Source organism: Orbicella faveolata, unplaced genomic scaffold (assembly GCF_042242905.1).
Source record: "Orbicella faveolata isolate gen_17 unplaced genomic scaffold, um_ofav_v1 contig_14, whole genome shotgun sequence".
Taxonomy (NCBI): domain Eukaryota; kingdom Metazoa; phylum Cnidaria; class Anthozoa; order Scleractinia; family Merulinidae; genus Orbicella; species Orbicella faveolata.
This window is the reverse complement of record NW_028301541.1, coordinates 425,716-569,894: the sequence shown is the minus strand read 5'-3', so window position 1 is coordinate 569,894 and position 144,179 is coordinate 425,716. Positions and strand designations below refer to the sequence as shown.

Sequence of the window (144,179 nt, the reverse complement as noted above, 5' to 3'; positions counted from 1 at the left end):
AGGTATAACCATTCGTAGCATTCTCCAACTCAACCCTAAAACTACTAGCAAAACAGAGTGAAACTTTGGGACAAAGAGCAGACAATAGGTCCCAAACCTTCCTTTCACAATTCTACCAATCTAGAAGCAAACCTTCAAACTACTAGCAAAAAACGGCGAAACTTTGGCACAAGTAGCAGACAATAGGGCCAAAACCCTAGGTATCACCATTTGTGCCACTCTAGAAGGCAACTTTACAATTGGCAGCACAAAACAGCCACACTTTAGGACAAATACCAGACATTAGGAACCCAACCGCAGGTATCACCATTCGAAGCATTCTAGAAGCCAACCTTAAAACTACTAACAAAAACCAGCGAACCTTTGAGACAAACAGCAGAAAATAGGACGGAAACCCTAGGTATCACCATTCGAAGCATTCTAGCAGCAAACCTTACAACTACTAGCAAAAAACCGCAAAACTTTCGGACAAATACCAGAGAATAGGGCAAAAACCCCACCTATCACCATTTGTAGATTTTAAGAAGCCACCCTTATAACTACTAGCAGAAAGGAGCGAAACTTTTGGGACAAATAGCACCCAATAAGTCCCAAACCCTAGGTATTACCATTCGTAGCATTCTAGAAGCCAAGCTCACCACTACTAGCAAAAAACAGCGAAACTTTGGGACAAATAGCAGACAATAGGGCCCAAACCCTACCTCTCACCATTCGTAGATTTTAACAAGCCAACGTTAAAATTACTAGCAAAAAACAGCAAAACTTTTGGGAGAAATAGGAGGCCATAGGGCCAAAACGCTAGGTATCACCATTCTTAGTATTTTAGAAGCCAACCTTAAGACTACTAGCAAAAAACAGCGAAACTTTGGGACAAATAGCAGACAATAGGGCCCAAAGCTAAGGTATCACCATTCCTACCATTCTAGAAGCTAAGCTTAAAACTCCCGCAAAAAACAGCGAAACTTTGAGACAACTAGCAGACAATAGGGCCCAAACCCTAGCTATAACCATTCGTAGCATTCTAGAAGGCAACGTTACAACTAATAGCAAAAAACAGCGAAACTTTGAGACAACTAGCAGACAATAGGGCCCAAACCCTAGGTATCACCATTCGTAGCATTCTAGAGGCCAATTTTTAAACTACTACCAAAAACCAGCAAAACTTTGGGACAAAGAGCAGACAATAGGACGGAAGCATTAGGTATCAACATTCCTAGCATTCTAGAAGCCAACCATATAACTACTAGCAAAACAGCGAAAGTTTGGGACAAATAGCAGACAAAAAGGCAAAAACCCTAGCTAGCACCACTCGTATATTTTAAGAAGCCAACCTTAAAACTACCAGCAAACAACAGCGAAAATTTCGGAGAAATAGAAGAGAATTCGGTCCAAACCCTAGCTATAACCATTTTTATATCTTAAGAAGTCAACGTTAAAACTACTAGCAAAAAACAGCGAAACTTTGGGACAACTAGCAGACAATAGGGCCTAAACCCTAGGTATCACCATTTGTAGCATTCTCGAAAACAGCCTTAAAACTATCAGCAAACAACAACGGAACTTTGAGACACCTAGCAGACAATAGGGCCCAAACCCTAGGTATCACCATTCGTAGCATTCTGGAAGTCGACCTTAAAACCACCAGCACAAAAAAGCGAAACTTTGAGACAACTAAGAGACAATACGACCCAAACCCTAGGTATCACCATTCGCAGCATTCTAGAAGAAAACCTTCAAACTACCAGCAAAAACAGCGAAACTTTCGGACAAATAGCAGAGAATACGGCCTTAACCCTAGATATCACCATTTGTAGCATTAAAGAAGCCTACCTTAAAACTACTAGCAGAAACCAGCGAAAGTTTGGGACAAATAGCAGACAAGAGGGCCCAAACCCTAGGTATCACAATTCGTAGCATTCTGGAACCCAATCTTCCAACTACTAGAAAACAACAGCGAAACTTTCGCACAAATAGCAGAGAATAGTGACCAAACCCTAGCTATCACCATTCGTTGATTTAAAAAACCCAACCTTAGAGCTACAGGCAAAAAAGAGCGAAAGTTTTAAAACAAATAGCAGACAATAGGGCCCAAACCCTAGGTATTACCATTCGCAGCATTCTAGAAGTCAACCTTAAAACTACTGGCAAAAAACAGCAAAACTTTGAGACAAGTAGCAGAAAGTAGGAGCCAAGTCCTAGGTATAACCATTTGTAGCTTTCTAGAAGTTAACTTAAAACTACTAGAAAAAAACAGCGAAACTTTACGACAAACAGCAGACAAGATGGCCCAAGCCCTAGTTATCACCATTCGTAGCATTCTAGAGGCCAACCTTAAAACTACAAGCAAAAAACAGCGAAATTTTCGCACGAAAACCAGACAATAAGGCTCAAGCCCTAGCTATCACCATTTGTAGCATTCTAAAACCCAACCTTAAAACTACCAGCAAAAAACAATAAAACTTTCGGACAAATAGAAGAGAATAGAGCCCAAACCCTAGCTATCACCATTCGTAGCACTTTAGAAGCCAACCTTAAGACTACTAGCCAAAAACAGCAAAACTTTCGGACAAATAGCAGACAATGTTGCCGAAACCCTAGATATCAACATTCGTAGCATTCTAGAAGCCAACCTTAAAACTACTAGCAAAAAACAGCAAAACTTTTGGACAAATAGCAGATAATAGGACTGAAATCCTACGTATCAACATTTGTAGCATTCTAGAAGTCAACCTTCAAACTACTAAAAAACGAGCGAAACTTTTCGACAAATAGCAAAGAATAGGGCACAAACCCTACCTATCACCATTTGTACATTTTAAGAAGCCAACCTTAAAACTACTAGCAAAAAAGAGCGAAACTTTCGGGAACAATAGCAGACAATTATGCCCAAACCCTTAGTATAACTATTTGTAGCATTGTAGAAGCCAACCTTAAAACTACTAGCAAAAAAAAGCGAAACCTTGGGACAAATAGCAGACAATTGGGCCAAAACCCTAGTTAGCACCATTCTAGCATTCTAGAAGCCAACCTTAAAACTTCTAGCAAAAAACAGGGAAACTTTGAGACAAATACCAGAAAATGGGGCCCAAATCTTAGGTATTAGCATTCTTAGCCTTCTAAAACCCAACCTTAAAACTACTAGTAAAAAACAGCGAAAATTTAGGACAAATAGGAGACAATAGGGCCCAAACCCTACCCAACAACATTCGCCAGGCCCAAACCCTAGGTATCACCATTCGTAGCATTCTGGAACCCAACCTTCCAACTACTAGAAAAAAAACAGCGAAACTTTCGCACAAATAGCAGAGAATAGTGCCCAAACCCTAGCTATCACCATTCGTAGATTTCAAAAAGCCAACCTTAGACCTACAGGCAAAAAAGAGCGAAAGTTTTGGAACAAATAGCAGACAATAGGGCCCAAACCCCAGGTATTACCATTCGTAGCATTCTAGAAGTCAACTTTAAAACTACTGGCAAAAAACAGCAAAACTTTGAGACAACTAGCAGAAAATAGGGCCCAAGTCCAAGGTGTTAACACAGAAGTTAACATTAAAACTACTAGAAAAAAACAGCGAAACTTTAGGACAAAAAGAAGACAATAGGGCCCAAACCCTTGCTATCACCATTTGTAGCATTCTAAAACCCAACCTTAAAACTACCAGCAAAAAACAATAAAACTTTCGGGCAAATAGCAGAGAACAGAGCCCAAACCCTAGCTATCACCATTCGTAGCACTTTAGAAGCCAACCTTAAGACTACTGGGGAAAAACAGCGAAACTTTGCGACAAATAGCAGAGAATATTGCCGAAACCCTAGATATCAACATTCGTAGCATTCTAGAAGCCAACCTTAAAACTACTAGCAAAAAGCAGCGAAACTTTCGGACAAATAGAAGAGAATAGGGCACAAACGCTACCTATCACCATTTGTAGATTTTAAAGAGCAACCGTAAAACTACAAGGAAAAAAAAAGCGAACCTTTTGGCACAAAGAGCAGACAATAGGGCCCAAACCCTAGGTGTTACCATCCGTAGCATATTAGACGCGGACTTTTAAACTCCTAGAAAAAAGCAGCGAAACTTTTAGACAAATAGCAGACAATAGGGCTCAAACCCTAGCTATCACCTTTCGTAGCATTTTTGACGCGAACCTTCAAACTACTACCAAAACACAATGAAACTTTGGGATAAATAGCAGACAATAGGGCCCAAAATCTAGGTATAAGAATTCCTAGCATTGTAGATGCCAAGCTTAAATCTACTAGAAAAAAGCAGCGAAACTTTTCAACAAATAGCAGACAATAAGGCGCAAAACCTAGGTATCAACATTCGTAGCATTCTAGAAACAACCCTTAAAACTACCAGCAAAAACAGCGAAACTTTGAGACAACTAAGAGACAATACGACCCAAACCCTAGGTATCACCATTCGTAGCATTCAAGAAGTCAACCTTAAAAGCACCAGCAAAAAACAGCGAAACTTGTGACAAATACCAGACAAGGGGGCCGAAACGCTAGGTATCAACATTTGCAGCATTCTAGAAGCCAACCTTAAAACTACTAGCAAAAAACAGCAAAACTTTCGGACAAATAGAAGAGAACAGGGCACAAACCCTAGCTATCACCATTCTTGCAGTCTACAAGCCAACCTTAAAACTACTAAGAAAAAACAGCGAAAATTTTGGGACAAATAGCAGACAATAGGGCCCAAACCCTATTTATTATCATCCGTAGCATTTTTGACGCGAACCTTTAAACTACTAGCAAAAAACAGCGAAACTTTAAGACGAATAGCAGACAATAAGGCCCAAACCCTAATTATCACCATTCGTACCATTTTAGTCGCGAACCTTCAATTTACTAGCAAACAACAGCAAAACTTTGAGATAACAAGAAGATCTGTTAGATCTTATAACCGCGCTTTTAAAATTTAACTGTTTGCTTAGCACTACCGTCGGAATGCAGTGCACATTCCAAAGCAGTCATTGATGATTCTTTTCTTACTGTAGACATCACATCACTCTATCAACAGAAACTGTATTATTGCACCATCAGTGGTAGCCATTGGCAAATCTCCGATGACGTAATGGTCTTAATCTTTGTAGAACTTTCTTCGGGATATGTATGATCATGAACGATATGAATGACACGATAATAACACTATTAACAACAGCTTTCTTTCTTAAAAGTCATGATTAAATTTAACTGGTGTTTTCCAAGAGTAAAGGGTTAGCAAAGTAGTCACACAAGTCATATAATTTAATAATAAACTCTATCCCGACCGATGTATCGATTTTGGTCACTCCAGTGACCACAGATTGAAAACGTGACAGAAAATTGGCGTTATTTTCGATTCTCACCAAATTTGGACAGTGGGATGATCTCGTCATTAGCCAATTACAGGCTATTTTTCAGCTCTTTTCGTCATATCCCCCGCTTCGGGAGAATTTTGTCAAGTTAGCTAATTTAGTATGCAAGCCACCGTAATGGCGGTCACCGTCGACGAAATGTTTATTTGCTCAAAATTGGGACAAAATCTTTCGGAGATGGAAGTCAGGACATTTGTAAGGATACAGAAAGTAATTTGGGACCGGTTGCTGGCTTCTAAGGCTGAATTTATCCAGAAGTAAGCTGTATTTTCGTTTTCGTGCCGAAAGCTATGCGATGAAATATTATCGGCTTGTTCTGCTGTCTTATTCTGTTTTTCTCTTGGTCTTTTTTATAGCCCGCCAAGGCCAGTCTTTCGTCTAAATCAGTTGAAAAAAGTTCGAAAAAGATGTTCCCATTCAAGTTTAAGCTCTCAGGCGATAATTCTGGAGTTTTTTGGCCGAAACGTCGGCTTTGTTATGTTCGTGTTTTTCGGTTGCTATGAGCGACCGTTGCTTCCTTTGTTAGGTCAAGTCTGGGGAGTGAGGTCACAAAAAGATTCTAATTAATTCTGGTTTGGTTGAATTTCGCTGAAATTTTAACACGATAAAGCTGGATTGTTAAGGAATAGATTTACCGTCTGCCGATGTGTGGTAGCTATTAACGCTGAAGTATTATATCGCTTCGAAGTCAGGGTTTTGAAGAGATTTTTTTGCAACGTGTGTGTTCGGCGTGATTTTGCAATCGGAGGTTTTTGTTGACCCCGAAGGAAAAAGTATCCGCGAAAGGTCATTTCATCGACGATTCAAACGAGTATAAATATGAATATGTTCCCAGCTAAATTTCTGGTGAAAAAATATAATTTTTGACCAGCGCTGGGTTTTTCCTTTTTCCCGCGAAAGTCAGTATCGGACATGAGATTTATTAATGTTTCAAGAGCTTTTGTCGAGTAAACATCACAGGTTGCGTGACTCAAAATTTGGCCGAGTGGAAACTCGGGTCTGGTCTCCGACAAATCTACAAAACAAAACAACGGGTAAACCATGAACCGTGCTCGGCTCATGGCCGCGCGGTTAAATAGCGGACAATACGGCCCAAACCCTAGCTATCACCATTCCAGTATTCTAGAAGCCAACCTTAAAACTACTGACTAAAAACAGCGAAACTATGGGAAAAATAGCAGACAATAGGGCCCAAAGCCTAGGTATTACCATCCTAACATCCTAGAAGCTAACCTTAAAACTACTAACAAAAAACAGCGAAACTTTGGAACAAAATACCAGAAAATAGAGCTCAAACTTTAGCTAACACCAATCTTAGATTTTAACGAGCGACCGTTAAAACTACTAGCAAAAAAAAGCGAAACTTTTGGGACAAATAGCAGACAATAGGACCTAAACCCTAGGTATCACCATTCGTAGCATTCTAGATGTCAACCTTAAAACTACCAGCAAAAGACAGCGAAACTTTGAGACAACTAAAAAACAATAGGGACTAAACCCTAAGTATCACCATTCGTAGCATTCTAGAAGCCAACCTTAAAACTACTAGCAAAAAACAGTGAAACTTTGGGACAAATAGCAGGCAATGGGGCCCAAACCCTAGCTATCACCATTCGTAGCATTCTAGAAGGAAACCTTAAAACCACTAGCAAAAAGCACCGCAACTTTGCGACAAATAGCAGATAATTGAGCCCAAACCCCAGCTTTCATCATTCGTAGCATTCTGGAAGCTAACCTTAAAACTACTAGCAAAAAACAGCAAAACTCTCGGACAAATACCGGAGAATAGGGCCCAAACCCCTGCTATAACAATTCGTAGATTTTAAGAAGCCTCGTTAAAACTACTGGCAAAAAAACAGCAAATTTTTTTTGGACAAATAGCAGACAGTAGGGCCCAAACCCTAGCTATCACCATTCTAGCATTCTAGAAGCCAGCCTTAAAACTAATAGCAAATACCAGCGACACTTTGGGACAAATAGCAGACACCAGGGCTAAAACAATAGGTATCACCATTTGTGCCATTTTAGGAGTCAACCTTAAAACTACCAACAAAAACCGCGAAACTTTGGGACAAATAGCAGACAATATGCCCCAACCCTAGGCATCACCTTTCGTAGCATTCTACAAGTAACCTTAACACTACTAGCAAAAAACACCGAAACTATGATACAAATAGCACACAATAGGGCCAAAAGCCTAGGTATCACCATTTGTGCCATTCTAAAAGTCAATCTTAAAACTACCAGCACGAAAGGGCGAAAATTGGGGACAAATAGCAGACAATAGGTACAAAACCCTAGGTATTACCATTTGTAGCATTCTAGAAGCCAACCTTAAAACTACCAGCATAAAACAGCGAAACTATCCGACAAATAGTAGACAATAGGGGCCAAACCCTACCTATCACCATTCGTAGATTTTAAGAAGCTCACTATTTAGCAAAAAAGAGCGAAACTTTTGGAACAAATAGCAGACAATACAGCCCAAACTCTAGGTATCACCATCCGTAGCATTCTTGAAGCTACCCATAAAACTACTAGCGAAAAACAGCGAAAATTTGCGACAAATAGCAGACAATAGGGCCCAAACCCAGGCTATCACCAATCGTTGCATTCTTGAAGCCAACCTTAAAACTCCTAGCAAAAAACAGAAAAAGTTTGGGACAAGCAAACAACAGCGGAACTTTAAGGCAACTAGGAGAAAATATGGCCCAAACCCTAGGTACCACTATTCGTAGCATTCTAGAAGTCAACCTTAAAACTACCAGCAAACAATAGCGGAACTTTGAGACAACTAGGACACATTAGGGCCCAAACCCAAGGTATAACAAATAGTAGCATTCTACAAGTCAACCTTAAAACTACTAGCAAAAAACAGCGAAACTTTGGCACAAATAGCAGACAATAGGGCCAAAATCCTAGGTTTAACCATTTGTGCCATTCTAGAAGGCAACTTTACAATTGGCAGTACAAAACAGCGAAACTTTGAGACAAATACCAGACATTAGGACCCCAACCGCAGGTATCACCATTCGAAGCATTCTAGAAGCCAGCCTTAAAACTACTAACAAAACCAGCAAAACTTTCGAACAAATAGCAGAAAATAGGACGGAAACCCTAGGTATCACCATTCGAACCATTCTAGCAGTCAACCTAACACCTACTAGCAAAAAACAGCAAAACTTTCGGACAACTAGTAGAGAATAGGGCAAACACCCTAGCTATCACCATTCGTAGATCTTTAAGAAGCCAACCTTAAAACTACTAGCAAAAAACAGTAAAACTTTTGCACAAATGGCAGACAATAGGTCCAAAATCCTAGGTTTAACCATTTCTGCCATTCTGGAAGGCAACTTTACAATTGGCAGCACAAAATAGCGAAACTTTGGGACAAATACCAGACATTAGGACCCCAACCGCAGGTATCACCATTCGAAGCATTCTAGAAGCCAACCTTAAAACTACTAACGAAAACCAGCGGAACTTTGGGACAAATAGCAGACAATAGGACGGAAATCCTAGATATGACCATTCGAGGCATTCTAGGAGCCAACCTTACAACTACTAGCAAAAAACAGCAAAACTTTCGAACAACTAGCAGAGAATAGGGCAAACACCCTAGCTATCACCAACCTTAAAACTACTAGAAAAAAAGAGCGAAACTTTTGGGACAAATAGCACCCAATAGGTCCCAAACCCTAGGTATTACCATTCGTAGATATCTAGAAGCCAAGCTTACCACTACTAGCAAACAACAGCGAAACTTTGGGACAAATAGCATACGATAGGGCCCAGAGCCTACCTCTCACCATTCGTAGATTTTAACAAGCCACCGTTAAAATTACTAGCAAAAAACAGCAAAACTTTTGGGAGAAATAGGAGACAAAAGGGCCAAAACGCTAGGTATCACCATTCTTAGTATTTTAGAAGCCAACCTTAAGACTACTAGCAAAAAACAGCGAAACTTTGGGACAAATAGCAGACAATAGGGCCCAGAGCCTAGGTATTACCATTCCTACCATTCTAGATGCTAAGCTTAAAACTCCCGCAAAAAACAGCGAAACTTTGAGACAAATAGCAGACAATAGTGCCCAAGCCCTAGCTATCACCATTCGTAGCATTCTAGAAGGCAACCTTACAACTACTCGAAAACAACAGCGAAACTTTGAGACAACTAGCAGACAACAGGGCCGAAACCCTAGGTATCACCATTCGTAGCATTCTAGAGGCCAATTTTATACACTATTAGCAAAAAACCAGCAGAAATTTAGGATAAATAGCAGACAATAGGACGAAAGCATTAGGTATCAACATTCCTAGCATTCTAGAAGCCACCCATATAACTACTAGCAAAAAAGAGCGAAAGTTTGGGACTAATACCAGACAATAGGGCAAAAAGCCTAGCTTGCACCATTCGTATATTTTAAGAAGCCAACCTTAAAACTACCAGTAAACAACAGCGAAAATTTCGGAGAAATAGCAGAGAAATGGGTACAAACCCTAGTTATCACCATTTGTATATCTTAAGAAGTCTACGTTAAAATTACTAGCAAAAAACAGCGGAAGTTTGAGACACCTAGGAGAGAATACGCTCGTAACCCTAGATATCACCATTTGTAGCATTAAAGAAGCCTACCTTAAAACTACTAGCAGAAACCAGCGAAAGTTTGCGACAAATAGCAGACAAGAGGGCCCAAACCCTAGGTATCACCATTCGTAGCATTCTGGAACCGAATCTTCCAACTACTAGAAAACAACAGCGAAACTTTCTCACAAACAGCAGAGAATAGTGCCCAAAACCCTAGCTATCACCATTCGTAGATTTCAAAACGCCCACTTTAGAACTACAGGCAAAAAAGAGCGAAACTTTTGGAACAAATAGCAGACAATAGGGCCCAAACCCTAGGTATTACCATTCCTAGCATTCTAGAAGTCAACCTTAAAACTACCAGCAAAAAACAGCGAAACTTTCGGACAAATAGAAGAGAATAGGGCACAAACGCTACCTATCACCATTTGTACATTTTAAAGAGCCAACCTTAAAACTGCAAGAAAAAAAGAGCGAAACTTTTGGGACAAATAGCAGACAATACGGCCCAAACCCTAGGTATTACCATCCGTAGCATTTTAGACGCGAACTTTTAAACTACTAGCAAAAAAGCAGCGAAACTTTAAGACAAATACCAGACAATAGGGCTCAAACCCTAGCTATCACCTTTCGTAGCATTTTTGACGCGAACCTTCAAACTACTACCAAAAAACAACGAAACTTTGGGATAAATAGCAGACAATAGGGCCCAAAATCTAGGTATAAGAATTCCTAGCATTCTACAAGCCAAGCTTAAATCTGCTAGCAAAAAGCAGCGAGACTTTTCAACAAATAGCAGACAATAGGGCGCAAAACCTAGGTATCAACATTCGTAGCATTCTAGAAATCAACCTTAAAACTACCAGCAAAAAACAGCGAAACTTTGAGACAACTAAGAGACAATACGACCCAAACCCTAGGTATCACTATTCGTAGCATTCTAGAAGTTAACCTTAATAGCACCAGCAAAAGAACAGCGAAACTTTGTGACAAATACCAGACAAGGGGACCGAAACCCTAGGTATCAACATTTGCAGCATTCTAGAAGCCAACCTTAAAACTACTAGCAAAAAACAGCAAAACTTTCGGACAAATAGAAGAGAACAGGGCACAAACCCTAGCTATCACCATTCTTGCAGTCTACAAGCCAACCTTAAAACTACTAAGAAAAAACAGCGAAAATTTTGGGACCAATAGAAGACAATAGGGCCCAAACCCTAGGTATTACCATCCGTAGCATTTTTGACGCGAACCTTTAAACTACTAGCAAAAAACAGCGAAACTTTCAGACAAATAGCAGACAATAAGGCCCAAACCCTAATTATCACCATTCGTACCATTTTAGTCGCGAACCTTCAATTTACTAGCAAACAACAGCAAAACTTTGAGATAACAAGAAGATCTGTTAGATCTTATAACCAGGCTTTTAAAATTTAACTGTTTGCCTAGCACTACCGTCGGAACGCAGTGCACATTCCAAAGCAGTCATTGATGATTCTTTTCTTACTGTAGACATCACATCACTTGATCAACAGAAACTGTATTATTGCACCATCAGTGGTAGTCATTTGCAAATCTCCGATGACGTAATGATCTTAATCTTTGTAGAACTTTCTTCGGGATATATATGATCATGAATGACATGAATGACACGATAATAACACTATTAACAACAGCTTTCTTTCTTAAATTTAATTGGTGTTTTCCAAGAGTAAAGGGCTAGCAAAGTAGTCACACAAGTCATATAATTTAATAATAAAACTCTATCCCGACCGATGTATCGATTTTGGTCACTCCAGTGACCACAGATTGAAAACGTGACAGAAAATTGGCGTTACTTTCGATTCTCACCAAATTTGGACAGTGGCATGATCTCGTCATTAGCCAATTACAGGCTATTTTTTAGCTCTTTTCGTCATATTCCCCCTACCTTCGGGAGAATTTTGTCAAGTTAGCTAATTTAGTATGCAAGCCACCGTAATGGCGGTCACCGTCGACGAAATGTTTATTTGCTCAAAATTGGGACAAAATCTTTCGGAGATGGAAGTCAGGACATTTGTAAGGATACAGAAAGTAATTTGGGACCGGTTGCTGGCTTCTAAGGCTGAATTTATCCAGAAGTAAGCTGTATTTTCGTTTTCGTGCCGAAAGCTATGCGATGAAATATTATCGGTTTGTTCTGCTGTCTTATTTTGTTTTTCTCTTGGTCTTTTTTGTAGCCCGCCGAGGCCAGTCTTTCGTCTAAATCAGTTGAAAAAAGTTCGAAAAAGATGTTCCCATTCAAGTTTAAGCTCTCAGGCGATAATTCTGGAGTTTTTTGGCCGAAACGTCGGCTTTGTTATGTTCGTGTTTTTCGGTTGCTATGAGCGACCGTTGCTTCCTTTGTTAGGTCAAGTCTGGGGAGTGAGGTCACAAAAAGATTCTAATTAATTCTGGTTTGGTTGAATTTCGCTGAAATTTTAACACGATAAAGCTGGATTGTTAAGGAATAGATTTACCGTCTGCCGATGTGTGGTAGCTATTAACGCTGAAGTATTATATCGCTTCGAAGTCAGGGTTTTGAAGAGATTTTTTTGCAACGTGTGTGTTCGGCGTGATTTTGCAATCGGAGGTTTTTGTTGACCCCGAAGCAAAAAATATCCGGGAAAGGTCATTTCATCGACGATTCAAACGAATATAAATATGTATATGTTCCCAGCTAAATTTCTGGTGAAAAAATATAATTTTGACGAGCGCTGGGTTTTTCCTTTTTCCCGCGGAAGTCAGTATCGGACATGAGATTTATTAATGTGTCAACAGCTTTTGGCGAGTAAACATCACAGGTTGCGTGACTCAAAATTTGGCCGGGTGCAAGCTTGGGTCTGGTCGCCAAAAAATCTACAAAAAAAACCACGGGTAAACCATGAACCGTGCTCGGCCCATGGCCGCGCGGTTAAATAGCAGAAAATAGGGCCCAAACCCCAGCTATCACCATTCTAATATTCTAAAAGCCAACCTTGAAACTACAAAAGTAAAAACAGCGAAACTATGGGCCAAATAGCAGACAGTAGAGCCCAAAGCCTAGGTATTACAACCGTAGCGTTCTAGAAGCTAACCTTAAAACTACTAACAAAAAACAGCGAAACTTTGGAACAAATAGCAGAGAATAGGGCCCAAACCCTAGCTAACACCATTCTTAGATTTTAAGAAACCAACGTTAAAACTACTAGGAAAAAACAGCGAAACTTTTGGGACAAATAGCAGACAATAGGACCTAAAACCTAGTTATAACCATTCGTAGCATTCAAGAAGTCAACCTTAAAACTACCAGCAAAAAACACAGCGAAACTTTGAGACAACTATAAGACAATAGGGCCTAAACCCTAAGTATGACCATTCGTAGCATTCCAGAAATCAATCTTAAAACTACTAGCAGAAAACTGTGAAACTTTAGGACAAATAGCAGACGATAGCGCCCAGACCCTACCTACCACGATTCGTGGCATTCCAGAAGCCAACCTTAAATCTAGTAGCAAAATACAGCGAAACTTTGGAACAAATAGCAGACAATACTGCCAGAGCCCTATGTATAACCATTTGTAGCATTTTAGAAACGAACCCTAAAACTACTAACAAAAAACAGCAAAACTTTGGGACAAATAGCAGACAATAGTGCCCAAACCCTAGGTATAACCATTGGTAGCATTCTATACGCGAACCTTCAAACTACTAGCGAAAAACAACGAAAATTTGGCACAAATAGCAGACCATAGGGCCCAAACCCTACGTATCACCATTCGTAGCATTCAAGAAGTCAACGTTAAAACTACCAGCAAAAAAACAGCGAAACTTTGAGACAACCAAAAGACAATAGGGCCTAAACCCTAAGTATCACCATTCGTAGCATTCTAAAAATCAACCTTAAAACTACTAGCAGAAAACAGTGAAACTTTAGGACAAATAGCAGACGATAGCGCCCAAACCCTACCTACCACGATTCGTGGCATTCCAGAAGCCAACCTTAAATCTAGTAGCAAAATACAGCGAAACTTTGGAACAAATAGCAGACAATACTGCCAGAGCCCTATGTATAACCATTTGTAGCATTTTAGAAACGAACCCTAAAACTACTAGCAAAAAACAGCAAAACTTTCGGACAAATAGCACACAATAGTGCCCAAACCCTAGGTATAACCATTCGTAGCATTCTATACACGAACCTTCAAACTACTAGCGAAAAACAACGAAAATTTGGCACAAATAGCAGACAATAGGGCCCAAACCCTAGGTATGACCATTCGTAGCATTCCAGAAACCAACCTTAAAACTACTAGCAAAAAACAGCGAAACTTTGGAAGAAATAAAACACAATAGTGCCCAAGCCGTAGGTATAACCATTCGTAGCATTCTAGAAGCAAACCTTAAAACTGCTAGCAAAAAACACCCAAACTTTCGGACAAATAGCAGAGAATAGGGCACAAACCCTAGCTATCACCATTCATATATTTTAAAAAGCCAACTCTAAAACTACTAGCAAAAACGAGCGAAACGTTTGGGACAAATAGCAGACAATAGGGCCCAAACCCTAGGTATCACCATTCGTAGCATTCTAGAACTTAACCTTAAAACTACAAGCAAAAAACAGTGAAACTTTGAGACAACTAGGAGACAATACGACCAAAACCCTAATTATCGCCATTCGTACCATTCTAGAAGTCAGCGTTAAAACCACCAGCAAACAACAGCGAAACTTTAAGGCAACTAGCAGACAGTAGGGGTCAAATAGCAGACAATAGTGCCCCAACCCTAAGTATAACCATTCACAGCATTTTGGACGCGAACTTTCAAACTACTAGCAAAAAAAAGCGAAACTTTGGGACAAATAGAAAACAATAGGGCCAAAACCCTAACTATCACCATTCGTAGCATTCTAAAACTACACCTTAAGACTACCAGCAAAAAAGCGCGAAACTTTGGGACGAATAGCAGAAAATCGGTCCCAAACCCTAGGTATCACCATTTGTAGCATTCTAGAAGCGAAGTTTAAAACTACTAGCAAAAAACAGCAAAACTTTCGCACAAATAGCAGACAAATAGCAGAGAATAGGGCCCAAATCCTAGCCAACACCATTGGTAGATTTTAAGAACCCAACCTTAAAATTACTAGCAAAAACAGCGAATCTTTTGGGCAAATACTAGACAATAGCGCCAAAACCCTAGTTATAACCATTCGTACCATTGCAGAAGCATATCTTACAACTACTACCAAAAAACAGCCAAACTTTGGGACAAATAGCAGACAATAGGGCCCAAACCCTAAGTATAACCTTTCGTAGCACTCTTGAACCGAACCTTAAAATTACTGGCAAAAAACAGCAAAACTTTGGGACAAATAGCAGACAATACGGCCAAAACCCTGGCTATTACCAGTTGTAGCATTATAGAAGGCAACCTTAAAACTACTGGAAAAAAGAGCGAAACTTTGGGAAAAAATAGCAGACAATAGGTTTAAAACCCTTGGTATCACCATCTGTGTCCTTTTAGAAGTCAACCCTAGAACTACCAGCAAAAAACCAGCCAAACTTTGCGACAAATAGCAGAAAATAAGGCCCAAACCCTAGCTATCATCATCTGTAGTATTCTAGAAGACAACCTTAAAACTACTTGAAAAAATATCGAAACTTTGGGACAAATAGCAGACAAGAGGACCCAAATCCTACCTATCACCATTCTACCATTGTAGCAGCCAACCTCAAAGCTACTACCAAAAAACAGTGAACCTTTCGAACAAATAACAGACAATAGGGCCCAAGCCCTAGGTATCACCATTCGTAGCATTCTAGAAGTCAACTTTAAAACTACCAGCAAACAACAGCGGAACTTTAAGACAACTAGGACACATTAGGGTCCAAACCATAGGTATAACCATTCGTAGCATTCTACAACTCAACCTTAAAACTACTCGCAAAAAAGAGTGAAACTTTAGGACAAATAGCAGACAATAGGTCAGAAACCTTCCTATCTCAATTCTAGCAATCTAGAAGCAAACCTTCAAACTACTAGCAAAAAACAGCGAAACTTTGGCACAAGTAGCAGACAATAGGGCCAAAACCCTAGATATCACCATTTGTGCTATTCTAGAAGGCAACTTTACAATTGGCAGCACAAAACAGCCACACTTTAGGAAAAATACCAGACATTAGGACCCCAACCGCAGGTATCACCATTCAAAGCCTTCTAGAAGCCAACCTTAAAACTACTAACAAAAACCAGCGAAACTTTGGCACAAATAGCAGAAAATAGGACGGAAACCCTAGGTATCACCATTCGAAGCATTCTAGCAGCCAACCTTACAACTACTAGCGAAAAACAGCAAAACTTTCGGACAAATAGCAGAGAATAGGGCAAAAGCCGTACCTATCACCATTCGTAGATTTTAAGAAGCCAACCTTAAAACTACTAGCAAAAAGAAGCGAAACTTTTGTGACAAATAGCACCCAATAGGTCCCAAACCCTAGGTATTACCATTTGTAGCATTCTAGAAGCCAAGCTTACAACTACTAGCAAACAACAGCGAAACTTTGGGACAAATAACAGACAATCGGGCCCAAATCCTACCTCTCACCATTCGTAGATTTTAAGAAGCCAACGTTAAAGTTACTAGCAAAAAACGGCAAAACTTTTGGGAGAATTTGGAGACAATAGCGCCCAAAACGCTAGGCAGCACAACTCTTAGTGTTTTAGAAGCCACCCTTAAAACTACTAGCAAAAACCAGCGAAACTTTGGTACAAATAGCAGACAATAGGGCCAAAACCCTTCCTATCACCATTCGTAGCATTCTAGAAGCCAACCTTAAAACTACTAGCAAAAAACAGCGAAACGTTGGGACAAATAGCAGACAATAGGACCCAAACCCTAGGTATCACCATTCCTACCATTCTAGAAGCTAAGCTTAAAACTCCCACAAAAAAGTTAAACTTTGAGACAACTAGCAGACAATAGGGCCCAAACCCTAGCTATCACCATTCGTAGCATTCTAGAAGGCAGCCTTGCAACTACTAGCAAAAAACAGCGAAACTTTGAGACAACTAGCAGAAAATAGAACGGAAGCCTTAGCCATCAACATTCCCAGCATTCTAGAAGCCACCCTTATAAAAACCGCGGAACTTTGGGACAAATAGCGGACAATAGGGCAAACACCCTAGCTAGCACCATTCGTATATTTTAAGAAGCCAACCTTAAAACTACTAACAAACAACAGCGAAAATTTCGGAAAAATAGCAGAGAATTGGGTCCAAACCCTAGCTATCACCATTTTTATACCTTAAGAAGTCTACGTTAAAACTACTAGCAAAAAACAGCGAAAGTTTGGGACAAATAGCAGACAATAGGGCCCAAACCCTAGGTATCAACATTCGTAGCATTCTGGAAGTCAACCTTAAAACCACCAGCAAAAAACAGCGACTAAGACATATAGCAGCCAATAGGGGTAAAACCCTGGGTATCACCATTCGTAGCATTCTAGAAGCCAAGCTTAAAACTCCCAGCAAAGAAAGCGAAACTTTGGGACAAATAGCAGACAATAGGACCAAAAACTTAGGTATCACCATTCGTAGCATTCTAAAAGCCAATCTTTAAACTACTAGCAAACAACACCGAAACTTTGGGACAAATAGCAGACAATAGGGCGGAAACCCTAGGTATCAACACTCGTACCCTTCTACAAGGCAACCTTAAAACTAGTAGCAAAAAACAGCGGAACTTTCGGACAAATAGCAGAGAATACGGCAAAAACCCTAGTTATCACCATTCGTAGATTTTAAGAAGCCAACCTTAAAACTACTAGCAAAAACAGCGAAACTTTAGGTCCAATAATGGAAAATTGGGCCCAAACCCTTGGTAATATCTTTCCTAGCAATCTAGAAGCCAACCTTACAACTACTAGCAAAAAACAGCGAAAAGTTTAGACAAATAGCAGAGAATAGGCCCCAAACCCTTGGTATCACCATTCGTAGATTTTAAGAAGTCTCGTTAAAACTACCAGCAAAAACCAGCGAATTTTTTTTGGACAAATAGCAAACAATTGGGCCAAAACCCTAGTTACCACCATTCTAGCATTCTAGAAGCTAACCTTAAAACTACTAGCAAGAAAAAGCGAAACTTTGGGACCAATAGCAGACAATAGGGCCCAAAACCTACCTCTCACCATTCGTAGAATTCTAGAAGCCAACCTGAAAACTACTAGCGAAAAACAGCGAAACTTTAGGACAAATAAGAGATAATAGGGCACAAACCCTACCTATCACCATTTGTACATTTTAAGAAACCAACCTTAAACCTACTAGCAAAAAAGAGCGAAACTTTCGGGAACAATAGCAGACAATTATGCACAAACCCTGAGTATAACTATTCGTAGCATTCTAGAAGCCAACCTTAAAACTACTAGCAAAAAAAAGCGAAACTTTGGGACAAATAGCTGACAATACGGCCGAGACCCTAGCTACCACCATTCGTAGAATTCTAGACGCGAACCTTCAAACTACTAGAAAAAAAACAGCGAAACTTTAGGACAAACAGCAGACATTAGGACCAAAAACCTAGCTATCACCATTCGCAGGTTTTAAGAGGTCAACCTTAAAACTTCTAGCAAAAAACAGCGAAACTTTCGGACAAATAGCACAGAATAGGGCAAAAACGCTAGCTATCACCATTTGTAGCTTTTAAGGAGCCAACCTTAAAACTACTAGAAAAAAACAGCGAAACTTTAAGATAAATAGCAGAAAATAGGACCCAAATTCTAGGTATCAGCATTCTTAGGATTCTAGAAGCCAAGCTTAAATCTAGTAGCAAAAAACAGCGAGACTTTTAAACAAATAGCAGACAATAGGGCCCAAAACCCTAGGATTAACCATTTTTAGCATTCTAGAAGGCAACCTTAAAACCACTAGCAAAAAACAGCCAAACTTTGTGACAAATACCTGACAAAAGGGCCTAAACCCTAGGTATCACCATTCGTAGCATTGCAGAAGTTAACCTTAAAACTACCAGCAAAAAAAGCGAAACTTTAAGAAAACTATTAGACAATAGGACCCAAACCCTAGGTATCAACATCCGTAGCATTCTGGAAGTCAACCTTAAAACCACCAGCAAAAAAAAAGCGAAACATTAAGACAACTAGCAGACAGTAGGGGCCAAACCCTAGGTTTAACCAATCTTAGCATTCTAGAAGTCAACCTTGAAACTACTAGCAAAAAACAGCGAAACTTTGTGACAAATAACAGAAAATAAGGCCCAAACCCTAGGTATCACCATTCGTAGCATTCCAAAAGTCAACTTTAAAACTACTAGCAGAAAAAAGCGAAACTTTGTGACAAAAAGCAAAAAGTACGCCCCAAGCCCTAGGTATTACCTTTCGAAGCATTCTAAAAGTCAACCTTAAAACTACTAGCAAAAAACAGCGAAACTGTAAGACAACTAGCAGACAATAGGGCCCAAACCCTACGTATAACCGTTTATAGCATTCTCGAAGATAAACTTAAAACTACTAGAAAAAAAGCGAAACTTTGGGACAAATAGCACACAAAGGAGCCCAGACCCTAGGTATCACCATTTGTAGCATTCTAAAAGTCAACCTTAAAACTACCAGAAAAAAACAGCGAAACTTTGAGACAACTAGTAGACGGTAGAGCCCAAACACTAGGTATTACCATTTGAAGCATTGTAGAAGAAAAACTTAAAACTACCAGCCAGAAACAACGAAACTTTGGGACAGCTTCCCGACAATAGGGCCCAAAACCCAAGGTATCAAATCTCGTAGCAATCTAGAAGCCAACCTTAAAACTACTAGCAAAAAAATGCGAAAATTTCTGTCGAATAGCAGAGAATGGGGCCCAAAGCTTTGCTATCACCATTCGTAGATTTTAAGAAGACTCGTTAAAACTACTAGCAAAAAACAGCGAAACTTTGGGACAGATAGCGGACAATAGGACCCAAACCGTAGCTATCATCATTCGTAGAATTCTAGAACACAACCTTAAAACTACTTCGAAAAAAACAGCGAAACTTTGTGACAAATAGCGGACAATAGGACCCAACCCGTAGCTATCAACATTAATAGCATTCTAGAAGCAAATCTTCAAACTACTAGCAAAAAACAGCCAAACTTTGTGACAAATAGCAGACAATAGGGCCCAAACCCTAGCTATCACCATTGTTAGCATTGTTGAAGTCAAACTTGAAACTTATGGCAAGAAATAGCGAAACTTTGAGACAACTAGCAGACAGTAGGGCCCAAACCCTACGCAAAACCATTTGTGGCAATCTACAACCAAAACCTGCAACTAATAGCAAAAAACAGCGAAACTTTCGGAACACTGGCAGACAATAGGGCCCAAACCCTAGGTATCACCATTCTTAGCATTCTAGAAGCCAACCTTAAAACTACTAGTAGAAACAGCAAAACTTTCGGACAAATACCGGAGAATAGGGCCCAAACCCTTGCTATAACAGTTCGTAGTTTTTAAAAAGCCTCGTTAAAACTACTAGCAAAAAACAGCGAATTTTTTTGGGACAAATAGCAGACAATAGGGCCCAACCCTAATCATCACCTTTCGTAGCATTCTACAAGCAACCTTAAACCTACTAGCAAAAAGCACCGAAACTATGCAACAAATAGCACACAATAGGGCCAAAACCCTAGGTATCACCATTTCTGCCATTCCAACAGTCAATCTTAAAACTACCAGCACAAAAGGGCGAAAATTGGCGACAAATAGCAGACAATAGGTACAAAACCCTAGGTATTATCATTTGTAGTATTCTAGAAGCCAACCTTAAAACTACCAGCAAAAAACAGCGAAACTATGGGACAAGTAGTAGACAATAGGGCCCAAACCCTACCTATCACCATTCGTAGATTTTAAGAAGCTCACTATTTAGAAAAAAAGAGCGAAACTTTTGGAATAAACAGCAGACAATAAAGCCCAAACTCTAGGTATCACCATCCGTAGCATTCTTGAAGCTAACCATAAAACTACTAGCAAAAAACAGCCAAACTTTGGGACCAATAGCAGACAATTGGGCCAAAACCCTAGCTATCACCGTTCTCACATTCAAAAAGCCCTCCTTAAAACTACTAGCAAAAAACAGCGAAACTTTGGGATAAATAGCAGACAATAGGGCCCAAACCCTAGGTATCACCATTCGTAGCATTCTGGAAGCCAACCTTGAAACTTCTAGCAAAAAACAGCGAAAGTTTGCGACAAATAGCAGACAATAGGGCCCAACCCCTAAGTATCACCTATCGTAGGTTTTAACAATCCAACATTAAAACTACTAGCAAAAAACAGCGAAACTTTGGGACAAATAGCAGAGAGTAGAGTCCAAACCCTAGCTATCAACATTTCTGGTATTCTACAAGCCTACCTTAAAACTACTAGAAAAAAACAGCGAAACTTTCGGACAAATAGCAGACAAAAAGGCTCAAACCCTAGGTATCACCATTCGTAGCATTTTAGAAGTTAACTTTTAAACTAATGGCAAAACACAGCGAAACTTTGAGACAGCTAGAAGACAGTAAGGCCCAAACCCTAGGTGTAACCATTTGTAGCAATCTAGAGGTATAACTTAAAACTACTAGCAAAAAAGCGAAACTTTGGGACAAATAGCAGAGAATAGGGCTCAAACACTATCTATCACCATTCTAGCATTCTAGAAGCCAACCTTAAAACTACTAGCCAAAAACAGCGAAGCCTTGGGACAAATAGCAGACAAGAGGGTACAAACCCTAGCTATCACCGTTCGTCCCATTCTAGAAGTGAACCTTAAAACTACCAGGGAAAAAGACCCAAAACTTTGAGAAAAATAGCAGTTAAGAGGGCCCAAACCCTAGCTATTACCGTTCGTAGCAATCTAGAAGCCAACCTTAAAACTAATAAGAAAAAACAGCGAACGTTTGGGACAAATTGCAGACAATACGGCCCAGAACCTGGGTATTATTATTCGTAGCATTCTGCAAGGCAACCTTAAAACTACTAGCAAAAAACACTGAAACTTTAGGACAAATAGTAGACAATGGGGTCCAAACCCTAGCTATCATCAATCGTAGCATTCTATAAGACAACCTTAAAACTACTAGAAAAAACCAGCGAAACTTTGGGACAAATAACAGAAAATAGGGCCAAAACCCTAGCTATCAACATTCGTAGCATTCTAGAAGCCAACCTTAAAACTACTAGCAAAAAACAGCGAAAGTTTAGGGCAAAAACCAGACCATAGGGCCAAAACCCTAGCTATCATCATGCGTAGATTTTAAGAAGCCAACCTTAAAACTACTAGCAAAAAACAGTAAAACTTTTGGGACAAATAGCAGAAAATAGGGCCCAAAAGCTAGGTATAACCATTCGTAGCATTCTACAAGCCAACCTTAAATCTGCTAGCAAAAACAGCGAAACTTTGGAACAAATAGCAGACAATAGGGCCCAAACACTAGCTATCATCATTCTAGCATTCTAAAAGCCAACCTTTAAACTATTAAGGAAAAACAGCGAAACTTTGGCACAAATAACGGACAATAGGGCGCAAACCCTACCTATCACCATTCTAGCATTCTAGAAGCATACCTTAAAACTACTAAGAAAAAACGGCAAAACTTTGGGACAAATAGCAGACAATAGGGCCCAAACCCTACCTATCAGTATTCGTAGCATTCTAGAGGGTATTTTTAAACCACTACCAAAAAACAGCAAAACTTTGTTACAAATAGCAGAAAATAAGGCCCAAACCCTACCCAACACCATTCGTAGATTTTAAGAAGCCAACCTTAAAACTACACGCAAAAAACAGCGAAACTTTAGGACAATTATCAGACAATAGGTTCCAAACCCTAGCTATCGCCATTTGTAGCATTCTAGAAGCCAACCTTAAAACTACTAGCAAAAAACAGCGAAACTTTCCTACAAATAGCATAGAACAGGGCCCAAACCCTAGCTTTCACCATTCGTAGATTTTAAGAAGCCAAAGTAAAAACTAGTAGAAACTAACAGCTAAACATTTGGGACAAATAGCAGACAATAGGGCCTAAACCCTAGGTATCACCATTTGTAGCATTCTAGAAGTCAACCTTAAAACTAGCAGCAAAAAACACGGAAACTTTAAGACAACTAGGAGACAATACGGCTTTCACCCTAGGTATTACCATTCATAGCATTCTAGAAGTCAATCTTGAAACCACTAGAAAAAGCAGCGTAACTTTAAGACAACTAGCAGACAGTAGGGCCCAAACCCTAGGTATAACCATTCGTAGCATTTTAGAAGTCAACCTTAAAACTACTAACAAAAAACAACCAAAATTTGGCACAAATAGCAGACAATAGGGCCCAAACCCTAGGTATCACCATTCGTAGCATTCTAGAAGCCAAGCTTGAAACTACTTGCAAAAATAGGCGAAACTTTCGGACAAATAGCAGACAATAGGTTCCAAACTCTAGGTATCACCATTCGTAGCATTCTAAAAATCAACCTTAAAACTACCAGTAAAAAAAAGCAAAACTTTGGAACAAATAGCAGACAATAGGACCCAAACTCTAAGTATCAAAATCCGTAGCAATCTAAAAGTCAACCTCGAAACTACAAGCAAACAACAGCGAAATTTTGAGACAACTAGGAGACAATAGGTCCGAAACCCTAGGTATCACCATTCGTAGCATTCTAAAAGTCAACCTTAAAACTACCAGTAAAAAACAGCGAAATTTTGAGACAACTAGCAGACAATACGACCCAAGCCCTAGGTATCACCATTTGTAGCATTTTAAAAGTCAACCTTAAAATTACCAGCAAAAAACAGCGAGACTTCGGGACAAATAGCAGACAATAGGGCCCAAACCCTAGGTATTACCATTCGTAGCAGTCTAGAAGCCAACCTTAAAACTACTAGCAAAAAACAGCAAAACTTTGGGACAAATAGCAGACAATACGGCCCAAACCCTAGGTATCACCAGTCGTAGCATTTTAGAAGCCAACCTTAAAACTACTAGCAAAAAACAGCGAAACTTTGGGAAAAATAGCATACAATGGGGCCCACACCCTGGGTATCACCATTCGTAGCATTCTACAAGCCAAGCTTAAGACTACTAGCAAAAAACAGGGAAACTTTTGGACAAATATCAGGCAATAGGGCCTAGACCCTAGGTATCACCATTTCTAGCATTCTAAAAGCTAACCTGATCAATTATTAAGCTAATCTCTCAATTATGTAAATCCTGTGAAGCTCAATGTTACTGAACCAGCCACGGATTTTTTTTTAGTTAAGACCCGTAAGCCATTCCTTTGTTCTGCAACAGATTAGTGCCCTTAAGCGCAACAAGGTCATCGGGTTAGACAGAATAAGTGCCCGTTTACTGAAATGTGCTTCTCGAACTGTAACTCTTTCAATTACGAAATTGTTAAATTTGTCAATTGCAACCAACGAGTTTCCTAACATCTGGAAATGCGCTAAAGTCACAGCACTTTTCAAAGTCGGTAATCGTACCAGCCCGTCTAATTATGGCCCTATTTCTTTTTTACCAACTCTCAGTAAAGTCCTAGAGAGGGCTGTGAATCATCAATTTTATCAATATCTTAACCAACATAACTTACTCAACGAAAAGCAATTCGGTTTTCGGCCTAAACATTCAACAGTTAACGCTGTTACTAGTTTTGCCGATGAAATTTTATTAAATATGGAAAGGGGTAAACTGTGTGGAGCCGTATTCTTGGACCTGTCCAAGGCCTTTGATACGGTCGACCACACAATTTTGCTACGAAAGTTGTCGTCTTTTGGGGTAACTTCTGACACGGCTAAATGGTTTGAGTCATATCTTAATGGACGAATGCAATGTACATCTTGCGGTCCGGAACTGTCCGATTTGTTACCTGTTACGCATGGCGTACCTCAAGGCAGCATACTGGGCCCTTTGTTATTTCTTATATATATAAACGATTTGCCCACTGTCATCAGGCACTCGGAGGAAGCCCTATATGCTGATGACGCAGTGCTTTATTGCTATGACTCAAACCCAGCTGGTCTAGAGTGCGCCCTAAATGCCGACTTGTATTCTATTGCTATCTGGTTAAATGATAACAAACTCACTCTTAATGTTGATAAGACCAAAACAATGCTTATTGGTAGCGATTCCAAGTTGCGCAAGTTAAACAGTCTCTCGGTTTCTGTTCTTGATAATCAACTCGATAGTGTTAGAAGTTTTAAATACCTAGGGGTTGTATTATCCTCTAACTTTACCTGGACCGAACATGTGGAACATGTGACATCTAAAGTGAACCAGAGACTAGGTCTTTTGCGTAGGATTAAGCACTTGTTGCCGTATAATGCACGCCTTCTTTATTACAATAGCCTTGTTCTTCCAATCTTTGATTATGCTGATCTGGTATGGGGCGATAAGGATAACGCTGCTTTAATGAACAACCTGCAGGTGTTGCAAAACAAGGCGGCAAAACCTGTTCTAAATAAACCATTGTATTCTTCTGCAACCGATGCTCTCAGTCAGCTTGGCTGGTTAAATTTAAATCAACGCAGACACTTCCATCGCTGCTTGTATGTTTATAAATGTGTGAATGGAATTACATCTCACAAATTGGAATTATCTAGAAATAGCGATGTCCATAGATATAACACTCGCTCCAAAGATCATCTTAGACTTCCAACAGTAAAACGGAACTGGGGTAAACAGAGAACTTGTTATCATGACTTTAAAGACTGGAATGCCTTGGACAGTGACTTGAAGAACTCTGACACCATATGTCAGTTTAAAAGTAATTTTTTTAAATCTATTAGTTTATAATTTACTTTTGTATTTTTAATATATTTTTTAATTTGTGTATTTATTTTTTAATAACTTAATGTTATTTTGGATCGGGACCTTTCTGTAGATCACCTACGGGTGAGAAAGCTTCCCGTTAAAATATCATTATTAAATTTAACCTTAAAACTACTAAATGCTAAACAACAAAACTTTCAGACAAGTAGCAAACAATAGGGCCCAAACCATGGCTATCACCATTCTAGCATTCTAGAAGCCAACCATAAAGCTCCTAGCAAAAACAGCGAAATTTTTTGACCAATAGGAGACAATAGGCTTAAAACCCTAGGTATCACCATTTGCGCCATTTTAGAAGACAACCTTTAAACTACCAGCAAAAAACAGCGACACTTTGGGACAAATAGCAGACAATAAGGCCCAAACCCTAGATTTCATCATTCGTAGCATTCCAGACGCTAACCTTAAAACTACTAGAAAAAAGCTGCAAAACTTTGGGACAAATCTCAGACAACAGGTTCCAAACCCTAGGTATCACCATTCCTAGCATTCTAGAAGCCAGCGTTCAAACTACCACCAACAAACAGCAAAACGTTGGGACAAATAGCAGACAATAGGGCCCAAACCCTAGGTATAACCATTCGTAGCTTTCTACAAGCGAACCATAAAACTACTAGCAAAAGACGCCGAAACTTTGGAAAAAATAGCACACAATGAGGCCCAAAACCTAGGTATCACCATTCTAGCATTCTAGAGGTCAACCTTAAATCTACCAGCAAAAAACAGCGAAACTTTAAGACAACTAGGAGACAATACCACCCAAACCCTAATTATCGCCATTCCTACCATTCTAGAAGTCAGCGTTAAAACCACTAGCAAATATCAGCGAAACTTTAAGACAACTAGCAGACAGTAGGGTCCAAATAGCAGACAATAGTGCCCCAACCCTAAGTATAACCATTCATAGAATTCTAGACGCGAACCTTTAAACTACTAGCAAAAAACAGCGAAACTTTGGGACAAATAGCAGACAATAGGGCCCAAACCCTAGGTATAACCATTCGTAGCTTTCTACAAGCGAACCATAAAACTACTAGCAAAAGACGCCGAAACTTTGGAAAAAATAGCACACAATGAGGCCCAAAACCTAGGTATCACCATTCTAGCATTCTAGAGGTCAACCTTAAATCTACCAGCAAAAAACAGCGAAACTTTAAGACAACTAGGAGACAATACCACCCAAACCCTAATTATCGCCATTCCTACCATTCTAGAAGTCAGCGTTAAAACCACTAGCAAATATCAGCGAAACTTTAAGACAACTAGCAGACAGTAGGGTCCAAATAGCAGACAATAGTGCCCCAACCCTAAGTATAACCATTCATAGAATTCTAGACGCGAACCTTTAAACTACTAGCAAAAAACAGCGAAACGTTGGGACAAATAGCAGACAATAGGGCCAAAACCTTAGGTATCACCACTGGTAGCATTCTAGAAGCCAAGTTTGAAACTACTAGCAAAAAAAAGCGAAACTTTCGGACAAATAGCAGACAAACAGCAGAGAATAGCGCTCAAATTCGAGCCAACACCATTCGTAGATTTTAAGAAGCCAACCTTAAAGTTACTAGCAAAAAACAGCGAAACTTTGGGGTAAATACCAGACAATAGGGCCCAAACCCTAGGTATCACCATTCGTACCATTGCAGAAGCCAACCTTAAAACTATTAGCAAAAAACAGTGAAACTTTGTGACAAATAGCAAACAATTGAGCCCAAACCCTAAATATAACCATTCGTAGAATTCTAGAAGCTAACCTTAAAACTACTAGGAAAAAACAGCGACAATTTGGGACAAATAGCAGACAATAGGGCAAAACCCTAAGTATCACCATTTCGGCCTTTCTAAAACTCAGCCTTAAAACTACCACCACAAAACAGCAAAACTTTGGGACAAAAAGAATACAATAGGCCAAAAGCCTAGTTATCACCCTTCGTAGCATTCTAAAAGCCAACCATAAAACTACTAGCAAAAAGCGGCAAAACTTTCAGGCAAATCGCAAACAATAGAGCCCAAACCCTAGCTATCACCATTCGTAGCATTTTAGAAGTCAACCTTAGAACTGCCAGGAAGAAACAGTGAAACTTTCGGAAAAATATCAGGTAATAGGGCCTTAGCCCTAGGTATGGATATTTTTAGCATTTTAAAAGCCAACCTTAAAACTACTAGCAAAAAACAGCGAAACTTTGGAGCCAATAGCAGACAATAGGGCCCAAACCCTAGCTATCGTAATTCGTAGCATTTTACAAGCCAAGCTTAAAACTACTAGCAAAAAAACAGCGAAACTTTGGGAAAAATAGCAGACAATCGGGCCAAAAACCTAGCTATCACCATTCGTAGCATTCTAGAACTGTACCTTAAGACTACCAGTAAAAAACAGCCAAACTTTGGAAAATAGCAGACAATAGGGCCCAAACCCTAGGTATCACCACTGGTAGCATTCTAGAAGCCAAGTTTGAAACTACTAGCAAAAATCAGCGAAACTTTCGGACAAATATCAGACAAATAGCAGAGAATAGGGCCCAAAGCCAAGCCATCACCATTCGTAGATTTTAAGAAGCCAACCTTAAAATTACTAGCAAAAAACAGCGAAACTTTGGGACAAATAGCAGAAAATAGAGCTCCAACCCTAGGTATAACCATTCGCAGCATTCTAGAAGCCAACCTTAAAACTACTAGCAAAAAAGAGCGAAACTTTGGGACAAATAGGAGACAAAAGGACAAAAACCCTAACTATCACCATTCTAGCATTCTAGAAGCCAACCTCAAAGCTACTACCAAAAAACAGTGAACCTTTGGAACAAATAACAGACAATAGGGCCCAAACCCTACGTATCACCATTCGTAGCATTCTAGAAGCCAACCTTAAGACTACCGGCAAACAACAGCCGAACTTTAAGGCAACTAGGATAAAATAGGGCCCAAACCCTAGGTATCACCATTCGTAGCATTCTAGAGGTCAACCTTAAAACTACCAGAAAAAACAACAGCGGAACTTTGAGACAACTAGGACACATTAGGGCCCAAACCCTAGGTATAACCAATAGTAGCATTCTACAAGTCAACCTTAAAACTACTAGCAAAAAACAACGAAGCTTTGGCACCAATAGCAGACAATAGGGCCAAAATCCTAGAATTCATCATTTGTGCCATTCTAGAAGGCAACTTTGCAATTGGCACCACAAAACAGCGAAACCTTGGAACAAATACCAGACATTAGAACCCCAACCGTAGGTATCACCATTCCAAGCATTCTAGAAGCCAACCTTAAAACTACTAACAAAAACCAGCGAAACTTTGGAGAAAATAGCAGACAATAGGACGGAAACCCTAGGTATCACAATTCGAAGCATTCTAGCAGGCAACCTTACAACTACTAGCAAAAAACAGCAAAACTTTCGGACAAATAGCAGAAAATAGGGCAAAAACCCTACCTATCACCATTCGTAGATTTTAAAAAGCCAACCTTAAAACTATTAGCAAAAAAAAACGAAACTTTTGCGTGAAATAGCACCCAATAGGTACCAAACCCTAGGTATTACCATTCGTAGCATTCTAGAAGCCAAGCTTACAACTACTAGCAAAAAACAGCGAAACTTTGGGACAAATAGCAGACAATAGGACCCAAACCCTTCCTATCACCATTCTAGCATCTTAGAAGCCAACCTTAAAGCTACTAGCAAAAAACAGCGAAACTTTGGGACAAATAGCAGACAATATGGCCCAGACCCTAGCTATCATCATTCGTAGCATTCTAGAAGCCAGCCTTAAAACTACTACCAGGAAACAGCGAAAGTTTGCCACAAATAGCAGATTAGAGGGACCAAACCCTAGGTATCACCATTCGTAGCATTCTGGAAGTCAACCTTAAAACCACCAGCAAAATACAGCGAAACTTTGAGACAACTAAGAGACAATACGACCCAAACCCTAGGTATCACAATTCGTAGCATTCTAGAAGAAAACCTTCAAACTACCAGCAAAAACAGCGAAACTTTGGGACAAATAGCAGAGAATACGCTCGTAACCCTAGATATCACCATTTGTACCATTAAAGAAGCCTACCTTAAAACTACTAGCGGAAACCAGCGAAAGTTTGGGACAAATACCAGACAAGAGGGCCCAAACCCTAGGTATCACCATTCGTAGCATTCTGGAACCCAACCTTCCAACTACTAGAAAACAACAGCGAAACTTTCGCACAAATAGCAGAGAATAGCGCCCAAACCCTAGCTATCACCATTCGTAGATTTCAAAAAGCCAACCTTAGAACTACAGGCTAAAAAGAGCGAAAGTTTTGGAACAAATAGCAGACAATAGGGCCCAAACCCCAGGTACTACCATTCGTAGCATTCTAGAAGTCAACCTTAAAACTAACGGCGAAAAACAGCAAAACTTTGAGACAACTAGCAGAAAGTAAGGCCCAAGTCCTAGGTATAACCATTTTTAGCTTTCTAGAAGTTAACATTAAAACTACTAGCAAAAAACAGCGAAACCTTAGGACAAACAGCAGACAAGGGGCCCAAACCCTAGTTATCACCACTCGTAGCATTCAAGAAGCCAACCTTAAAACTACAAGCAAAAAACAGCGAATTTGTAGCACAAATAACAGAAAATAGGGTCCAAAACCCTTGCTATCACCATTTGTAGTATTCTATAAGCCAATCTTAAAACTACCAGCAAAAAACAATAAAACTTTCGGACAAATAGCAGAGAATAGAGCCCAAGCCTTAGCTATCACCATTCGTAGCACTTTAGAAGCCAACCTTAAGACTACTAGCCAAAAATAGCGAAACTTTGCGACAAATAGCAGACAATATTGCCGAAGCCCTAGATATCAACATTCGTAGCATTCTAGAAGCCAACCTGAAAACTACTAGCAAAAAACAGCAAAACTTTGAGAACACTAGTAGAAAGTAGGGCCCAAGTCCTAGGTATAACCATCTGTAGCTTTCTAGAAGTCAACATTAAAACTACTAGCAAAAGCAACCAAAGTTTGCGACAAATACCGGCCAATATTGCCGAAACCCTAGATATCAACATTCGTAGCATTCTAGAAGCCAACCTTAAAACTACTAGCAAAAAACAGCGAAACTTTCGGACAAATAGCACAGAATAAGGCACAAACGCTAGCTATCACCATTTGTAGCTTTTAAGGAGCCAACCTTAAAACTACAAGAAAAATAAGAGCGACACTTTTGGGACAAATAGCAGACATCACGGCCCAAACCCTAGGTATTACCGTCCGAAGCATTTTAGACCCGAACTTTTAAACTACTAGCAAAAAAGCAGCGAAACTTTTAGACAAATAGCAGACAATAGGGCTCAAACCCTAGCTATCACCTTTCGTAAGATTTTTGACGCGAACCTTCAAACTACTACCAAAAAACAACGAAACTCTGGGATAAAGAGCAGACAATAGGGCCCAAAATCTAGGTATCAGACTTCTTAACATTCTGGAAGCCAAGCTTAAATGTACTAGCAAAAAACAGCGAGACTTTTCAACAAATAGCAGACAATAGGGCGCAAAACCTAGGTATCAACATTCGTAGCATTCTAGAAGCCAACCTTAAAACTACCAGCAAAAAACAGCGAAACTTTGAGACAACTAAGAGACAATACGACCCAAACCCCAGGTATCACCATTAGTAGCATTCTACAAGTCAACCTTAAAAGCACCAGCAAAAAACAGCGAAACTTTGTGACAAATACCAGACAAGGGGGCCGAAACCCTAGATATCAACATTTGCAGCATTCTAGAAGCCAACCTTAAAACTACTAGCAAAAAACAGCAAAACTTTCGGACAAATAGAAGAGAACAGGGCACAAACCCTAGCTATCACCATTCTTGCAGTCTACAAGCCAACCTTAAAACTACTAAGAAAAAACAGCGAAAATTTTGGGACAAATAGCAGACAATAGGGCCCAAACCTTAGGTATTACCATCCGTAGCGTTTTAGACGCGAACCTTTAAACTACTAGCAAAAAACAGCGAAACTTTAAGACAAATAGCAGACAATAAGGCCCAAACCCTAATTATCACCATTCGTACCATTTTAGTCGCGAACCATCAATTTACTAGCAAACAACAGCAAAACTTTGAGACAACAAGAAGATCTGTTAGATCTTATAACCGCGCTTTTAGAATTTAACTGTTTGCATAGCACTACCGTCGGAAACGCAGTGCACATTCCAAAGCAATCATTGATGATTCTTTTCTTACTGTAGACATCACATCACTTGATCAACGCAAACTGTATTATTGCACCATCAGTGGTAGCCATTGACAAATCTCCGATGACGTAATGGTCTTAATCTTTGTAGAACTTTCTTCGAGATATGTATGATCATGAACGATATGAATGACACGATAATAACACTATTAACAACAGCTTTCTTTCTTAAAAGTCATGATTAAATTTAATTGTTGTTTACCACGGGTAAAGGGCTAGCAAAGTAGTCACACAAGTCATATAATTTAATAATAAAACTCTATCCCGACCGATGTATCGATTTTGGTCACTCCAGTGACCACAGATTGAAAACCTGACAGAAAATTGGCGTTACTTTCGATTCTCACAAAATTTGCACAGTGGGATTATATCGTCATTGGCCAATTACAGCCTGTTTTTCAGCTCTTTTCGTCATATGCCCCGCTTCGGGAGAATTTTGTCAAGTTAGCTAATTTAGTATGCAAGCCACCGTAATGGCGGTCACCGTCGACGAGATGTTTATTTGCTCAAAATTGGGGAAAATTTTTCGGAGATAGAAGTCAGTTCATTTGCAAGGATACAGAAAGTAATTTGGGACCTGTTCCTGGCTTCTAAGGCTGATTTTATCCAGAAGTAAGCTGTATTTTCGTTTTCGTGCCGAAAGCTATGCGATGAAATATTATCGGCTTGTTCTGCTGTCTTATTCTGTTTTTCTCTTGGTCTTTTTTGTAGCCCGCCGAGGCCAGTCTTTCGTCTAAATCAGTTGAAAAAAGTTCGAAAAAGATGTTCCCATTCAAGTTTAAGCTCTCAGGCGATAATTCTGGAGTTTTTTGGCCGAAACGTCGGCTTTGTTATGTTCGTGTTTTTCGGTTGCTATGGGCGACCGTTGCTTCCTTTGTTAGGTCAAGTCTGGGGAGTGAGGTCACAAAAAGATTCTAATTAAGTCTGGTTTTGTTCAATTTCGCTGAAATTTTAACACGATAAAGCTGGATTGTTAAGGAATAGATTTACCGTCTGCCGATGTGTGGTAGCTATTAACGCTGAAGTATTATATCGCTTCGAAGTCAGGGTTTTGAAGAGATTTTTTTGCAACGTGTGTGTTCGGCGTGATTTTGTAATCGGAGGTTTTTGTTTACCCCGAAGCAAAAAATATCCGGGAAAGGTCATTTCATCGACGATTCAAACGAATATAAATATGTATATGTTCCCAGCTAAATTTCTGGTGAAAAAATATAATTTTTGACGAGCGCTGGGTTTTTCTTTTTTCCCACGAAAGTCAGTATCGGACATGAGATTTACTAATGTTTCAACAGCTTTTTGCGAGCAAATATCACAGGTTGCGTGACTCAAAATTTGGCCGAGTGGAAGCTTGGGTCTTGTCCCCGACAAATCTACAAAAAAAACAACGGGTAAACCATGAACCGTGCTCGGCTCATGGCCGCGCGGTTAAATAGCGGACAATACGGCCCAAACCCTAGCTATCACCATTCCAGTATTCTAGAAGCCAACCTAAAACTAATAAGTAAAAACAGCGAAACTATGGGAAAAATAGCAGACAATAGGGCCCAAAGCCTAGGTATTACCATCCTAACATTCTACAAGCTAACCTTAAAACTACTAACAAAAAACAGCGAAACTTTGGAACAAATAGCAGAAAATAGGTCCCAAACTTTAGCTAACACCAATCTTAGATTTTAACGAGCCAACGTTAAAACTACTAGCAAAAAACAGCGAAACTTTTGGGACAAATAGCAGACAAGAGGACCTTAACCTTAGGTATCACCATTCGTAGCATTCTACATGTCAACCTTAAAACTACCAGCAAAAAACAGCGAAACTTTGAGACAACTAAAAGACAATAGGGCCTAAACCCTCAGTATCACCATTCGTAGCAATCTAGAAGGCAACCTTAAGACTACTAGCAAAAAGCAGCCCAACTTTGCGACATATAGCAGACAATTGAGCCCAAACCCTAGCTTTCGCATTCTTAGCATTCTGGAAGCTAACCTTAAAACTACTAGCAAAAAACAGCGAAACTTTGGGACAACTAGCAGACAATAGGGCCCAGATCCTAGATCTCACCATTCGTAGCAATCTAAAAGTCACTTTAAGACTACTAGCACAAAACAACGAAACATTCGGACAAATAGCAGAGAATAGGCGACAAACCCTAGCTATCACCATTTGTAGATTTTATAAAGTCAACCTCAAAACTACTAGCAAAAAAGAGTGAAACTTCTGGGACAAATCTCAGAAAACAGGGCCCAAACCCTACGTGTAGCCATTCGTAGCATTTTAGAAGTCGACCTTAAAACTACTAGCAAAAAGCAGCGAAACTTTGGGACAAATAGTAGACAATAGGGCCCAATCCCTCGGTATCACCATTCGTAGCATTCTAGACGCGAACCTTCAATGTACTAGCAAAAAACAGGAAAATTTTAGATCAAATAGCAGACATTAGAACCAAAAACCTAGCTATCACCATTCGTAGATTTTAAGAAGCCAACCTTAATACTTCTAGCAAAAAACAGCGAAACTTTGTGACAAATAGCGCACAATAGGACCCAAACCGTAGCTATCATCATTCGTAGAATTCTAGAACACAACCTTAAAACTACTTCGAAAAAACACCGAAACTTTGTGACACATATCAGACAATAGGGCCAAAACCCTAGGTATCAACATTCGTAGCATTCTAGAAGCGAACCTTCAAACTACTAGCAAAAAACAGCGAAACTTTGTGACAAATAGCAGACAATAGGGCCCAAACCCTAGCTATCACCATTCTTAGCATTGTAGAAGTCAACCTTGAAACTGATGGCAAAAAACAGCGAAACTTTGAGACAACTAGCAGACAGTAGGGCCCAAACCCTAGGTAAAACCATTTAATAATAATAATAATAATAATAAATAATAATAAACGAATCTTTAGACAGCATTAACCCATCAGTACTATAAAGAACTGTTATCAAAGGGGTCCTGTAAGATTTAAAAATTTAAAAATTTTAAAAAGGTAAAAAGTTAAAAAGGCAAAACTAGTACAATGGGAAACATAAAAACTCACGATTAAAAATTACAAATAAAAATGTTCGTTGGCCTTTTGCCTAAATAAAAGCCTAGAGTTCAGAGTTCTTATGTCCGCCGGTAAACTGTTAAAAATTGAAGCCCCTAAAAACGAAAAACTCCGACGGCCAAACTCCAAGTTCATTTTCGGCAGTTCGATCGAGGAAAATCTATTTCTTGTGTTGACATTGTGACTTACCCTTGTAAAATAGTTCTTAAAAGGCGTGCATACATTTCCAATTAGACAATCAAAAACATACAGACAGACTTTTCTTTTCAAATAACTGTTAACTGATGGAATACGAATGTCAGTCTTGTTTTGCAGTCCTGAGGAAATGCAGCTTAGTCCACGATGTTCGAGGTTGCGAATTAGTTGCCTGCGCGTATTTGAATAGCTTAGTGTGATTAGACTACAATAGGTAAAAAATGGCATAATCATAGCCCTGTAAATGCTTTCTGCAGCTGCACAAGTAATGGAAGAACGAATTTTCCGCAGTAGAGTGACTCTCCCGGCCACTTTCTTGTGGCAATCTAGAGCTCAAACTTGCAACTAATAGCAAAAAACAGCGAAACTTTCGGACAACTGGCAGACAATAGGGCCCAAACCCTAGGTATCAGCATTCGTAACATTCTAGAAGCCAACCTTAAAACTACTATTAAAAAACAGCAAAACTTTCGGACAAATACCGCAGAATAGAGCCCTAACCCTCGCTATAACCATTCCTAGTTTTTAAGAAGCCTCGTTAAAACTACTGGCAAAAAACAGCGAGTTTTTTTTGGACAAATAGCAGACAATAGGACCCAACCCCTAGCTATCACCATTCTAACATTCTAGAAGCCAACCTTAAAACTAGTAGCAAACAAGAGCGAAACTTTGAGACAAATAGCAGACACCAGGGCCAAAACATTAGGTATCACCATTTGTGCCATTTTAGGAGTCAACCTTAAAACTACCAGCAAAAACCGCGAAACTTTGGGACAAATAGCAGACAATATGCCCCAACCCTAGGCATCATCTTTCGTAGCATTCTACAAGTAACCTTAAAACTACTAGCAAAAAACACCGAAACTATCCAACAAATAGCACACAATAGGGCCAAAACCCTAGGTATCGCCATTTGTGCCATTCTAAAAGTCAATCTTAAAACTACCAGCACAAAAGGGCGAAAATTGGGGACAAATAGCAGACAATAGGTACAAAATCCTAGCTATTACCATTTGTAGCATTCTAGAAGCCAAGCTTAAAACTACCAGCAAAAAACAGCGAAACTATCGGACAAATAGTAGACAATAGGGCTCAAACCCTACCTATCACCATTCGCAGATTTTAAGAAGCTCACTATTTAGCAAAAAAGAGCAAAACCTTTGGAACAAATAGCAGACAATACAGCCCAAACTCTAGGTATCACCATCCGTAGCATTCTTAAAGCTAACCATAAAACCACTAGCAAAAAACAGCGAAACTTTGGAACCAATAGCAGACTAGAGGGCCCAAACCCTAGCTATCAACGTTCTCACATTCAAAAAGCCCTCCTTAAAACTACTAGCAAAAAACAGCGAAAGTTTGCGACAAATAGCAGACAATAGGGCCGAAACCCTAGCTATCACCAATCGTGGCATTCTAGAAGCCAACCTTAAAACTATTAGCAAAAAACAGCAAAAGTTTGGGACAAATAGCTGACAATAAGGCCCAAACCCTAGGTATCACCATTCGTACCATTCTAGAACTCAACCTTGAAACTACCAGCAAAAAACGGCGAAACTTTAGAACAAATAGCAGGCAATAGCGCCCAAACCCTAGGTATTACCATTCGTTGCATTCTAGAAGCCAAGCTTAAAACTACTAGCAAAAAACAGCGAAACTTTGGGGACAATAGCAGACAATAGGGCCCAAACCCTAAGTATCACCATTCGTAGCATTCTAGAAGCCAACCTTAAAACTACCAGAAAGAAACAGCGAACCTTGAAGAAAAAGACCAGACAATATAGCCCAAACCCTAGCTATCACCATTCGTAGAATTCTAGAACTCAACCCTAAAACCCCTAGCAAAAAACAGCGAGACCTTAGGACAAATAGCAGACAATAGGGCCCAGCCCCTAAGTATCACCAATCGTATATTTTAAGAAGCACCCTTAAAACTACTAGCAAAAAACAGCGAAAGTTTAAGACAAAAAGCAGGTATCAGTGCCAAAACCCTAGGTGTCACCATTCGTAGCATTTTAGACGTCAACCTTGAAACTAATGGCAAAACACAGCGAAACTTTGAGACAACTAACAGACAGTAGGACCCAAAGCCTAGGTATAACCATTTGTGGTAATCTAGAGGTCAAACTTGAAACTACTAGCAAAAAACCGCGAAACTTTGGAACAAATAGCAGACAATAGGGCCCAAATCCTAGGTATAAACATTCGTAGCTTTCTAAAAGCGAACCATAAAACTACTTGCAAAAGACAGCGAAACTTTGGGACAAATAGTACACAATAGGGCCCAAAACCTAGCTATCACCATTCCAGTATTCTAGAGGTCAACCTTAAATCTACCAGCAAAACACAGCGAAACTTTAAGACAACTAGGAGACAATACGACCCAAACCGTAATTATCGCCATTCGTACCATTCTAGAGGTCAGCGTTAAAACCACCAGCAAAAAACAGCGAAACTTTGAGACAAGTAGGAGACAGTAAACGCCAAATAGCAGACAATAGTGCCCCAACCCTACGTATAACCATTCATAACATTCTAGACGCGAACCTTCAAACTACTAGCAAAAAACAGCGAAACTTTAGGACAAATAGCAAACAATAGGGCCAAAACCCTAACTATCACAATTCGTAGCATTCTAGAACTACAACTTAAGACTACCAGCAAAAAACAGCGAAACTTTGGGCAAATACCAGACAATAGGGCCCAAACCCTAGGTATCACCATTACGACCATTGTAGAAGCCAACCCTACAACTACTGCCAAAAAACACCCAAACTTTGCGACAAATAGCAGACAATACGACCCAAACCCTAGGTATAACCATTCGTAGCACTCTAGAACGGAACCTTAAAATCACTGGCAAAAAACAGCAAAACTTTGGGACAAATAGCAGACAATAGGACCCAAACCCTAGGTATCACCATTCGTAGCATTCCAAAAGCCAGCCTTTAAACTACTAGCAAAAAACAGCGAAACTTTTGGGACAAATAGCAGAAAAAAGGACCCAAACCCTAGGTATTACCGTTCGTAGCATCCTAGAAGCCAAGCTGACAACTACTAGCAAAAAACAGCGAAACTTTGGGACAAATAGCAGACAAAAGGGCCTAATCCCTAGCTATCACCATTCGTAGCATTCTACAACTCAACCTTAAAACTACCAGTAAAAAACAACGAAACTTTTAGACAACTAGCAGAGAGTAGAGCCCAAACCCGAGGTTTAACCATTTGTAGCATTGTAGAGAAAAAACTTCTACTACTAGCAAAAAACAGCAAAATTTTTGGACAAATAGCAGAATTTAGGGACGAAGCACTAGGTATCACCCTTCGTAGCATTCTAAAAGCTAACCTTAAAACTACTAGCAAAAAACAGCGAAACTTTGTGACAAATAGCAGAGAATAGGGCTCAAACCCTAGCTATCACCATTCGTAGCATTTTAGAAGCCAACCTTAATACTACTAGCCAAAAACAGCGAAACTTTGCGACAAATAATAGGAAATTGGGCCTAAACCCTTGGCATCATCTTTTCTAGCAATCTAGAAGCCAACCTTAAAACTACTAGCAAAAAACAGCGAAACTTTTAGACAAATAGCAGAAAATAGAGCCCAAACCCTTGCTATCGTCATTCGTAGATTTTACGAAGCCTCCAAAAAACTACTAGCAAAAAACAGCGAATTTTTTTCGGACAAATAGGAGACAATTGGGCCCAAACACCAGCTGCCACCATTCTCGCATTCTGGAAGCCAACCTTAAAACTACTAGCAGAAAACAACGAAACTTCGGGACCAATAGCAGACAATAGGGCCCAAACCCTAGGTATCGGCATTCGTAGCATTCTAGAAGTCACCCTTAAAACTACTAGCAAAAAAAAGCGAAACGTTTGGACAAATAGCAGATAATAGGGCTGAAACCCTATGTATCAACATTCGTAGCATTCTAGAGGTCAACCTTCAAACTACCCAAAAAAAACAGCGAAACTTTTTGACAAATAGCAAAGAATAGGGCACAAACGCCACCTATCACCATTTGTACATTTTAAGAAGCTAACCTTAAAACTACTACCAAAAAAGAGCGAAACTTTTGGGAACAATAGCAGACAATTGGGCCCAAACCCTGGGTATAACTATTCGAAGCATTCTAGAAGCCAACCTTAAAACTACTAGCAAAAAATAGCGAAACTTTGGGAGAAATAGCAGACAATAGGGCCGAAATCCTAGCTATCACCATTTTAGCATTCTAGAAGCCAACCTTTAAACTACTAACAAAACACAGCGAAACTTTGGGACAAATAGGAGACAATAGGGCCCAAACCCTCGGTATCACCATTCGTAGCATTCTAGAAGCGAACCTTCAAACTACTAGCAAACAACAGGGAAACTTTAGGACAAATAGCAGACATTAAGACCAAACCCCTAGCTCTCACAATTCGCAGATTTTAGGAAGGCAACCTTAAAACTTCTAGCAAAAAACAGCGAAATTTTGAGACAAATAGCACACAATAGGACCCAAATCCTAGGTATTAGCATTCTTAGCATTCTAAAACCCAACCTCAAAACTACTAGAAAAAAACAGCGAAACTTTACGACCAATAGGAGAGAATTGGGCCCAAACACTACCCAACAGCATTCGAAGATTTTAAAAAGCCAACCTTAAAACTACAAGCAATAAACAGCGAAACTTTGGGGCCAATAGCAGACAATAGGGCCCAAACCCTAGCTATCACCATTTGTAGCATTCTAGAAGCCAACCTTAAAACTACTAGCAAAAAACAGCGAAACTTTGTGACAAATAGCAGACAATAGGGCCGAAACCCTAGGTATCAACATTCGCAGCATTGTAGAAGCCAACCTTAAAAGTACTAGAAAAAAAACAGCGAAGCTTTCGGACAAATAGCAAGAACAGGGCACAAACGCCAGCTATCACCATTCGTAGTATTTAAGGAGCCAACCCTAAAACTACCAGCAAAGAAAAGCGAAACTTTTGCGACAGATAGCAGACAATAGGGCCCAAACCCTAGGTATTACCATCCGTAGCATTTTAGACGCGAATCTTTAAACTACTAGCAAAAAACAGCGACACTTAAAGACAAAGAGCACACAATAGGGCCCAAACCCTAGCTATCACCGTTTGTAGTATTTTAGACGCAAACCTTCAAACTACTAGCAAAAAACAGCGAAACTTTGGGATAAATAGCAGACAATAGGGCCCAAATTCTAGGTATCAGCATTCTTTGGATTCTGGAAGCCAAACTTAAATTAACTAGAAAAAACAGTTAAACTTTGGGACAACTAGCAGACAATAGGGCCCAAACCCTAGCTATCACCATTCGAAGCATTCTAGAAGTCAACCTTAAAACTACAAGCAAAAAACAGCGAAACTTTGGGACAAATACCAAACAAAACGGCCTAAGCCCTAGGTGTCACCATTCGTGGCATTGTAGAAGTCAACCTTCAAACTACCAGCAAAAAACAGCGAAGCTTTAAAACAACGAAGAGACAATAGGACCCAAACCCTAGGTATCACCATTCGTAGCATTCTGGAAGTCAACCTTAAAACCAGTAGCAAAAAACAGCGAAACTTTAAGACAACTAGCAGACAGTAGGGGCCAAACCCTAGGTTTAACCATTCTTAGTTTTCTAGAAGTCAACCTTAAAACTACTAGCAAAAAAAGCGAAACTTTGCGACAAAAGAGCAAAAAATACGGCCCAAGCTCTAGGTATCACTTTTCGTAGCATTGTAAAAGTCAACCTTAAAATTGCTAGCAAAAAACAGCGAAACTTTAAGACAACTAGCAGACAATAGGGCCCAAACCCTACGTATAACCGTTTATAGCATTCTCGAAGTTAAACTTAAAACTACCAGCAAAAACAGCGAAACTTTGGGACAAATAGCAGAGAAAAGGGCCCAAACCCTAGGTATCACCATTCCTAGCATTCTAGAAGTCCACCTTAAAACTACCAGAAAAAAAGCGAAACTTTGAGACAACTAGCAGACAGTAGAGCTCAAACCCTAGGTATAACCATTCGTAGCATTCTAAAAGCCAACCTTAAAACTACTAGCAAAAAACAGCGAAACTTTGGAACGAATAGCAGAGAATAGGGCTTAAACCCTAGCTATCACGATTTCTAGCATTTTAGAAGCCAACCTTAAAACTACTAGCCAAAAACCCCGAAACTTTGGGGCAAATAGCGGACAATAGGGCCAAAAACGCAAGGTATAAAATTTGTAGCAATCTAGAAGCTAACCTTAAAACTACTAGCAAAAACAGCGAAACGTTCTGTCGAATAGCAGAGAATAGGGCCCAAACCCAAAGTATCACCATTCGTAGATTTTAGGAAGCAAACTTTAAAACTACTAATAAAAAACAGGAAAACTTTAGAACAAATACCAGGCATAAGGGCCAAAACCCTAAGAATCATTACTCGAGGGTTTGAAGAAGCGAACCTTAAAACTACTAGCGAAAAGAGCGAAACTTTGGGACAAATAGCAGACAATAGGGATAAAATCCTAGTTATCACCATTCCTAGCATTCTAGAAGCCAACCTTAACACTACTAGAAAGAAACAGCGAAACTTTAAGACAAATAGCAGACAATAGGGCCAAAACCCTAGCTATCACCATTCGTAGCATTCTAGAAGCCAACCCTAAAACTCCCACCCAATAAAAGCGAGACTTTGGGGCAAATAGCAGACAATACGGCCCAGACCTTAAGTATCACCAATCGTAGATTTTAAGAGCCCAACCTTAAAACTACTAGCAAAAAACAGAGAAACTTTGGGACCAATAGCACACAATAGTGTCTAAACCTTAGCTATCACCATTTGTGGCATTCTACAAGCCAACCTCAAAACTACTAGCAAAAGACAGCGAAACTTTGGGACAAATAGCACAAAATAGGGCCCAAACCCTAGGTATCACCATTCGTAGCATTTTAGAAGCCAACTCTAAAACTACTAGAAAAAAGTACCGAGACTTTAAGACAAATAGCAGACAAAACTGTCCAAACCCTAGGTATCACCATTCGTAGCATTTAGAAAGTTAACGTTAAAACCACCGCCAAAAAACAGCGAAACTTTAAGACAACTAGCAGACAGTAGGGCGCAAACCCTAGGTATAATCATTGGTAGCATTCTAGAAGTGAACCTTAAAACTACTAGCAAAAAACAGCGAGACTTTGGGACAAATGGCAGACAATAGGGCCCAAACCCTAGCTCTCACTATTCGTAGCATTCCAGAAGCCAACGTTAAAACTACTAGCTAAAAACAGCAAAACTTTTGGACAAATAGCAGACAATAGGGCCCAAACCCTAGCTCTCACCATTCGTACTATTCTAAAACCCAACGTTAAATTACTAGCAAAACACAGCGAAACTTTCGAAAATACAGCAGAGAATAGGGCGCAAACCCTAGCTATCACCATTCGTAGCATTTTAGAAGCCAACCTTAAAACTACTAGCCAAAAACAGCGAAACTTTGGGACAAATAGCAGAAAAGAGGGTACAAACCCTAGCTATCACCGTTCGTGCCATTCTAGAAGTCAACCTTAAACTACCAGGAAAAAACAGCTAAACTTTGAGAAAAATAGCAGTTAATAGGGTCCAAACCCTAGCTATTACCGTTCGTAGCTTTCTGGAAGCCAACCTTAAAACTACCGAGAAAAAAAAAAAACTTTGGGACAAATCGCAGAGAATAGGGCTTAGACCCTGGGTGTTATTATTCGTAGCATTCTGCAAGGCAACCTTAAAACTAATAGCAAAAAACACTGAAACTTTAGGACAAATAGCAGACAATAGGTTCCAAACCCTAGCTATCATCAATCGTAGCATTCTAGAAGACAACCTTAAAACTACTAAGAGAAAACAGCAAAACTTTGGGACAAATAGCAGACAATAGGGCCCAACCCCTACTATCAGTATTCGTACCATTCTAGAGGGTATTTTTAAACTACCAGCAAAAAACAGCAAAACCTTGTGATAAATAGCAGAAAATAAGGCCCAAACCCTACCCAACACCATTCGTAGATTTTAAGAAGCCAACCTTAAAACTACTAGCAAAAAAACAGCGAGACTTTAGGACAATTACCAGACAATAGGTTCCAAACCCTGGCTATCACCATTTGTAGCATTCTAGAAGCCAACCTTAAAACTACTAGCAAAAAACAGCGAAACTTTCATACAAATAGCATAGAATAGGACCCAAACCCTAGCAATCACCATTCGTAGATTTTAAGAAGCTAACGTTAAAAGTACTAGAAAAAAACAGCGAAACTTTTGCGAGAAATAGCAGACAATAGGGCCAAAACCCTAGGTATCACCATTTGTAGCATTCTAGAAGTCACCCTTAAAACTACCAGCAAAAAACAGCGAAACTTTAAGACAACTAGGAGACAATACGGCTTAAACCCTAGGTATTACCATTCATAGCATTCTAGAAGTCAACCTTGAAACCATTAGAAAAAGCAGCGCAGCTTTAAGACAACTAGCAGACGGTAAGGCCCAAACACTAGGTATAACCATTCGTAGCATTTTAGAAGTCAACCTTAAAACTACTAACAAAAAACAGCGAAACTTTGGCACAAATAGCAGACAATAGGGCCCAAACCCTAGGTATCACCATTCGTAGCATTGTAGAAGCCAACCTTAAAACTACCAGCAAAAAACAGCGAAACTTTGGCACAAATAGAAGAAAATAGGGCCCACACCCTGGGTATCACCATTCCTAGCATTCTAGAAGCCAAGCTTAAGACTGCTAGAAAAAAACATGGAAACTTTGGGACAAATAGCAGACAATAGGGCCCAAACCCTAGCTATCACCATTCGAAGTCAACCTTATAATTACGAGGAGGATACAGCGATACTTTTGGACAAATATCAGGCAATAGGGCCTAAACCCTAGGTATTACCATTTGTAGCACTCTAGAAGCCAACCTTAAAACCGCAAGCAAAAAACAGCGAAACTTTGGGACAAAAAGCAGACAACAGGACCCAAACCCTCCGTATCACCATTCGTAGCATTTTACAAGTCAACCTAAAGACTACCAGGAAGAAACAGCGAAACTTTTGGACAAATATCAGGCAATAGGGCCTAAACCCTAGGTATCACCATTTCTAGCATTCTAAAAGCTAACCTTAAAACTACTAAATGAAAAACAAAGAAACTTTGAGACAAGTAGCAGACAATAGGGCCCAATTCATGGCTATCACCATTCTAGCATTCTACAAGCCAACCTTAAAGCTACCAGCAAGAAACAGCGAAATTTTGGGACCAATAGCAGACAATAGGTTTAAAACCCTAGGTATCACCATTTGTGCTATTTTAGAAGTCAACCTTAAAACTACCAGCAAAAAACAGCGAAACTTTGGGACAAATAGCAGACAATAGGGCAAAAACCCTAAGTATTACCATTTCGGCCATTCTAAAAGTGAATCTTAAAACTACCAGCACAAAACAACAAAACTTTGGGACAAATAGCAGACAATAGGCCCAAAGCCTAGTTATCACCATTCGTAGCATTCTAAACGCCAACCTTAAAACTACTAGCAAAAAGCAGCAAAACTTTCTGACAAATCGCAGACAATAGGGCCCAAACCCTAGCTATCACCATTCGTAGCATTTTAGAAGTCAACCTTAAAACTACCAGGAAGAAAAAGTGAAACTTTCGGAAAAATATTAGGCAATAGGGCCTAGGCCCTAGGTATGAATATTTGTAGCATTCTAGAAGCCAACCTTAAATTTACTAGCAAAAAACAGCGAAACTTTCGGACAAATAGCAGACAATAGGGCCCGCTCCCTAACTATCACCGTTCGTGCCATTCTAGAACTCAACCTTAAAACTGCCAGCAAAAAGCAGCAAAACTTTAGGACAAATAGCAGACAATAGCGCCAAAACCCTAGCTATCATTATTCGTAACATTCTACAAGTTAGCCTTAAAACTACTAGCAAAAAACAACGAAACTTTGGGACAAATAGCAGACAATAGGGCCAAACCCTAGCTGTCACCATTAGTAGCATTCTAGAAGCCAACCTAAGAACTGCTAGCAAAAAGCAGCCAAACTTTGGGACAAATAGCAGACAATAGGAGCCAAACCCTAGGTGTCATTATTCGTAGCATTCTAGAAGCCAACGTTAGAACTACTAGCAAAAAACAGCGAAACTTTGGCACAAATACCAGACAATAGGCTCCAAACCCTAGGTATCACCATTCGTAGCATTCTAGAAGCCAACCTTAAAACTACTAGCAAAAAACAGCGAAACTCTAGGACAAATAGCAGACAATAGGGCCCAAACCCTAACGTTCACCATTCGTAGCATTCTAGAAGCCAACTTTAAAACTCCTAGCGAAAGAAAGGAAAACTTTGGGAGAAATAGCAGACAATAGGGCGTTATTCCTAGTTATCATCATTTGTAGCATTCTAGAAGTCAACCCTAAAGCTACTAGCAAAAAAAAGCGAAAATTTGGGACAAATAGCAGACAATGGGGCCCAAAAACTAGGTATGACAATACGTAGCATTCTATAAGTCAACCTTAAGACTACTAGCAAAAAACAGGGAAAACTTGGCACAAATAACAGGCAATACGGCCCAAACCCTAGGTATGACCATACGTAGCAATCTATAAGCCAACTTTAAAACTACTAGCGAAAAAAAGCGACACTTTGGGACAAGTAGCAGAGAATAGGGTCCAAACACTAGGTATGACCATATGTAGCATTCTCTATAACCCAACCTTAAAACTACTAGGAAAAAACACTGAAACTTTGGGACAAATAGCAGGCAATAGGGCCAAACTCCTGGTATCACCATACGTAGCATTCTATAAGCCAACCGTGAAACTACTAGCAAAAGACAGCGAGACTTTGGAACAGATAGCAGACAATAGAGTTTAAACCCTAGGTATGATCATACGTACTATTCTATAACCCAACGTTAAAACTACTAGCAAGACACACCCAAACTTTTGGACAAATAACACGCAATAGGGTCCAAACCCTAGGCATGATCATACATAGCATTCTATAACCCAACCATAAGAGTATTAGCATAAAACAGGAAAATTTGGGGAAGAATAGGAGAGAATAGTGTCCAATTTGTCACTATGGCCATACGTTGCGTTCTATAACTTAACCTTGAAACTATTAGCAAAAAACAGCAAAACTTTGGCACAATTATCAGAGAATAGGGTCCAATATGTCACTATGGCCATACGTAGCATTCTATAACCCAACTTTAAACTACTAGCAGAAAACAGCAAAACCTTGGGACAAATAGCAGAGAATAGGGTCTAATATGTCACTATGACCATACATTGTATAACCCAACCTTAAAACTACCAGCAAAAAACAGCAAAACTTTGGGACAAATAGCAGAAAATAGGGTTTAAACCCTAAGTATGACCATACGTCATATTTTAAAACCCAACTTTAAAACTACAAACAAAAGACAGTAAAACTTTGGGACGAATAGCAGAAATATTGTTCTATCTGTCAGTATGACCAGGCGTAGAATTCTTTAACCCAACCTTAAAACCCCTAGAAAAAAACAGCAAAACTTCGGCACAATTATTAGAGAATAGGATCCAATATGTCACTATGGCCATATGTAGCATTCTATAACCCAACCTTAAAACTAGTACCAAAAAACAGCACAACTTTGGGGCAAATAGTAGAGAATAAGGTCCATTATGTCACTATGGCCATACGTTGCATTCTAAAGCTTAACCTGAAAACTACTAGTTGAAAACAGCAAAACTTTGTGACAAATAGCAGAGAATATGTTCTAATATGTCAGTATATCGATACGTAGCATTCTATAACCCAACCTAAGAACTACTAGTAAAAAACAGCGCAACTTTGGGACAAATAGCAGAGAATAAGGTTCATTTTGTCACTATGACCATAGCAGACAATAGGGCCCAAACCCTAGGTATCACCATTCGTTGCATTCTACAACCCAACCTTAAAACTACTAGCAAAAAACAGCAAAACTTTGGGACAAATACCAGAGAATAGGGTACGTTATGTCAGTATGGTCATACGTTGCATACTTTAACCTAACCTTTAATTTTTAATCTTTAATCATTAATTATACACGGTAAAAACATTAGGTAGAAAAAATTACATAATAACGACTAAAAATAATAATCCTAACATTATATTAACTTACGTTAATATGCCACTTAAGAAGATTTCTGGTTTCCAGGAATGCCGTGTTTAAAAATTAAGGTAGAGAAGGCGTTTAAATTTGTTTAATGAACCAGACTCTCTAATGTTACAGGGTGAGCTGTTCCAAAGGGTAGCGCCGCTGTAACTAAAACTATTTTTCATGTAGTTAGTTCTTGGAAAGGGGACAACAAGTTAGTTTACCGAGTCCCTTAGCGAATAGCTTGATTCATTTCGCTTTATAAATTTACACGTGAGATATTCTGTAACAAGACCGTTTAAAGACTTGAAAACCATTAAGACATTCTGAATTTGACGTTGAGATTTTAAGTCTTTCCAGCTGAGTTTGTGAAATAAGGAATCGGCTTCCACGTCATAGTTTGATGAAGTTATGACACGTGCAGCACGGTTCTGTAGTTTTTGTAGCTTCTTAGATAATGTTTTGCCACAGTTACCCCAGACAAGGCTGCAGTAATCAAAGTGAGGTTGAACTAGTGAGTTGTAAATATCGAGTAGGGTGGATTGAGGCACAAATGGCTTAACTCGCTTTATGGCTCCAACAGCGGAAGCGATCTTTCTACACAGTTTATCAATGTGAGAATGCCACGTTAAATCTTCATCGATATGTATTCCAAGAAATTTCACAGAGGTAAATTGTTCAATCGGAACATTATCAATGGAAAGTTCGAGTGTATCAGATAGAGTACTTAATCTTTGCTTGAAGCCGATCAGCATAAAATCAGTTTTTGTAGCGTTCAAGGTAAGTTTGTTAGACACTAGCCATTTGCTCAGCTTTTCAAGGTCGTGAGATAGATTACACTGGATCAAATGTAAATCAGAACCAGCATAAGTAATGTGGGTGTCATCAGCTTACATTCTAGGTACGCTGAACGATAAACAGCTAGGCAAATCGTTAATATAAACTAGAAATAAAAGAGGGCCAGGGATCGTTCCCTGTGGCACACCACATTTAAGAGTGGTGAAGTCAGAGAGATAACCGTTAACTGAGTACGTTGTGTGCGATTCGTCAAATACGATTTGAACCAATCAAGAGTTTTCCCTTGAATGCCATACCGATTCATTTTAGTTGGCAATATATCATAATCAACAGTGTCGAATGCCTTTTTGAAGTCGAGGAACACTACAAAATCGACGTAGCCGCGATCGATATTAAACGCCCAGCTGGGAGTGGCTTCAAGGAGAGCAGTAACTGTTGAGTGTAAAGACCTGAAACCAGATTGTTGCTCAGAGATGATTTCTTCACTATTTAAGAAATCGTATAACTGATCGTACACAATCCTCTCGAACACTGGCGACTACGGAAATCGCTGAGATAGGTCGGTAGTTGTTTAGATTAAATGACTCGTCCTGTTTAAACAACGGAGTCACTCTGGCACATTTTCGTCAGGAAATATGCCAGACATTAGGGATTTATTAAACAGATCGCGTAACTGGCCTGCGATAATATCGGCACGCTCACGAATCAACCTAGCCGAGATCTTATCTAGCCCTGTAGCTTTAGCTTTAGATGAGTAAAGACAACACTGGTAGTAGTTGGACAAAAAGAGAACTTGTTGTAGTTTTTAGGAACAAAGTTTAAATAAACTGACTCCTCGTCCGAAGTTAAAGGTATTTGACGAGCTGGTCTGGGCCCAATAGTTGAAAAATGTTCGTTAAAGACGTTGGAAATCTCGTTAGAGTCACAGATAGAGATGTTATTTACCTTCACTTCCTTTACTTTCTGGTTGTTCTGACGACGAGACATGAGGTTATTTATGGTTCTCCAAGTCCCTTCAGACTGAATAAAACTATTGTGATAACAGGATGCTTTAGTGGTTTTCACTTCATTGTTGATTCGATTTCGGAGTTTTCTGTAATTGGCCCATTCTTGAGGATTCTTTGTTCTTACCGCTTTTCTTTTAGCAGCATCGCGACAACGCATACCCTTCTTCCAGGCTGAATTAATCCAGGGTGTTTTGTTCAATTTAGTACGTCTAATTCGAAGAGGAGCATGTGAGTTAACAATGCGCAAAAAGTTTGTTTTCCAGTTTGACCATACCAAATTTGGATCTTCTGATTCATCGAATGACTAATTTTGCTGAGCAATTTCATTTCGAAAATTTTCACGATCAAAATTTCGAAAATTTCTGTAAGAGATGGAAGAGTGTCCCTTAGATGGTAAATCAGAAGATAGTTTCCGATAAACATAGACGAGGCTATGATCGCTGATGGCAATATGGGACACTCCAGAACAGCCTACCCTCTCTGTATAATTTGTATAGATCAAGTCAATTAATGTAGATAAGGATTCTGTAACACGCTTTGGTTCATTAATCAGTTGTTTGAGCCCATATAAATCCGAAATCTCAAGTAAACGATGAGTGTTTGCATCAGGTGTAGGAGAGGCCAAATTACAGTTTAAGTCACCTAACAAATAGTACTCTAGGTCGAGAGAATCTAAGTTACGTACCTAGTAAAAAACAGCAAAACTTTAGGGCACATAGCAGAGCATAGGATCTAACATGTCAGTATAGCCATCAGTAGCATTGTATTACCCAACCTTAAAACTACTAGCTAAAAACAGCTCAACTTTGGGGCAAATAGCGGAGAATAAGGTTCATTATGTCACTATGGCTATACGTAGCATTCTATAACCCAACCTTAAAACTACTACCAAAAAAACAACTTTGGGACAAATAGCAGAGAATTGGGTCCAATATGTCACTATGGCCCTATGTTGCATTCTATAACCCAACCTTAAAACTACTACCAAAAAACAGCAGAACTTTGGGACAAATAGCAGAGAATAAGGTCCATTACGTCACTATGGCTATACGTTGCATTCTATAACCCAATCCTAAAACTACTAGCAAAAATCTGCACAACTTTGGGGCACATAGAAGAGAATAGGGTCTAATATGTCAGTATGGCCATCAGTAGCATTGAATTAACCAAACTTAAAACTACCAGCAAAAAACAGCAAAACTTTGGGGCACATACTAGAGAATAGGGTGCAATATGTCACTATGGCCATACGTTGCAATCTATAACCCAACCTAAAAACTACTGGGAAAAAACAGCACAAGTTTGGGGAACATAGCAGAGAATAGGGTCCAATATGTCACTATGGCCATAAGTAATATTTTATAACCCAACCTTAAAACTACTAGTTAAAAACAGCGCAAGTTTGAGTCACATAGCAGACAATGGGGTCTAATATGTCACTATGACCATACGTTGCATTCTATAACTCTACCTTAAACATATTTTCAAAAAACAGCAGATTTCTGGGGCACATAGCAGAAAATAAGGTCCAATATGTCACAATTTAGCGCTACATAGCAGAGAATAGGGGCTAATATCTCTGAACTAAATACAATTAAGGTTGCTTATTATCCCAGCACATGTTCGATTCCGTTCTCGCTCGAGCAAGTTTTCCTGTTTCGGTGCCAGTAGATTTATCTGGTGGGTGGAATGTCGTTTAAGGTTGTGCAGCAGATGAAATCGTTTAATAAATGCTTGTTTTAATATTATTACTACTAAGTATCTCTGTAACTACCAAGACAGTGTAATGTGTTGTCTAGGCATGTCCAGTCGGTTTCTGTTCACAGTGGCTGAAGCGATCTGTGACCCGTGACCCGCAGCTTTTGCGGTTATAAAACAACCAGCAAATGAAAATCACCAGTTTTCTTTCACTTGGCTTTGTAAGGCTTTCTCTATCAGAAATAATGGTCATACCAGTTGCCTTTAAATCAGTTGCCTTTACACTTGACTTTGTTATTCAGACAGTACTTTCTTGTATTACTCTGTCAGAAATTGTATAGTAAAAATCATACTCTTCACTAGAAGGCTGATTATGACGTATCGGAATGTACTGAATTATTTTGCTCTGCTCAGATGAAAAGCCAAGACGGTAAGTCTGTTATTGAGCAATAAGCAAGCAGCTACGGCGAATAATCGATCGCTGTTGTTATTAACCATACCCAGTAGTTAAGTGTAAGGAATCCACAGTTAGATAAACACTTTTTTTTCGTAAATACCTTTTTTGCTTAAGATACCTTTTCTTAGGTAATACACGCTAAGTTACACGCGAGGATCAAATGTCTTCGAGGACACGTTTAATACACACAAGGAAAAAGATGTCTTTTGAGAACACTTTTTGAACTTGTTCCAGGCGGGCGTAGATGTCTTGATGAAAACCTTACTTGATACAGTCGAGGATAGATATTTCGAAGACAAACGCACTTAATATTACATCTATTAAAACCTTACTTTATGCACTTGAGGATAGATATTTTGAAGAAAAACACACTTAGTTCGTGAATATAATTATTTCTATGAAAACCTTACTTAATGCACTCGAGTATATATATATTAGAAAAAAACACACTTAAAATACTGACGCAGGACTATATAGGCCAAAGTAGAATTCTTGCCTACATAAGACGTCTGTAAACTCACAAGTAAATCTAGATCTCTCGCAACATACTATCACAATAGTTATTCGAGTAGAAACAACTAAGAACATTTTGAGAATACGTTTGAACAAATGTAAAAAAATGCTTAGTACTAATAAAAGACTAGCTAAAAGATACAACCAAAACTGAAGCAGACTAACTCGCGCAGTCGAACGCGCACAAAACAAACAACCTATTTCTTCTTTTAAGTTTTATACTTAATATTACATTTATTAAAACCTTACTTTATGCACTTGAGGATAGATATTTTGAAGAAAAACACACTTAGTTCGTGAATATAATTATTTCTATGAAAACCTTACTTAATTAATGCACTCGAGTATATATATATTAGAAAAAAAAAACACACTTAAAATACTGACGCAGGACTATATAGGCCAAAGTAGAATTCTTGCCTACATAAGACGTCTGTAAACTCACAAGTAAATCTAGATCTCTCGTAACATACTATCACAATAGTTATTCGAGTAGAAACAACTAAGAACATTTTGAGAATACGTTTGAACAAATGTAAAAAAATGCTTAGCACTAATAAAAAGACTAGCTAAAAGATACAACCAAAACTGAAGCAGACTAGCTCGCGCAGTCGAACGCGCACAAAACAAACAACCTATTTCTTCTTTTAAGTTTTATACTCGCATGCTATAGCCCTACAGAGAGCATGTAGGATCAAAATTGAAAATTGCCTCTTCATGAATTAGAGAATGCTTGGGAGAATTACTGAGGGATGAGGGATTGGCTGGATTAGCAGCCGCTGTTCGGAAAGACGGCGGGATATTTTTTAAGATTTCATTAACATTTGCTTTCTTTATAGAACGCTACCATCAACCATTGCAATAATACAGGGAAAAATTTCCTCCTTCGATTACACACTAAGAAGTAAACAAAAGAATAAAGAATTGTTCAGTCAAAAGAGAAACTAACCACTATCAATCTTTCTCCTCTTGGCTGTTCATTTCTAGCTCTTAACAGTTCATTCACTCTTCTTCTTCTTCCAGATCCTGGTCAGGATCAAAATTTTGAACAATAAAGCACCAGGTCCCCTTTGCTTTGGAAGTATAAGGAACAATATTAAATTTTCTTAATCTGAACCAATCTAGGAATTGTTCTGGCGTGGTGCGTAATACTTCTGCTCTGGCCAGATGATGCTCTTTACCCTTTTTCCAATACAATGTCTTTCCTTTGTCGTCAGCCATCTTGTCGTAGGTGTCCTTTCCTTTACTTCGTCCACAGTCCGTCTTGTCTTGGATGTTTATTTTAACAGGAGCCACATATGGGGAAGACAAGGCAAACTCGATTACTCTGACGTCAGTTTCATTGGGGTCGTCATCAGCAGGGGCAGAGCTCAGCTTTCCATTGTTGGCGATCTTGATATACCCACCGGTGGAGAACGTACCAGTGAAGCTCCAAATTACTTTGGAATAGTACGAATGAGGCTTGACGTCTTCCACGAACTCCAGGTTTCCTTTTGGCCAACCAACGGTCCCCGATACAATCCTCATGGGATAATCAGTCTCGTTGATAAATAGCACCGTGGTCGCCGAACCAACCATAAAGATGCCGATAGCGTCAAAGGCTGCTAAGACACCACGAAGTCCTTGGCCAAACATCTCTCCATTAAACTTCAGTTTCACTGTCTGGCGCGACACTTTTCCGACCGCTTTTTCCACTTCAACCGAGTTAGCCATTTTGGTAAGACCCAGGGAACCTCTAACTGATTCGACGACTTGTTTTGCTGTTGGGTTTCGAGCCAAGAGAAGAATTTTCGTCAACTTTCCTCCCTCTGATGGAAGCCGCCCGATGAACTTCAGGTACCTTTTATCTGACAAGAAAGTCAACGTTTCCTTGATGTTTGTTTGTCGATGGTTGATAATTCGATTGATAGCGTCGATCTTGTCGCTGCTGTCGCCAACCTCCTGAAATTTTGCTCTCGCCACTGTTAGAAGCGCCATAAAGCAGGTATAAGCCCTACAGTACGTCACCACAGCCCTCACGAAATCTGCAAAGTCAGGATCTTGCTCTAGGTTCGGTCCGTACTTGAATTGGAGTGGCAAGTTGACTCTGTATTGAAGCTGGCCCATAAAGTGATCATAATCGTTCCACAGATTCTCGTCGTCCAGTTCTTCCTTTCCCTTCATCTCCCGAAGGCGAGTTTTTTGGCGCTTAACACGACCCTCCAGACCGCTCAGCTCTGCACCCTGCAGTTTGTCGAAGAAGTTATTTAACTCACTGTGGACCACTTGAGCTAGCTGTTCCACCACGCTTGGTTTGGCTGGCTTATTTGATGAGACGATAGCTCCTGCAATGCTGCACAACGCTGAAAATGCCACCCCAAAAGGTCCCCCAGCAACTGTCGCAATGCTTGAAATGATCTCCAAGGTACCACACGTTACGTCATAAGGGTCACCTGTTTTGAGCTTTTCTAGTGCATTCACAGTGGTCCTCAATGCTTCGCCAACTTTCTGGATCTTGTCTTCTCCTTTCTTTTCCTTCTGCTCATTCACCCAACCATTGATATTGTCGAAGCTCTTTTGGAAATCTGGTTTGTCTTCCGTTGCTTTAGAAAACTCTATGAGCTGCGAATAGAACCTGCCAAAATTAGGAGTCTCACAGCCTTCGGACATACGCTTCATATTGGAATCTGGCGACGGGTGAACTTCCTATGTAATAAAAGTAAGAAGAACAATCTATTACAGAATGACACAGACTGTAATAACCTACAATTTAATTTGTCGATAACACTGACTGTTACAGATTGATGAAGTTTCAATCATGCAGTTAACATTTTAATAGTGATAGCTGCAACACAGAATGGTATAAAGGTGTCACCTTCATTTGTGACCGAGGCAGTTACTGCTTGTACACTGACTTGTTCAGTGGTGCGTCTCAGACTTATTGCCTTCTTTAGATCAATTAATGTCGATTCTAATCAGTCAACTGATCATTGTTTGAGGGAGACGTGGGGGTTTCAATGAGTATAAATATACTACTCAATAACCTATCAGAACAAAAGTAAATTAGTCAAGGTAGCGATTACGTGCTATTCCAACAAGGCAGACAGCCGCTAAAACAAAAACATAAAGTTATGGAAGAAACCACTAGCTGGGAAAATTGTCTAATTGCATTTAAAGAATACCAATTTAAATTGGTGAGAGCTGAAAATTAGCTCACTCCCCGCAGGCCTAGCCTTAACATAGCTGGAATTCTTTAAGATGTGGATGTTTCGCCGACAGGTGGTATTAATAGGCACATTACTGTTATTTAGCCGTGATTCAATTTTAAGGCCCATTTACATCACGCTGGGGTTAAAGTTCGGATAAATTCGCTCAGGCCGAAATTGTTCACAGGAAACCCAAAGTACACACATAAAACAAAGTATTTACCAACTGCTATTAACACAACATTTTGTTCAGTATATAAATTAAGCGTTGTTTTGAAATTATCCTTGCTTGATTTAACACCGGCAAAGTGGTTGTATTGTTACTAGACTTCTTAAAAATAATCTCTTTCAAATCACAAGACTTCACTGCTGTTGATGACGTTTACTTCAAAGTTGACTTTCTTTACAAACAACCCTTTTTACCAGAAATGGTTTTCTAACTATCGCACAATTATTGTAGAGAACAATTTAACCATAAAAAACTAGGATCGCTTATCACGCCAAATTTTGCTCGTTTCTGAACACTTAAAGTCAATTAGTCAAATTTACATTTCACAAACGTCAACAGAGTCAGTGCTCGTCGTATATCCCTAAAGTAATGTTATTTCTCTCCTTCTTGAACATTTTGTGTGCCCCTGCAAACTTTCACCGATAAACTGACGACGGGAAGTTTCGAATGATTGACAAGCAAGCTTGGGTACGACTTTTTACAACACAAAAGGCGACAGACGCTCCCAATGATATTATTAAGAACGGAAATGTGCGCGGGCGTAAGTGGTATTTAATCAGGGTACGTACAAAAGAAATATGCTCTGAACTAAAAACAATTAAGCTTGCTGATTATCTCAGTACACGTTTTATTCCGTTCTGGCTCGAGTAACTTTTCCTGTTTCGGTGCCAGTAGATTTATCTGTTGCGTGGAATGTCGCAGAAGGTTGTGCAGCAGATTGAGTTGTTTAATAAACACTTGTTCTAATATTACTACTACTAAGTATCTCTGTAACTACCAAGACAGTACAATGTCTTGTCTAGGCATATCCAGTCAGTTTCTCTTTACAGCGGCTGAAGCGATCCGTGACCAGTGACCCGCAGCTTACGCGGTGGTAAAACAAACAGCAAATGAAAATCATCAGTTTTCTTTCACTTGGCCTCGTAAGACTTTACTTTCTTCTACTTCTACATCAAAAATAATCATCATACTCTTTGCTTTAAAAGGGCAAAAAGATAAATAAGTTGCTATTTCATTGGCTTTATAATTTAGACCGTACTCAAGTCAACTACTTCTGCAAATCAGCTTTTTTCAACTTCGCACCATTTCCCGTGGAAGAAAATTTCTATCTTCGAGAACAACCGAGACCCCCGTTCACGCATTTGTATCCTCCAAACTCGACAACTGCTATTCTCTATTGTATAATGTCCCTAAGTACGTCATCAGAAAGCTCAAATCTGTACAGAATGCTGCTGTTCGACTGATCACACGTTCCCGTAAGTACGATCACACCACCCCCATCCTCCTCGATCTTCACTGGCTTCCTATTTCTGAACGAATCAAATTCAACATTCTACTTCTCACCTACAGGACACTCCATCTGCAGTCTCCTACCTAAATTCAAGAACTGATAACTCGATCCTCATCGTCTAGACTAAGAATACTCCGCTCATCATCCACACTTCGTCTTAACCCTGTTAACTTTAACCTAAAGACCTGTGGATCCAGAGCTTTTTCTGTCTTAGTTCCTGAACTTTGGAAGAAACTACCCACTGATATACGTTCATGCGATAATCCAAGTATATTTAAACGTAAACTGAAGGTGTATCTTTTTAAAAATTATTATTTTAGCTAAAAAGAATTTTTAATTTATTTTCTTTTTATCATTGAACCCTGTCTTTGTGTCTCCTAGAACTTTCTTTTTAGCTCTTTTGCTTTTGCAAAACGCTTAGAACAGATCTAGATAGGCGCTATAGAAATATCCATTGTTATATTTATTATAACTTTCTTGCACTACTGTGTAAAAATCATACTCTTCGCCAGGAGGCTGATTATGATGTATCGGAATGTACTGAATTATTTTAGTTCTCAAATGAAAAGCCAAAGCGGTAAGTCTGTTATTAAGCAATACGCAAGCAGCGTGAACTATCGATCCCAATAACTAGAGTGTGTAGTTTTCCAAACATTCAGTAGTAATGATGATTCACAATGATTCAAGCTAATATTTTGACGGATTTGACTTACATGAAACATAAGCTTACATTGACAAAATGTGATGATGGCAGGTTGCTGCATAGATATCCTGCCGTCATATTAACGAGGTGCAAAGTAGCGCTATTACTCACCTCGCAAACTTCACCGATGAACTCAGTCACGACGAGACGCCTTGGAATGAGTGACGGGCAAAGAAAAGATGAGGCCTTTTATAACAAAGAACAGCAAGACATGCCCAAAATTAGCTTTCTGTGTGTGGGCGTTATTTTTGTGGAATAACAATGACGCAAGGCTGATTACTACGTAGAAAACGTAACGCGACATGATAGAGTCCAAACGGAAGGCCAAGAATTCCAACCGTGGAGAGCTGTTTCGACCCGGCTGGGTCTCGTTAGCTCGGTATAGCAGCATAAAATAAACCCTACCCCATATAGTCCATATAACGGAGTACTCCCGGGGCGTTACATGCATATCCAAACCCGCGACTGTGAACAATAGGCGAAATCCAGAATATGTTATTTAAGTGGCTTTTAATCGTGGTACGTATATACAAAAGAAATATGCTCTGAAATACATCACTTAACTTTTGCGGTTATCTGCATGTTGGATTCCGCGTTCTTGCTCAAGTTAAATCTTCCTGTTTTCCTACCAGAAGATTCATCGCTTTCAGTTATGGAATGTAGGCGTGGATTGTGCAGCACATTTATGTAAACTAAAGAAGACCTTTTCTGAACGGTTCTAGAACATTTTTGACGTGTTGCTCTCAGCTGGAAAGCACAAACTCAATTCTATAATTGGCTGTCACGGTAGAATAAAGTGTGCTGCACTAAGAGATATTATACTTTCGCTCGAGATAGCTTCATTTATATTATTATCGGCTGAACGTTTGTCCAATAAGAGCCATTTTATGCTAGGTAGGTATTGGAAGGGCGTGCGCGATTTAAGGCGCGATATCACAAGGCATCAGAAATTAATTCTGTTAACCTTCCACGTTAAAAGGGCAAAACGAAAGATCAGTTGTAAACCAATTGCCAGGGTGCTAACCAGTATAAGGCATACCGAGGCACTTGCCACTGTCATTTCTTTCGTTTCTGTTGTTTCTTTTTCGAAGCAAAGAAAAACACTGCTAGATACCTGGGAATAGAATTTAGTCATGGACATTGCCTCAGTCATAATTTGTTTCTGGCTATGGCCCTTATTGCGAGACAATTTTGCATGTAATCAATCTTGCATATAAATTAACGTGGTAAAATTTTATAGCCTTTCTATAACGGAAAATATTTCACACTCATCAAACATAAAAGCTCGGGAAAACATTTTCGAGAGTGCGGCAGAACTGACACAAACGACCAAGCAATACACTGTGAAGAATAACAGCAAATCGGTGCCACCTAAACTACAAATCAATTGCAACTGTTGTTTTTTGGTTAGGGTTAATAGTTTACCTGTATCTCGGTAAGTAAATGTGCGCGCAGGGATCATAGAGTAGTTTCAGCGTACACGGGTCTACTAAATTATTTTATCCTGCTTAAAAAAGCCGTTTGAGGCAAAATTAGTGCGTGTAAACGCGCTCGTAAACTCTTTTGAGAGTCATCTGTCGACTCTTCCACCCTATTACTTCGAAATCCGATTTTACGATAACTACAGAAATTCTCGCGCGCTCATTGGCTAATTTTCACTTTTAATAAGGGGACAGACACATGAATTCATAATTTATACGATGTGCCAACGAGCGAGAGCGGACAATTTGACAATTTATTATTGTAAAATACTAACGTCAATTTGTTAAATGTACTTATCTTTGTTTTCCTGCTCTGCTTCTTATGACATATTTGTATTATAGTTAAGTCAGATATGCTTTGGTGATCATGTCTTTTATTTATTGACCGCTCATTGGTGAACTAGAACACACAAAGAAACTGAACCTCGTAATCTAACGAATTTAAAACGGATCCTCGTGTTTTTCTAGTAATTACACGTCATGATGATATTACATTACTTATTTCGACCTATTTCGACCTATTCCCATAACGTGTCAAAAAGCAATTTTTCTACACATGGTGCGCCATAAACTTACAGTTAATTTTAGTTTAGAATTAAACTTCAATAATTTTCACAGATGTATCCACGTGTTGACGTAATTCCTTGACCTGCATCTTTGTCATCGCACATGATATTATTAAAATGCCCTTGGGTCCCTGAACTGGGATACCAGATTTCGCCACAAAGTTCCCGTGAATCATCAGAAGGCTCGCCTCTCTGCCAGCGGCTGTCATCTGTCGCCACAGTGACACCAGGCGATCCTGCCTCGGTCCATTTCCACGTTCCACTTTCTTTACGGAGTCCAATGTAATAGTGAGTGTAACTACCGGACTCAGTCACTTTATCTGCGAGAAAGCCTTTCACTTTGTTCCACTCGTCTGTGGTTTCCATGGTAACTAAGTGAGCTCCTATTTCGCGGCAAGCCTTACGGGCCTCGTTCCATGTGCTGTCAGCATCATGGAAAGTATAGCAGTCGTTCACCGCGCTGCCGCTAGGTGAACTTTCTACAGCTGAAACGTTTAACCGCATGGTCATATGAGAAAAATCAGCAAAACTCTACCGCTCAATATTGTGCTTGAAATTAATCATGTGTACACTTGACTAATAAAACACAAATCGACCAAATAAGGTTAGAAACGCAACAAAAAAAAAGCAAAAAAAGCCTCGACAAACAAACCAAAAGTTCCTCTGACCTCCCAAGTTCCCGCGAACGCAATTTTCTTGCAACTACTAATATATTTTAACCACAATTTGACCAAGAAATACGGGGAATTCTTGAAAATGTCCACGAAGAATCAGCCGCTAAATGGTAGGTGTTTAAATTGTTCCTTTGGTTGCGGATCTTGAAGTCAGGCGGATAGAGCACTCGTGCCCTTTTGGGGCCAAGCACTCTTTTAATGAAATTGTCACACCCCCATGCTTATGTTATGTCTGTCTATCGACATGCTAGTTCTTACTGAACAAGGTTTTTACTTTGTATTCGATTTTCAAAAAATGAAAGTCGTTTGAATTTAAGTCAGTGCTATTATGGTCAAAAGTTTGCAGTTGTTTGTCAATTTTAGAGAGTAAAAGTGCTCGATACACACGCCAAGCTTTCGCTTGAAGAATTTTACCATTCGTTTCACAGGTAAAAGTGTTTATTAATTCCCGAATTCTTAAGACATTGCATTATTTTTTCTGTTTGTGGCGGCAGAATACTTGCAATGCAATAGAATTCCAAATTATGAAATTCATGATTTCCCAAAACTTTGACAGCTTGTTTGAGCCCGAATTGTTAAGAAAGAGTTAGATTTAATTAGAAATAATATTCCTTAGTTTCTAAGAAAACCATAATCAGTAACAGTATTACATACTGGAGAAGGATCTACACTGACTATAACAAGAATTTAGAACATGAATGCATAGTGTTATCATTAGCAATCAAGCGGTTTTCACGAAAAACAGAAAGATTCAAGCAGTACCGGAATGCTATGTAGACTAGCCCGAGTACAAGCTTCAGATCATAAAATAGTGACAATTAAACACAAATCCGAAACTCGCACTTGAACCCAAAAGAATGACAATCCCCCAAAATGATCACTACGTATGCAATGGCTGCACTTAATACATACAGCTAACTGAGCCCTTATTAATCGAAATTCTCAGTAAAAAGCTTAACAATTAAGTCCAACCTTTTGATATTTGGGAAATAACGAACAACTTAGCAATGATCTTGAAGGGAGCCATAGATTTCATCATCAACCTGAAAACGATCAAGTAAGAGATAAGAAGTAAGCGATTAAATCAAAATGATAAAAATGTTTTTACCAGAAAGTTATCCTTATCCTCGAGTTTCTGCACGAATTCTAGTTCCTCTCTCTAGATCATGCTATCAAGGCATTTCACCAGACACCGACAGCAAAGCAACCAGGCTGAACACATGTTAACCTACTTTGGAGGATTAAGCGTTGTTCTTTGATGTTTAGATTGGAAAAAACTGTAATGTACTCAACAAATATTCAAACCGTAGGCAAAGGTATGCAAGAAGATGTCTCTCTTTTTGGTTCATGAGTCTTGTGATGGTGGTATGATTGTTTACAGGTCTTGCACAGTACCCTTTACCAGGTTAGTGTCAGTTTTCACGCCGTCTCCTGAGATAAACCACTGAAGCTAATATTCTGTTAGAGGAAAAGCCGTTTATGTAAACCTTTTTAAAATGACAATCCTTTTAATTGATTTCACTTAGATAATACCTCATTTGCAAAAAAAAAAAAAAATGACTAGTTTGGTCTCGTCGTCACAATCCATTCACGCTAAAATTTTATTGGCATTCCGTGATCAACAGTAATATGCAATTCCGTGATTTCAACAGGTGGTGATTTTTTGAGAGGCTAAAAAAAATGGAAGTACGAGTCTAAACAAATCGCCATCTAGGTTGTATGAAATTCATTCATTTCTCAACTCGTCAACTTTGCTGTATGAAAGAAGTAATAATAGTAATTGTCAGTGATTTCTTAAAAGCTACATGTATTTGAACGAATAGTGCTATATATTATTCTTAGAACGTTTCTCGATGTTATCGATAATTAATGCGTTTCGTTTAAACAAAGGAAATCCTAAACAGGCAGAGATTTTTGCGATTTTTATTTCCGTTTTCTTTTAAGTTCACCTGACTCTTCCATCGTCGAAAATCTAAGCTTGGTTGCCTTTTCAACTGTCTTTTCGTATTAAAAAATGTGATGTAGCACATCCTGTCGCGCGTAACTGCTTCCTATCAGGAAATCTTACCAATCTCTTTCGTGTTTGGTATATTACTTCAACAATTGATTATGTAAATAATTGGTGACTCACGTTTCAGAGAGATTAATATCCGAGCAATTTTTTTCCACTGGTAGGGTTTTCCAAAGCTAAAGAAGCTGAAGTTTTCATCTACGATAATCAAAACGCATGAAAACATTGGAGAATAACCTAGGTCCCTAACATATGTTCCCCCCTGCTTTGATTTGCAGGTTGAATCTTGTGTCTAAGTTATCTATTTGCTCTGCACATCGTTAAAAATTTAAACTTCAGGTTGTCTTTTACAATTACCTAATATTATGTATTGTGACTATGAACTGGCGTTAATTAACTATATGAGCTCACGAGCAACTGAAGAACTCCTTTCCAAGCAAAAGACCGCAGTAAACAGATTAATTCGTCTGTTTTAAGTCAGAAGTAAGCAGATTCTTTCACAAATTGATACCGTCTTGTTTTGTTCCAGTTTTTTCGGTGCATTTACGCGCCTTTCTAGAAAATTAAGATAATATTTATCCTTTTCATATATCAATACTTCATCCACTAAAAAGAGCAGACTGTAAAGGAAAACCGAGTTGTGTCCTTTTTTATTATTATTATCTGTTTCATTTTTCTAGAGCTGCAGAGATTGAACCTTTCAGTTAAGAATATGAGGCAGGAGATATTTTGCGATGGCAAGGCAAATCAGAGAAATGTCCTGTACAAGTAGTGATTAAGCGGTGCAGACTAAATTTCTCGAGTCAGAAATCCACTGACAGCACTGTCTCCAGTGTACGCCACTAATTGCGCATCATATCTTCTTCACACAGCGCAGAAATGAAGATTGTCTCCACTGTGGGATGTGCAATGCTTCTCGTGGTTTTGAGTTTTGGTAATAAGATTATGTAACTTTAATTACGTTAATTTCCCTGCTTAAAGATTACATATAACAGCTTTTAGAAATCTTATTGAAATATGTCAGCATCAAGAACGTAAGTGAAAAAGTTAAGAATTGATTTGCAATGTTTGTTTCTCATTTTAGCCCCAGTATACGCTATTCCCGTTATTGTCACATCTTAAAACTATTTATTTATCTATCATATTGTTATCAATTCGCTACTTTGGATTTTGTATTGGTACTGCAGCATACTGAAGTCATGAACATCAAACTTTTCTGATCAGAATAATTTTTCTGTTGGGCGCAAATGATTAACGTAGTTGCAACATTCATTACTATCTTTCCATTAGATTTGAGTAGATTATTTTGATTGCCTAAAACTCGGGAGTTACAATTCTCGGCGAGACCCCTCCAGTCTAAAGATGAACTTATCAACAGCTTCTAAAATAAACGAAAAAGCCATACCGATTGAAGGAATTGATTACCTAAAAGAAAGTTTTCTGCCTATACTTAGGGTGTAGTTGAAGTTGTGAGAAGTCGATGGAGTTTATTTATCATCGGTACGTGTTTTTAACAGGCCGAGCATCATCAATACTGCATGATCGACTAAATGATACAGATTTGGCAGCAGGTAATTATTGTTCATTTGTACGTATAAAATAGAAACCAGAAACTGCAAGGGACCGCGTACGATAAACGCTGCCCACGTAGGATCTACAAGAGATCTGAAAATAGCCAGTATATTTATCCCTGTTAAAAAGGCAGGGTTGGCGGACAAACAGTCAAATGGTCGATATCACAAAAAAGCCGTCACCTAATAAAGGACAAACACAACAAGATATATCTAGCAAAATAGCGGAACATTTTTAAAATTATTTTTCAGAAGGCAAAGGAGAGAGGTCCGCCGTGTTAACACCAAGATTAATTCTAGTGAAAAATTTGGTACAAAGAGTGACAGGTCTCAGTGACACTGATGTTCTTGGTGTTTACAACTACGGTTGCTGGTGTGGTCCACGAGGACAAGGAAAAGTCGTGGATAACTTTGATTAGTACGTATATAAATCTACCATATTAATTACATTAAGATTGGCTTGCTCTCTACCCAAGTGGTCTAAGAAAAGCTAGCGAGTTGTTTCTTTTTTTTCTGTTTCTTTTTCTATGTTTGCTTTTTTCATTCTTTTATTCTTTTCCTTCTTAACCCTGTCTTCTCCATTTTGCCCGTCCATCTTTTTTTTTTTTCATCGTTAATTTTGTATCTTTTTGTAATTAGCTGTTGCAAAGTCCATGATTTTTGTGAGAACGAACTCCAAGACAATGACAAGTGTGGTGGTAATCTAGATAACATGAACAGAAACTTCAAGTACGAAACGAATACCTACAGATGTTGTAAGTTTATTGATATTTTGTGCAGAATATTGTTACTTGAAACTGTAGAAAGTATTTTAAGTTATCGTTTTGAGTTGTCGTTGAAGCCAACAACAATATAATTATATTTAAACAATCATGAATGCTAGTTATGAGATGTGATCTAAACAATATAGAATGGGAAAGATTACTATAGTATCCAGCCACAGTTCAGTGCACTTCTAAAATCTTATGATTAACGGTTATCCTACAACATCGCGCGGGTTTTCTAAAATTAGACAATATTCCTCAAGGATAAATCAATCAATCAATCATTTATTTTAACAAGTTTCGTCGAGTAGCTAATAACTCGCTCAAAATTAGAAAGTGTATAAATGAGAACTATAGTAATTACAGCTATAGTTATTATTATATTTTAGCCAATAATGTTGTTCTATTTTAAAACAACTTAATAGAGATATGAAAATTAGCAATAAATACATAACATGTGATTTGCTAAGCCCTACAAAAAAAAGTAAACAACTATAAGATTACGTGAAACGTGACAGAGAAGCTAAAAGACACGTTCTACAATCGTTCCACAGAAGCTGCGATCTTGCAATTTACTTATGAAGTCATTTACATCACTTGAAAGACGTACCTGAGAGGGCAAACTGTTCCATAACTTAGTTGATAAATAAGAGAAAGAGTTCTTTTAAATTTAAGATTAAAATTAGGTATTTCCAAAGTCGAGCCCTCTCCTCCATGAATGAGCCAAGAAATTCAACTGATTAATTTAGTAAGGTGTCAATTACACGCAGTTTTATGTTGGCTGATAAACTGTGATTATGCAGCGTTCAGCAAGATTTCAGAGGAATCTTAGCAAACTAGGTATATCATAGCCGGGATATCTGTTATGAACAAATGATATATAGCAGGGTTTTCCTGATCATTATTTAGGAATCGTGAAAAATGGTGACAGAAGAAATGTTTCCTAACTAAAAATGCTTGTTTACGTGTATAAAAGCATTTTCTTTTAAAGCAAATTACAGCCTTCTTACATTATAAAGCCCCCAAAAAGTGCGCATGCAATAGCTTCATAGATTGTTACTTGTATCCCAGTGCCCAAAGGGGAGGCGCAGTGGCCTCATGGTTAGTGCGCTCGTCTCTGGATCGAGCGGCCCGGGTTCGAGCCCTGGCCGGGGACATTGTGTTGTGATCTTGAGCAAGACACTGTACTCTCACAGTGCCTCTCTCCCCCCAAGTGCATAAATGCGCACCGGTGAACTTAATGCTGGGGTAACCCTGCGGTGGACTAGCATCCCACTTAGTGGGGAGTAGAAATATACATAGTCGCTTCATGCTACAGAAACCGGGATAAGCTCCAGCCTGATGAGCCACTTGGCTCGTATGCAGACTTTACCTTTTTATGCCAGTGCCCAATGTTGACTTGTTTTCGTAGCTCCAGTGAGTGAATATCGTTCAAGTGATGTGGAGGCGAACAAGTGTAGACAGGCTGTGTGTATCTGCGACATGGAAATGGTCCGGTGTATGAAGCACTACAAAGATGCGTTCAGCTCCGATAACGTTGGATGGGTAACATCACAGCAAAAATCATGTGCAGTAACAGGTGGACGATTCTGTGAAACTTGAAATGAAAACTTCGAATTTCTAGGGATATGGTTTGTTTTGTATTTCTTAGCAGACACTTCAGTTATTGGTGAACGCGGTTTAAACAAAGCAACGTCCACCTTCTCCTAAAAGGTTAATTAAACTTTTCAATCCCATCTTGGAGAACTTTGATCTTTAGTTGTCTCATACACTCGAACGACAGTTTACACTGTTATAGTACAACTGAACAAAGTTATCAATTTAGCAGGGAACTGACCAGAGGTTGGGGGAGCCTGAGTAGATATTGCAGCATTTTATCGTTGTTGTTTGATTGTGCTTGTTTTTGTCTGTCTATCACCTGGAATTCAATGCACGTTTGTAGAATAATTGTTAAATAGGCAATGCTTGATAGTCTTGATATAAGACTGTTGTCTTCAGTAGTTAGGAAATAGATGAACTAAAAAAGGCAAATGTATTTCAAGCCACACATGGTTGATCAGCATTACAGGAAACTGAGACTGGTTCAGTATTTTTTCGTGCACCCAGTCATCTGCACTACACTTTGTATACAAAATGGAGGTCATCAGGGTCCTGAGTTCCTTATTATGTTAATGTATAGTGCTGTTAATTGCAGATGGTGATTTCTGCAATACCAAAGCCGATGTAGTTGTTCTTATTCAAGACAGTCAGGATATTTCCACAGCGACAGTTGGAAACATAAAAACGGTGGTGCGAAGACTGCTGACTCTTCTAGGTAGTGAGTCAACTGACTTCACCTTTGCACTGGCAACGTACGCTAAATCGAGGCGAATGAGTTGTTTTGGCAGCGCAACCGATACAATCAGTTATATGGACAGAGAATACAATCATGGACGTCGTGGTACTAAAAACCTTTTAAAACGGGCCCTAAGTAGAATGATCTTAAAACAATTTCAAAATCGACGAGACGACAGAAAAGGCGACGACACAGCAAAGGTGATTTTTACTTTTATTTCTTTCCCGATGTGCATGGCCATTTGAAGGTATTCAATTATAGCCATGAATACTATTCAGGATTAAAAATTTAAGGGTAGAATGTTACAAATTTTGAGACATTTTGCCTTGTACAAACACTACGAGTTAGCAGATCACAAGTATTAAATTCTGTTATTCACGAATGGTTAACCGTGGCTCTCATTTTTTTTTCTTTAAATTTGAACAACTGTCAAGATTCTAGTAATATTCTCAGACGGCAAAGCGGAACATGGAAGAGGTGCGAGTGGAAACATTATGGACACCTTCAGGCTTGAGAAAGCTGCAAAACTGTTGAGAGTCAATGACAAGGTTAAAATAGTCGGAGCCCTTATTCCCAACAATGACAACACAGAACGAATACAGGAGCTAAAAGGGATCGTCACTGAACCAAATGATGCTATAGACGAGGATTTTACTTCCAGCAACCTTAACAACATCGCAGATCTCCTTGCAGCTCGGGTGAAACGATTTGTGACCTGTCCGGGTAACACTGAATTTTATTTTAATGCATGTAAATTAATTAGCGTAATACAAACTGCTCAAGATGACACAAATTATTTTATGAAAAGCAGAAGAAAATCCAGGACAGAACCTTTGATATAAAAATTAATGTGTAGACTGCTCTCGATACAATTTTAACGGATTGTTCTAAGGTGTGCAGAAGTTGAATTATTATTTAACAACGCGCGATGTTCTTTTTTCTTGCTTGGTAAGAGGGCAGAATGTGCTCTTTCGAATTTTTCGTTTGCATGGCTGTACCGCCACATTCCAAACTTTAACCCTTTGTTTTTCCGAGAAAAATGCGTCAGTATCCTTACTCGTTTTCAATCTGACCATTTCCAAAATAGAAATTCCTGCCAAATAATTCATTTTGAAAGGAAAACATCACCGAGGACATATTGCATATTTGCCGTTAAAAATCGTAACTCCTGTGAATCAGCAGTAACTCAACTCAATAGTCCTTTAAGCCAAAAGACTGACGTTATGTTATACTCTGGCTGTTGTCTCAGCAATGGTAACTTTGGGTGAAATATTTACTCCTCTGCAAGTGAGCAGTGCAACGGAATCAATTTCCATTCCAGTTATAGCGAAATAGGATGAAATGCCATCAATCCGGCTACACGGGCCACGAAAATCTGGCCATATTTACGCGTTGACCGTATTAATTAAAGTGTTTCTTTAAATAAGAAAATAAGAAAATGACCGACCTAGAATAAAGTGGCTGTCATATCAAGGTGAGCGTGTTAAGGAGGTGGCCGTAATGCAGGGTTTCACTTTAGAACAGATTCTTGTGTAGTCTATCAAGTTTCAGTGGCGGTTGCTACATTCATAATCATTTTGAATATTTCAACAGTTACATACACAATTGAAGTTTTCACCGAGGAGACATTTGTAAACAACGAGTACAATCTGAAAGTTAGGATTCAAGGACATGGGGACAAACAAACGGAAGACCACGCCTTGACCGAGCCAACAACAGAAATGCAAGGGTATGATAGGACCAGGGTGTCAAAATAATTGCTGTTGGTGTCGATATACAGATTTGGCTTAAATGCTGCTTTTAGTATGTGCATAAGGTATATAACACCCAAATCTGTTTATAGGTACAACTTATCCAAAATTGATACAACACGTAGATATATATACCACTAAAACTCAGGCCTTTCTCAGTAGTGATCATTTTCTTTCCCAAGCCCCAGCGTGTGTTGCTTCTTTCTCAAAAGGGTCCAATTGAGTCGGAATTTGTTGCAAGTGGTTACAAACGAAATATCTGTGGACTTAAAATTTTAGGAGATCAAGGATGACGCATTTGATTGTTATTTACAAAGCACTCTTTGACCAATTTTTGATAGTTTTTGTTGTGGTTGTTTTCGTTAGAGACCTGTTCGTGATTAAAGCCGAGTTCTCCGATCTTGATGTTGGAACTGTGAGGAGGGTTCATCTATCAGCAAGTAGAAAAACCCAGGGAAATAGTGTGTGGAGCCTTAAGAAGGTATTGGGGTATTATTTCTAGTTGAAAACTCCATATATGTTATTTGCCGGCTGGGAGGTCCGTATAGTGAAAAACTGTGACCGAGATCTTAAAAATGCTGCCCGAGGCCGCAGGTCGAGGGCAGCATTTTCAAGCCCGAGGTCACAGTTTTTCATTATACGGACCGACCCTAAGCCGGCAAATAACATGTTTATTTTTTTTTCCCGCAGTTAATTGGTTAATTGGTTTTTTCGAACTACTTAATGTTAGTTGCATTTATTTCACCAGTTAAGTTCTCCAAAATTGTTTTTACGGTGTGAAACTTCGTGCGAAGTTTGAAGTTTTACTACAAAAACAATTTCTGTCAGTCGTTGCTTTTAAAATCACTTGAAATCATACCTTTCTACCGTAAATTGAGTAGCAGAAAGCGAGGAAACTCGTTAAGTGTCTTCCACAGAAATTCTCCTAAATACAGCTACGATCAGAGAGGTAAACTCGACTGAAATTGACTCAAATTTTACGGCGAGAGAAACACAGGATTACGCGCCATTACAGCGCCAAGCTACAAACAACCTGGACTTGCCACTCGATTGATGTGTAAAAAAGGCAAAAGATTGACGATTACGGCTAACTTTTAGGAGCGAAATTTAGGCAGCGGGGAAAAAATCCGGCCCGTGGGCCGTATCGTAAAAAGCTGAACCGGTCACGAGCGTATGATTAGCCAATCAAATTCGAGGAATTAGGATTCCGGCCCGGTCAGATGCTTGAGAAAAAAATAACATGTTTTATTTGTCCTTGCTAACGGCATGATAACATATCATCTTTCACATTTTTTTACTGAGCACAAAATTTACCATATTTTATTATTGATCTTCACTCAGACAGGATCCTTTTTTAACCTTGCTGATCTTAACACCATATGCAGGCAGCACTCGTGTCGGTTATAACACGCCCCCCCCCTCCCCTCTCCCCTAATGAATGGCCACACCGACCATTAGTTCCTCTGTAACTCAGTGGTTGGAGCGCTTGACCGGTAACTGGGAGGTCACGGACTATGGTCCTTTCTTTATCTCACGCGCTCATCTTTCAATTCCCATCGCTTGAACTAAACTAGAACGTATCATTGATGTTGTCCTACTTAGTTTTCCAAAACGTCAAGAAAATGGACGTCAAGAATAACCGTTTTTTGTTTTTGTATCAGGTAAAGGTTAAAAAGGGAGGGCAAACGGTAACCGCAGTGTTCAATGAAGATATTCCCGCCTGGCCCCTTGGTCAATGGTATTCTGGTAAGTTCTAATTAGAAAATTTTTTCTAACAGTAGAATATATCTCTCGTGTCAGCATTTTTCCGACCATTGGCCCACTTTACCAGCTTCAGAAGTTGTCGCTCTAATCTGTAAGATGCGCTTAACCCTTTCACCCCCCTTGAGGAATACCACACATTTGTGAGACAGTAGTTATAGACACAAAGACCACCATACAATATATCTTTTGAAAGGTATTGTTTGTGGAGTTCCATAAATAATACTAACAGCCATAGAGGAAGTCACAGTTTGAACTGCAAAGCATTTAAAACGAAAAAAAGGGTTGAAAAATATCTTACTCCTCCCATAGTTGAGGTGTATTCCTAAACTATGTCTTATTTGCAGCTCTTGATATGTCGGTGATAGTCAGATATTAACTTAACCATACAACTGTAAGAGATAAAAAGAGCGAAAACTGTAGGGATGATTAGTCAAGTCTCACATAAGAGGGTGGTATGATTTATCAAATACCCTTTTGCTGTTATAATGTGATACAAATTGTCCAAATGTTGAGCATGTAATGGCAAAAACTGAAGCATTTTTGGGAGGACATGCTAATGTCCGACCTATGTAACTGAGAAGCGAGGTGGTCTTCAGGCAGGCTGGATGGCTGGCAGGCTGTTCAAGATATGCAAAACGTTCTTAAATAAACTTTCATAACAGCTGCCTGAACAGCTGGCTTGAAGCTAAGGAAGCTTGGTTATGCTAGCTCGCTCGCGACTCAGGCATATATTCCAATTAGCGAACATTGTACTACATCAATTATTTTGTACGCGACGATCGCAAGCCATTGCAACCATAATGTATAAAGTCAAAAATGGTCTGGCGTCTCCTTACATTGCGGAATTATTTGTTCTTACCAATTCTCAGTATTACCTTAGAAATTCTGATTTCACCATGATACCCAGAGTTCGGACTGTTGCTTATGGCAAACATAGCCTGTCATTTGGTCCAAACTCGACAAATCCATTCGATCTTCTGAATCATTGCACACTTTCAAAAAGCGCATCAAATTGGTTGATTTCACAAGCCTGCTAGACAGTACTTGTAGAGACTGTTCTATATGTAACAACTAATACTTGATCTTACTGCATGACCCTGTTTATATATATATTTTAAAACACTTACAAACGTACATGAATTTCATATTTTACTAATTATTAGGTAAGTAGTCGTAGTTAGGTGTCCCCAATTAGTATACATTTTATGCTAGCGACTTCGACACGTTAATAAAGTTCTTAATTTAATTTCATTTAACGATTGTTTAGATCGCAAGCTGTGTAGTGCCCTTGCAAGCGTTAAGTATCTTTTACTGTGCAGAAAATAAACCATCTGGTTAATTTTGAAGATTTCTTTTATCATTCCCATGCCTAATCCACTTTAAGTCAATAAAGGTGGCATGAAGGTAAAGGCTGAGAAATAAATGAATAAAATCAGGCTCTTCCAGCTACTGTTGTAATCTCCTCAACCCAACGTTGTTTAACATAAACTTCGACACCGTTAAAATAAACGCTTTTCTTAAAATTAGCAAGACGCTCTAATGATGTTGTTTACTCCTTTTCCAACTTCACCTTGGTTATATTCCCAGCTTCTATGAAATAAGGTTCAAGGCTGTAAACCGAACTGACCAATAATACTTTCGGAAATGGCAATGTATATAATGATATTGAATTAACTGAACTGAGATAAAAATTTACAAGAAAAAGAAGTATAAATATTTAAATAATATAATTTTGCGTCTTGTTTTGCAGCTAGAGCACGGGCGTCTAATCCACCGTCTGAAACGTAGCGGTCAGCGGAATGGGAATGAAGTGCGAACAAGCATGCGCATAAATTGCCGTGAACGGAATGAGCGAAGAATAAATAAATAATTAATGATAATATTAAAGTAAATAATGATAATAATACCGTACTTCAAAGATTAAATTGATGTTTCATCCTAATTCAAGTCTTATTTTTATTTGTAATCTCTATAATCCAACTGTTTTTGTAATTTTCTTCTACCTCAAGGAAATTTAATGGCTTGGCTGATGCCGTATAACATAAATTGGAGTTTAAATTTAAATTTACCTGCAAGCTACTAAAAATATAGTAATCCTTCCAGATTATATAGTCAATTAAGTTTTACCATCTTGTCATTGTAGGAAACCACCTTGTAAATCAACAAAATATTCTTGTCTAACAAACTACGTTGGAAGGTGGCCACGCAGAAGTTAACACCAGCAAAATTCCATATGCATTGTGTTTGACATTTGAGCCTTGTCACGTTTTATTTGTGATGATCGTTTTGTTATTCCCCGAAACCATTAAGAATAGATGTTTGTTCCCATTTTCTCTCGTTTAGTCCGTGAAATTGGCTGCAACTCTATTTTTTTGTTTGTTTTTGTTTGTTTTTTTTATGGATTCCTGGAGCGTTTTTGTTCCATAGCACTCTGGATGTCACCGTTATCATATCGCCGTCAGCTTGGAACGCATTTTAAGTCCCTGGGTTATTTTCTCTTCCAGTTCCGACTTTGGCATCATGTTAGCTGCACTCTTACATCTCTAATAAGGTGGTTCTGTCGCACTGGTTTCAAAATTGCGATTTTACACCGCTTTCTCTTTGGCGAAGTAAAGCAAACAAGAAGAAGAACATATAAGAAATAGCGTAGTGGAACAAATACGAAAACGGTATTCCGCGTTGACAACATTTTACAAATAAAAACAGTTGTTCATTTTTAGCTAGGTGCTTGATTAAGGTTACAATTTACTACATTTTACAGTGATTTCGATAATTTATGAATCGGATTAAGCCACTGTTGATGTTAGTTACACGTAAAAATAAGCTTTAGTAATTTTCACAGATGAATCCACGTTTAGCATTACGACATTTTGCATTGCATCTGACATTATTAAAGTTCCCTGTACAGTTTTCCAGTTTTGGAACTGATCTCACCACAAGTTTCTTTTAAAATGTTGTGAGTGGTAGGCTCACTGGCCTGTCAGCGGCTGTCATCCGTGGCCACATTGACACCATGATTAGGCAGCTTTTTGATGCCATGATTGTAGCATCAACTAATGAAGAGTGGGTATAATGACTCATCAAAATCTACGGCTTGGAAAGTCCTGAGCTGTGCTGAAAACTATTTTGAGTCACCTTCCACATGTAGCGGACGGGATTCCCGGGGAAAAAATCTGAATTTAAGGTAAATCCATCGAAATAGAACTCACAAAAGCTTTTCTTTCAAACTTTACCTGTTGGCTGTTTATATCAAGGTAACTTACGTTTTGAAATAAAAAAAATAGCGATACCGGTATTCGCTTAGGAGCAGGAGGACCTTCAATAAGTCCCATAATTCCTGAAATTATCAGCTCTCAAAAACGTTTATATTTGAATCGAACCATTCTCTTTACGCTTTGTGAGAGCAGAAAAATAGGGAGAAAGTTAAGCGAGAAAAAACATAACGGATGCATTACATCAATGCAAACGAGCAATTTCATGTGCGTTTCATGATAAAGGTGCTATTATTTCGTCGACAAGGATTCAATATGTTCCAAGCACGCAGTGTTCTTGAGCCACATATTATCTTTTACGAGTGCTAGCTAAGCTCTCATTTTCAGTGATATTTTTTTTAATCTGCGATAGAAATTGGTTTATAATCACTGCATAGAAAGAAGGTGATCGCTGCATTCAAACCAAGTGAAAAATCGTTAGGTCCTGGTACTCGTTTCCGAGAAAAACGATGATTTGTCTCTCTCACAAGCAAAGCCGTTTAGAAAAAGCCACCACTTTGTTTATGTGCGCTCTCTGATTTTGCGGGTTGCTCCACGCAGTAATCAACTTTTGACAAGCATGATAAGACGCAACTTTTGGCAAAATTTAAAAAAATTCTGTAGGTAGGGTTCGGAGCCACCCTAAATTTTCGAAAATTTCGAAAAGTCGATAATATAAAAATATTTCACCCTGCCGTTTTTGAATTATAAGTCCCTAAAGCTGTAATTAAGGGTGTTTTCAGGAGGTAATACTGTTGCTATAGTAACCTATTGCGTCACGAAAATGATAACAACGTGTTTACAAATGATTGGCCAATTTTTTTGATACCATGATTGTAGCATCAAGTGATAAAGAGTAGTTATAACGACCCATCAACATCTAAGTGTTGGAACTGTTTTGAGCCACCTTGAGGTTCGTGTCTATGCCGAAAAATACAAGTGATTCGAGGATATACCATCAACCGTCAAGCACTCGAAAGCTTTGTATAAGTAGGACCAACTAGTATAAGTTAGCAAGGGAAAACAAAATTTTTATTGCCAAGTCAATAATTCCAACATTTGTGCGTTGCACTGAGGATTTTTCAAACGTATATTGGTTATAAGGGATATTAAATATAACAAAAACTTTCCCTCGCCGAGGCTTTGAAGAATAAAACAAAATAAATAACATCGAATTTTAGGGATGGATAAATGACAAATAAATCAATCATTTTCTTGCCGCAATCCATAAAAATTTGCCCGTCACAGATGATAAGTTGGGTTACGACCAGATCCTCTATTCGTCGCCAACATCAGACGTTGGTTGATTCTTTTTTTTTGGGGGGGGGGGGGGGGGAGGGGGGGAGAGATTCCTTACTGGATTTTCCTCAAGCACTCGGGATATTATGATTATTATTTCATCGTTAGCTTAAAACGCATCTGAAGTTCCCAGATCATTTTCTCTTCCAGATCTGACTTTGGACTGGAATTTACTTCCATTATGATACTCCACTGAATTGGTTCTGGCCTTAGCTAATGTTCTTGGTCACATGTTTAAAATATTGGTTCAATACTCTAGGAAATCCGCTGCAGCAGTGGTTTTCACAATTTCTAACCAAAAGTGCTATAGATGACGTTATCACCATAGAAAATTTGACACTTGCGCCGCTTTCTTGGCCAATGAGTACAAATAAAGAAAATCCAAATGCTATTAACTTAATCCGAAAATTAATGGTATTAAACATTACAAATGTAGAAACCATTGTTCCTCTGTAATCTAGTTGTTTTATCTTGCTTACAGTTTACATCTACTAATAGTGATTTCAAACAATTAAAGTAATAAGTAAGATGAACTCACAGTTAATCTTGGTTTAAAGAAATCTTTAATAATTTTCACAGATGTATCCACGTTTTGACGTCAGTCCTTTACCCCCCTCTTTTTGATTGCACACAATATCATTAAAGTGCCCTTGGGTCCCTGAATCGGGATACCAGATTTCCCCACAAAGTTCTGCCAAGGGACCTTTAGAGGGCTGACCGCGCTGCCAGCGGCTGTCATCTGTGGCCACAGTGACACCAGGAGACCCTGCCTCGGTCCATTTCCACATTCCACTTTCTTTACGGAGTCCAATGTAATAGTGAGTGTAACTTCCGGTCTCCTTCACTTTTTGTTTTAGGTAGCCCTTGACTTTCTTCCACTCGTCAGTCGTTTCCATGGTAACTAGGTGAGCTCCCATTTCACGACATGCGTCACGGGCCTCGTTCCATGTACTGTCAACGTCATGGAATGTGTAGCAGTTGTTCACATTACTGGCGCTACTTGAACCTTCTGTCGCTGAAATATTCAATCACGCAGTCAAATAAGAATCTTAATCATAAAAACAATCAATTCTTTTCCCATTTTTAGTTCATGGATGACGTCATCTATGGGCCTTTGCAAGCACTTTGATGGCGCTTACTCACTCACTCACTCACTCCATTCTAATTTATTTATTTATTGAACCGGATTAAACAATTTCCCCATTCCTCCCCTGCTTATTACTGTTTTTGTCAAAGAGTATTCAGCTCATGTTTGGCAGGTTTTAGAGGGGACCAGAAAGGTGTAAGTTTTGGTCCGATATTCGGGAGAGCCTGGGTGCGAGTTCCGAAGACCTCTAAAATTGAGATCGGCCATTTTGCTACTAATGTGTTTCGCATTTTAAATATTTAGTATTTTGCCTATGGGCGTTTGCTAACACGTAGATGAAAGCTGAGAGAGGTATTTATGCTTGTGGTCATGTATCGGTCACAACAGCGCGGCCGGAGAGTTCAAAGAATTGATTCAAGACAAAGTTAGGAAGTGAGATGGTGTTTAGTAGACGCGGAATTTGAAGCGAAGCTTTTTTCTTGGTTAGAGAATTTGATGGTTTCCACTCGCTTTCTCTCCTTGTAGATTCCAAGGTAAGCCAAGTTCTTGTTAAGTTTACGCTTCACTATTTCTGTATTGTATTATTTTTTCATGCACACATTGAAATTCTGACGGTGCTGGTATCGGAAGATTTAATTTTTATTTTAAAATAAGCTTACTTCTAACAAAAAATTCAAATTGCTTTATCTCAGTTTAATTTTGTTCTTCACACTACATTTCTTCTGTATTCTATGCAGTTTGACCAGAGTGAACATTTCTTCATGGATGGTGTACAAGTCAGCATCCACGATCGAGTAAATATACTTTAAAATTTGAGTGATGGATAGACAAATTAACTCTGTGTAGATCTACTTTTTGCGAGAGAGATTTACTGTAGAATCATGTTAAACACAAGCCATGTCAAACACGTATGGTGGTTGGTAATGTGTGTGGAGTTTTATTTTGCTTCTAGAAAAGATATATGTAAACAATTGAATCAAAACTTGAAATAAATATAAATTGTACCCGTCAACAGTCCTTTTGAATATATCTGCATTGCTGGTGAAATTGACACAAACAATTTCCAAGATAGGAATGATTTCCATGGGAGGGATGCTGAAAACTGTCTGAAATGATTCTTATAATATGCCGAGAAATACTTTCCTCTCTATTCCCGTTTACCAGCTGGCTAGAATCAGATTGTTTACGTTTGCCACGGCATGAAATAAACAAGAGCTCGGCAATATCCGCGTCCCACTAAAATAAACTAAATTGCGCAAAATATTCTTGGTATTCTCAAGATCATTGTCTTAAAATTATGGATGACAAAACCGTGTGACATACTTCCTACGTAAATACAATATAGCCGTTTCATAATGCAACATTTGAATGTTAACTGAACAAGCACCACAACCAAGTTACCTTGACCCAATTTGGGACTGGTGAATATGGTGGATTCTCATTTAATGACCTCATTGTGCAACATACTGTAGAAGGTATTTGACGCTATTCTCTCAGAGGAGAGTTAGAAGCTATGATGACTTGTACAATAGCAATGTTCCAGTGTCACTCAAAATATTCCATTTCATTTGAAAATTTATAAGCAGGCTGTCTGTAATTTAATTTTTGTATACTTACCTAGTTACACTGTACATGTACTACTTGAGCTTTCAAAAAGTTATTTCAAACATTACCAGCTATAAACTAATAATATTAAATAAATGTAAGCAAGCACATCCATGCTCTGTGGACCTATATTTTGCCTTGTCGTGGATTCTTCAACGTTCCAAATAACTTTCAATACTCCCAATCCACCAATTGCTATTTCTTATTCGACTACTTTTTTCTAGACTAATCCAAATCATCCATGAGCTGGCTGATTAACTACATTTGCTGCGATATGTAGCCACCCTCTAATAATAACCTTCCAACAAAACCCAGGTCTTTGTGAGTGGGTCAACGGTGGCAATGTGTTTGGAAATACCGTGGGGTCTCTTACACGTTCCCGAACAGCTCTTATCCTGCATAGGTCTTTTATATCTTGCAGCTGCAAGGCACAACGCGCAAGCTTAAATGCTAACTGCAGATTCTGGCCAAGCCGTGAGATAGAATCAGATGGATCCAAACAAGGTACCCGGATGTAAAACTGAAACGTTCTCAGCTGACTAAGTAAAGCAAGCAAGGACGGAGCTTACCTAATCACAACTAGGTGAAAAGAACTGTCTTAACAAAGAGTTAACTTTAAGCATTACTTTGAAATAAAAAGCTTGACTCTACAAAAAGAAAGTGGTTTGCTGAGAACAAATTTTAAGACACAAGCTTTGGCTAATTCTGTCGGCCTCCTGGCTGATTTGTTTCTCGCTTGCGTCACTGACAGCTTAGCTCACTTGGGGTAGTCTGGAATATTCATTTTGGAATATTATAAACATACGAATATTGGGATGTAAGCGTTTGTTTAGTGACTTTTTTTAATTTTTGATCAGTTGAAATATATTAGATCATTTGTTCTGTTTCCGGAGGCAGAATACATGAAATGCCAATAAATCCCATGCCAATAAATTCGAAAGTTCTAACCTTTTGATAGATGTAAAACAAGAAAGAACATCACAATGAACTTGAAAACCACCACTGACTTCATCTTCAACCTTAAAAAGACCAAGTTAAAATTAGACAAAAACTATCTACATCTTTCTGCTGACTTTCAGTTACAATCCAGGTTGAATAATCGTGTTAACAAATTAACAGTAGATGACATTAGAAAAATCAAAACACGCAAATACTAAGTAAGACGGTACTCTTGTAACTTACGTTGGACGATTACACTTTGTTTCCTGACTTTTAGAGTGAAAACGTACTAAGCGAATCAGCACTCTAACCTTACTGAACGTGCACAAGAATATGACTCTATTCTAGCTCCACAAGGAACTTTTTCTACGTGACATAACTGTTTACAGGTCTTGCACAGTTAATGCTTGGCTAGGTTCGTGTCTTGTCACGCTGCCTGCTGCAAGACAAACAACTTAACGAAGAGAGCAGAGTGAAGAGAGCAGTATGTTAGGGAAACGTCGTTTATTTATTAAACATCTTCAAATGAAAACTCTTTCCTAGTAAATCAAAGTGCACTCAATCAAATAACAACGAAATTGTAGAAAAAAAATATATTCTTCCTGTTCCAAACGGTTCGATTTATTTGTGTCAAAAACAAAAGTTGGTGTTCGATTTGAGTGTTTCCTGATCGTAACCCTTATAAATTTGGAGTAAGTGTGACATATGCAGGTAGTTGCCCTCTGGGCAGGTCAATAAGACTTCACCTTTGGTTAACAGAAGAATGGACACCAGACTAAGCAAGTCGTCAGTTAGAAGTTTCTAAGAACTGAACTGAAATGAAAATCACTGTCGAGAAAATAAGCACGAACAGCACTGTGTATCAAGTAGTTTATTCAAATTAAATCTCAACTCTCTACTTGTAACGGTTATCAGGCTGGTGTGTCCTTAATTATGAGATATTTTTATGATTTTATTTCTCTGTTTACTTTCTGTTTGTTTCTTTTTTCTCGGTTTAAAAATACTTTGCCGCGTATCTTATTTTTAGCTCTCTTCTCTGTGCTTAGAAGTGTCATGAAGCATTTTTTTTCCGCTCTCAAACTATTGTATTACAAAAAAAACTTCTTATTCCAGTGTCTAGAAAGCAATTTTTGGCTAGAAATGTTTCCTAGAAACTAAACAAGCTAAATTTAGAGCTTACATCATCAAGAAAACATACGACATAGAACCTGAATGCAGGTCCTTTGAAATATTTCTGCCAGCTTCGTTTTGGAGGTTGAAGTTTCACCATTAAGTGTTTCCTCCTTGACGTATCATTAAATATTAAGTGTCTGGGTGGTTTAATGTTTCGCAGTCACCTTATAATTGGTATTTTCTGTGAACCGGCATTAGCCTGTAGGAGCTTAGCAGACACTGAGGAACACTTCTTCAACGAAGACCACAAAACAAATCTTGAGTTATCCGTTTTCTTGAGTAAGGTACGTTCGAATTTGATTCTTTCACATGCTGATTTCGTCTTGTTAAGTTATTGTCGTTTTCACTATATTTTTAAACCTTTCATCAAATCAAATAAATGCGATATTTATCGGTTGGGAATGCCAATATTTAAACTAAACCACAAAATCAGGTAGATCAGACTCAGTTTCGGGTCAGCTCATATATCAACGGGCAGTAATTGTTAATTCTACAAGTATTTATTTCGTGAGAGAAATCACGCGATAAAAGATACTATTATTTAAAAGCACGGTAAACTTTTAAGAAACCTTAAATAAGGACAGCACCATATTTGAAATGATAAAAAAACTTGCTTAACTGGGAAATTTTATCTCGAAAGTACTCGAAATCTATTTCCTTGTAAAGCGTTTCAGTGGCAATTTTTGAAAAGCAACTAAAAGATTTCAAGAGAGAGACTCGATGTCACAGAATTGAAAGTACAAAATATCCTGAGGATCTGCCATCGGCGATCTCAACCACAATCATGATCACGACTTCGGCCATTTGAGATCTCCAAACTTGGTATACCAAAAAGTAATTCAGTGCAAATAGAACACTGGTATCCACAAATGGAAGCTGCCTGTATTTCAGTCGTGACCAACAAAAACATTGTTCTCAAGATATATTCTTATAAAGTTTTTCATTAATTAGCACTAGGTAGTATCTTTCTAGTTATATAGAATAGATAATTGTAGAAGTTTTCGGACTTCTGGCCAAGTGCTCTTATCATTGAAATTAATTTTTCCATTTCTTATTTTCAATACGTTCAAAACTTCTCGTGACCACTTTTCTTTCAGACAAACTGCAATGATTTCCCCGTTATGTCAGAGCAGTACTTATTTTTTTCAAGTCGTTCCCTGAAGGAATCAAATCTTGTTTATTCAATACTTTTCCCATTGAGAATAATGAAAAGTCCGCACTGTGAACATTTCTGATCATCAGGTCGATTATCATTTGTTGAAACAATAATTCGATTAAAAAAAAAAACTACCTTTGTCGCCCTTCTTTGATCAGCTTAAACCTCATGTGTGTCAGTAGTAAGATATAAAACAAACCATTTCTTTAAAACAAGTCGAACACGTTATTATCATTAAAATATATAGTTATATTTCTTGATCAAGAAATATAATTTGAAACTGAACCATTTTTTGACGAATGTGTCACGTGGCAACAAATCCAGGCCTCTTACATAGATCTTCCCACGAGCTTTCAAACTCTTCTTGGTTTAGTTTGTCAACTTACAATGAGTGTTAAATTTCTCGCACGCTGATTGGCTTACCCCTATCATGAATGATGACGCCATCACTTGCCTTATTTGATAAATGCCGTCAACTTTTTTCCAGTATGTTATCAATTAGAGAGCAGACGCATAATAAGCTGGCAACAATTTTTTAAGTACAGTGAGAAAATGGATCTAATAGATTTCTTGTTCAATTTTCTCATTTTACTTATGAAGTTTAATCATTTTAGACCACCCGCTTCGTTATCGAAATATAATTACCCTGTAAACAAGCATATATAATGAAAATGTCTTGTCAGAGCAATTCATACCAGTAAAGCAATATTTTACTACTGTTAAAGCTGTGCTACTTGCAGACATCTGTATCTTGTTAAACTAGCGATATTTTAATTTGATTAGTTCTACAATCACGTCATTAACTACCTGTCATGTTCTCTTTACACAGGACAGAGATGAAGATTGTCTTCACCGTTTTTGTGGGATGGGCAATGTTTCTAATGGGCTTGCACTTCGGTAACTTTCCTTTTTATATTTTATGCATCTTACAAAAAAACGACATCAAACAAAACATGGCGGAGAAAAATTCAGACTACAACACAAACTCCAAATTGTTTTCTTACTAATTTTACATTTGTTTTCAATTTGAAGCATTTCTTCTTTAAATTTTTATTTGTGGAATAACATGGCTCTGGAATAATGAAAAATATTGGATCATGGAAATTGTTTGCGCTTTTAATTAGCGTTCTGGGCCTACAACTAGTAAGTAAGTAAGTAACCTTTATTTAAACACGATTAGTAATTAAGCTTGCAGCTTGTGGGCTTGTGTGTAAATAAACAATAAAGAATAATTACAAAATAAGAATTAAAAAATATATTTTGTAACGTTTCGCTAATTACACTGGAGTGGGTGATTAGAGTATAAATTTACAATGTAAGATGTAATCTAGTTTGAATAACAATTTGCAGCTAATAATAATTTACCTAACTATTAACATTATGTGACTAATAAACGTATACCAATGGGCAGTCGGGTCATCTTCTGCAGTATATATTCGCAAAGCTAATGTCCCTGACCAAAGTAAGATTATTGATCATCTTAGAGAAGCTGTTTACAGTGTTTGCCATTTGGCATCCAATCGGTAAAAAATTCCACAGAATTGTACCTCTGTAAGATACGGAGGATTTCTTGATATTTGATTTAAAATGAGGGATTTCCAGCTTAAGCCTGTTTCTTAGATTATAGGAGGATTGTGATTTTGCAATGCGTGCAGTCATACAGGGTGGTGAATCATTGTAGTACAATTTATAAATTAGTTTCAGAATGGAGTTCTTATAATAGGGTCTTAGAGTGTCCCATTTGGCCATGGTGAGGGCTTCAACTGATGGTAGGTCTTTAGGAAAGTTGAAAATAAGCCTTGCTGCTCTGCAGTGTAGTCTTTCGAGTGAGTCGAAGTCATCTGAGCGATTCGTGCCTCCCCATACGGATATACCGTACGTGACTGCAGGGATTATAACTTTGAAATGTAGGTTTAAGTGATCTTGCTTAGGTAAAAATCTGCTCTTCTTTATGAGACTCAATTTGTTGACGAAGCTCTTCTTTAGTCCCTTAATATGTGCTGACCAGTTCAATTTATCGTCAATATCGACACCCAAGAGTCGACTTTGTGTGACCCGTTCCAGAATGTTGTTTCCAAGGTATATGGGTGGGTGGGGGCCTGTAAAGGATCCTCTGTGGATTAGCATGTATCAGTTGATTTCTTCGGGTGCGGGGTCAGCTAATTTCTCACAAACCACGCATACAACTCGGTTAGGGATTGATTTAGCGCAGCAGCGACCTCGTCTATGCTCTTCCCTATGCAGTAGATGGTCGTATCATCAGCGTACATATGGATGGTCCCAGACTGAACTGACCCCACGAGATCGCTTGTGTAGAGAACAAATGGAGTGGGACCCAGGACACTTCCTTGTGGTACACCGGAAGACACCGAGCAAAATCTGGATCGTTGCCCGTTTAGGGCCGTGTACTGCAGCCTAGATGTTGGTAACTCGTCAGCCAATCTAGTAAGAGGCCACGTATTCCAAATTGACATTGAAGCTTGTTTAATAGGATGTCATGATCTACATAGTCAGAGGCTTTCTTAAAGTCGACAAATGCAGCACCCACCACGAGACCTGAGTCTATTGCATCTCTCCAAGTTTCTGTCAGGTGGACAAGGAGGAGCTCGGTGGAGTAGCCCTTTCGATATGCCCACTGATTATCTGTTGCCAGACGATTAAAGTTCAGTACATGGTCTATAATTGCATCGTTGACACATGATTCCAGAATTTGCTTGGTACGCTAAGAATAGAGAGAGGACGATAGTTTCCTCTGTGACTCTGTCCGTTTTGTCGTCTTTTTTATGTGCTATTGTCAATTTTGCCGTTTTCCACTCCTGGAAGACAACGCCTGTCTTGAAGCCTAAATTAAACAGAGATGTCAATAGGGGTACTACAGTTTATCCAAGCAGTTTAATTAACCTCGGAGCGATGTCATCTGGGCCGGTTGCCTTGTTCGTTTTTAAATTCGTTATTTTATTTTTAACAGTACTTTCTTGTATTCTGATGACATCTAAGATTGGTATGCCTGTTGGGTCGATCTCTGTGTGTGCTTCAGTTTGAAGTACCGGTAACTGCGCTGCTAGTGTCGCGCCAATCGAAGAAAAGTAAGCATTCATCGTGTTTGCTTTTTCCACGTCGCAAACAGCCAGACTTCCGTCGTCCCGTGTCAGGGGCCCAATTGGTTTATGGCATTTGGACAGATTTGTTGCTTCTCTCACGAGTCTCCAGTGAGCGCTGGAAGTTTTGACCTCGTTGACTTTGTCTTTGAAATACTCCGCTTTCGCACTCCTTACCTCAGCTGTGATGATATTTTGTAGATATTTATATTCCCGCCATCTTTGATTGTCGCTCGTGTTGACCGCATCCTTGTAGAGCTTAAATCTCCCGCTCACTTTACTCCTGATATCGTTATTGATGAAAAATTGTGTGGAAAATTGTTAAGATTGCATTATCATTCAGACACCTTTTAAACTATTTACTGTGACATTTTTCTACATGATCATATAATTCAATTAATTAATTTTCTCGTCCATTTTTTTGATTCTTTAACAGTTGTTAAAAATATTGCGTAGTCTTGATTTATCTCTTATTTCAGGATAAGAGCATTTGGATAATAGCGTTTTAAAATTTTTAATATAAAAATGTCTTTTACCAGGTGGAGCATCATCTACCAAATATAATCGACTAAAGGAAACAAGTCTAGGAGAGGGTAAGCTGAGTTTTTTCGTGAACCACATGTTACTATTATGGACTTTTTATGGTGCTCCTCCAATCAGGAACACGTATTTTGATTGATGACATAATGCCTTGTCAAAATGTTTCCCCTAAATCATGACGCGAAGAGTCTTATGGGCGGGCAGGATCTTAATTTTGCAGCGTGACTGAATTAATATCATCATGAACAAAATCTCGATTTAACTCGTAAATTGCTATATTAGATAAATGAGAAACATTATTTTGTTTGTTTCTAGTAGACGACCTTTCGAGGTGTGAGAAACAAGAATATTGATTTTGCTTGTTTTTCGCTGACCGCAATAAAGAAAGCTGCCATCTAACGGGGGCCACGCTTTGTAATGATATTCACGAAAGGTTGGAAGTTTTTCAACAATGTATTTTTCAGAGGCAAAAGGAGAGAAGAGGGCGTGTCCAGGTGTACCTGACAATGCAAGGACAAATCTGTTGGAACAATTGATAAAAGATGTGACAGGCAGACCTAACGTTTGTAATCTTTTCACTTACGGCTGTCGGTGTGGTCCACGTGGACATGGAAGATACGTGGACAACTTTGATTAGTAAGTTTGACCTTGCTTTATACCATGGAAGTCAAGAAGCAACGGTGCTATAGGACTGAAAATTACTTTCTTTCATAGGCCGTATTATTTCAAGGTAATAGCAAGTTGGATCGCAGCTTTTAGTGTATACGTAAAAAATCCGGTGCGATTAGAGAGGAATACTGGCGGCAAGTAAACCAAATTATTATCACCACACTGCCAGATTTTAGGGAAATTTTAGGAAGCAAGTACAAGAAAATTTAATGTTAGTATTGCTTTCTGCGGTCATCCTTACGTCATAAATTATGAAAGAACGAAAATTTTTCTTCGAGCAGGCATAAATTACAAAAGCCTCTGGGCGTCATCAAAGTTGTCACGAATTGGAAACTTTTGCCAATTATAATACCAGCATCAGCTTCACGGTTTTTGTTTTTCTTTTAATTACTCACTTACCGTATATTTCTTTTTATCATTGATGTCTTCTCCTTCTCTGCCCTTCCATTTCTTTCCTTTTTTCTTGCTTACTTCTTCTTTTACGTGTAAATATAATGTACTTCAATCAGTCAACAACTTTATTCCTGTGCCGTCACTACTAGCCGACTGGCCCTACAGGGAGCCTATTGACTGCGAACACTTTTAAATACTTAAGAGCAAATTCCCACAAAAATCAAACAAAATCAAATTTCTGCGGCAAGGCTAGAAAATTCAAATTCACTCGTCTTTTGCATAAAGCTAGCCCCTAGCAAGAGTGCAAACAAGCTGTAGTTTTTTCTTTGAAATAGCTTTGTCTTTCCGAGAAAAACGACATTTTCGATTTAACCTTCAGACTCAATTTCATGTAAGTTGGCGAGCCCCAACTGGGCTGAAAATCGGCTGAAAATCGACCATCTTCATTTGATTCGCATTTCGAACCATTGAGCGCAGAAAAGTTGTGATACAAACAACTTATTGCAGAACTATTCCTTGTCTAAGAAAGGACAATTTCAAGAATATTGGATTAATCTCAGTATTTGACGGTAAACAAAACCAGAATGTTTTCCAAAATTGAGTTAGTCAGTCGGTGAAAAGAATTGTCATTTTGACCATGTGTCATGTCTCGGAATTCCACAAGATTTTAGATTCTAACTATGCTAGGATAGGTCTTTCAATATATGTAAAGTTTAGTTTGGGCAAATTATTAGGTACTCGTCAAAAAATTATTCAAAATCGTTCACAAAAGACACAAAATCACGCCAGCAGCTACCGAGTGCGTGACCAAAAGTATCATCAGCATATCGGCATTTAATACTTCAGTTCGAAACGTCAGCATGACCAAGCAGTATAAATGACATACACATAAAAATAACATGTTCAGCTACTTCGGTTTGTAGTATCCTGAATCTTGCAAACTGATTCTTTCCATGCATTTGTCAGTACTCATATCCGACTTCGAGAAGAAAAACAATTACTGTCACAAGTCCCATGAATGTGCTATTGGATGTATCAGTCTATCTGTGTCATTTGTGTCGTTTGATTAAGCCAGTAGTAACTGCTAAAGCGTTTTTCCACGTGTGACCTTCGGGTTCCCATTTTGAAGACGTTTGAAAGGCCTCCATTTTGACTGAAGATGTCTATCCGAGACCGGTGCGTTACAACATATTTTTCGTGGGGGTGAGGGTCGGGATTTCAGAGCTTTAAACAGAGTTACTTTTCTTTGTTTAAATTTTAAGCCACAAAAACCTTGTTATTGTGTAGAATTTTATCGCTTTACCTAGGAAAGGAGGCCCTGAGTTAGAACTAACATCGAGATATTGGAACAATTCTAACGCTTTTTCTTTCGGAAATAATTCCCACTCTACCACTACCCCGTGTGCAAAGACTTTTGCTGGACAATATGCAAATAAGAGACGCGGAGCGATCGAAGACGGCGGCTTATTTGTTATTGCTAATTACTGTCGATTTCTGCCTGAAAGCAGGTTAAATGATTGTACCGAACAACAAAACGGAAAACGTAGGAACATTTACATAAAAACTTGGTAATATTGAGCGATTTGGGGAATTCAAATTCACCAGACAAATACGTACAGGCCGATGCAAAGCTGATGGAACAACGTTGAAATGGCGGGATGGGAATGTTGTTTGATAGTCAAAACATGACAACCCAGCTAAGGTAAACATATTTATATTGTTTTATGCTTAAGTCGTGCTGATATTCCTGTGATATTTCGAATTGAAGTGATTTAATGACAAAAACAATGATAGCACTTTTGGTCACGCATTCGACTACTTGCGTTATTTTAATTTTTTTGTGTGTGAGTTGAATAATTTTTTGACGAGTGCCTAATCATTTGCCCAAACTAAACTTTACATATATTGAAAGACCTATCCTAGTATAGTTAGAATCTAAAATCTTTTGGAATTCCGAGACCTGGCACATGGTCAAAGTGACAATTCTTTTTTCACTGACTGACGAAGTCATCGTTGGAGAACACTTTGCTTTTGTTTACCGCCAAATAGTTGGATTAATCCAATATTCTGAAAACTAGGCTTTTTTGGACAAGGAATAGTTCTGCATTAAGTTGGTTGTATTACAACTTTTCTGCGCTCAATACTTGCGAAATGCGAATCGAATGAAAATGGTCGATTTTCAGCCCAGTTAGCACTCGTTAGATTGATGTCTGGACATGAAATCGATAATGTCCTTTTTCTCGGAAATACCAAGATATTTGAAGAAAAAAACTACATAGCGTTTTTACTTTTACTAAGGCCCAGTTCAGACGCCGAACTTTCCATTAGCCGAACCAAATACATTGAATTAAGTACATGAAAAGTTCGGCGTTTGCATCAGTTAAGAACGGCTATTTGAATTTGGAACGGCCCAGCCGTTCTTCCCGCCTAGCTCAGCCGGAAATTTCGGCTTTGGAACGGCTTTGATTCAGACGTCGAACTTTTCATGAGCCGAATCTAATGCATAAATTATTATAACGTATTTTACAAGCAGTTTTTACTTTGCCTGAAAATCGCTGACATTTTCGATGTAATTTGGTTTAAACTAAATAAAGTTCGGCGAATTAAGTTCGACGTCTGAATCAACAGGTGTAGTTTTGATAATTTGGGTCGCTCCAAATTCGAATTAAGTTCGGCTCATGAAAAGTTCGGCGTCTGAACTGGGCCTAAGGCCTACTTACATGCAACAGTACCGAACTATTTTTTATTTTTGTGTACACTTGCTCTTAAAAAGCAAATTCATGTAAATATAACTATGACTTGAACTTGAACTATTTTGTGCCCCTCTTCTAACTTTTCTCTGTTCCATTTCTTTGTTTATTTCTTTAGCTGCTGCAAAGTTCATGACCTTTGTGTTGAAGACTTCAGCACTAATAAGGACAAGTGTGATGTTGGTGATACAAAAAAAGCAGAGTTTTTGAGGAAAGATTTCAAATACAACAAAGCTACCAACAAATGTTGTAAGTAATGTAAAGTTGTTCAGGGATTTACCACTTACAGGCCCTAGTCAGTCACACCTTTGTTTTTGTTCACATGCTAGAGTTTGGCTATTATGTTTTGTTCTGAGTATGTCAAAAGTAGGGAAATCACTGTGAAACTACTAAAGATAATTAAACATACTTCGAGAAGACAACTTACGGAAAAGCAATAAAATTTCACTTTACCATGCAATATTAATCATTTTCATGGCCTCGAGATGAGAAAAAAAATTGTTGTAGTCGCCGTGATGTGTGTGCGTGTAAGAGAGTGAGATTTTATTTGCTCGGTTTATTCATTTACTTTCTTTTGCTTCTTGTCCTTTGATTGTAAGATGTTAGGAGAAACTAGATGAGACCCTTTGCCTAAGGAAACCAAAATTTATCTCAGTAAGGAAATAAAAAAAGAGAGAAAAAAATTTTCATAGCCAAACCAAGCAGTAGATTGCTTGAAGACAAAATTTTTCTTCTTTCATTACTTCACTGGGGTGTATTGTAAAATATTGCATAACTAACATCGGTGATGATCTTAGCTCCTGCTTATTAGTCAATACTATTAGTGAAATGGACCTTATCTTTATTACTGTAGCTCCACTGAGTGAATATCGTGAAGGAAGTGATGAGGAGAAGCGGTGTAGGCATGCTTTATGTCTCTGTGATCTGGAAATGGTTCGTTGTATGGGACACAACAAAAATGAGATTGACGCTGCCAAGATCTCATATCAGCAGTGTAATGTCACAGGTAAGATTTAGTTCCAGGACGAAATGATTTGCATGGTAATTCATACTTATTATCTTGTTTCCCATTTCTTAGCAAACGTTTGGTTAACTATAAAGACCGACCGAGTGGAAAGTTCAGTTAAAACGTTAAAGAGATCTTTGCATTGTTAAATCGAAAAACATCGAAGTTCATTATATACCATACACGTTTTCGTTAAAGATGCAAAATCGTTGACAATATTTCTGTCGTACTCTAAATTATCACCACGTAAGTTTTGAAATTTCACTTACAACCGAGTAATGTGGAGTGTATATGTGTAGACTGTGTAGCCTATGTCCTGGTGTAGAAAAACTGATGAATCAACTTGTCAGACTTGTGTAGAAACGCCCACTATTCAACTTCTTTTAACCGTTGACCAAAGTGAATTTAAAATTGAAAAAACACAATAGACCGTCTATTCATTCTACTAATAGGAAACACTACCACTAAAACAAATCGCTTGGCAAATCGTGTCTCCTCCATCTAAACAAGTTCGATCAGCGACACTTAGACTACGATAGCGACTTTGGTGAGCAAATAACTGCGATATCTCCATCTATTGGTCAGCTTATTCACTAAAAAGTTAAAAAGTAGTGAACGAGGGAGTGAGATTTAATGTCGTACTTACATTCCGAGAATGACTTAATTTTCCGAGTGAACAGGACAAATTTTCAACCCACTTCAGCAAAAACCCTACGCCAGTCGACTTCTCTTTCTTTTGGGATGGAAAATGAAAACACAGCAGTAAAAAATCGTTGTCAGTTGGCAAACTCAAGTAGGATCGAATGCATTCAAAACCACAGCTCTTTCAAAAATAAATTACAATTCAACCAGAGCCCCACTGACAGTGGAACCTCGTTAATACGGTCACCAACGGGCCATAAAAATATGGCCGTATTAATGGGGTGTTCGTATTAACTGGGTGGGGTCAAACTTCACGACTGATCTAAATTGAGTAACATATTAACAAATATATCGCAATTGCACTTCTACATAACTATTCTGAAGTAAGTATCCGGTATGCAGATATAATTACATAAAATATTGGAAGATAAACATAACTGGTTTGAGTGGCCGTATGTTACCAGTTACCTGTCCACATGTCTCCACACTGCCCTGTCTCTGGCTGAGGCTCACATCTCATTCCATGTTCCCCATTCACCAGCCTGTCTTTCCTTCTCGACGATGTGATCTTTGGTCTTCCAGGTTTCTTTTTTCCTTCAGGGGCAGACAGACAGTTATTGTTTTCTTTCCTGAGAATGTGACTGATGTTGAGTGGCCGTATAAATGGAGTAAAATTGTAAAGGATTGTACAGGCTGGGATTTCAGAATGTGGTCGATGGCCGTATTAAGGTGGCTCCCTAGAGTATTTACGAACACTCTTCCTATTGAGCGCGAGTTAGAAAAGGAAACTTAGTTAATTTCTCTTAAAGTTTTCCCTGTAGAGATTTACTAGTATGGGTACTCTTAAAATAAGGCTTATTTTTTGGTTGTCAATATTTGGATTATGGCCGTCACCATGGCAACATCTCATCTAATGACAGGCAGACATATTCCCCATTTCGGCCTAAACACCTTAATATTTATAATTTCCTTCGGTGAAATTTTTTCGTACTTTGCCACATCATGGAAATGATATTGCCTGACATGTTGAATTGGTAAAAAGTCAAGGTTGTTCAGACAGTTTTTCCAATATTCTGTAATTTGTCACTCTTCTAAATATATTTTATTAGCTCTGACAGATTTTTATAAGTAGTTTTTTTGAAAAACATTTTCAGAATAAAAACTAGCGGTAAAAAACGACGCTTCGATCTCTCTGAGATCATTTTCAAGTTGAAGAAAAAACGAATGAAATATACATATATAAGTACAAATTAGGGCGTGAGAATGTCAAACGATAAAATATGTAAATACAAGCGCTAAAATGTAAGTGTGAAAAAATTAAATTCTATAAAGAAACCTTTATAAATAACTTTGCACGGATTGAATCTGACTGTTTGTTCAAGGTTGGCTTCAGCTCCTTTATAAAGAGCATTTCGTAGATCAGGCAGTCGAATTTACTTTAGCACTTTCTCAAGATCTTAAAATCACGATACATGTCAATTGGGACTGTTCCATGCTGCTCTTTGATGTGATTCTCGATTGAAGACGATCCTTTGTGTTCCTCAACGCGTTGATAGAGGTGTCGGCACGTGTACCCGACATAGTTTGCATCACACAAACCACACTTGTAGTAGTAAACAACGCGTTGCTGGTTAATGATAGGCGACTTCTTTTCTTTTGGTTTGATCTCGTGTCCGATCTTGCGGCTTGTATACACGGGACGAATATCAATTCCGATTTTTCGGCCTAGTTCCCCAAGTTGCCTTCGCGCGGAATTGGCTGAGCTCTGATCCTTGAATGGTAACACTATTCTGACAGGCCCTTCATTCACGTTACGTGCTCGAGTGGAAATTGGATCGCCAGAAACTTTCTTGGTGACAAAATTACTGATGGTCGATTGTATCAATTGCACTGGGTACTGAAGTCGGGAGAACGTCTGTGTGAGACGATCACATTCCAAGTGGAACAGTTGCCAGGTAGATGATAGTTTAAAGGCACGATCCAGCATTGTTTTTAGCAATGACGTCTTGTAGCTAACGTCGACGTGGCTCTTGTAATGTAGTAATAATCCGGTGTCAGTTGGTTTTCTGTACACCCTTGTCTCCAGGCGACCATTGCATTTCCTGATGTCCGTTCCCAGGGAAGGAAGTTTACCGTGTTCGCCAAGTTCCATGGTGAAGCTGACAGATGGATGGCTCTCATTTAGAGAGGAAAGGAATGCTTCAGCTGTTTCGGTGTCAGGCATTATGCTCAATGTGTCATCCACATAGCGTTTGTAGAACTCGGGTAACTTGCCTTGGTCCTGAAGTCGATCTTCGATACTGCACATAAATACGTTGGCCATTAGGGGTCTAAGTGGCGAACCCATGGCAACACCATCGGTTTGTTCATACAAACTCCCCTCGAACTGAAAAAGCTGGTTCTTGGTAGGCAATATTTAGCAACTCTACCAAGTCTGATTTTGTAATGTTGAGATTATGCTGTTTGTTAAACCAGTCGTCCTTAAATGCCTTTTCAGCTAGAATTTGTATCGTCTCATCAACAGGGACATTGGTAAAGAGCGAAGTTACGTCATATGAAACAAGGATACTGTGATCGTCAACTTCCATGTCATGGAGAGAATCCACGAAATTAAAACATCATTGATGGTGTGGTCATTGACTGATAGAGGTTTGAGCTTTTCGTCAAGCCATTTTGCCAACTTGTAATTATATATCCCGGTTGCCGAGAGTATCGGCCGCATTGCTAGTTGTCGCTTGTGGGTTTTTGGCAAGCCATAAAGATGGGCTAGTCTCGAGCCATTCTGGACAACTGTGCCAGCAACTGCCTTGGGCAATATTCTTTCTACAGTGGCAGTTAACTCCTTTTCTTTCTGCAATAGCGGGTGGAAATGCTTGGGAGGTCTTCCTCTCATTTTGGGTCTTTCAGCACACACTGGTGACAGATTTTAACAAAAATAGGGTATTTCATAGGAATTGTATGAGGTTACAACTGAGCTAAATTTAAAAAAAATTCACCGAAGGAAACGCGAGAAAATTCGATATCAGTTTTGCCTTTTGAGCTAATGTTGACGCCATAAAAATTGAAAAAACACTTACGTTTTCCTTTGAGCGCGCGCAGATTACATGAGTTTTTGTCCTATGCTCGGGTGCAATCGTAAAACTATGGGGAGCCACCTTAACGGGGTGGCCGCATTAAAACGTTAACGCCTTACTGATGCATGAAGTTGATCAACAGTCGGAAAACTGGGACCGAATAAAATTTTAGGAGTGCCTTGTGAATAGACAAATTCGTTTAACACACACGTGACATTGAATTGGGTATTTACATTGCGTGAAAACGAGGCCCCCTTAACATTTTCTTTATTATTGCAACCGCTTGTATTTATTGTGTTAATCATGTGCGTTGCTGTAGTTGTTTATTCAATAAATCGTGGCTTATTTTTCTCTAAATGACAATATGAACGTACTTGTTTTGGTTGTTGTTGTACCCTATTCAAGTCACGTGACACTCGCGCGTGAGTTAGCCGAATTTGTCTATCCTTACTATATCTACTAACAATGTCTTGATCTAATCACAGACATTCCTGTTTGCAACAGCAAGGCGGATGTGATTGTTCTAGTCCAAGACAGTCAAGGTACTTCCTCAACGACAGTTCAAAACGTAAAAACCGTGGTGCGAGCAATGCTGAGACGACTAAGCAGTGAATCAACAGACTTCAAATTTGCTCTGGCAACGTACGCTACTTCGCGGCAAATGAGTTGTTTTGGAAGCGCAGATGAAACAATCAGTTACATTAACAACGAATACCAATACGGAGGAAGTGGCCTTAATCGGCTAAATCTTGCCCTGAGTAAAATGGTCTTGAAACAGTTTGAAAAGCGTCGTGGCGACAGAAAAACAGACACGGCAAAGGTGAGATTTACTTTTGGCTCAAACTGTGTGATCACCAAATTATCTGGTATTCAAAAAGAAGGTATCTGTATTCTCATATATTTATTTTTTGTTTCAAAATTATATTGTTGCAAAACAGAAACTTTCTGCAAGACAGCAGATCTTAAATTCCAAAGTCGATTACAGTCCTATATCTCCACAACGGACACCTTAGGAACAGAGGAAAGGGGCCGTTGTAGAGGCGTGATCGTTATAGGGAGGTAGGGGTGTAATATGACACCTGTTTTTCCAAGAGTTGCAACATGTTTGTTTTTTTTTTAATAAAATAGTACTTACTGTAGCATATAAATACGTAACACAATCAATCAGCAGTAAAACAGAAAACAAACACAAACAGAGACCAACGACACGCGGTATGGACCAAGTGGCATGACTTTTTACAATATCTGAATGGGATTCTGTATAAACCGTTTATCAGTAGTTGATTAAGGCGCTTTGGTGGCCGTTGTTGTTGTGGAACTGGTCATCGTGCAGAGGTTTAAATAAGAGAATGTATAGACCGTCCTCCGGGACCTAAAAAGTGGCCGTTGTAGAGAGTTGGCCATTATAGAGAGGTTCGCCGTTGGTGGAAGTTCGGCTGTTCACACATTGTCAATCCTGTTTTTCATTCTTCTTATTCACAAGCTTGTTTCCAATTTTAAAGATTCTAGTCATATTCTCAGACGGGAACACCATGGATGAGAATGGAGACATTATGGAAAGCTTCATGCTTGAAAAACCAGCCAAAATATTGAGAGTCAACAACAACATCAAAATAGCTGGTGCCCTTATTCCCAACACTGAGAATGCACCACGAATACAAGAGTTAAAAGGCATCGTCGCTGAACGAGATGACGCCATCAACGCCGATTTTTCTGCTAAACTTGACGAGATTGCAGATCTCCTAGGAAAGAAAGTAAAGGATGAGGCGTTTTGCCGTTATGGTAAGAATCTATAGTAATTCGTAGGGAACCTTACTGATTTTTTCATCTCTCTAGATCTGTACAGAACGGCCGAGTAAATAGTCATGGCCTTCATGAGCACTTTCTCTTCCAGTAGGTGGAGGTGGGGATGGGGGAGAGACAGCAAGTTAGGGATAAACTCTTGCTCTTAGGCCATCGTAGCTTGATTAAGAATATAACACAAATAGCGGTGATAAACATTGTATTCCAACAATTACAATTACTACACCTACAATAACAATCTTGCTTCCTACCTCGTTGGCATACTTCAGCCAATTTCCACCAACCAGCACACGGTTAACAGAACAGAAAAACAACGTTTCAAGGCCTTGGCTAAATGTCACCATGCATCAGCCATTGCTGATCATGTGAAAAACACTGGTCACAACATAAAATGGGATCATTTTGACATTTTAGCGTCCGGCAAAATTGACTTTCATTGCCAAATTAAAGAGACTCTGTTTATTCAAGAGCTAAAGCCTTCTCTTAATGTCAATATCAGTAGTGAGAAGTTGTTGCTTTATTAGCTGTTTCACCTCATGATGTTAAGACAGGTTAACGTACTGCTGAAGATCATTTTTGCCAGTCTAGGTCCGGACCTCTAATATTTACGATGAATAGTTTTCAAAACATTGTAACGATCCGAATCAACAAATTTTTATAAACGGATTTCACTAAAAAAAACGACGCCCATATTCACCTGACTAATTCCAAAAAGTTCTTTCATTGATTTAATATTTTAATTTAAATGCAAACAATTTTTTTCAGTTATAAAAGGTCAGATTTTGACATTTTTGTATTCTGAAAAAGGAATTATTTCATAAATAGGAAAACATATCTATGTTTCAGCCCTTGGTTTAAATCGTAGCTCGTCGAAAAAAGCTCTATTTAATGAAAAACTACATTTCTTCTGGTATTGCAATAAAGCAGAAGTGTCCCCGATATCTAATGGAAGTTACTCTGTTGGGGCTTGCGCAGTGTACGCAACCAGCGGCACTTCGATGAAATCATAAAGAAGCCGGATAGTTTTTTTCTTTTTTTCTTTTGGGGCTGTTTTTCTGTTATTTTGTTTTTGCCTTTTCTTTTTGACTTTGCATTTTGTGAAACACAAAGAAAAAACATGTAAAGTGTAACCGATTTTGCCAACTATTGAACTGTTTGAATTTCCCGCACTCTGGCTGACGCAATTAAGCTGATGTGAAATTTCACTTCTTTAGCAACCAACACATAAATCGGTGAATGGGCCCTTACAATCCTAATTCAGTCCCAGTTTTCGGAGTGTTGATAACTTTGTGTCTATAAATTAAGGTGTTTACGCCTTCAGTTCTCATTGTTATTTCAAAGGGCGCTGGATACGATGTAATGGAAACCCAACTTGGTTCTACACACCTCCCTTGGTTATAAGAGTTCAAAGTTAACACAAATAGGAAAATAAATACTATTTGGCGCGATTTTGTACTTAAGAAACTGTCAGGAATTGGATAACGACACAATTCGCCCTGTAATTGGTCAAGATTTAGAAAACTGGGCAGCACATTCCACTTCAAAATTAACTTGATTAAGAATATAACAAAAACATTGTATTCCAAAGTATTTTAATACAGAACTTGACGTTTCATGTGCGGGTCAACATATATTTTCAAAAGTGATCGTTACAATTTCACTAAAAAAGTTAACGTTAAAAAACAACGACGTTTCGACCGCTCGACGGTCATTTTCAAGTTGAAAAGTAAAATTTTTGCATGCGCCCAAATATATACAGTCGATTATAAGAATGATGTTAATCATTCATGTTAAAATTAATCTGATGTTACTGATCATGAGAAAGTTATAGCACATGAAATAATTCTGAACTAACTAAATGACAATAAATTTTCCTTAGGAATGGCTTTGAAAAAGAGCACTTACTGGGCTTCTAGGAGTCTTGTGATTATCCACCAGATCTGTAAATACAAAACAAAACGGAGATAATGTTGTCTAATTACAGGCATCTACCATTGCAAGGCCAAGGCGGATGTGATTATTCTGATTCAAGATAGTCAAGGTATTTCCTCAGCGACAGCAGAAAACATAAAAACCGTAGTAAAAAGAATGCTGACTCAACTAAGCAGTGGTTCAACTGACACCAAAGTTGCCGTGGCAACGTACGCGACCTCGCGACGAATAAGTTGTTTTGGAAGAACCAAGCAAGCAATCAGTTACATAGACAACGAATATCAACACGCAGGAAAAGGCCTTAACCTGTTAAACCTCGCCTTGAGTAAAATGATCATGAAACAGTTTGATAAGCGTCCTGACGACAGACAAACAAGGGATACGGCAAAGGTGGGTTTTACTTTTGGCTATTTTCCGTTTGGGTCCAAACTTAAGTTATCCAAGTTTCAAGTTCAAATTATCTCTGACTTTTGTCAAAATTGGTATCAAGAAGATAGAAGATTTGGGGAAAAAAAGTTATAAAAATCAGACCTCAGTTATGTTGTAGCAAAAACAGAAACACAGGTCTCAAAGTTTAATGTCTGTTGTTCACAATGTCAGTGCTATTTTTTATCGTTATTCAACAAATCGTCTGCAATGTTCAAGGTTCTAGTCATATTCTCAGACGGGAACGCGCAGAATGAGAATGGTGACATTATGGACACTTCCATACTCAAACAAACAGCAGGGTCGTTGCAATACAACCTCATCGAAATTTTTGGTGTCCTTATCCCCAACACTGAGAAAGCGTCACGCATACAAGAGCTGGAAGGTATCGTGTCCTATCCATATGAGGTCATAGACGCCAGTTTTAACAGCATCGCAGATCTCCTAGCATTTCGCGTGAAACGAATGGTCGACTGCCTTGGTAAGAATTTGACAAGGAACTTTATCTTTCCATAGCCTCTATATAGTTGACAGATAAACTATAATGGCCCGCATGAGCAATCTCTCTTCTATGTTGGCCATGGGATTGGAGGGGGGTGGTAGCAAATTAGGGAAAATCCTTGGTACTTTGGGGATGTGCCGCCCACGATTCCAAATCCGGACCCAATGTTAGGGCAAAATATTCTCAGATTCCCTGGCAGTGTCTTTAGGACAGAATTAATTAGCCGCAAATAATACTCTGCAGTTGCATTTTTAAGTTGTAAACTGACATGGGTCAACAAGTTTTAAGACATATACACCCCTGTGGTTTTTCCTGTTTTCCTAAGCCGGCCCTCAGCCATTTCCGTTCGCTATAAAACTATACCCAATTTCAGATTTACACAAAGCAGTAAATATACCTTTATACATACAGTGTAACCGTTCCCTCATAGGCTGCTAGCTCAGATCACCTTTTTAGATTGTTTGTCTTTGCTCACCTTTTCAAAAATGAATAAAAAGTAACACAGTTGTATCGCGTTTGGAAGTCCACAATTAAGGATAATTAATAATAGGCTTAATTTAACCCTCCAGTTAAATTATGCCAAGATGAAAGGGTTATATGCGGACCCTAGGTTGTTTCATTGAGTGCTTAATTCATAAATACTTTGTTTATTCCAATAGTTAAGTACACGGTCAAAGTTTACACTCGGGACTCACATGCGAGGAGTGACTACGGATTGACTGTTAGGATTGAAGGACAAGGCAAACAGAAAACTGCCAATCAAAGCTTGTTCGAGACAACACAAGACAGGGAAAAGTAGGATACGTTCTTTTTGTGTTCCTTCGTGTTCTGGGTCCGGGGGGTAGGGGAGAGGGAGGGTCGAGTAAAAGTGACGGGAATGCTCGTCATACCTTTTCGTGGTTAAAATTCATGGCTTTGAATCTCATATTTTACAGAAGCTAGTGCTAAAATCATTCTAGCAGCTTTTAGGACATCAAGTTGAAAAAATATTAGTTAGGAAAAACTTGCTATAGAAAGGATTGAAAACGTTCAAGGACAGGTACACGCTGCTGCAACCCTAATTACGTGAATTTTTAGCCAATACTTTCCTCTCAGAAGAGAACTAATTGTTCCAAGTAGTAGCAGACAAATCCGGGGGGACTCCGCGATCGCAGGTGGGGATGTGCGGTGCGTTTTTTGAAACCCTTACCCTAATTCAGGCCAGAGCATGTGATTTTCTAGTTCCTATTTCAGCCCTGACGCAAAAATGGTTACCCTATTTCAGCCCTCTGGATCCGATCAACCAGGAATGTCTTCAACTGAGACTGCTTATATAGGACAGAACCCTGAACTTCCGGCAGACAGAATAATTTTAAATCATTTGAGTTTAGGTCTATTGTCAATTGTTTTATTTTTTTAGCAACCTACACGTGATTGTATCAGCGTTCTATGATCTTGATGTGGGCACTGTGGAGAGGGTTAATATACAAACAAAAAGGTTTCAGTCTGCTTCACCTTTCAGAGCTGGGTGGAACCTTAAAGAGGTAACGTGATAGTATTTCCTGTAAAAGCTTTAACGTAATTTAGCACAGGTATTTTTTTTTTGTTATTATTTAGTTTCATTGTAGACACTACATATAATACTTGCAATATGTTGAGTCGGCAATGCACTCCTTCATAACCAAGTATTGTTTCCATGTATTCACGTATATTATTATGTACGCCACATAAATAACCTGAAGTACGTTTCGGTATATATGGGTCATTGACCAAGCGCCAGTTCATTATGGCTTGATATCGGCCAAGCTTTTTTTTGCGTGTTTATAGACTGTGACAGAGTTGAGGTCCATAAACACGCAAAAACAAATGAGACCAATATCCAGCCATCTTGACCGAGCAAGCTTGGTCAATAAAGGATTTATTGTATGGAAAAAGAACGCCATTTTCTTGCGGGACACAACGAGCAATCCCGAGCGGGCAAGATAGCGCCATCTTGCCCGCTCGGGTAGCCAATCACCGCGTAGGATTCGGTTCATCATTAGCTAGCCATATAGTAAACGTTAATGACTGACTGACTGAATGACTGACTGACTGACTGACTATACATAGCTTGCGGGGTCGTGTGAATAAACATCCTAACGTTACAGGAAAGCAGCTAGCGGTGAAACATTCTATAAAACTAAAGAGGACAAAAAGCCACAAAGAAAACAGATAAATAATACAAATTCAGCGCACGTTGACCTGTCTTTTGAAATCTTAATGTAAGTAAGTTGGAATGTTTGTTTTGTTTGTGTATCAGGTGAAGGTTACCAAGGGAAAAGAGACTTTTACGGCAGTGTTCGACCAAGCGATTCCACAATGGGTGGGCGTTGACGGGGAGTGGCCATGGTTCTCTGGTAAGTCCTAACGCAGAACTCTTGAATTGTAAAAAAACTTGAATTTTCTTTAGAATTGGAATGACCATGTTTACCCTTTGAAACTCGAACGTTGATGTTTAACTTTAATTTAAGCTAGCAGAGTTGCTAAACACGTAACAACCGAGCTCAAGAAGGAATAGGTTTTCATAATAAGCAGATAACGTAGTAAAAGCACGAAAGGATGTACTGGGACAGAGAGACAGGTATTAATCCTACGAATTTGCAATCTGAAAATGGAATAAAAGCTTGACCTTGTTAAGGTTAAAACTTTCTAGCGCACGCATAGGTCAGTAATAGGCTAAAAACACACACACACAAGAACACGGAAGAAGAACGGGAAGGAAATGACTAATTAAATGACTAATTAAGCTGCGTTTTTTTTCCTTTACAAAGTCTTCTTTCTGTGTATGCCCAAACCTAGTATTAAGATACTACCACAAAGTAGGAAAGACTTTTCTTTAATTAATTAAGTCATATTTCAAGGGACTCGTGGTATATCCCATGGTATGGCACTTGAAAGCGATACATTACTAATGATTTCTCATTACGCTTTGCAGCTAGAGCATGGCTTCGACCTTACCGTAAGTAGAATGAGAATGAACAGCAATATTTAAATAATTGCCATAAAGAAAAGCAACGAAAAAAGTAAAGAAACTAATGATAGTACTTAGAAAATACAATTATTGACCAACTAAATTCAAAACATCTGTGTATTGCTTTTTGCAGTGTTTAATTAACTTAAAGCAATTTAATGGCGGAACACATGCTGTACAACATCACGATTATCACTTTGAACCTCAGTTTTAAAGATGAATTGTTTTACAGCGTGATTAGTCCAACCAAGGTCACCCAACCAAGCAAAAACACTTTGCAATTGACCGATTATAATGTTTGAGCGTTAAAACAGGACAAATGATGACAAATGCATCGCGTCTGCAGCTTGCAGCTTGATTAGTTGGATGACGTTTTGGGAAATTGACAGTTTTCACTCGTTGACTGTGCACGGGATTTAAACAGCACGAATTAGATAATAGAAAATACAAATAGGAGAGGTGTATGTGATCCTATCTTGTTTCAATCCAGGCTCCCTTCATAATTATTTGGCTGTTTCAACAGTTACGTACTCCGTCAAAATTTACACGCCGAACACCAACCTTAATGATGTATACCAGGTGGACGTTATGATTAATGGAGAGGATTACCTGCAAACTCAAATGAAAACCGTGCTCGATCCAGTAACCACACCAGAAACAGAAACGGAAGGGTATGTAATATATCAAATACTAGAGACTGTGTTTGATCACTTTTCCAAACACCGAGAACGACGGTTGAAAATGTGCAGCACAGCGGAGTATTTTTGTTACATTTCAAAGTGTTCAGAAACGTGGGAAAACACTGTTTTAATTGTTTTCTATATTTACTCAATCGAAAATAAAGTAAGGAAAAAACAGAGAAACAAAATTGTAAAAAAATTAGTTTAGATGTCCATACACCAACACGGTGATGTTTTCTTTGTTAATATAAATCCCACATTCAGCCGAGCTGACAGGCGGACGTGTTGAGGGGAATATTCCGATACAAGATCGTCGTACGTTTTAGCGGATATCATTCTTGGTTTGATGGAGCTTAGTGGTTTTAATTATAAAATGGGTTTAGAACTGAAAACAAAAACGTTTTGCAACGAAACTTCTAAAAGTAACCGGGGGAAATACCTGTTTGGGTTGACAGTGAATTCCAGCCGCGTCCTCCAAACGCTATTTCGTTTCCTTTTACGATTTTACGAGCAAATACATGTAATCCTTGAGTGCTCCTAAGTAAGCGTTCAAAAATTTTCCTCTGTCCATTTCACTAAAAACCAAAGTCTTTTCCAATTAGTTTAGAGTCCCTAGAGCTGGGAAATATCTCCCAAATTCCTGGAAATCGGCCCAAACCTGCTAAAAATCACTCAGCGCGTAGACCGGTCCCGGTCACTTCCTAGTCATAGTCACTAAGGGACTTAATATGTCGGTAAGATTGGTCCTAAGTAAGCGTTAAAAAATTTTTCCTCTCTCCATTTCACTGAAAACCAAAGTCTTTTTGAATTAGTTTAAAGTCCTTTCAGCTGGAAAATATTGCCCAACTTCTTGCAAATCGGCCTAAACTAAATCAAAATCACGCTGCACGTGGGCCGGTCTCGGCCACTTTCTAGTCATAGTTACTAGGGGAGTTAATATGTCGGCCAGAATACTCCTAAATAAGCGTTAAAAAATATTTCCTCTGTCCATTTCACTTAAAACCAAAGTCTTCTCGAGTTAGTGCAGAGTCCCTAGGGCTGGGAAATATCGCCCAAGTTGCTGGAAATTGGCCCAAAGCTGGTCAAGATCACACTGCGCATAGGCCGGTCTTGGACTTTTTCTAGTCATAGTCACTAAATGAGTTAATATGTCTCTCAGATTGCTCCTAAGTAAGCGTTCAAAAAGTTTTTCTCTGTCCATTACACTGAAATCCAAAGTCTTTTCCAATTAGTTTAGAGTCCCTTCAGCTGGGAAATATCGCCCAAGTTTCGGGAAATCGGCTCAAAGCTGCTCAAAATCACTCTGCGTGTAGACCGGTCGCGGCCACTTTCTAGTCATAGTCACTAAGGGTGTAAGTATGTCGGCCAGATTACTCCTACTGAAGTAAGCGTTCAAAAACTTTCCCTCTGTCCATTTCACTGAAATCCAAAGTCTTCTGGAATTAGTTTAGAGTCCCTAGGGCTGGGAAATATCGTGTAAGTTCCTGCAAGTCGGCCCAAAGCTGGTAAAAGTTACGCTGCATGTAGGGCGATCTCGGCCACTTTCTAGTCATAGTCACTAAGGGAGTTAATATCTCGACCAGATTGCTCCTAAGTAAGCGTTCAAATATTTTTCCTCTGTCCATTTCACTGAGAACGAAAGTTTTCTTGAATTAGTTTAGAGTTTTTTCACCTGGGAAATATTTCCCAAGTTCTCGCAAATCGGCCTAAAGTTGATCAAAATTACGCTGCACGCAGACCAGTCTCGGCCACTTTCTAGTCATAGTCACTAAGGGAGTTAATATGTCGGCCAGAATACTCCTAAGTAAGCGTTCAAAAATATTTCCTCCGTCCATTTCACTGAAAACCAAAGTCTTCTCGAATTAGTGTAGAGTCTTTGAGGCTGGGAAATATCGCCCAAGTTCCTGGAAATCGGTCCAAAGCTGGTGAAAATCAGTCTGCGCGTAGACCGGTCCCGGTCACTTCCTAGTCATAGTCACTAAGGGAGTTAATATGTCGGCCAGATTGGTCCCAAGTAAGCGTTCAAAAATTTTTCCTCTATCCATTTCAATGAAAACCAAAGTCTTCTTCAATTAGTTTAGACTCCCTACAGCTGGGACATATCGACCACGTTCCTGCCAATCCGCCCAAAGGTGGTCAAAATTACGCTGGCCGTAGGCCGGTATTGGCCTCTTTCTAGTCATAGACACTAAGAGAGTTGATATCTCGGCAAGATTACTCCTAAGTAAGCGTTTAAATCTTTTTCCTCTATCAATTTGACTGAAAACCAAAGTCTTGTCGAATTAGTTTCGAGTCCCTGAAGCTGGGAAATATCGCCCAAGTTCCGGGAAACCAGCCCAAAGATGCTAAAAATCACTCTGCGTGTAGAGCGGTCTCCGCCACTTTCTAGTTATAGTCACTGAGGGAGTTAATATGTCCGCAAGATTGCTCCTAAGTAAGCGTTAAAAAATATTTCCTCTGTTCGTTTCACTCAAAACCAAAGACTTCTCGAATTAGTTTCGAGTCCCTGGGGCTGGGAAATATCGCCCAAGTTCCTGGAAATCGGCCCAAAGCTGGTCAAAGTCACGCTGCGCGTAGGCCAGTCTCGGCCACTTTCTAGTCATAGTCACTAGCGGAGTTAATATGTCGGCCAGATTGCTCCAAAGTAAGCGTTCAAAAAATTTTCCTCTGTCCATTTCACTATAAACCAAAGTCTTCTCGAGTTAGTTTAGAGTCCGATAAGCTAGAAATATCGCCCAAGTTGCTGGAAATCGGCCCAAAGTTGATCAAAATCACGCTGCACATAGGCCGGTGTCGGCCACTTTCTAGTCATAGTCACTAGCGGAGTTAATATGTCGGCCAGATTGCTCCTAAGTAAGCGTTCAAAAAATTTTCCTCTGTCCATTTCACTATAAACCAAAGTCTTCTCGAGTTAGTTTAGAGTCCGATAAGCTAGAAAATATCGCCCAAGTTGCTTGAAATCAGCCCAAAGCTAGTCAAAATCACGCTGCACGCAGCCCGGTCGGGGCCACTTTCTAGTCATAGTCACTAAAGGAGTTAATATGTCGGCCAGATTATTCCTAAGTAAGCGTTCAAAAATATTTCCTCTGTCCATTTCAAAATCACACTGCGCGTAGGCCGGTCTTGGCCATTTTCTAGTCATAGTCACTACGGGAGTTGATATGTCGTAAGCGTTCAAAAATTTTTCCTCTCTCCGTTTCTCTGAAAACGAAAGTCTTTTCGAATTAGTTTAGAATTCCTTAAGCTGGAAAAAGATGCCCAAATTCCGGGAAATCGGCTCAAAGCTGCGCAAAATCACTCTGTGCGTAGACCGGTCTCGGCAACTTTCTAGTCATAGTGATCAACGGAGTTGATATGTCGGCCAGATTGCTCCTAAGTAAGCGTTCAAAACTTTTTCCTCGTTCGATTTCAACAAAACCCAAAGTCAATTCGAATCAGTTTACAGTCCCTAGGGCTAAATAAATATCGGCCAAGTTTCTCAAAACTAGTCCAAAGCTGGTCAAAATCACGCTGCGCATAGGCCGGTCTCGGCCACTTTCTAATCACAGGCCTAACGAAGTTAATTTGTCGGCGAGATTGCTTCTAAGTAACCGTTCAAAATTATTTCCTCTGTCCATTTAACTGAAAACCAAAGTCTATTCGAATTAGTTTAGAATCCGTAGGGCTGGGAAATATGGCCCACGTTCCTGGAAATCGGCCCAAAGTTCGTCAAAATCACCCTGCCCTTAGACCGCCCTCGGTCACTTTCTAGTCATAGTCACCAACGGAGTTAATATGTTGGCCAGATTGCTCCTGAGTAAGTGTTCAAAAATTTTGCCTCTCTCCATTTCACTGAAAACCAAAGTCTTCTCCAATTAGTTTAGAGTCCCTTCAGCTGGGAAATATCGCCCAAGTTCCTGCAAACCGGCCTAAAGTTGATCAAATTTACGCTGCACGAAGGCCAGTCTCGGCCACTTTCTAGTCATAGTCGCTGAGGAAGTTAATATATCGGCGAGATTGCTCGTAGGTAAGCGTTCAAAAATATTTCCTCTGTCCATTTCACTGAAAACTAAAGTCTTCTCAAACTACTTTAGAGTCACTAGGGCTAAGAAATATCGCCCAAGTTCCTGGAAATCGGCCCAAAATTGGTCAAAATCACGTTGCGTGTAGGGCGGCCTAGGCCACTTTCTAGTCATAGTCACTAAGGGAGTTAATATGTCGGCCACATTGCTCGTAAGTAAGCGTTCAAAACTTTTTCCTCTGTTCGTTTTACTGAAGACCAAAGCCTTCTCGAATTAGTTTAGAGTCCTTAGGGATGAGAAATATCGCCTGCGTTCCTGGAAATCGGCCCAAAGCTGGTCAAAATCACGCTGCGCGTAGGCCGGTCTCGACCATTTTCTAGTCATAGTCACTAAAGGAGTTAATATGTCGGCCAGATTGCTCCTAAGTATGCGTTCAAAAACTTTTCCTCTCTCCATTTCACTGAAAACGAGAGTCTTCTTGAATTAGTTTAGAGTCCTTTCAGCTGGGAAATATTTCCCAAGTTCTTGGAAATCGGCCTAGAGTTGATCAAAAATTACGCTGCACGTAGGCCGGGTCGGCCATTTTCTAGTCATAGTCGCTGAGGAAGTTAATATGTCGGCGAGATTGCTCCTAAATAAGCGTTCAAAAATATTTCCCCTCTCCATTTCACTGAAAACCAAAGTCTTCTCAAATTAGTGTAGAGTCCTTGGCGCTAGGAAATATCGCTCAAGTTCCTGGATATTGGTCCAAAAATGGTCAAAATCAGTCTGCGCGTAGACCGGTCTCGGCCAATTTTTCGTCATAGTCACCAAGGGAGTTAGTATGCCTGCCAGATTGCTCCTAAGTAAGCGTTTAAAAATTTTTCCTCTGTCCATTTCACTGAAAACCAAAGTGTTCTGGAATTAGCTCAGAGTCCCTTAAGCTAGGATATATCGCCCATGTTCCGGGAAATTTCCTCAAAGCTGCTCAAAATCACTCACTGGTCATAGTCACTAGGGCAGTTAATATTTCGGTCACATTGCTCCTAAGTAAGCGTTCAAACATTTTTCCTCTGTCCACTTCACTGAAAACCAAAGTCTTCTCCAATTACTTTAGAGTCCCTAGGTCCGGGAAATATCACCCAAATTCCTGGAAATAGGCTGGTAAGCGCGTAGGCCGGTCTCGGCCACTTTCTAGTCATAGTCGCTGAGGAAGTTCATATGTCGGCCAGATTGCTCCTACGTAAGCGTTCCAAAATTTTTGCTCTGTCCATTTTACTGAAAACTAAAGTCTTCTCAAATTAGTTCAGAGTCACTAGGGCTAAGAAATATCGCCTAATTTCCTGGAAATTGGCCCAAAATTGGTCAAAATGACGCTGCGCTGTAGGCCACTTTCTAGTCATAGTCACTAAGGGAGTTAATATGTCGGCCAGATTGCTCCTAAGTAAGCGTTTAAAGATATTTCCTTCTTTCATTTCACATAAAACCAAAGTCTTCTCGAATTAGCTTACAGTCCTTAAGGCTGGGAAATATCGCCCAAGTTCCTGGAAATCAGCCCAAAGACGGTCAAAATCAGGCTCCGGGTAGGCCGGTCTCCACCACTTTCTAGTCATAGTCACTAAACGAGGTAATATGTTGGCCAGATTGCTCCTAACTAAGAGTAAAAGAATGTTTCCTTTCTCCATTTAACTGAAAACCAAAGTCTTCTTAAATTAGTTTAGAGTCCCTTCAGCTGGGCAATATCGGCCAAGTTCCTTTAAAACGGCCCAAAGTTGATCAACATTACGCTGCACGTAGGAAGGTCTTGCCCACTTTCTAGTCATAGTTACTAGGTGAGTTCATACCTCGGCCAGATTAAAAGATATTTCCTCTGGCCATTTCAATGAAAACCAGAGTCTTCTGGCATTAGTGTAGAGTGTCTAGGGCTGGGAAATATCGCCCAAGCTCCTTCATATCAGCTCAAAGCTGGTAAAAATCACGCTGAACGGAGGCCGGTCTCCGCCACTTTCTAGCCATAGTCACTAACGGAGTTAATATGTCGGCCAGATGGCTCCTAAGTAAGCGATCAAAAAATTTTCCTCTCTCCATTTCAATCAAAACCAAAGTCATTTGGCATTAGTTTACAGTCCCTACGGACTGGTCAAAATCACGCTGCGCGTAGCGCGGTCTCGGCCACTTTCTAGTAATAGTCGCTAAGGGAGTTAATATTTCGGCCAGATTGCTCCTAAGTAATCGTTAAAAAATATTTCCTCTGTCCGTTTAACTGGAAACCAAACTGTTCTCGAATTAGTTTAGAGTCCTTAAGGCTGGAAAATATTGCCCAAGTTGCTGGAAATCGGCGTAAAGCTGGTCAAAGTCACGCTGCACGTAGGCCAGTCATGGCCACTTTCTAGCCATAGTCACTAAGGGAGTTAATATGTCGGCATGATTGTTCCTAAGTAAGCGTTCAAAAATATTTCCTCTGTGCATTTCACTGAAAACCAAAGTCTTCTGGAATTAGTTAAGAGTCCCTATCACTTTTAAATATCGTCCAAGTTGCTGAAAATCGACCCAAAGCTGGTCAAAATCACGCTGGGCGTAGGCTGGTCTCGGCCACTTTCTAGTCATAGTCACTAAGGGAGTGGATATGTCGGCCAGATTGCTCCTAAGTAAGCGTTCAAAAATTTTTTCTCTGTCCATTTCGCTGAAAACCAAAGGCTTCTTGAATTAGTTTAGAGTCCTTTCAACTAGGAAATATTGCCCAAGTTCCTCCAAATCAGCCTAAAGTTAATCAAAATCACCCTGCACGTAGGCAGGTCTCGGCAACTTTCTAGTCATAGTTACTAGGGGAGTTAATATGTCGGCCAGAATACTCCTAAGTAAGCGTTCAAAAATATTTCCTCTGTCCATTTCACATAAAACCAAAGTCTTCTTGAGTTAGTGTAGAATCCCTAGGGGTGGGAAATATCACCCAAGTTGCTGGAAATCAGCCCAAAGCTGGTCAAGATCACAATGTGCGTAGGCTGGTCTCGGCCACTCTCTAGTCATAGTCACTAAATGTGTTAATATGTCTGCCAGATTGCTCCTAAGTAAGCGTTCAAAAAATATTTCTCTCTCCATTTCACTGAACACCAAAATCTTGTGCATTTAGGTTAGAGTCCCTTAAGCTAGGAAATATCGCCCAAGTTCTTCGAAATTGGCGCATAGCCGGTCAAAATCACCCTGTGCGTAGGCCGGTCGCGGAAACTTTCTAGTCATAGCCACTAAGGGAGTTAATATGTCGACCAGATTGCTCCTAAGTAACCCTTCCAAAATATTTCCTCTGTCCATTTCACTGAAATCCAAACTCTTCTCGAGTTAGTTCAGTGTCCTTAGGGCTTTTCAATATCACCTAAGAGTCTTGAAAGCGGCCCAAAGTTGGTCAAAATGACCCTGTGCGTAGTGCGCTCTCGGCCATTTTCTAGTCATAGTCGCTAAGGGAGTTAATATGTCGGCCAGAATACTCCTAAGTAAGGGCTCAAAACTTTTTCCTCTCTCCATTTCACTGAAAATTTAAGTCTTCTTGAATTAGTTTAGAGTCCCTTCAGCTGGGAAATATCGCCCAAGTTTCTGCAAATCGGCCTAAAGTTATCAAAATTACTCTGCACGTGGGCCGGTCATGGCCCGTTTCTAGTCATAGTCACTAAGGGAGTTAATATGTCGCCGAGATTGCTCCTAAGTAAGCGTTCAAAAATTTTTCCCCTGTCCATTTCACTCAAAACCAAAGTCTTCCGGAATCAGTTTAGTGACACTAGGGCTCACTAATATCGCCTAAGTTCCTGGAAATTGGCCCAAAGCTGGTCAAAATCACGCTGCGGGTTGGCCGGTCTCCCCCACTTTCTAGTCATAGTCACTAAGGGAATTAATATGTCGACCAGATTGCTCCTAAGTAAGCGTTCAAAAATTTTTCCTCTGTTCGTTTCACTGAAAACCAAAGCATTCTAGAATTAGTTTAGAGTCCCTAGGGCTGACAAATATCGCCTAAGTTCCTGGAAATTGGCCCAAAGGTGGTCAAAATGACGCTGCGCTTTGGCCGGTCTCGGCCACTTTCTAGTCATAGTCACTAAGGGAATTAATATGTCGGCCAGATTGGGCAGAAGTAAGCGTTAAAAAATTTTTCCTCTGTCCATTTCACTGAAAACCAAAGTCTTCTAGAATTAGTTTAGAGTCCCTATCACTATTAAATATCGCCCAAGTTGCTGAAAATCGGCCTAAAGCTAGTCAAAATAACGCTGCGCGCAGGCTGGTCTCGGGTACTTTCTAGTCATAGTCGCTAAGGGAGTTAATATGTCGGCTAGATTGCTCCTAAGTAAGCGTTCAAAAATTTTTCTTCTCTTCATTTCACTTAAAACCAAAGTCTTCCGGAATTCCTTTACAGTCCCTAGGGCTGGGAAATATCGCCCAAGTTGCTGGAAATCGGCTCAAAGCTGGTCAAAATCAGTCTGCGCGTAGACCGGTCTCGGCCACTTTCTAGTCATAGTCACTAAGGGAGTTAATATGTCGGCCAGAATGGTCCTAAGTGAGCGGTCAAAGATTTTTCTTTTGTCCATTTCACTAAAAACCAAAGTCCTTGCGAATTACTTTACAGTCCCCAGGGCTGAGAAATATCTGCCAAGTTCCTGAAAATCAGTCTAAAGCTGCTCAAATCACGCTGCGGGTAGGGCGGTCTCGACCACTTCCTAGTCATAGTCACTAAGGCAGTTAATATGTCGGTCAGATTGCTCCCGAAAAAGCGTTCAAAAATATTTCCTCTGTTTATTTCACTGAAAACCAAAGTCTTCTGCAACTAGTTCAGAGTCCCTAGGGCTCTTAAATATCGTCCAAGTTGCTGCAAATTTGCCCAAAACTGGTCAAAATCACGCTGCGCGCAGGGCGGTCCCGGCCACTCTCTAGTCATAGTCACTAAGGGAGTTAAAATGTCGGCCAGATTGCTCCTAAGTAAGCGTTGAAAAAATTTTCCTGTGTGCACTTCACTGAAAACGAAAGTCTTCTTGGATTAGTTTAGAGTCCTTTCAGGTGGGAAATATTTCTCAAGTTCTTGCAAATCGGCGTAAGGTTGATGAAAATTACGCGGCACGTAGGCTGGTCTCGGCTACTTTCTAGTCATAGTCACTACGGTAGTTAATATGTCGCCCGGAATACTCCTAAGTAAGCGTTCAAAAATATTTCCTCTGTCCTTTTCACTGAAAACCAAAGTCTTCTCAAATTAGCGTAGAGTCTTTGGGGCTGGGAAATATCGCCCATGTTGCTGGAAATCGGCCCAAAGCTGGTCAAAATCAGTCTGCGCGTAGACCGGTCTCGGCCACTTTCTAGTCATAGTTACTAAGGGAGTTTGGACGAGATTTTTTTGAACTTCCAGCATTGCGCGGCCAAAAAGCCCATAATAATCTTTTGCCGCCGGTCAAATTTAGTTCTTATCACGTGTGTTTCGCGCCAGGGAATGACTTTGATGGCCGCTTTGATCACTTTGACTCATATAAAGTGCTGTTTCCTTTGCTCATTTCTAACCTTTTTTGGAAGGATATGAAGCATTTTGTGGTAGAAAAACCCCAAGGATGCAAATGGAAGATTTGCTTCGGCAGACTTGCCATGAGACCCGAACAATGCCGGTCGTTTGTTAGAAAAGTTATGGCTGATTCTGACGGTTTGAGACGGTTTACTTTCGATACTTTCTAACCAAAGCCTTTTCGAATTATTTTAGAGTCCTTAGGGCTGAAAAATATCGGGTACCTTCCTGGAAATCGGCCCAAAGCTGGTCAAAATTACGCTGCGCTTAGGCTGGTCTCGGCCACTTTCTAGTCATAGTCACCAAGGGAGATAATATGTCGGCCAGATTGCTCCTAAGTAAGCGTTCAAAAATATTTCCTCTGTCCATTTCACTGAAATCCAAAGTCTTCTCGAATTAGCTTAGAGTCCTTAGGGCTGTTAAATATCTTCCAAGTTGCTGGAAATCGGCGCAAATCTGGTCAAAATCACGCTCCGCGTTGGCCAGTCTCGGCCACTTTCTAGTCATAGTCACTGACGGAGTTAATATGTCGGCCATATTGCTCCAAAGTAAGCGTTGAAAAATTTTTCCTCTGTTCGTTTCACTGAAAACCATAGCCTTCTCAAATTAGTTTAGAGTCCCTTGGGCTGACAAATGTCGCTGAAGTTTTTCGAAATCGGCCCAAAGTTGGTCAAAATCACGCTGCGCGTAGGCCAGTCTTAGACACTTTCTACTCATAGTCACTAAGGGAGTTAATATGTCGGCCAGATTGCTCCTAGGTAAGCGTTCAGAAATTTTTACTCTGTCCATTTCACTGAAAACCAAAGTCTTCTTGAATTAGTTTAGAGTCTTTTCACCTGGAAAATATTTCCCAAGTTCTTGCAAATCGGTCTAAAGTTGATCAAAAATTACGCTGCACTTAGGCTGGTCTCGGCCACTTTCTAGTCATAGTCACCAAGGGAGATAATATGTCGGCCAGATTGCTCCTAAGTAAGCGTTCAAAAATATTTCCTCTGTCCATTTCACTGAAATCCAAAGTCTTCTCGAATTAGCTTAGAGTCCTTAGGGCTGTTAAATATCTTCCAAGTTGCTGGAAATCGGCGCAAATCTGGTCAAAATCACGCTCCGCGTTGGCCAGTCTCGGCCACTTTCTAGTCATAGTCACTGACGGAGTTAATATGTCGGCCATATTGCTCCAAAGTAAGCGTTGAAAAATTTTTCCTCTGTTCGTTTCACTGAAAACCATAGCCTTCTCAAATTAGTTTAGAGTCCCTTGGGCTGACAAATGTCGCTGAAGTTTTTCGAAATCGGCCCAAAGTTGGTCAAAATCACGCTGCGCGTAGGCCAGTCTTAGACACTTTCTACTCATAGTCACTAAGGGAGTTAATATGTCGGCCAGATTGCTCCTAGGTAAGCGTTCAGAAATTTTTACTCTGTCCATTTCACTGAAAACCAAAGTCTTCTTGAATTAGTTTAGAGTCTTTTCACCTGGAAAATATTTCCCAAGTTCTTGCAAATCGGTCTAAAGTTGATCAAAAATTACGCTGCACTTAGGCTGGTCTCGGCCACTTTCTAGTCATAGTCACCAAGGGAGATAATATGTCGGCCAGATTGCTCCTAAGTAAGCGTTCAAAAATATTTCCTCTGTCCATTTCACTGAAATCCAAAGTCTTCTCGAATTAGCTTAGAGTCCTTAGGGCTGTTAAATATCTTCCAAGTTGCTGGAAATCGGCGCAAATCTGGTCAAAATCACGCTCCGCGTTGGCCAGTCTCGGCCACTTTCTAGTCATAGTCACTGACGGAGTTAATATGTCGGCCATATTGCTCCAAAGTAAGCGTTGAAAAATTTTTCCTCTGTTCGTTTCACTGAAAACCATAGCCTTCTCAAATTAGTTTAGAGTCCCTTGGGCTGACAAATGTCGCTGAAGTTTTTCGAAATCGGCCCAAAGTTGGTCAAAATCACGCTGCGCGTAGGCCAGTCTTAGACACTTTCTACTCATAGTCACTAAGGGAGTTAATATGTCGGCCAGATTGCTCCTAGGTAAGCGTTCAGAAATTTTTACTCTGTCCATTTCACTGAAAACCAAAGTCTTCTTGAATTAGTTTAGAGTCTTTTCACCTGGAAAATATTTCCCAAGTTCTTGCAAATCGGTCTAAAGTTGATCAAAAATTACGCTGCACTTAGGCTGGTCTCGGCCACTTTCTGGTCATAGTCACTAAGGGAGTTAATATGTCGGCCAAAATACTCTTAAGTAAGCGTTCAAAAATATTTCCTCTGTCCTTTTTACTGAAAACCAAAGTCTTTCCGAATTAGAGTAGAGTCCTTGGGCTGGGAAATATCGGCCATGTTGCTGGAATTCGGCCCAAAGCTGGTCAAAGGAGTCTGCGCGTAGACGGGTCTCGGCCACTTTCTAGTCATAGTCACTAAGGGAGTTAATATGTCGGAGAGATTGCTCGTAACGAAGCGTTCAAAAATATTACCTCTGTCCATTTCACTGAAAACCAAACTCTTCTCGAATTAGTTTAGAGTACTTAGGGCTCTTGAATATCACCCAAGAGACTGGAAATCGGCCCAAAGTTGGTCAAAATCACGCCGCGCGTTGGGCGGTCTCCGCTACTTTCTAGTCATAGTTACTAAGGGAGTTATTATGTCGGCCAGACTGCTCCTAACTAAGAGTTATAAAATTTTTCGTCTGTCCGTTTCACTGAAAACGAAAGTGTTCTTGAATTAGTTTACAGTCCCTTCAGCTGGGAAATATCGCCCAAGTTCTTGCAAATTTGCCTAAAGTAAATCAAAATTACGCTGCACGTAGGCTGGTCTCGGCCACCTTCTAGTCATAGTCACTAAGAGAGTTAATATGTCGGCGAGATTGCTCGTAACGAAGCGTTCAAAAATTTTTCCTCTGTCCATTTCACTGAAAACCAAACTCTTCTCGAATTAGTTTAGAGTCTCTTAAGCTGGGAAATATCGGCAAGGTTCTGGGAAATCGGCTCAAATATGCTCAAAATCACTATGTGCGTTGACCGGTCGTGGCCACTTTCTAATCATAGTCACTAAGGGAGTAAATATTTCGGCCAGATTGCTCGTAAGTAAGGGTTCAAAAATTTTCCTCTCCCCATTTTACTGAAAACCAACGTCTTCCCGCATTAGTGTAGAGTCTCTAGGGCTGAGAAATATCGCGCAAGTTGCTGGAAATCGGCCCCAAAGTTGATCAAAATTACGCAGCGCCACGTGCTAGTCATAGTCACTAAGGGAGTTAATATGTCTGCCAGATTGCTTCTAAGTAAGCGTTCAAAAATATTTCCTCTATCCATTTCACTGAAAACCAAAGTCTTCTCAAATTAGTTTAGAGTCCCTACAGCTGGGAAATATCGCCCAAGTTCCTAAAAATCGGCCGAAAATTGGTGAAAATTACGCTGCGCGTAGCCCGGTCTCGCCCACTTTCTAGTCATAGTCACTAATGGAGTTAATATGTCGGCCAGATTGCTTCTAAGGAAGCGTTCAAAAATTTTTCCTCTATCCATTTCAATCAAAGCCGAAGTCATTTTGAATTAGTTTAGAGTTCCTAGGGCTAAGAAATATCGCCCAAGTTCCTTAAAATCAGTCCAAAGCTGGCCAAAATCACGCACTTTCTAGCCATAGTTAGTAATGGAGTTAATATGTCAGCCAGACTGCTCCTAAGTAAGCGTTCAAAAGTATTTCCTCTGTGCATTTCACTGGAAACCAAAGTCTTCACGAATTAGTTTAGAGTCCCTTGGGCTGTTAAATATCGCCCAAGTTCCTGGAAATCGGCCTAAAGCTGGTCAAAATCACGCTGCGCGTAGACCGGTCTCGGCCACTTTCTAAGGGAGTTAATATGTCGGTCAGATTGCTTCTAAGTAAGCGTTAAAAAACTTTTCCTCTCTCCATTTCACTGAGAAACAAAGTCTTCTTGAATTACTTTAGAGTCCCTTTAGCTCGGAAATATCGCCCAAGTTCCTGCAAATCGGCCCAAATGATCAAATCACGCTGCACGTAGGCCGATCTCGGCCACTTTCTAGTCATGATCACTAGCGGAGTTAATATGTCGGCCAGATTGCTCCTAAGTAAGCGTTCAAAAATTTTTCCTCTCTCAATTTCACTGAAAACCAAAGTCTTCTCGAATTAAACTAGAGTCCCTGAAGCTAGGAAATATTGCCCAGGTTCCGGGAAATCGGCTCAAAGCTGCTCAAAATCACTCTGCGTGTAGAGCGGTCTCGCCCACTTTCTAGTCATAGTCACTAAGGGAGTTAATATGTTGGCGAGATTGCTCCTGAGTAAGCGTTCATAAATTTTTCCTTTGTCCATTTCACTAAAAAACCAAAGTCTTCTTGATTTACTTTAGAGTCCCTAGGTCTGGGAAATATCACCCAAGTTCCTGGAAATAGGCCCAAGGCTGGTCAAAATCACGCTGTGCGTAGGCCAGTCTCGGCCACTTTCTACTCATATTCACTAAGGGAGTTAATATGTCGGCCAGATTGGTCCTAAGTAAGCGTTCAAACATATTTCCTCTGTCCATTTCACTGAAAACTAAAGTGTTCTGGAATTAGTTTAGACTCCCTAGGGCTCTTAAATATCACATAATACTCTGGAAATCGGCTCAAAGGTGGTCAAAATCACGCTGCGCGTTGGGCGGTCTTGGCCACTTTCTAGTCATAGTAACTAATGGAGTTAATATGTCCCCCAGATTGCTCCTAAGGAAGCGTTCAAAATTTTTTTCTCTGTCCATTTCAATAAAAACTAAAGTCATTACCAATTAGTTTACAGTCCCTAAGGCTAAGAAATATCGCCCAAGTTCCTGGAAATCGACTTAAAGCTGTTCGACATCACGCTTCGCATAGGCTGGTCTTGCTTACTTTCTAGTCATAGTCACTAATGGAGTTAATATGTGGGCCAGGTTGCTTCTAAGTAAGCGTTCAAAAATATTTCCTCTGTGCATTTCACTGAAAACCAAAGTCTTCTCAAATTAGGTTAGGGTCCTTACGGCTCTTAAATATCGCCCAAATTGCTGGAAATCGGCCTAAAGCTGGTCAAAATCACGCTGCGCGTAGGGCGGTCTTGGCCACTTTCTAAAGGAGTTAATATGTCGGCGGGATTGCTTCTAAGTAAGTGTTAAAAAACTTCCCTTCTCTCCATTTAACTTAAAACCAAAGTCTTCTTGAATTAGTTTAGAGTCCCTTTAGCTTGGAAATATCGCCCAATTTCCTGCAAATCGGCCCAAATGATTAAAATCACGGTGCACGTAGGCCGATTTCGGCCACTTTCTAGTCATGGTCACTAGCGGAGTTAATATGTCAGGATGATTGCTCCTAAGTAAGCGTTCAAAACTTTTTCCTCTGTCCATTTCACTGAAAACCAAAGTCTTCTGGAATTAGTTTAGATGAACTAAGGCTGAGAAATATCGGCCAAGTTCCTGGAAATCGGCCCAAAGTTGGTCAAAATTATGCTGCCTGTAGGCTGGTGTCGGCCACTTTCTAGTCATATTCACTAAGACAGTTAATATGTCGGCCAGATTGCTCCTAAGTAAGCGTTCAAAAATTTTTTCTTAGTCCATTTCACTATAAACCAAAGTCTTCTCGAATTACTTTAGACCCCCTTCAGCTGGGAAATATCACCCAAGTTGCTGGAAATCGGCCCAAAGTCGATCAAAATCACCGTCTGTACGTAGGCCGGTGTCGGCCACTTTCTAGTCATAGTCACCAGGGGAGTTAATATCTCGGCCAGATTGCTCCTAAGTAAGCGTTTAAAAATATTTCCTCGGTCCATTTCACTAAAAACCAAACTCTTCTCGAATTATTCTGCAGTCTTTAGGGCTGGGAAATATCGCCCAAGTTCCTGAAAATCAGCCCAAAGCTGGTCGCAGGCACGCAGCCCGGTCTCGGCCACTTACTAGTCATAGTCACTGAGTTAATATGCCGGCCAGATTGCTCCTAAGCATTCAAAAATATTTCTTCTCTCCATTTTACTGAAATCAAAGCTTTTTAGAATTAGTTTAGAGTCCTTAGGGCTGAGAAATATCGCCCAAAATGCTGGAAATCTGCCCAAAGGTGGTCAAAATCACGTTGCGCGTAGTCCGGTCATGGCCACTTTCTAGTCATAGTCACTAACGGAGTTAATATGTCGGCCAGATTATTCCTAAGTAAGCGTTCAAAAATATTTCCTCTGTCCATTTCACAGAAAACTAAAGTCTTCTCGAATTAGTTTAGAGTCCCTATCGCTGGGAAATATCGCCCAAATTCCTGTAAATCGGCCCAAAGCTGGTCAAAATCACGCTGCGCGTAGGCCGTTCTTGGCTACTTTATGGTCACAGTCACTGAGGGAGTTTATATGTCGGTTAGATTACTCCTAAGTAGGCGTTCAAAAAATTTTCCTCTATCCGTTTCTTTGAAAACCAAAGTCTTCTCGAATTAGTTTAGAGTCCCTTAAGCTGGAAAATAACGCTAAAATTCCGGGAAATCGCCTCAAAGCTGCTTCAAATCACACTGTACACAGACCGGTCTCGGCCACTTTCTAGTAATAGTCACTAGCGGAGTTAATATGTCGGTCGGATTTCTCCTGGTAAGCGTTCAAATATTTTTCCTCTGTTCATTTCACTAAAACCAAAGTCATATGGAATTATTTTACAGTCCCTAGGGCTGAGAAATATGTTGGTCAAAGTTGATCAAAATCACGCTGCGCGCAGGCCGGTCTCGGCCACTTACTAGTCATAGTCACTAAGGGAGTTAATATCTCGGCCAGATTACTCCTAACGAAGCGTTAAAATTTTTTGTTCCTCTGTCCATTTCACTGAAAACCAAAGTCTTCTCGAATTAATTAAGAGTCCCTTCACCTGGGAAATATCGCCCAAGTTTTTGGAAATCGGCCCAAAGTTGATCAAAACCACGCTGCACGTAGGCCGGTCTCGGCCACTTTCTAGTCATAGTCACTAGGGGAGTTAATACGTCGGCCAGATTCCTCCTAAGTAAGCGTTCAAAAATTTTTCCTCTGGCCATTTTACTGAAAACCAACGTCTTCTCGAATTAGTTTAGAATCCTTAGGGCTGCAAAATATCGCCCAAGTCCCTGGAAATCGGCCCAAACCTGGTCAAAATCACGCTGAAAGTAGGCCGGTCATGGCCACTTTCCAGGCGTAGTCACGAAGGGAGTTAACCCTTTGAATAGCAAACTTTCGCCAAAAAATACCGTTTTTAACCGTTTAGTCAGGTTTTTTAGCTGCCATGACGCTAAATAAGCCTAAGTTTTGCTAAAAAGCTTTTTTTTTAACTAAACGGAGAGATTTTTTGAGGATTAGATACAAACTTGAGCAAAACTTCAATTCCGGGCATGCGCATAAGCCAAAATTTGGACTTTTTTTTTGCCATTAACCGTTCTCAATTTTGTTTGTTGGCCCTTTCCTTTCTGTTTTTCTCGGCCCCTTTACACTGGCTACCTTTTTCATTGTATGTTCTTTCTGGCTGCCGTGAAAAGTTGGATGTTAATTACGGGCGAAGCCTAGAAATGGACCTTGATCAATCATAGGCGTTGTGGACCATTGTACCACCGTTTTGGCACCAAAACTGATAACGTTGTTTTTCGATTTGCGATGTCCGAATGTCGTCGATATCTAAACCTGACCATTGTGTCGAAAGGGCTAGCCTAGGTCACAAAGTGTGGTACAAAGAGCACGACCATTAATTACTATTCAAAAGGTTAATATGTCGTCCAGATTGCTTCTAAGCAAGCGTTTAAAAATATTTGCTCTGTCCATTTTGCTCAAAAAACAAAGTCTTCTCGAATTAGTTGAGAGTCCTTAGGGCTGTTAAATATCGCCCAAGTTCCTGGAAATCAGCCCAAAGTTGGTAAAAATCACGCCACTCTCTAGTCATAGTTACTAGGAGAGTTAAAATGTCGGCTAGCTTCCTCCTAAGTAAGCGTTCAAAAATATTTCCTCTGCCCATTTCACTGAAACCCAAAGTCTTCTCGCATTAATGTAAAGTCTCTAGGGCTAGGAAATATCGCCCAAGTTGCTGGAAATCGGCCCAAAATTGGTCAACATCACGCTGCGCGTAGGCCAGTCTTAGACACTTTTTAGTCATAGTCACTAAGGCAGTTAATATTTTGGCCAGATTCCTCCTAAGTAAGCGTTCAAAATTATTTTCTCTGTCCATTTCACTGAAAACCAAAGTCATTTCGGATTAGTTTAGATTCCCTACTGCTTAAAAATATCGCCCAAGTTCCTGGAAATCGGTCCAAAGCCGGTCAAAATCACGCTGCGCGCAGGCCGGTCTTGGCCACTTTCTACTCATAGTCACTAAGGGAGTTAATATGTCGGCCAGAATAATCTTAAGTAAGCGTTCAAAAATATTTCCTCTGTCCTTTTCACTGAAAACCAAAGTCTTTTCGAATTAGAGTAGAGTCCTTGGGGCTGGAAAATATCGCCCATCTTGGTGGAATTCGGCCCAAAGCTGGTCAAATTAGTCTGCGCGTAGACGGGTCTTGGCCACTTTCTAGTCATAGTCACTAAGGGAGTTAATAATTCGGCGGGATTCCTCCTAAGTGAGCGTTCAAAAATATTTGCTCTGTCCATTTCACATAAAACCAAAGTCTTCTCGAATTAGTTTAGAGTCCTTAGGGCTGGGAAATATCGCCCAAGTTCCTGGAAATCAGCCCAAAGACGGTCAAAATCAGGCTCCGGGTAGGCCGGTCTCCCTCAGTTTCTAGTCATAGTCACTAAACGAGTTAATATGTCGGCCAGATTGCTCCTAACTAAGCGCAAACAAATGTTTCCTCTCTCCATTTAATTGAAAACCAAGGTCTTCTGGAATTAGTTTAGAATGCCTTCAGCTGGGAAATATCGGCTAAGTTCCTTTAAAACGGCCCAAAGATGATCAAAATCATGCTCCATGTAGGACGGTCTTGCCCACTTTCTAGTCATAGTTACTAGGGGAGTTAATACGTCGGACAGATTGCTCCTAAATAAGCGTTAAAAGAAGTTTCCTCTGGCCATTTCACTGAAAACCAGAGTCTTCTGGCATTAGTGTAGAGTCTCTAGGGCTAGGAAATATCGCCCAAGCTCCTTGAAATCAGCTCAAAGCTGGTAAAAATGACGCTGCACGTAGGCCGGTCTCCGCCACTTTCTAGCCATAGTAACTAACGGAGTATGTAGGCCAGATTGCTCTTAAGTAAGCGTTCAAATATTTTTCCTCTGTCCATTTCACTCAAAACCAAAGTCCTCTCGAATTAGTTTAGAGTCACTAGGGCTAAGAAATATCGCCCAAGTCGCTGGAAATCGGCCCAAAGTTGGTCAAAATGACGCTGCGCGTAGGGCGGGCTCGGCCTTCTTTTAATCATAGTTACTAAGGGAGTTAATATGTCGTCCAGATTTCTCCTAACTAAGCGTTCAAAGCTTTTTCCTCTGTTCCTTTCACTGAAAACCAAAGCCTTCTCGAATTAGTTTAGAGTCCTTAGGGCTGAAAAATATCGCGTAAGTTCGTGGAAATCGGCCCAAAGCTGGTCAAAATTACGCTGGGCGTAGGCTGGTCTCGGCCAGATTGCTCCTAAGTAAGCGTTCAAAAATTTTTTCTCTGTCCATTTCGCTGAAAACCAAAGTCTTCTTGAATTAGTTTAGAGTCCTTTCGGCTGGGAAATATTTCCCAAGTTCCTCCAAATCGGCCTAAAGTTAATCAAACTCACGCTGCACGTAGGCAGGTCTCGGCCGCTTTCTAGTCATAGTTACTAGGGGAGTTAATTAGTCTGCCAGATTGCTCTTAAGTGAGCGTTGAAAAATTTTTCCTCCGTCCATTTCACAGAAAACCAAAGTCTTCTCGAATTAGTTTAGGCTTCCTAAGGCTGGGAAATATCACCAAACGTCCTTAAAATAATGCCAAAACTGTCAAAATCACCCTGCGCATAGGCTGGTCCGAGCCACTTTCTAGTCATAGCCACTAACGGAGTTAATATGTCGGCCAGATTGCTCCTAAGTAAGCGTTCAAGAATATTTCCTCTGTCCATTTCACTGAAATGCAAAGTCTTCTCAAATTAGTTTAGAGTCCCTTAAGCTGGGAAATATCGCCCAAGTTGTGGGAAATGGGCTCAAAGCCGCAAAAAATTTGTCTGTTCGTTGACCGGTCGTGGCCACTTTCTAGTCATAGCCACTAGGAGAGTTGATATTTCGGCCAGATTGCTCCTCAGTAAGCCTTCAAAAATATTTCCTCTGTCTATTTCACTGAAATCCAAAGTCTTCTCGAGTTCTTCTCGAGGAAATCGGCCCAAAGTTGCTCAAAATCACCCTGCGACCTTGGAAAAATCACCCAAGTTCCTGGAAATAATGCCAAAGCTGTCAAAATCACGCTGCACGCAGGCCGGTCTCGGCCATTTTCTAGTGATAGTCACTACGGGAGTTAATATGTCGGCCAGAATACTCCTCTGTCCTTTTCACTGAAAACCAAAGTCTTCTCGAATTAGTGTAGAGTCTTTGGGGCTGGGAAATATCGCCCAAGTTGCTGGAAATCGGCCCAAAGTTGGTCAAAATGGCTCTGCGCGTAGGGCGGTCTCGGCCACTTTCTAGTCATAGTCACTAAGGGAGTTAATATGTAGGCCAGATTGCTCGTAAGTAACCGTTTAAAATTTTTTCCTCTGTTCGTTTTACTGAAAACCAAAGCGTTCTCGAATTACTTCAGAGTCCCTAGAGCTGACAAATATCGCCTAAGTTCCTGAAAATTGGCCCAAAGCTGCTCAAAATCACGCTGCGCGTTGGCCGGTCTCGTCCACTTTCTATTGATACTCACTAAGGGAGTTAATATGTCGCCCAGATTGGGCGTAAGTAAGCGTTAAAAAAATTTTCCTCTGTCCATTTCACTGAAAACCAAAGTCTTCTCGAATTAGTTTACTCCCTATCACTGTTAAATATCGCCCAAATTGCTGAAAATGGCCTAAAGCTGGTCAAAATCACGCTGCGCGCAGGCTCGTCTCGGCCACTTTCTAGTCATAGTCGCTAAGGGAGTTGATATGTCGGCTAGATTGCTCCTAAGTAAGCGTTCAAAAATTTTTCTTCTCTTCACTTCACTTGAAACCAAAGTCTCCCCGAATCAATTTAGAGTCCCTGCGGCTGGGAAATATCGCCCAAGTTGCTGGAAATCGGCTCAAAGCCGGTCAAAATCACGCTGCGCGCAGGCTAGTGTCGGCCACTTTCTAGTCATAGTCACTAAGGGAGTTAAAATGTCGGCCAGATTGCTCCTAAGTAAGCGTTCCAAAAATTTTCCTCTGTCCACTTCACTGAAAAGGAAAGTCTTCTTGAATTAGTTTTGAGTCTTTTTAGGTGGGGAATATTTCTCAAGTTCTTACAAATCGGCCTAAAGTTGATGAAAATTACGCGGCACGTAGGCTGGTCTCGGCTACTTTCTAGTGATAGTCACTACGGTAGTTAATATGTCGGCCAGAATACTCCTAAGTAAGCGTTCAAAAATATAGCCTCTGTCCTTTTCACTGAAAACCAAAGTCTTCTCGAATTAGTGTAGAGTCTTTGGGGCTGGGAAATATCGCCCATGTTGCTGGAAATCGGCCCAAAGCTGGTCAAAATCAGTCTGCGCGTAGACCGGTCTCGGCCACTTTCTAGTGATAGTCACTAAGGGAGTTAATATGTCTGCCAGATTGTTCCTAAGTAAGCGTTGAAAAATTTTTCCTCTGTCCAATTCACTGAAAAGAAAAGTCTTCTCGAATTAGTTTAGGGTCCCTTAAGCTGGGAAACATCGCTCAAGTTCTGGGATATCGGCTCAAAGGTGCTCAAAATCACTCTGTGCGTTGAGCGGTCGTGGCCACTTTCTAGTCATGGTAACTAGGGGAGTTAATATCTTGGCCAGATTGCTCTTAAGTAAGCGTTCAAATATTTTTCCTCTGTCCATTTCACTCAAAACCAAAAACCTGGAAATCGGCCCAAAGCTGGTCAAAATTACGCTGCGCGTAGGCTGGTCTCGGACACTTTCTAGTCATAGTCACCAAGGGAGTTAATATGTCGGCCAGATTGCTTCTAAGTAAGCGTTCAAAAATATTTCCTCTGTCCATTTCACACAAATCCAAAGTCTTTTCGAATTAGCTTAGAGTCCTTAGGGCTGTTAAATATCCTCCAAGTTGCTGGAAATCGGCCCAAATCTGGTCAAAATCACGCTGCGCGTTGGCCGGTCTCGGCCACTTTCTAGTCATATTCACTGACGGAGTTAATATGTCGGCCAGATTGCTCCTAAGTAAGCGTTGAAAAATTTTTCCTCTGTTCGTTTCACTAAAAACCGTAGCCTTCTCAAATTAGTTTAGATTCCCTTAGGCTGAGAAATATCGCGGAGGTTTTTGGAAATCGGCTAAAGTTGGTCAACATCACGCTGCGCGTAGGCCAGTCTTAGACACTCTCTGGTCATAGTCACTAAGGGAGTTAATATTTTGGCCAGATTGTTCCTAAGTAAGCGTTCAATATTATTTTCTCTGTCCATTTCACTGAAAACCAAAGTCTTTTCGAATTAGTTTAGATTCCGTAGGGCTAAGAAATATCGCCCAAGTTCCTGGAAATCGGTCCAAAGCCGGTCAAAATCACGCTGCGCGCAGACCGGTCTTGGCCACTTTCTACTCATAGTCACTAAGGGAGTTAATATGTCGGCCAGAATACTCCTAAGTAAGCGTTCAAAAATATTTCCTCTGTCCTTTTCACTGAAAACCAAAGTCTTTTCGAATTAGAGTAGAGTCCTTTGGACTGGGAAATATCGCCCATGTTGCTGGAATTCGGCCCAAAGCTGGTCAAAGCAGTCTGCGCGTAGACGGGTCTTGGCCACTTTCTAGTCATAGCCACTAAGGGAGTTAATATGTCGGCCAGATTGCTGCTAAGTAAGCCTTCCAAAATATTTGCTCTGTCCATTTCACATAAATCCAAAGTCTTCTCGAGTTAGTTTAGAGTCCTTAGGGCTTTTCAATATCACCCAAGTGTCTGGAAATCGGCCCAAAGTTGGTCAAAATCACCCTCCGCGTAGGGCGGTCTCGGCCATTTTCTAGTCATAATCACTAAGGGAGTTAATATGTCGGCCAGAATACTAGTAAGTAAGCGATGAAAATTTTTTCCTCTTTTCGTTTTACTGAAAACCAAAGCGTTCTCGAATTAGTTTAGAGTCCCTAGGGCTGACAAATATCGCCTAAGTTCCTGGAAATTGGCCCAAAGCTGGTCAAAATCACGCTGCGCGTTGGCCGGTCTCGGCCACTTTCTATAATATGTCGCCCAGATTGGGCATAAGTAAGCGTTCAAAAAATTTTCCTCTGTCCATTTCACTGAAAACCAAAGTCTTCTAGAATTAGTTTAGGGTCACTAGGGCTAAGAAATATTGCCCAAGTTCCTGGAAATCGGCCCAAAGCTGGACAAAATGACGCTGCGCGTAGGGCGGTTTCGGCCAGTTTGTAGTCATAGTTACTAAGGGAGTTAATATGTCGGCCAGAAATCTGCTAAGGAAGCGTTCAAAAATTTTTCCTGTGTTCTTTTCACTGGAAACCATAGTCTTCTCGGATTAGTTTAGAGTCTCCTGGGCTCAGAAATATCGCCCAAGTTTTTGGAAATCAGCCCAAAGCTGGTCAAAATGACGCTACGCGTAGAGCCGTCTTGGGCACTTTCTAGTCATAGTCACTAAGGGAGTTAATATGTCGGCGAGATTGCTCCTATGTAAGCGTTCAAAAATATTTCGTCTGTCCATTTCACTGAAAACCAAAGTCTTCTCTAATTAGTGTAGAGTCTTTGGGGCTGGGAAGTATCGCCCATGTTGCTGGAATTCGGCCCAAAGCTGGTCAAAGCAGTCTGCGCGTAGACGGATCTCGGCCACTTTCTAGTCATAGTCACTAAAAGAGTTAATAATTCGGCGAGATTGCTCCTAAGTGAGCGTTGAAAAACTTTTCCCCTGTCCATTTAACTGAAAACCAACGTCTTCTGGAATTAGTTTAGAGTCCATTAAGCTGGGAAACATCGCTCAAGTTCCGGCAAATCGGCTCAAAGCTGTTCAAAATTATTCTGTGCGTTGACCGGTCGTGGCCACTTTTTAGTCATAGTCACTAGCGGAGTTAATATTTCGGGCAGGTTGCCCCTAAGTGAGCGTTCAAAACTTTTTCCTCTCTCCATTTCACTGAAAACCAAAGTCTTTTCGAATTAGTTTAGAGTCCCTAGGGCTGGGAAATATCACCCAAGTTGGTGGAAATAGGCCCAAAGCTGCTCAAAATCATTTTCTACGTAGGGTGGTCTCGGCCACTTTCTAGTCATAGTCGCTAAGGGGGTTAATATGTCTGCCACATTGCTCCTAAGTAAGCGTTCAAAATTTTTCCTCTGTCCATTTCACTGAAAACCAAAGTCTTCTAGAATTAGTTTAGAGTACCTTAAGGTGGGAAATATCGCCCAGGTTCTGGGAAATCGGCTCAAATATGCTCAAAATCACTCTGTGCGTTGACCGGTCGTGGCCACTTTCTAGTCATAGTCACTAAAGGAGTAAATATTTCGGCCAGATTGCTCCTAAGTAAGCGTTCAAAAATTTTTCCTCTGTCCATTTTACTGAAAGCGAAAGTCTTCCCGAATTAGTTTAGAGTCCCTAGGTCTGGGAAATATCACCTAAGTTCGTGGAAATAGCCCTGAAGCTGGTCAAAGTCAAGCTGCGCGTAGGCCGGTCTTGGGCACTTTCTAGTCATAGTCACTAAGGGAGTTAACATGTCGACGAGATTGCTCCTAAGTAAGCGTTCAAAAATATTTCCTCTGTCCATTTCTCGAATTAGTTTAGAGTACTTAGGACTCTTGAATATTACCCTAGAGTCTGGAAATCGGCCCAAAGTTGGTCAAAATCACGCTGCGCGTTGGGGGGTCTCGGCCACTTTCTAGTCATAGTTACTAAGGGAGTTACTATGTCGGCCCGATTGCTCCTAAGTAAGAGTTTAAACATTTTTCCTCTGTCCGTTTCACTGAAAACAAAAGTTTTCTTTAATTAGTTTAGAGTCCCTTCAGCTGGGAAATATCGCTCAAGTTCTTGCAAATTTGCCTAAAGTTGATCAAAATTACGGTTCACGTAGGCTGGTCTCGGCCACTTTCTAATCATAGTCATTAAGGGAGTTAATATGTCGGCCAGATTGCTGGTAAGGAAGCGTTCAAAAATTTTTCCTCTGTCCATTTCACTGAAAACCAGTCTTCTCGAATTAGTTTAGAGTCCCTAGGGCTAAGAAATATTGTCCTAGTTGCTGGAAATATGCCCAAAGCTGGTCAAAATTACGCTGCGCGTAGGCGGGTCTCCGCCACTTCCTAGTCATAGTCACTAAGGGAGTTAATATGTCGGCCAGATTGCTGCTAAGGAAGCGTTCAAAAAATTTTTCCTGTGTTCTTTTCACGGGAAACCATAGCCTTCTCGGATTAGTTTAGAGTCTCCTGGGCTGAGAAATATCGGCCAAGTTTTTGGAAATCGGCCCAAGGTTGGTCAAAATGACCCTGCGCGTAGGGAGGTCTTGGGCATATTCTAGTCATAGTCACTAAGGGAGTTAATATGTCGGCGAGATTGCTCCTAAGTAAGTGTTCAAAAATATTTCCTCTGTCCATTTCACTGCAATCCACAGTCCTCTGTTCGTTTCACTGAAAACCAAAGTCTTCTGGAATTAGTTTAGAGTCCCTAGGGCTGAGAGATATCGCCTAAGTTCCTGGAAATTGGCCCAAAGCTGGTCAAAATTACGCTGCGCGTAGGCCGGTCTCGGCCACTTTCTAGTCATAGTCACTAAGGGAGTTAATATGTCGGCCAGATTGCTGCTAAGGAAGCGTTGAAAAGTTTTTTCTGTATGCGTTTCACTGGAAACCATAGCCTTCTCGGATTAGTTTAGAGTCTCCTGGGCTGAGAAATATCGCCCAAGCTTTTGGAAATCGGCCCAAAGCTGGTCAAAATGACGCTCCGCGTAGGGCCGTCTTGGGCACTTTCTAGTCATAGTCACTAAGGGAGTTAATATGTCGGCGAGATTGCTCCTAAGTAAGCGTTCAAAAATATTTCGTCTGTCCATTTCACTGAAATCCAAAGTCTTCTCGAATTAGTTTAGAGTACTTAGGGCTCTTGAATATTACCCAAGAGTCTGGAAATTGGCCCAAAGTTGGTCAAAATCACGCTGGGCGTAGGGCGGTCTCGGCCACTTTCTAGTCATAGTTACTAAGGGAGTTAATATTTTGGCCAGATTGCTGCTAAGTAAGTGTTCAAAATTATTTCCTCTGTTCATTTTAGTTAAAACCAAAGTTTTCTCGAATTGGTTTAGAGTCCCTAGGGCTGGGAAATATCGCCCAAGTTCCTGGAAATCGGTCTAAAGCTGGTCAAAATCACGGTGCGCGCAAGACGGCTCGGCCACTTTCGAGTTCATAGTCACTAAGGGAGTTAATATGTCGGCGAGATTGGTCCTAAGTAAGCGTTGAAAAATTTTTCCTGTCTCCATTTCACTAAAAACCAAAGTCTTCCCGAATTAGTTTAAAGTCCCTAGGGCTGGGAAATATCGCGCAAGTTGCTGGAAATCGAACAAAGCTTGTCAAAATCAGTCGGCGCGTAGGCCGGTCTCGGCCACTTTCTAGTCATGGTCACTAAGGGAGTTAATATGTCGGGCAGATTGCGCGTAAGTAAGCGTTAGAAAATTTTTCCTCTGTCCATTTCATTGAAAACCAAAGTCTTTTCGAATTAGTTTAGAGTCCTTAGGGCTGAGAAATATCACCCAAGTTCCTGGAAATCGTTTCAAAGCTGGTCAAAATCACGGTGCGCGTGGGGCGGTCTTGGCCACTTTCTAGTCATAGTCCTTAACAGAGTTAATATGTCGCCCAGATTGCTCCTAAGGGAGCGTTCAAAAATTTTTCCGCTGTGCATTTCACTGAAAACCAAAGTCTTCTCGAATTAGTTTAGAGTATGTAGGGCTAGGATTTGTAAATACAAACTGAAACAGTTTTTACTTAACCATTTGTAATTTTAGGTAGCAGTAGATTTTTAATCCTAGTTCTAGTTTTAAACCTTAGTTTTAGTATCACGTTTTAAGCTTTTATTATTTTTGTATTTTAGACATTTAATAATATTCTGGACTTTTAGTTTTTAGAGGACCATCCTGAAAACCACCTGTAGGTGATTGGAGGCCTCCTCTTAAAATATTAGTTAATTGTTATTATTATTATTATTATTATTATTGTTATTATTATTGTTATGATTATTATTATTATTATTATTATTAATATTATTATTCTTATTATTCTTATATTTACCTATCCCTGATCTTTATTTACCTCATCCATGATAAAAACAGCAAGTGGACACACGCTACTGTATCCTTTTTACTGAAGTAGTCTTTTTCCACCCTTTGCTATCGGGAGAGGACTAATTGTTCCAGTTACCTGCAGAGAAAATTTTAATGGAACTTTTATTCCATATTTTGCACAACATTTTCCCAACAATTGCTGATTGTTATTTCCTTTTAGTAAGCAACTTGTCATCAAAGCCAGTTTCATGGATGTTAACGTGGGAAGAATGGGGAGCGTTTGGATTCTACCCAAGCCAAGTACTGAGTGGACTATTAACAAGGTACTGTGATATTATCTCCGGTAAAACTTTCTTTTTAGTGACGTGCAATTTAGAAAATATAGACACTGGTATCTGTAGCAGGGGCAGCAGAGACAGCCTATCAGGCTATCATTTTTACGAAGCAAATCAAGTTGATGTCTCAGTACAAATGAATAATATACTAACACTGAATTGACTTTTACGCCCTGCTAGATATCCGAAACGCCGTTTAACTATAAAATATTTGTTTTGTTTGTGAATCAGATAGTGGTTGCGAATGGGGAGGAAACAGTAACTGCAAACTACAATCAAGTGATCCCCGCATGGAATCTCAGCTCGAAGACCAAACGTAAGTACTGATGCAACTGATGCAACTGATGCAACCTTGCTACAAGAAGAAACTAAACAAATTCTAATGGTCATGTGTCTACTTTAAAACTCGTACTTCATAAGTTTCAACTGTCGCCCACAAGCTTGTTTGGTACCAAGTGAGTTTACTTGACGAATCCAGCCAATATGAAGCATCTGCTTTCCACCTAGCCGTGTGAATTAAAATGAAAAAAAAACCACATCTTTATAATGCTTAAAATGATTAAATTTCGCAACAATGCAAAGAGCTATTAATTACCAGTTAAGTGAGATTATTTTCATTTTGGTTTGCAGCTTTTTCACGGAATGGGGCATAACGGTCAGTGGAATGGAAATGAAGAGAAGTGTACATGAATTGCCATGAAAGGGAAGAGTGAAAAAATAAAGAGTTTATGTAATTGAAAATTGAATCACTTTCTTTAAATTCAAGTCTCAAATTTCTCGAATGCCTACTCTAGCGACATAACGACATAATGAAATAACGGCACAATCGCTTATGTCGCATCTGAAAATCGACATAAAAATATGAGGAAAAGATCAGTTTTTTCCTTATGCCGTTATTTTCATGCTGGTATGTTGCTATTATGTCATTATGTCTGGATCAGTAACACTGTAAACATAACGACATCATCATCATCATCATTATCATCATCAGTATTATTATTATTATCATTATCATTATTATTATCATTATCATAATCGTATCTATAACAGAATTCTTGACCGTGATTGGTTATCGATCCGCGCACCTGTTTGTCACGTAATCGGCGCGCGATCACCTGGGTGTCCAATTACAGGTATCTAATTTGAATTTTTTGTAATTTGATACCTGTAACTGGATACCCACGTGATTCGCAAGTCAATTATGCGCACTTAATGATTTCTTTGCAATGTTTCGTACAGTTTTCAAAACTTATGAAAAGCGCTACATACGTTTTCGCTCAAAAGAAGTTCTCAAAAGACATTTTTAATTCCGAAATTTGTTATAGATACGATTAATTGGTAATGGGACCTCGTGTTGTACAATTCAGGGAGCGCGCAGCAATGATTACATAAGGCTGGTTTTCACTAGCGCCTAAGAATAAGTATAAGGTGACACACGCAACCAGTAATATAACGTGTGAAGATTGGACTAGTCCGTTATCGGACTTATCGGTCGGCCCGGGTCGGTCGGCTATCGGTCGCTTGTTGGCCTTCACGCGCCGGGAATAATTTTTTCTCTCAGCGGTCTTTCTCGACACACAAGGTTTGCACGTCATGTGTTGGCACACAAATTGTACAAAGATGGCGCGGACGTTTTCGAGCAGAGGATAAGACATCAATGCGAAGAGTAAAAAGACAAAAAGAACGCGGCTGGTCCATCAAAGTCTACCGATTTTTCACATACTTGGAAGAGGAGAAGTCTCACGGCAGATGTTATTGACCTATCTTTGGAAAACATGGAGAAAGGAAAGCCAAGATCTAAACGGCTAAGAGGTAGTAGTAGTAGTAGTAGTAGTAAACCTATTTTAAGCTCAGATTAAAGAGTAGCACGTATTCGCTAGTATCTCCGAGAAATTAGATAAAATAATAGAAAAATAGTACAAATATATAATCCACTATATAATATATAAGCAGGCAAAGATAAAAATTGAGACTACTAATGAATTAATTAACAAAGTCAATACAATTTGCCAAATCGACATATTTTCTAAAGTAGGTTATGCTAGCGGTAGTTCTTAGGTCATCATTTAACATGTTCCACAATAATAACTTAAATCTTTTTTGATATGCCATTTATGTGCTTAGTACAAAGTTGTACTCTGCTGTATACCATGTATTGGAATCTGAACAATTCAAGTTTTGGTTAAGTTTAATGAGGTAGGGGTGTAATATCAACCCTCCAAGTTAACTTTTTTCTTTAGTGGCCATTTGGCCACTGACTGTTCAGGTTTGGTCACCAGTGAAAAATTTTAGTCGCCAAAATATATGCATAAATTAATAATTAATTAATAATAAATAATAATCTTATCATTATCTAACTGTATTATTAATAACATTTTCCTTGAACCACCAAGTAAATTGAAGTCCCGTTCAGTGAAAGAACTACCTAATGTTGATTCAAATATGCTTTTATTGGAATGACTGATTATCAAATGGGAATGAAAATTAAGAAAAAAGGTCGCTTCACAAAACACAGAAATATTTGTGTATATCATTTATAATTCACACAACAGGAGCAGTGCAAACAACACAGATTATACCAAGTTAAAATAAGATAGCCTCATTCGCAGCTGAATGGCGGAAAGTTTTCCAATGTTTATCAAGGCGGCATCAAATTCTTGCTGAGACCATAAAGTGAACACTATTTTTACTTTATCACTTATGATCTTTTTTAAATGTTCAACCTCGTTTTCTGCTTGAATAAGCAAACGATATAAAACTTCATCTGAAAATTAAAGACTGTATTGAAATGGACAAAAAAGTTCACGCTCAAATTGTTTGTCGTTTTGAATTTGATATGCGAACCGCGGAATGCGAATACTCAACGCGAAAATACTTTCACAAGTTTTAGGGCAATCACTAAGATGGATATTTTGTATTGATGAAATCTTTGACAATTTAAAATAAACCCAGGTTTGTTCACACAAGTGAAATTTATGTACAACTGCGAGCCGCTTTTCATCACAGTTTGTTTTTTTATTTATAGAATCCCCCATGCTTGTGTTATCAAGTTTGCTGTAAAGTCAAATATTTTCGTGTCCACTGAAACAAAATACGTTTCTCAAATACATCTGGATGTTTCTCAGATATATTGTGGATCCTGTCACCATCAAGCTTTCCAAGCTTTTGCAATTCCTCTTCTTTTCGATGGCAAATGACCGGATTGCGTGTGTTGTCTCATGCTTCCAGGTAAAATTGTCACGTGCCAAAGTTCAGTCGAGTGGAATGAATTTTGTCATGTCCCAAGCTCAACTGAATGCATTTCCTTGATCTTTGTCTACCATGTAACATTTCATTTTATTCAGTCTCCATTTCTGTTGGTTAAAATCCCACAACAACTAACTTTGCAAAGTGAGTTCTTAATGCTTAGAACGTTTTTCTTTTCGCTCCGAATGATAATTCGCTCAAGCTCCTGACGCATAGGTCACGTTAATTTTAGTTGCCGAGCTGGCAACTTGCGTTCTCATTTAGTCGCCAGCTCCAAAATTCTAGTCGCCATGGCGACTAAAATGGTCGCAACTTGGAGGGTTGAATATGACACTTGTTTTTTTTTCAGGGGAGCAAATTTTTTTTAAAGAAATGTCTATTAATTTTCATTATACTTAATTCAAAATTTATCAATAAAACAGAAACTTGGTAGAAAAAGAGACCAACAATGCACAGTGCAGATCAAGTTTGTGGACCTTTTACAATAACAGAGTGGGGTTTTAATTTTTGTATGCACCATTTGTCAGTTGTTGATAAACTGGTCGGTCTCAAGAGGTTTTTTTGTGTTTAATGGTTTTGCTGTTGTGAAGAGGTGGCCACTGTAGTGAGATTAAAATGACAGTGAATGTATGGACTGTCTGCTGGGCCCGAAAAAAGGGGCCATTGAGGTTCAACTGTACTTCAAATTTGTTTGAATGGAAGTACCTCAGCCTTTTTACAGACAATTTTAGAGACAGTTATCTGCAGTTTTATTGTTTCAATCCTCATTTGTATTCATTTGACCCATTCTTTTGACTTTTTCATGAAAAACATATACCTCCAATAATGGTTGTTGTTGTCCATGCAAATGTTACGCCCTCAGTGTGCAAAGAGCATTGGCTAGGGACAAATTACAAATTACGAATTAGGTTATTTACAATTAAAATAATAAGAGTGATATGTGAAAATATGGGTAATCCTAGAAAGGTATGCAAAAGGGGTAGATTTTCTGTCAAAATGGTATACAAAAGAGTAAGGGGTAGGACCTCGGGACAGAGCCTTGCTGTCTAATACTTTCTAGAGTGTCAGTCTCATCTGGGATTGCTAGGAAATAAGTTAATTAACCCCCAGTCTTCATGCCTTGTCCAGGTTGCTGGTGAGTGTAATTTGGTTGTTATACAAATGTATGACCAGTTTGTTTTGTTCCTTTGATGGTGTCAGTCATTTCTTTACCGTTCTGTCTGAGCCTGGAGGCTTTCCATAAACCCTCCACTTCTTCCTATCTTTGTAGCAAAGACGCCTGAAGAAATTGTTTGCTGTATTTTGCTAGAGGGGAGTGGCAGTGGATAATCTTAAGCATACTAAGCTGAGATGAGCTTAAGTTTATTTTGCCATCTGGACCTTTTTTGTAGGCTGTTGTTTGTTCATTGTATCACTTCTTTCCACCAAATTTCTGTTTCAGTTTTAAGCACACCTTGCATTGTTTTGCCAGCTAACTACATCAATTCTCAATTGTATGTGTTAAAGATTGTCCATTGTCTTTCCTGGAGATTTTTGCTGCTTCAGCCAAAACAGCTACAATACTACCATTAATAGTGGAGCTTCAATGACCTTAAAGGCTGCCAAGTGTAGCCTTATACTCATATAGGAAAGAAAAGGAAACCCATGAATTGATTTTCTCGTAGTTATCATGGCTAGCAGTATTGGTTGTGGACATGGATGTGTACGCACAATGGTGGTGGCATTGGACCACAGGGTCATGTCAGGTTAACTTTTTGTAAAGAGGGCCAGGTCATTCAGAAGCCAGTTAACTTTAACCCAGGATTAAATGTTAACCAAAGTATAAATTTTTCTTATATACAGTAGGCCATGTTCAATATATCAATATTCTGACATGGCTCTGAGGCTTTTGGGTCAAAATTGTAAATTGTAAATTTTCTCTCTCAATTCCGAAAAGAGACTTTGATACAAAGGAAACAACACCAAATATAAAAGTTTGTCCTGAAATCGTCGGAGCCATGTTAGAATATTGATATATTGAACGTGGCCTATTGTTTTTTTATTGCTTTTGTTTTGTGTATTTTGAGATTAATTACACTCAAAACAGAAGGCCAAACAATATACATGGACATAAAAAACCTCACTGCAAAGTTACAAAACTCAAATCAAAATTCTCGCTAATCCTGGATTAGCTTAATCGGGCTTTGAACAACCCGGCCCAGGAGCTCTCCTTTTAGGCTTGGCTAAATCTATATATGTTAACTTATTTGACCAGAAGTTACATGTATGGTTTACAAAATACCATGTTTCCTTTTTCCTTCATTTAATTTCTTTTTATACCTTGTAGTGTTGTGAAAAATGCAGACTGAGAAATATGCTGTGCAGAGTGTCTGAGGTAAGAAAGTGATGTTGTAAATAACCTGTTTAAAGGAGACTGTCATTTTATAGAGCAAGTATGCTTTTCAATATGTATATATATGACCTCGTGTGAATATGTACACTAACAGATATCTGTTCAACGGTCAAAATAAAGGGTTAACAAACAGCTAATGAATGGATGAGAAACGGATGTTTCAGCGGCTTAAAATGGTTTCAAACATTGTTTGAACGGCAATGGAAAAATTTGGATCGGATGTTGTAAACATTCAATCAGCATGGGAAAAATTGTGAACGGGTAATGCTAGCCATTCTAACAGCACAGAAAAAATTTTGAACATATAATTCCAGCTGCTCAACTGATTAATGAAGAATTTTGAATGGACGATACCAGCCGTTTGAACAGCTAACAAAAAATTTGGAACGGATAATGCTAGCTGTTAGAACGGCTTACAAAAAATTTCGAATGGATGATGCCAGCCGTTTGAACTGCTAATGAAAAGTGTCAGACGGATGATGCCAGCTGTTCAAAGGGCTGACAAAAAAATTTGAATGGATGACACAAGGTGTTGGAGCTGCTAAAGAAATACTTTCCAACGGATGATGCCAGCCTGTTCAAACTGCTACAGAAAAATTTGAAACGGATGATGCCAGGCATTCGAACTGCTGAAGAAAAGGGTTCATATTGAATGACTCGTAATAAACAACTCAGCAGCTAAATGCGGGAGATCTTGTTGTTTTGATTCAGGAAGTGTTTTTGCTCCCCTTTTCTAAGTCTGTAGCTGTAATTCTTATCAGACACTCCTTCATTTCTTCTTTTGAAACTTGACAAAACTTTGAAATGGACACCAAAAGCTTTTAACAGAATAAGAACCACAATAATTGTTTTCCATGATGGACCCGATCTCTTCGCAAACCTGCTGAAATTTGCATACCACTTGTGCATGACCTGTAATGCAAGTTTTGTTATAGAGATCAGGCACTTTGACAGAACTCAATAGAAAACAACAATAATATTACTATATGTTAAAACCGGAGCAAGAATCAGTCATGACAGCTCTTTTAGCTGGAAGAGCTGTTCTGGCATTTTTGCCCAGAGCATGAAAAGTCTAATTTATCAAATGTTAGTTCATGCAAGGAACTATGAACTGAGCAGGAATACATTTGATTCTTATTATTCCATCCTTGAAGAGTGTAGTTGAAGAACTGCTGCGGGAGATGGAATCACTTAGCTGAACGGAGTATTATACAGTCCGCATTTAAGATTTCTTTTCAAGAACACTTGTTGCTGATAAAAAACAGTACAATGTACCTTGCACACTTTTGACACTTAATGTATTCACTTGTACTGATGTAGTCACTAATTTGGGATAAAGTGGTCCATGTTTGATGCGCAGTATGTTGTATTCTTGGGCAAGACAGTTCTCTACAGTTGAATTGTTGGGGCAATGTGACAAAGGTTAAATTTGTTGGACATGAACATTATTCAGAATGGCTGCCTCCACCAAACCATGCTTTTTCTAAGCATGCATGCTGACCAGCGTTGTTGTGTTGTGTTGCGATCTGGACACTGTTTATTACCAGCCTTATGCAGTTTTATATTCAGAAAATATGTAAAGTTGAATAAAGGATAGAGGTGAAGCGAAGATGGCCAATGATAAAGTCATGTCGATTTTATAAACTACATGAATGCATAGTTTATATTGGTAATTAGGTGGCCGTGTTTTCTTGAGCAATATGAAATGAACCCAAAAACTTCATAATCTATGTCAAAACTAATGTCATAATTGTATGATTTGTGTATAGTGGAGATGAGCTGTTACTCGCAGTGATGATCTTCAATGGAGTGTGTGGGATTGCTCAGCTGTTTCACATTTAAAGAAAAGGTAGAGTTCTGCATTCAGTCACTAGCATGTGAGATTGTAACTGCTTTCCCGTTATAGACTTTTGTTTTTATGAGATAGTGTAAGGGGAAGTAAGAAGCTGACAAAAGGTGTTGTAGCAAATTGATAGGTTTTTGTTGTTGTTATTCTTATGGCTGTCATCAAGTCCTAAGTCACCTGTTACCGTGATCCTTGTGCCTGTAACAATAATGGTGCCTCGTGCAGGTGAATCACGTCTTTGTGATTTTATTGTAGCACTTTGAAGTTTCTATCAGTTTTGTGGCAGTTTTGCATGGGTAAAGTCACCTGATTTTTTTCTCTCGTAAGCAGATTGGTGAATTGCCCAAACTGACAGGTCCGTTGAGACAAATGCAGGTAGGAATTGTAGAATTAGATGTTCAAATCACATATCAATTACTCTTGACTGGATGTCTGTTTTGTCATTTCTGTTTGCCTCTCTGGCTATTTATCTGTCTGTCTGTCTGTCTGTCTGTCAGACTGCCATCTGGTGGTGCTGATCTAGTATGGCTTTACAATAGTCTACAGGTGTAGATGTTAATAATTATCTTAGCCTGTTTGTCAGTTACTCATGTAGATACATGTAGTTATACATTTGGCCAGACAGATGAATACACAGGCCGACAGACAGGCCGACAGACAGGCCGACAGACAGGCCGACAGACAGGCCGACAGACAGGCCGACAGACAGGCAGACTTATAGACAGTCCATCATTCAGTCAGTTGTTTTGGTTTTGATCAGCCCCATAGTCAGTGAGACAATGACTCATCCTGCTAGTCAGTTAGTGTTTTGTCAGGTTAGAGAGTTAGTTGTTTGAGTGATGATCAGTCTGTGAGTCAGATAAACAGTCAGTCTGTTCATCTGTCGGTCGGTCAGTCAGTCAGTCAGTCAGTCAGTCAGTCAGTCAGTCAGTCAGTTGGTTGGTCAGTCAGTCAGTTGGTCAGTCAGTTGTTCAGTCATACATTTGGTTGGTAAGTTAGTCAGTTAATCGGTCAGTTGGTTGGTCAGTCAGTCAGTTAGTCAGTCAGTCAGTCAGTCAGTCAGTCGGTTGGTCAGTCAGTCAGTTGGTCAGTCAGTTGTTCAGTCATACATTTGGTTGGTAAGTTAGTCAGTTAATCGGTCAGTCGGTTGGTCAGTCAGTCAGCCAGTCAGTCAGTCAGTCAGCCAGTCAGTCAGTCAGCCAGTCAATCAGTCAGATCATTGATCAGTCAATAATGGATGAATCAACTTGTTGAAGTATTGATACACGAATGTTGCAGACACTGTTCATTTTGCCCTCATTGCAGTACATTAAGTACATTTGTTTCATTCCAATCCTAACATTGTCTTTTTTTTTTCAAGAATCTGCTCGGCGTATTGGAAAGGTTTCAGAAGAAGCTAAGCTTGAAATTGATGAAATTGAAACCTAGGTGGGGTCCTATTAACCACATAAATTATTGTGAATATGGTATTTCACTGGACAAATGGAGCATCATTTTCACCACAAGGTAATGATTCTTACAAAAATCTTCTGTTTAGAACTGCTGATTGTGTGAGTCCATGAGCACATTAGATCCTTTGTTAACTGACCCCACAACCTTTGTAGCTTTGAAAACTGTTGCTTTAAAATATAGGTTGATTGATTGATTGATAAAAGCATTGGTGGAAAGTGCAGAAGATAGTCTAGAGTCTTTAAGAGGTGGCTTCAAGAATGCCTTCTGTTGCTAAGCGTAAGACTGAAGTGAACAGAGGTGGTTAAGAATGGCAATGTACTGCTCATTTTAGAGGACAGCAGAGGGGATTTTCAAGCAATGTGGTGTAATTTTGCGAATCAATAGCAACGTAGTTATGTGAACAAATTAAACTTTGTGGAATCGGAAGTGTAGCTGCTCTCATAAGTTTCTAATTCTATTTGTTGTCATAGTGTAACAGCTGTTGTTGTTTTGAGGCGAGGGGGATTGTTTCTGTTGTTTGTTTTATTGTTCTCTCAAAGGGTATCAAGCCATTGATTTGAGACCTTGCAAGTAGCTGCTACATGACCCTGTGAAATCGTCCATTTCTGTAGAATCTCTATATTTGAGTTTGCTTAAGTTATAGGGGAAGCTAAAAGACATTGAGTGTGGTTCCATGTGGGAGGGACATTTCTTTCAATGTTTTAGTACACAATTCCATACTATTTGTATGAGATGTCATACCAAAATGATTTGGGATGTAGCTAAGAGCCGGCTTGAGCTTATTTCACCACCTGAAAGAAGGCTTATGAACACCTGGAATTTCACTAGAAATAACGATGTGGGTTAACTTTTAACTTGATCTTCAGTTCTCTTGCTTCCATCACCTAATTTGTGTAGATTGTTTAAGCTTACATGTAAACTGTTTCTTGCAATTTAGGTGATGAGGGAGTCTATAGAAAAGCAAAAAATGCTTGAATCTGTAGATCCCTAACTAGAAATAAGGAGCCAAAAATTTAAGCCTAGACTTGTTAATGAGCCAGCTTGGTTATTTCTTAGCTACATCTCTGAGTGCAGAACCAACATTGAGATATTGTATGCTGTGATGGTAAAAGCTAACATGGCTGGGAAAGTAAAGGCTGGATAGGTTAAATCCCCATATCAAGCTGGACATAATTAGTTAATTGACTCCTATTCTGGGCCCTGCCTGAGACGAGAGAGAAATTTTTGTACAAAATTTAATATAGAATTTTACAGTTCCAGGTTTACTCGCCCCAAGGAAAGTTGTTGGAAATTCTAAGGAGGAGGAGGGTTTTCAAAAGCAAACATGTTCAAAGCAAAGTATGAAGCTAAGCTGGAATTTCCATTGGAGCTGGAAGTTTCAAAACAAAAACCCTGTAAGAGGCAAATGGGCATTTTCTGGAACAACACAATTTCATTTTTTAGCTAAATCCGTATGCTGTTCTTTTTTTTCAGGCAAAGAAGCTGGATGATAAAGTTTAAACTGACAATATTCCCAAAAGGCACAGCCATGATCAAGTGAACAGATGGACTGAAGGAGGGCAAAGATGAACAGGTGAGCTTTAGTTCAAGTAACAGTTGCTTTGGATTGTTGCAATGCTATAATCTACCCTTCGAAGAATTATATTCTTGTGGAACTTAGAATTCAAGAAAATCCTTCAAATTACCCAGGTTATTCATTTTTTTTTTTGTAGTATTAGTAGTAATGTAGGCTGAATTTCAACAATCTCCTTGAGTTGCACACTCCAGAAAAGAACACTAATGCCATCTGGCCATGTCATGTCACTGTTTGCTTTGATTATGCATTAAGTTAAACAAGTTAAGGCCTGCATTCAGTTTTTGAGGGCAAGATCACTTGAAGAAAGATTATACTAGGTGCAAAATTTTTTTACTGTCAAGTTAATCTGAGCTAACTGACTTGAAATGTGTGAGCTTATAATCAATTTCCAGCAACATTCTTAATGGTACTGTCCTGCTTTATGCTAGAGGAGTTCAAGATAATTTACGGCTCCAAAAAAATATACTTTTGATTGAAACCATTCTAGTCTGCAACAAAGGTAGCACGGAATGCAATAACAATATAGAATTAATGAAATGAAATGATACTGATTCGAAATGACCTAATAGGAGCAAAAAAAGGCTGTCTTGATGTCTGATGACTATTCTAAAGTTGTGCACTATGTCCACGAATGTCATTATCAGATGGACTTTGACAACGTCCGATAACTTTAGGGAGAGACCCTTAGTTCTCTGAAGAGGTGGAGGGGAGGGGGTGGTGGCCAAGTTTTTTGGGCATGATTTTTTTCTCTCCCTTAGGTTGTACATGATGTTTTTTTTGGCTGGCAAAAATTTTTTTTAGCATCAAAAATAGAACCCAGATAGAAGAAAGCACGTACTCGATTTTTTTTTGCCATAGCTCCCCTTACGCGATTTTTTTTTTTTTGTGAAAAAAAACCTCTTAATCGGCGCGTCGGGGTATATTATGGACGGGTCAATGGATGAGTGAGTGAGTGCGTGCGTGCGTGCGTGCGTGCGTGCGTGCGTGAGTGAGTGAGTGAGTGAGTGAGTGAGTGAGTGAGTGAGTGAGTGAGTGATGTATGTATGTCACACCAATCAGATTGGCTCTACTATAAACAGCCAATCAAATTTCTTGTTGTAAAGGTAAATGGTATGTGAGAAGATTTGATCCCGATACAGTTTTACAACGGCCATAGTTATTCTTCTATAAAAGAGGAGGAAGTATTCATATATTGGGCTTACTTCGACATTTTCTGTGGGTTAGGTTAGGACTTCGTGGGCGGGTTTGATAATCATTTGCAACTGGATAATCAGTCAAAGAAACATAGTGTTTGGCATATAACTACGAGCATGGGATAAAGGTTGAGCGTTTCCCATTAGATAAGTTTTTGAATTGAGTCTACTGTGTTTAAGATCTGATGTGAATGAAAAACAAGTTGATGTGGTTTCTATGATAGGATCAATTGTATTTTAGGGGGGCGGAATACACTACTGGGAATGCGAAGAGGTTGTGACCAGGTTCAAATCGTTTGCGTGTTGTATTAAATGATACCGAAATATTGCTGCAGAGTCCGTAATGAATGTTCCAGGCGTGTCGTTAATTTCAGCACCCATTAAGTTTCACTGTGAAAAGCGAAGAGACTACGATTAATTTCGTCAAGAGAACAAAAAGACATTATTCTGTTACGAGTTTACAATTATAATGGGTTCTTGTTTAGTAATGGAATGAGAAGATACGTTTTAATGAAACTAAATCTCTTGTCTTCAATGTTATCAGGGTTTTCGCTTATTCACATTAATAACCAACACGAATTTTAGTTGAAGAAAAAGCAAATTATTTTTGTTCAAGATAAGTTAAGTGAGGTATATGAAGTCTTGAGCGTTTTATTGTAATAAACACAAGGACTGCGGTAATTGAAAAATAAAGACTGACGTGTATTTTGCCGGTTTGTGATTTTTAGTCCGGTTTGGAGCGGAGTGTGACAGTTACATACATACATTGGGTTGTTTTAGAGTGCATATTGTTCAGTGTGATGATGGCTAGTTATGAACGAGATAAGCCTTGTGTTTTGAAACAGTCCACGAGTTAATAGTATGCAATTGGCACGAGATATTTTTATTTTTAGTTACAAAGGTAACTTGATACTTTTGTTTTTCACAAGGAGTAAATTCAATTAGAGGTCACGAATTGTCCCTTCTAGTTCTTAGGACATGTTTTAGAGGAGACGAGACTATTTAGATCTGAAACAGTTCTAACGTTTACAATAGTAAGTGCAGGTAACGATTGTTTTGTTCTTGTTGCATGCAAATATATTTTATTTGATGGGCATTTTATGACATTCTTCTCAGTCCGATATTTTTAAAGGTAAAAAGTATGAAAACTGTTCAAATGTTCTTTCAAAAATGCGTGGCACCAAGTTAAAGTACAATTTAATTAAATCAGACTTTCAACGTGTCAGAGAGGTTTTTTTCTCTTTCTTTCTATTTTCGGTGAAGTAGTGTTGTTGCGTTGTGTCGTGTAAAAGGATAAACTTACGACTCGTATAAAATACGAAAAGTTCTCTGAACTTGGGTATTTTTGAGCAAAAATCCTTCTTGGGGGTTGGAAGGGCTATGTGATCGGTGAGTGAGGGAGTTATGCGTGTGCGTGTGTCACACCAATCACAGTGTGAGTTGTATCAAAGAGCGAATCAAATTGCTTTTTAGAAAATAAGATGGTATCTTCATTAATCTGGAGACGTGTCAGATTACTGTAGTTTGTTCAGTCAAACATTTTATGGCTTACTATTTAGTTATCTGACCATTACCGATGTAACATCGTATGTACATCATAAATTCCCAGTTTCTTTCTTGCTGTACATCGCAACCAAAAAAAACTTGTCAAATTAACTAAATCAGTACTGTAAACAGTTCCATGAATGCCCTCCTATCTCCAAGACGTCACAAAAAAATAATTCTTGCACGCCTTGCGTGCCTATGTTTTTCCAGCAGTTTTTGTTTCGTTTCCTCAGAAACGAAACGGGATTGTTTTCAGTTCAGGGGTGAACTATTTACATAGTGATTTGTAATATCCAATCAGATTAAAGTTCATAATTGTTAATGTAAATACGGCAGTTAAATGAGTTTGCTCTCCATGAGTTCTCGTAGCTCAGTGGATAGAGCGCCCGCCTGGTGTTCGGGAGGTCATGGGTTCGATTCCTGTCGGGGACTCAGAATTTTTCTTTGTCCCATGCTCGTGTCATGTTGATTAATTCACCTTCACATTTCATTACCGAGCTTAAAATTCACCATCTTTATTAACTTATCACTATTTTTATAATAGTTTTTAATTAGTTTTAATCAGTATTTAATTTGTGATTTTTACCTGATATTAGCGTTGTTTAGTTGTTAGCTTCTCATTAGTTATTAGGTGGAATACCTGTAAACTAGCCCTAAAGCTAAGCGTATATCCACGTTAAATAAAGCATTCATTCATTCATTTATTCATTCATTCAAGTAGAGACACCGCCACACTACGCGATTTGTCCACCAATGCGATATTTTAAGCCGATGGAAGCAGTTAGTTTTGTTTAGTTCAACAAAGAAATGGTACTGTTTTCCGTTTCAGAGTGATTTATTGACATAGTGGGTATGAATGTTATCAGGGTAAACGCTTGTAATTCACAAGGTAAACATGTTCAGCAAAAGTAACTTCTCGAAACTAAATTTTATCAGTTCGTGACACGGAAAGAAAAGGAAATTAAAATGTCATGCAGGTAGAAATAATTGGCGACTTAAATGTTCCTAAGTCTTTCTGAAGTGATGTATTTTAGAGAAACGAAGATATCTGTTTCCGTGCTTGATTTAAATGTGATTAAGATCACAACCACGGCGACATAATTTTGGTCAATCAGAACACGTGTCAGGAATAACAATCCCGCCCCTTTTCTGTGGCTGCTTACGGGAAAAGAACATGCATTTAATTTGGTGCGTTTGGACGATACTACAGATACAATATAGTGTGGAAGGTAACTAATTCATCATATTGCAATTTAATTAACCTTGGTATATTGCAAAATAGGCACAATATGGCTGTTTTATGAGGTGTTCTTCATATCGTAGGTGTTGACAATTTCCAGATTTAGTTGAATTTCTCTAATTTTCCGCCACAATTCCAGTAGCTTTACTTCTTAGAGCGCGCTTTTAAAAAATAAGAAAATTTGTATTTCGACATACCGCTGCATTTCAAGAGCTGGTTTCCATGAAAACACCGATAGCATTTGTATTTTAGCTTCATAATATTTAAGCGAAAGTGGAGGAATAATTGCACAGCTGTCGTCGCACATGAGGCATCCTTTTTGAAAAAAAAAATATACTGCGTCACTGACAACGAAACGTAGATTACCGCATCCATTCGAATAAAGGACTGCTCGGCACAGAAATGGAAAAATTATACGTCAGATGCTTTTGCCTCTTAGCTTTATTTGGCCTCACACACAATACTTTGACTTTCTGAAAAATTTGGCAGGGCTGTGCGGCCCGCTTCCCAAAGCACTTACCCTATTAAGACCAACGTCAGCGATTTATCTAACCTATTTATGGCCTGACCCTTAAATTAATACCCTGTTTCAGACCTGCCGTAGTTCTCTTGTTCAGAATGATGTTAGAGGTATTGTGAATGGCTTTAGTTGCTGGTCGTATCAACAATGACGAAAAGAGTAGCTTCTTCTAAAAAAACATACCTAATTCAAGACTAGAGTGCAAAAACCATACCCAGTTTGAGACCAAAATGACCAATATCGATACCCTACTTCTGACTAAAATGTCTTAAAAAAACATGTCCCTCTGTCGCTGGACACACCTATATAGCCGATATAAGGGGGCACCCCCTCCCTAGGGCAGAGTCAAAGTGAAGTATCACAAGTAAATACATTTCGAAGCGCGTTGACTGTAATAACTGATACATGTGTAGACAACTTAAATTAATTAGCCCTTTCTCTTTTACAATAGGTTCAGTACTAAACCTCACCTGGACGAAAAACCCCAGGCTCTGGCAACTGAGCAGATCAGTGCAGGGCACGGAGTTCCCGGTGTTGTGGTCTGGTCTCTGCCCATTGTGCTGTTGAAATGCTCGGAGACATTAGCTGTTAAAGCTACTCTACAATCCGAGGGTAAATAAAGTATACTACTACTACTAGTGCGGTGCAAAGCGACGCATTAGCACATATCTCCCTCACCCCAGGACTTCTCATGCACAAGATATCAAAACCCCGGCCTTTCTCAGACTTTGAATATCTTTGCGGAAACGAAACAATATTTCTTTCTGAGAAATAGCTTCTTGTTGGTCCTAAGTAAACGTTCAAAAATTTTTCCTCTGTTCATTTCACAGAGAACCATAGTCTTCTCGAATTAGTTTAGAATTCCCAGC

General features: G+C 39.4%; 6 protein-coding genes, 1 long non-coding RNA gene and 1 pseudogene across 7 annotated transcripts in view; 4 read left to right on the top strand and 4 right to left on the bottom strand.

Moving 5' to 3' along the window:
* Positions 1 to 51,536: 51,536 nt before the first annotated feature.
* Positions 51,537 to 57,689, bottom strand: LOC110062713 (uncharacterized). The gene is made up of 2 exons (XM_020769662.2): positions 57,413 to 57,689; positions 51,537 to 54,578 (listed from the first exon to the last, which is right to left on the bottom strand). Exon 2 carries the CDS (start codon positions 54,549 to 54,551, stop codon positions 52,896 to 52,898), a length of 1,656 nt encoding a protein of 551 aa, XP_020625321.1. The 5' UTR covers positions 54,552 to 54,578; positions 57,413 to 57,689; the 3' UTR covers positions 51,537 to 52,895.
* Positions 57,690 to 59,140: 1,451 nt separating this feature from the next.
* Positions 59,141 to 59,978, bottom strand: LOC110062701 (CD209 antigen-like). Its single transcript, XM_020769648.2, has one exon. It carries the CDS (start codon positions 59,856 to 59,858, stop codon positions 59,385 to 59,387), a length of 474 nt encoding a protein of 157 aa, XP_020625307.2. The 5' UTR covers positions 59,859 to 59,978; the 3' UTR covers positions 59,141 to 59,384.
* Positions 59,979 to 62,718: 2,740 nt separating this feature from the next.
* On the top strand, positions 62,719 to 72,151 carry LOC110062739 (uncharacterized). The gene is made up of 11 exons (XM_089286104.1): positions 62,719 to 62,967; positions 63,551 to 63,604; positions 63,857 to 64,022; positions 64,244 to 64,359; positions 65,780 to 65,947; positions 66,563 to 66,903; positions 67,138 to 67,426; positions 68,297 to 68,432; positions 68,821 to 68,935; positions 70,116 to 70,200; positions 71,969 to 72,151. The coding sequence occupies exons 1-11, from the start codon at positions 62,913 to 62,915 to the stop codon at positions 72,004 to 72,006; spliced, it is 1,563 nt and encodes a 520-aa protein (XP_089142230.1). The 5' UTR covers positions 62,719 to 62,912; the 3' UTR covers positions 72,007 to 72,151.
* Positions 72,152 to 75,312: 3,161 nt separating this feature from the next.
* Positions 75,313 to 78,785, bottom strand: LOC149113559 (C-type lectin domain family 4 member E-like). Its single transcript, XM_089287683.1, has 3 exons — positions 78,643 to 78,785; positions 78,409 to 78,479; positions 75,313 to 75,783 (listed from the first exon to the last, which is right to left on the bottom strand). The coding sequence occupies exons 2-3, from the start codon at positions 78,470 to 78,472 to the stop codon at positions 75,332 to 75,334; spliced, it is 516 nt and encodes a 171-aa protein (XP_089143809.1). The 5' UTR covers positions 78,473 to 78,479; positions 78,643 to 78,785; the 3' UTR covers positions 75,313 to 75,331.
* Positions 78,786 to 88,280: 9,495 nt separating this feature from the next.
* Positions 88,281 to 129,984, top strand: LOC110062758 (collagen alpha-3(VI) chain-like). The gene is made up of 14 exons (XM_089286103.1): positions 88,281 to 88,427; positions 89,032 to 89,184; positions 93,386 to 93,720; positions 94,403 to 94,682; positions 96,688 to 97,025; positions 97,281 to 97,542; positions 98,223 to 98,358; positions 98,963 to 99,086; positions 99,842 to 99,938; positions 100,517 to 100,540; positions 101,076 to 101,223; positions 128,186 to 128,288; positions 128,532 to 128,616; positions 128,931 to 129,984. The coding sequence occupies exons 2-14, from the start codon at positions 89,109 to 89,111 to the stop codon at positions 128,951 to 128,953; spliced, it is 2,031 nt and encodes a 676-aa protein (XP_089142229.1). The 5' UTR covers positions 88,281 to 88,427; positions 89,032 to 89,108; the 3' UTR covers positions 128,954 to 129,984.
* Positions 91,151 to 92,964, bottom strand: LOC149113558 (uncharacterized; annotated as a pseudogene).
* A 134-nt stretch (positions 129,985 to 130,118) lies between the features above and the next one.
* On the top strand, positions 130,119 to 137,294 carry LOC149113557 (uncharacterized). The gene is made up of 4 exons (XR_016206289.1): positions 130,119 to 133,920; positions 135,708 to 135,787; positions 136,112 to 136,159; positions 137,145 to 137,294. It is a non-coding gene; the product is annotated as an uncharacterized LOC149113557 (long non-coding RNA).
* A 1,209-nt stretch (positions 137,295 to 138,503) lies between these two features.
* The window catches only part of LOC149113556 (uncharacterized), an 87,722-nt gene continuing 82,046 nt past the window's right edge, over positions 138,504 to 144,179 (top strand). Inside the window, exons 1-3 of the mRNA XM_089286097.1 lie at positions 138,504 to 138,630; positions 138,710 to 138,809; positions 143,762 to 143,922. Of these exons, the coding sequence (XP_089142223.1) occupies positions 138,802 to 138,809; positions 143,762 to 143,922 (169 nt within the window). The 5' untranslated portion in view covers positions 138,504 to 138,630; positions 138,710 to 138,801. The remainder of the gene's footprint in view (positions 138,631 to 138,709; positions 138,810 to 143,761; positions 143,923 to 144,179) is intronic.

Bases quoted from the DNA above. Each gene is read 5' to 3' on its own strand.
- LOC110062701 (XM_020769648.2), bottom strand. From the start codon at position 59,858: ATGACCATGCGGTTAAACGTTTCAGCTGTAGAAAGTTCACCTAGCGGC.
- LOC110062758 (XM_089286103.1), top strand. From the start codon at position 89,109: ATGGTTCGTTGTATGGGACACAACAAAAATGAGATTGACGCTGCCAAG. The intron at 98,359-98,962 runs GTAGGATACGTT...TTATTTTTTTAG, and splicing joins ACAACACAAGACAGGGAAAA to CAACCTACACGTGATTGTAT. The intron at 128,289-128,531 runs GTACTGTGATAT...TTTGTGAATCAG, and splicing joins CTGAGTGGACTATTAACAAG to ATAGTGGTTGCGAATGGGGA.
- LOC110062739 (XM_089286104.1), top strand. From the start codon at position 62,913: ATGAAGATTGTCTCCACTGTGGGATGTGCAATGCTTCTCGTGGTTTTG. The intron at 63,605-63,856 runs GTAATTATTGTT...ATTATTTTTCAG, and splicing joins TGATACAGATTTGGCAGCAG to AAGGCAAAGGAGAGAGGTCC. The intron at 70,201-71,968 runs GTAAGTTCTAAT...CTTGTTTTGCAG, and splicing joins CCTTGGTCAATGGTATTCTG to CTAGAGCACGGGCGTCTAAT.
- LOC149113559 (XM_089287683.1), bottom strand. From the start codon at position 78,472: ATGAAGTCAGTGGTGGTTTTCAAGTTCATTGTGATGTTCTTTCTTGTT. The intron at 75,784-78,408 runs GTTAGAACTTTC...TGAATATTTCAG, and splicing joins TGTTTTACATCTATCAAAAG to CGACAGAAGGTTCAAGTAGC.
- LOC110062713 (XM_020769662.2), bottom strand. From the start codon at position 54,551: ATGAAGCGTATGTCCGAAGGCTGTGAGACTCCTAATTTTGGCAGGTTC.